At 37.7% G+C, this 144,179-nt stretch overlaps 1 long non-coding RNA gene and 3 pseudogenes across 1 annotated transcript; 1 reads left to right on the top strand and 3 right to left on the bottom strand.

The window, feature by feature from the left end:
* Positions 1 to 26,014: 26,014 nt before the first annotated feature.
* LOC127484880 (uncharacterized) lies at positions 26,015 to 80,086 on the top strand. Its single transcript, XR_007912070.2, has 3 exons — positions 26,015 to 26,098; positions 46,797 to 46,930; positions 78,290 to 80,086. It is a non-coding gene; the product is annotated as an uncharacterized lncRNA (long non-coding RNA).
* LOC100345198 (non-selective voltage-gated ion channel VDAC1 pseudogene) lies at positions 36,573 to 37,382 on the bottom strand (annotated as a pseudogene).
* Positions 80,087 to 88,170: 8,084 nt separating the features above from the next.
* Positions 88,171 to 114,380, bottom strand: LOC127484811 (phosphatidylinositol N-acetylglucosaminyltransferase subunit C-like; annotated as a pseudogene).
* Positions 93,673 to 93,788, bottom strand: LOC127485085 (U2 spliceosomal RNA; annotated as a pseudogene).
* Positions 114,381 to 144,179: the final 29,799 nt, after the last annotated feature.

Genomic DNA, 144,179 nt, shown 5'->3' with positions numbered 1-144,179 from the left:
TTAAAGGTAGGCATTTAATCTAACAATTAAGGCACTAGTCAAGATGTCAATGTCCCTTTTTGGAGTACCTGGGTTCAATACCTGGCTCTGGATCCTGACTCCAACTTCCTACTAATGCAAAGCCTGGGAGGCAGTGACGATGCCCAGGAGAATGAGTTCCTCCCATCCGTGTGGAAGACCTGGATAGAGTCCCTAGCTCCTAGCTCCAGCCCTGGCCCAGCCTTGGCCTTTACAGGCATTTGGGGTGTGACTCAGCAAATGAAAGCTCTGTCATTCTCTCTGCTTTTTCCTCTCAAATAAAATTTAAAACATTTTGATGCATATAATTATCAAAGACTCATGTATAACGACTATATTCAACAGTGTGGTTTCATGTTTTTATGATTTTCTTCAGAGCAAAACTAATCAACCATTCCAATATATTAAAATTAAAAATATACTACAAATTAAGAGATACATAAAGCTGCTTAATAATATCATGTACATTTTAATTAATTCCCAATGAATAAATTGTTTTTGGTAGGAGTGGTGAGATTGACTTTGTCAAGTTGATTATAGTGATTGTTTCATCAGTTAGTAATAAGTTTACATTATAGATATTTTAGAAGACAATTAATATGTGTTTATTATTGTTAATGCTTTCTATTTGGAGTTTGAATGACATATTAACTTAATTGCAGCTTAAATTGGCTGCAATCTTGGGGCAAAGGTTAAAGAAATTATAAAATATAGTTTAATTTTCTCTATAGGGACCTGAGATTTTTTTTTATGGTCTGTTAAAATAAATTTGGAAGTAAGAATGATACTAATATATATAGCATTCCGATTTATTAATTAATTATTAATTATTTTGAGAAAAATAATCAAACATTATAGAAAAATATAGGATAAAATCAGAAGTTCCCCCTTTCCTTTTTTGTCATTCATTTCCCTACTCTCTCTACTTTCAAATTTAAAATACAACGTTCTAGAAAAAATAACTAATTCTTCAAAATACATATATTCAAAAAGAATTATTTGGTTACTTTATTAGGATATCAAGAGACCATGTCATATGTACTTTAGTGACAATAATTTGAATATGGCTAGGAACTAATTAGAAGTCTTTGTCAAGTTGAAAAGATTATTTTTTATATAAGCCTCTCCCAAATCTTTTGGAAGGTTGGTAACTATAGATAAGCACTTTATTAAATGGCTCTTCCTTCCAATTTTTTGCTAATTTTAATATTTCTAAAGTAACAAAAGCATACAAAAATTTAGAAAACCAAATGTAATAGGGATAAATTGATAATAGCCAAAGGTGTTTGAATCAGAGACAATTACTGTTGATTTTAAAGAATATACTGCCTCCTTCCATAATTTTCTAAAATATATGTGGATTCAATTATTTTGAGATCATAGTACAGATTTTATTCAGCAATAAAGTATTTACTAATTACTGTGGTATACAAAAATTGAATCCCATGTAACTCAATTTAATTTTATAATATTTAGTAGTTGTGTAGTATTTAATTTTATGGATTATGTATGATTTATACAATCTGCTATCTATATTGTTATGATTTTTCATTACAAAATATGACATCATATTTTTGTATATAAACTATGGCATACATCTTAGGATTTAATCCTAAATTGTAATAGCTTCATCAAAAGGTATGCATCTTTTAAGGACATTGCTGCTGCACATATGAATGCTAAGAGTTGTTAGATAATACTTTCACCCACAGCATAAGAGCTTGCCCACTATCTTGTCTTATCCATAACAATAAATAGGTGAAAACTGACACTTTGGTGTTTCCATTTCCATGTGTGGCTGATGATTTCTCCCCATGTTCACCGAACCTTTGTATTTTATTGACTGATATTTTCCTAAACTAGATTTCTGTATTTCTACAAAAGTTCATATATCTTTTTTATAAAAGATTTATTTATTTATTTGAAAGAGTTACACAGAATGAGGAGAGGCAGAAGCATTGTTCTTTGGCATTGATACTTCATTGAAATAACTGTTTTTTTAAAGATTTATTTATTTTATTTGAAAGTCAGAGTTACACAGAGAGAGAGGAGAGGCACAGAGAGAGAGAGAGAGAGAGAGGTCTTCCATCCGCTGGTTCACTCCCCAGATGGCCACAATGGCCAGAGCTGCGCCAATCCGAAGCCAGGAGCCAGGCGCTTCTTCCAGGTCTCCCATGTGGGTTCAGGGGCCCAAGGACTTGGACCATCTTCTACTGCTTTCCCAGGCCATAGCAGAGAGCTGGATCAGAAGAGGAGCAGCCAGGACTCCAACCAGTGCCCATATGGGATGCCAGCGCTTCAGGCCAGGGCTTTAACCGGCACCAAACGTTTATATTTCTTATTGGTTTATAAAACTGTTATGGAAACTCATCATTTTAGATTTTTTTCTCTTTTTGAAGTTTTTAAAAGTTTTTGAAGTAGTGTATTTTTAATTTACCTTATAGTCAAAGGCTTAACGTTCCACTTAAATAGTTTAACAAGTAAAAAATAAAAAGACCATAATTCAGGGGGAATATAGGCAAGGTCTATGAACAATAATCAAATGAAAATATGTCAGCATCACTCATGTACAGTAAATAAGCAAGACACATAAAGACAAATGCTATATGGTCTCCCTTACATGTGTGAGCTAAAATCTTTTTAAAAATTTAAAAAAGACAGAAATGACTGTATCAATATTGTAGTAAATAGAGTGTTTTGTCAAACTTTTTTTTTTGTATCTCTGTCAAATTGGTAGGAATGATATGCTACTATAGGGTTTTTTTTTTAAAGATTTATTTATTTGAAAGGCAGAGTTACATACACACACATTATATATATATATATATATATACACACACACACACATAGAGAGAGAGAGAGAGAGAGCACTTCCATTTGCTGGTTTACTCCCAAAACGGCCACAATGGCCAGAGGCTGGTCTAGGCCCAAGCCAGGAGCCTCTTCTGGGTCTCTAACGTGGGTGCAGGGGCCCAAGGACTTGGACCATCTTCCACTGCTTTCCCATGTGCGTTAGCAGAGAGCTGGATAGGAAATGGAGCAGCAGGAACTTGAACCGGCACCCATGTGGGATACTGGCATTGCAGGAGGTGGCTTTAACTGCTATGCCAGAGTGCTGGCCCTAGTTTTAATGATCTGTGATTAAATTTTATTGTATATTAGCCATTTTAGATTTTGATGTGTCTTTTGTATTACCAAAGCTTGTTATTTTATATTTTCAACAGTTTCCTTTATGTCTTTTCTTTGTAGGCTTATACCTAGAGAAATGCCTTCTCCAAACCAAAATTCTATAACCACTTATATTTTCTTCTAACATTTCATTAGTTTTCTTTCCCATAATTTGATTTTTTTAATGTGAGAATGTGCTTAGTGCGTGACAGAGTTCAAAATTCATCAAATTTTCATACATAATTTTTAAGTCATTTATTTTCTCCACTATCAAATACTAAGTCTATGGTGTAACAAATATGTATATATCATTGGTTTACTTTTGAAAAATTATAGTCTGTTCCAAATGGAGTTGGGATTTTTTTCAATATTTCATTTTCATTTTATTTGAAAGGTAGAGACAGACACACACACATACACACAGAGGAGGAAAGACAGAGACAGAGACAGATTTCACCTAGGAATATGGGTGTCCAAGCAAAATCTTAACCACTGTACCAAATGATCACCTCATGTCCCATATATTTAAAAATCGTGCATCACCATAGCAATCTGTTGCATATATTTTTAATCTATTATCATTATAGTAAAATATTATTTTAAATATTTTTGCCCTATGTTGTGGTTTAAATATCTGAGATCTAGTAGCCATTCAGAAGGTAATTTTAATTTTCAAAATTAAGTTAACTCATTTACCTTTCAACTATTCCACATGCTTTTAGGGTCAATTTGTTAGGTGAAAAAATTAATTATTTGGACTTTTTTTTCTTAAATTAAAAAAATCATTTGGGGAAAATTATATTTCATAGTACATAGGCATCGATATTGAGAAAACTTGTTTATAATTCATTTATTTAAGTTTCATTTCATCTTATTTAGTGTATAATTTTAGAATTTTCATATTAAAATCTAGATTTTGCATTTTTAAAATATAAATTAAATATATGTTTAAATAGAAGATTCAAAATATAATGTTAATCAAAAATACATATAAATCATCTCTACTGCATGTTCAAATAGAGCAATACCACTTATACAGTCACATAGGGCATATGTGTGTATGTGTGCACATGTTAAAAAATCATTGGACAACACTGGGTATACTTATTTGGGACCAACTTTTTATTAAATCTCCATAATGAAAATACTTCTGGTATTAGCACACTATATTTTCACAAAATCACTTATTTCTACATAAAATCTTAATGCAAACATTTTCCACAATCTTCTAAAGAAAAAAAAGTGTTAATTTGTTTTTTTAAAGTCATATCAGGTATGTAAAATATTTGCTATTTCCAAAAGCACTATCACATTAATTATACTCACGGCTAAATTCCATGCAGCATTCTTAATTATTTCCTTAGGATAAATATGTATGAAATTGTTGGGACCAAATATAATGCATATTAATAAATAAATTTGATGCAAATTGCTATCTTGCTTTCCAGAAAGTTTATAAAAATGTTTATTACAACTAATAGTTTATATGAATATCTGCTGTCTTGCTCCTATGACAACTTTAAGTATTGTCACATTCTTTTTACATGTTCATTAATTTGATTGGCCCATTAGTGTTTTGCTATTTATTTCATTTACATTTTTGATTATTTGAAAGTGAACTTTTTTATTATTCATTTACTGAACTTCTTTATTTTTCTGTGAGTTATATGTTTAAATACCTTGTCTATTTTCTACTGATGTGTTTATCTTTTTCTTATTTATTTGCAGGAACTCCTTAACTATCAAAAGATTAAACTATTTTTTAGCTTAGTAATAAGCTTTTGATCACACATTGATATAATTTCCAATCACTTTTTAATATGCCTTCTGTACACAATAAAATTAAACTACAGTACAGTATAAGCAATGGAACTATGTATTTTACCATTCCATAGAAGTGAAAAGATATCTCTGATTATATTGATTTTACCAAGATAGGCCACAGAAGGACAGCTAATCAGAATGAAAGCTGATGGGGGCTGAGAAATGAAGGGAAATCCTAATAAGTAAATATACATGGAACAGTATGCTAATTCCCCCACCAGAGTAGGTAATTAGGTACTTGACTCCCAATTAAAGCATACATAGAAAGTTTAAAAAAAGGTAGAATGCATTAATTGTTCACTGTATTCTTTTCATTGTTCTAAGTACTTTTATACTTTAATTCATTTTATATTCACAACATTCACATGAAATTAGTAATATTATTAATCTCTTAAAAATGAGGTATCTATGCTATAGTGGTTGAATTAATTTGTTCAAGGTCACATCAGTGGTAAATGTCAGGATTCAATGCCACACAGTAACATACAGATACTATACTCTTATTCAATATGCTGTGTATCCATTATAATAACTAAGGAAGCCTTCCTATTGAAAATGAATCATGTTTATACTTCTGCCTAATAAGTAATAACTGTTACAAAACTTTCTATCCTTCTGTATTCGACTATAAACTCAGACAAAATATATGAGACAGTCACTTTTAGGCACTATGTGTAAGACAGAAGAGGACTACATTCCTTGAGAGAAAGCAATCTAGTGAAGTGAACTCCAAGTTCACTTTGCATTCATTATTCAGAAAATTTCCCTAATATGGCTCAGGGCAGTGGATTCCAATTGTAACCTGCATCTTACTCAATGAGGAAGTATGGATCAAAGTTAATGGTTACTGAAGAAGTCGAAATTTACTTGAAAAGTATTCAATAACAGGAAATTGTGAGATTCCAGAACCTTAGTCACACCTTTGTAAAGACCATGCTGTGAAATAAAGTCAATGACTTAGGACTTTGTATAAAATTTAAAGTCTTTCCCTAATAAAATCAAACATTACAAGATGAAGAGAGCTGAGTGTAATTTAATTTCCTGACAAAACAAAATTCAACAGGCTTTAATGGAAGCTGAGATAATCTAGATATCTTTAAAAGTAGCATTCACAATATTGAGAATATCAAGAGTATCTAGACTTGAGAACTGGGAAAAGATGAGCTGCAATTAAGAAAAAAAGTGTCAATAGAAATAGACCCTAGATTGAGTCAGCATTAACAGATCAGGGCTTAAGAACTACTATTATAAATATGTTCAAGAAATGAAAAAGAAATGATTATAGGTGGTAACAGACAGGAACTCTTAGGAGAATAACAGAAATCATATAAAAGACCCAATTAGAAGTTATAGATGTAAAAAGTACTATATCTGTAATGAAAAATTCACTGCATGGGATTAACAAGGACAATAGAGAAAACAGACCTCTGGCACCATTATCTACACCAAATAAACACACCAAAACTTCTAAAAATGTTAAAATGAAACCTCATGTTGAAGGACTTTTATTTCAGTTCCTATTATGTCAAATATCATGTCTGATTTAATTTTTTTAATTTATCAGAGGGAGAGAGAGAGTAAGAGAGCGAGCAAGCATGAGCGCTCCCATCTATTGATTCATTCCCCCAAATACCCACAGTCGTCAAGGCTAGGCCATGTTGAAGCTAGGAGCCATGATCTCAGTCCAGGACTCCCACATCTGTTGCAGGGACCCAATTACTTGAGCATCACCTACTGCCTCCCAGGAAGGTGGAATCAGGAGTCAGAGCTGGGTACTGAATCCAGTTGCTTTGATATGGGATGTAGGCATTTTAACAGCTAGGGTAACAACCTCCCCACTCACATCAGAATTTCAATAAAAAATCACAAGTCATTTTAAAAAGCAAAAAACAAAACAACATAAAACACAGTGTAAAGATACAAATCAAGCATCAGAATCAGACTCATATATGAATGATATAGATTTCATGGTTAACAAACCAGGAATTCAAAATAAGTGTGATAAATACAAGGGTACTTCAAAAAGTAAGAGAAAAATGAGATCAAGTGGTATGTTATTTGTGGGCTTGCGCTGCGGCATAGTAGATAAAGCCACCACCTGTGGCTCCAGAATCCCACGTGGACACCAGTTCCCATCCCAGCTGCTCCACTTCCCATCTAGCTCCCTGCTAATGTTCCTGGGAAAGTATCAGAGGTGGTCACTTGAACCCATGTGGGAGACCCAGTAGAAGCTCCCAGCTCCTGCCTTCACATTGGCCTGGCTCTGGTCATTGCAGCCATTTGGGGAGTAGGCCAGCAGATGGAAACTCCCTCTCTCTCCCCCCTCTCTTTCTCTCCCCTTTAACTCTGCTTATCAAATAAATAAAACTTTTAAGAAAAAGATACTGGTGCAAGAATAATTTGAAGTCCATGAATCTTTTTTTTATAACATGCATTTTCTATGAAATGCATTTTCTATGGCAAGGGCTCCAAAAAAAAGTTAACAACATGTAAGAATAGATTATGAATATAAGCAGAAAGAAGAATTTCTAGGAGACTCAAAGAAAATGCTATAAATCAATAATACCTTTCAGAGTATCATCAGTGCCCTGAATGCAAGTGAGGACGTAATTAGAATGCTAGAACATAGGCCAATGAGAATATACCAATATTAAATAGTAAAAGAAAAAAAGAATGATGAAAACCCCACAAAACATACAAGAACTCCAGGACAATTAAGTTTTCTTTTGAAAAATGTCTATTTTGTTAATTTTTAAATTGGGTTATTTGTTTTCTTACTGTTGGGTAGAGTTCCTTATATACTTTGAATATTAACTCCTTAGTAGATCTATAATGCTATGGTTTGGATATGATATAGATGTCCCCAAAGGATTCATGTGATTGGAGGCTTAGTTACCAGCATGGTAGTACTGGGAGGTGCTGAGAAGCCTTTATGAGGTAGGGGTCTAGTAGGGTCCTTAAGTCATTGGAGGCATGAAGTAGTTCTCCTGCATGTAATTTTCCAGTTCTCCCTAAGAGCTGTTACAGAAGGAGAAAGCCAGGCCCCTCCTCCAATCTGCTTCCTGATGTAATCTGCTTGCTCCTGGTGAAGTACATTTCTTCCATACCTAAAGTGCTGGTTTTCTATCATGAAAAGATGTTCAATTTTGTTGAATGCTTTTTATGCATCTGCTGAGAAGATCATATGTTTCATATGTTTGTTGTCTTTCATCACATTAATATGTATGTCATATCAATTGATATGCTTATCTTGAATTATACTTGTATTCCAGCATTAAACCCCACTTAAAGATAGTATATGATATTTTAATGTGCTGTTGAATTTGATCTTCTAGTATTTTGTTGAGGATTGTGGCATATATGTTCATCAGGGATATCAGCCTATAGCTTTCTTGTATTCTGGTATCCTTGTCTAGACTTTGTATAAGGTTAATGCTGACCTCACAGAATGAGAATAGAAGTGTTCCCCCATTTTCAATATCTTTGAAGAATTTAAGAAATATTTATGTTAATTGTTCAGTGCTTGGTATAATTAAACATTGAATCCATTCAGACCTGGGTTATTATTTGATTAAATCTCCTTACCTCATATTAATTGGTTCAGAATTTATATTGTGATATGATTAAGTCTCAGTAGATTGTATATATCAAGGATTTGTCAGTTTCATTTAGGTTATGCAACTTGTCTATTTATAAGTGTCCTTCATAAATCTATTATGGTCCTTTGTGCCTTTGTGGTATCACTTGTAGTGTCTCCTGTTTCATTTCTGGTTTTATTTGAGTTTTCTCTCTGTTTTACTTAGCCTAATTAAAGATTTGTCAATTCTGTTTATCTTTTCACAAAAGAATCCCTTAGTTTTATTGATTTTTCTATTACATTTTTATGCCCTGTGACTTTTTGTTGTTGAAAATCATGCATTTAAGAGAGAAACATCAGATTACTCTCAGAGGATCTCCAATCAGACTCACAGAAGACTTCTCATTAGAAATCCTACAGGGTAGGAGGGAATGGAGAGATATAGCCCAAGTACTAAGATAAAATAAATGCCATCCCAGAATATTATATCCTGCAAAGCTCTCATTTGTGAATGAAGGTGGAATAAAGACATTTCATAGCAAACAAAAATTGAAAGAAGTTGTGACCACTCATCCAGCCCTACAAAAGATGCTTAAAGATGTGTTACACACAGAAACACGGCCATCAATATGAAAGAAGGTGAAGGAAGAAAACCTCCCAGTAAAAGATCACAGGAAGTTCAAAGTATATACTAGAGATATCTTTGGGAAAATGGCAGGGTAAAGTTACTACTTATCAATAGACACATTGAATGTTAATGCCCTCAGCTATCCAGTTAAAAGACACAGACTGGCTGAATGGATTAAGGAACAAAACCCATCTATTTGTTGCTTGCAAGAAACAGATCTTTCCAACAAAGGTGCATGTAGACTGAAAGTGAAAGGTTGGAAAAAGATATTCCATACCAACAGAAACCAAAAAAGAGCTGGCATAGCCATCTTAATATCAGACAAAATAAACATTAACACAAAAACTGTTAAGAGAGACAAAGAGGGGCACTATATAATGATTAAGGGATCAATTCAACAAGAAGATGTAACTATTATAAATGTATATGCACTTAATTACAGGGCACCGGTTTATTTAAAAGGTATGTTAAGGGACTTAAAGGGACACTTAGACTCCAACACAATAGTACTGGGGGACTTCAATACTCCACTCTCAGAAATAGATCAACCAGACAGAAGATCAACAAGGAAACAGCAGATTTAGTTGACACTATAAGCCCAAATGGATCTAACAGATATCTACAGAACTTTTCATGCTACACTTAAAGAATTTACATTCTTCTCAGCAGTACATGGAACCTACTTAAGGACTGACCACATACTAGGCCATAAAGCAAGTCTCAACAAATTCAAAAGAATTAGAATCATACCATGCAGCTTCTCAGACCACAGTGGAATTAAGCTGGAAATTAGTAACTCAGGAATCCTTAGAGCATATGCAAACACATGGAGACTGAACAACATGCTCTTGAATGAACAATGGGTCATAGAAGAAATCAAAAGAGAAATAAAAAACTTTCTGGAAGTAAAGGAGGATAACAACACAACATATCAAAACTTATGAGGCCGGCACCGCGGCTCACTAGGCTAATCCTCCGCCTAGCGGTGCCGGCACACTGGGTTCTAGTCCCGGTTGGGGCGCCGGATTCTGTCCCGGTTGCCCCTCTTCCAGGCCAGCTCTCTGCTGTGACCAGGGAGTGCAGTGGAGGATGGCCCAGGTGCTTGGGCCCTGTACCCCATGGGAGACCAGGAAAAGCACCTGGCTCCTGGCTCCTGCCATCGGATCAGCGCGGTGCGCCGGCCACAGCGCGCCGGCCGCGGCGGCCATTGGAGGGTGAACCAACGGCAAAGGAAGACCTTTCTCTCTGTCTCTCTCTCTCTCACTGTCCACTCTGCCTGTCAAAAAAATAAATAAAAATAAAAAAAATAAAAAAAAACTTATGGCATACAGCAAAAGCAGTGTTAGGAGGAACGTTTAGAGCAATAGGTGCCAACATCAATAAATTGGAACGCAACAAAATAAATGAGCTATTAATGCATCTCAAGGATCTAGACAAAATTAAGCAAACCAGACCCAAATCTAGTAGGAGAAGAGAAAGAGTTAAAATCAGATAAGAAATCAATAGAATTGAATCAAAAATTTACAAAAGATCAGCAAAATGAGTTCGGTTTTGAAAAAATAAGCAAAACTGACACCCCATTGCCCGAACTATCTAAAAAAAGAAAAGAACCAAATCAATAAAATAAGAGATGGAAAAGGGAGTGTAGTAAAAGACACCACAGAAATAAAAAGAATCATCAGAAATTACTATAAAGAGTTATATGCCAGCAAACAGGGAAATCTATCAGAAATGGATAGATTCCTGGACACATGCAATCTACCTAAATTGAACCATGAAGACATAGAAAACCTAAACAGATCCATAACTGAGACAGAAATTGAATCAGTAATAAAGTCCCTCCCAACAAAGAAAACCCAGGACCAGATGATTCACTGTTGAATTCTACCAGACATTTAAACAAGAACTAACTCCAATTCTTCTCAAACTATTCAGAACAATTGAAAAAGAGGGAATCCTCCCAAATTCTTTCTATGAAGTCAGCATCACCTTAATCCCTAAACCTGAAAAAGATCATCAGAGAAAGAGAATTACAGACCAATATCCCTAATGAACATAGACGCAAAAATCCTCAATAAAATTCTGGATAATAGAATGCAACAACACATCCAAAAGATCATCCAGCCAGATCAAGTGGGATTTATGCCTGGTATGCAGGGATGATTCAATGTTTGCAAATCAATCAATGTGACACATCATATTAACAAACAGCAGAAGAAAAACCATATGATTATCTCAATAGACGCAGAGAAAGCATTCGATAAAATACAATACCCTTTATGATGAAAATGCTAAGCAAATTGGGTATAAAAGGAACATTCCTCCATACAATCAAAGAAATTTATGAAAAACCCACAGCCAACATCATATTGAATGGGGAAATGTTGGAAGGATTTCCACTGAGATCTGGTACCAGACAGGGATGCCCACTCTCACCATTGCTATTCAATATAGTACTGGAAGTTTTAGCCAGAGCCATTAGGCAAGAAAAAGAAATTCAAGGGAAACAAATTGGGAAGCAAGAAGTTATACTATCTTATCCCTCTTTGCAGATGATATGATTCCTTATTTGGGGAATCCAAAGGACATTTCTAAGAGACTATTGGAACTCATAGAAGAGTTTGGCAAAGTAGAAGGATATAAAGTCAATGCACAAAAATCAAATGCCTTCTTTAATTAATAGGCCATTTTCTGAGCCTTGAGATAAGCTAGAGTAAAGATTTTAACATCTTCTCAATCCTTTTCTGATCAAGCACTTTTCCTGGTCCTGTATATGCCTTTTTCAATTTCTTTTTATTTGTGATTTGTGGCTTCTTTTCAATACCTTTATTTCTCAAGAGTCATTACCCTACTCTTCTCAGGGACTTAAATGTTCTAATGTATTCTTCCATTTCTCTAAGTCATCTACGGGTCTATAAGGTAGCTTAGGCATACCATGCTCATTGCTTTCCATGACTTTCTTCACCTGGGATCCAAGCTATGCTGTTTTTCTCCATGTGAGTTCTGTGTCTTGTCAGAGGTTAAAGAGAAACAAGATTCTCAGGCAACCACCAAAGAGGGAAGACTATTTCAAATAATGGGTACCCTGCTATCTCTGGTTTGAGGGAAGGAATTGTGAACTGCATTATTACTTACTTTTGATCACACTGCAGTGGGCCAGGAAGAATATGGGGCAAGGGCAAGCAAATATGCCACAAAATTTCCTGCTATCTTGAATGTATATCTTCAAAAATTGAGCATTGGTTTTGTTATTGTACATCTTTGACTATTTTCCAGGGCTCATATAAAACAATTTTAGTCTCTTTTTAATGTTTCCATGAGGGACTGAGCACCTATAGATCCCTAGTCAGTCATCCTATTGATATCATTTTCTTCTATTTTCATTTTTTTCTTCTTCTTATTCTTTTTTTTTTTTTTGACAGGTAGAGTTATAGACAATGTCAGAAAGAGAGACAGAGAGAAAGGTCTTCCTTCTGTTGGTTCACTCTCCAAATGATCACTACGGCTGGCGCTGTTCTGATCCGAAGCCAGGAGCCAGGTGCTTCTTCCTGGTCCCCCATGTGGGTGCAGGAGCTGAAGCACTTGGGCCATCCTCCACTGCCCTCCCAGGCCACAGCAGAGAGCTGGATTGGAGAAGGAGCAACCGGGACTAGAACCCAGTGCCCATATGGGATACCGGCACCCCATGTGGAGGATTAGCCAAGTGAGCCATGGCGCCGGCCCCATTTTTTTTTTTCTTTTTAAGGTTTTGTTTACTTATTTGAGAGGTAGAGTTACAGACAGAGGGAGGAAGAGACAGAGAAAAAGGTCTTCCATTCACTGGTTCACTCCCCAAATGGCCACAATGGCCAGAGATGGAACAAACAGAAGCCAGGAGCTAGGAGCTTCTTCTGGGTCTGCCACGCAGGTGCAGGGGCCCAAGCACTTGGGCCATTTTCCACTGCTTTCCCAGGTCATCAGCAGGGAGCTGAATCAGAAGTGGAGCACTCAGGACATGAACTGGCACCCACATGGGGTGCCAGCGCCACAATCAGAGGCTCAACTTACTGTGCCACAGCACCGGCCCCTATTTTCATTTTTTTAAGATTTTCAGATTATTTTAAATATATATCTATGATTTAGAGTTGATGTATTTAAAAGTATAAAATGAGGAGATTGGTAAATGTGTAGATAAGAATGCTAAAAATCAAAAGCAGAACTTGTAATATCAATATAATAATAGAACAAAAAGTGAAAATTGTTTTCTCTGATGTGTGGAGAAATTTTTAATTACAGAAGAGTCCCTGTGTGTGTGTGCATGTGTGTTCACGTGTGCGTGTATGTGTGTGTGTGAGAGAGGGAGAGAGAGAGAGAAAGAGAGAGAGAGAGAGGGAGAGAAGGAGGGAGAATTATCTACATTTAGAGAAAATGTGATGTGTGTGATAGTTTGGAAAAATTCTTCTCAGAGGCCAACACTACTCATAAACTTTCTATTGTTTATTCATCATAATAGTTAATAAATTGCAAAATTTTTAAACCTCGGATAAGTTGGTTCGCTTCTGGAATCTTCCCTCAGTAAACAAATTTACACTGCCTAATATAAATCTAACAATATTTGTGAAAGTTCTATATAAAGGAAACAGATTTTTTTAAACATATGTAAGTGGGCCTGAATAATTGAGACACATGAATATGTTGCTGGATAGGATATGCCGATTCTTCCTAAGTCAATCTATAAATTAAATGCAGTAGCTTTCAGAATCTCCAAAAAGTGTATTTTTATTACATTTTTACTAGAAAAAAGTAATTTGCTGTCTTAAAATACACTCCATCCTGGAATTGCCTGTGTTAATTTTACCATATTTTTTATACATTTGTAATTTCAGAAAACATTATGATAAAAATAATATATCATTCAGCACACTATATTTACCAAATGACAGACTCAGCATAAGTATTTTTAATTTGTTGTATGGCTTATAAAATTACTTGACTATGAGAACATAAAAGATAGTTTCTCCAAAGATTGTTATCTGTTTTTCTAGATAGAAAACAATATTTATGATTATATTTTCCACTTACTGCATTTTGGTTGGATTTTTAAAAGACTTAATAGTTATTTTAGGGACCAGCACTGTGGTGTAGTGGGCTAATCCTCTCCCTGCAGCACTGGCATCCCATATGAATGTCGGTTCAAGTGTCCGCTGCTCCTCTTCCGATCTGGCTCTCTGCTATGTCCTGAGAAAGCAGTAGAAGATGTTCCAAGTCCTTGGGCCCCTGCACCTACGTGGGTGACCCGGAAGAAGCTCCTGGCTCCTGGATGCGTCCATCTGGGGAGTGAACCAGTGGATGAAACAGCTTTTTCACTGTCTCTCCCTCTCACTGTCTGTACCTCTCAAATAAATAAATAAAATCTCTAAAAAAGTTATTTTAATTTTTATATATTTATAGTTTCCTTTAGTATATGGTGCAGTAATGTCACTGAAATGTGAGATATTCCAAACGTTATGAAAAAAATTGATTTCAATCAAATGGTATTGTCTTCATGTTGCATTTTCTGTTTCATTAGAAAAATGTGATTGGATAGAAAATATACTTGATCATTACCTTGTGTCTGAGGCACTTCAAAATATGGGATCTGTCTACCAGAATATGGCATTTATAGTTACTGTTCTGTATGAGAACTGCTTGGCTGCTTTTGAGCATCAGGCTGTCCCTGGTTAGAACTTTGTCAGTCAAGGTTCTCAAACTGTGACAGAGTCCTTGTCTGGTTTTGCTTACCTTTCTAGCCTTTCAAGACAAGATGTAAAGACTTTTATGAGCATCAGTTTTTCTATCTTGGATAAATCACATCATCTATGTAGGAGAACACTAAGAGGGATAAGGCAAAATGGCATTCTTTATTGGGATGCCTCTGCTGTCATGTTTTAATAACTAGTAACAGTTTAATTGATTATGCATTCAAAATAACCTGTGGAATTATACTGGTAGAAAGAACTCCTTGACAAGAGATCAACATATATTCTAAAACTGAGTGCAAAAGTTCTTGGCCTTCCACTGATACAGACAGAGGTGGAATGATGGATATGTAGGTCTCTTTGGTATATTTTCTGTACATGGTTTGGCCTTATCCTCATTGTTTATAAAATCTTATCACACTCATCACAATTCTTTTGTTCTTTCTCTTGATATCAGTCTCCTCACGTGGGGAAAAGGTAGTAGAGTTCTACATGACAAGCTTGTTAGCATTAATCCTGTCAAAGCATAGGATTTAAAAAGAGCTCAAACTCAGGGTTCTTTCTCTGCTTCCTGGTTCACCATGTGACTATTTCTCCATATCTGCTCCACCACTGCTAGCCTCTAGCAGATGCCAGACTAATGGAGCCACTTGATCCTGAATTACGAACCTCCAAACTGTAAGCCAAAATAAGCTTTTCTTTCTCATGAAGCTCCTCTTGGGCATTTCAGTTAATGTAATAAAAGCTAATATACTTTAGAAACACATAGTATCGTTTTCCTTCTACATTTTCTTTTGCTTTGGCTGCATTTCCCATCCACAATTGGTTGTTTAAAAAGCTGAATTCTGCTTGAGCACAGTGCTTGGCTTGATGCTGTGCTAACATCCTGTCCTTACACAATTTATGATGTATTCAAACTAGAGGTTAGCTATTCATCTATCACTTTTGTCAGATCAATCTCAGAATCTGTGTCTTCTGCTAAGGAGAATCACTAATTTCATGTTGATTACAGCCCTACACCCTCCAATCACAATTCTATCCACTAAATTGCAACACTGCTGTTGGAATTACTCGTATTCTACAGTAGCAGCATTTAGCTTTTGAAGTTCTTGAAGCAAAAGAATTAAATCGGAGTGTTTGCCTTTGTCAGTCTAGCTTTTTTCCCTAGCAGTTTTGGATGTTTTTGATGACAGTGTTTTTGCTGTTGCTCTAGATGTGGTGTTCTTTCTTTTTCAAGCAAATAATCAGACTCTGATGATATGGCATTTTCATAAAAACAAATGAGAATGCTCTGCCTGTGTTGCCTCATGAAATGCTTGTTGTCAATATTTACCTGAATAACTGATTTAAGAGTGATTCTGTCTTCATGAAACTGATATTGCATTAAGTCCAGCTTAATGGTGGGGTAAATTTTGAGACTGGTTGCAGATGAGTATTCTCTCCCACTGTGTCACTGTTCCCTATACAACTACCTAGCTACTACGCTAAGTCAGCTACCACCTTCAAAAGTCAGCAAACACGTGTAACAATAATATATATAGATATATGTCACATATGTCTTAGACAATTGTGTTAATTATCTTAGGCTAAGTCTAAAGTGAATCCAGGGTCCTGCTCCGTGGCTCACTTGGTTAATCCTCCACCTTTTGCGCTGGTACCCCATATGGGTGCCAAGTTCTAGTTCCGGTTGCTCCTCTTCCAGTCCAGCTCTCTGATGTGGCCCAGGATGGCAGTGGAGGACTGCCCACGTGTTTGGGCACCTGAACCCACATGGCAGACCAGGAGGAATCGCCTAGCTCCTGGCTTCAGATAATAGTGGCCATCTGGGGGGTGAACCAACGGAAGGAAGACCTCTCTCTCTCTCTCTCTCTCTCTCTCTCAATGTCGAACTCCACCTGTCAAAAATAAAATAAAGTGAATCCCGTAAGAAATAGGAAAATAATTGCAAAGTCCATAATGCCTTTTTTGTTTTTAGTTCTTTTTTATAACCTCACTACTTTCTTTTTTGAAATTTTTATTTAATAAATATAAATTTCCAAAGTACAGCTTTTGGATTACAGTGGCTTCCCCCACCCCCCATAACTTCACTCCAACCTGCAACCCTCCCATCTCCCGCTCCCTCTCCCATTCCATTCACATCAAGATTCATTTTCAATTATCTTTATATATAAAAGATCAACTTAGTATAATTAAGTAAAGATGTCAGCAGTTTGCATCCACACAGAAACACAAAGTGTAAAGTACTGTTTGAGTACTACTTGTAGCATTAATTCACATTGTACAACACATGAAGGACAGAGATCCTACAAGGGGAGTAAGTGCACAGGGACTCCCGTTGTTGTTTAACAATTGACATTCTTGTTTATAGCATCAGTAATCACCCTAGGCTCTTGTCATGAGCTGCCAAGGCTATGGGAGCCTTTTGAGTTCGCCGACTCCGATCTTATTTAGACAAGGTCATAGTCAAAGTGGAAGTTCTCTCCTCCATTCAGAGAAACGTACCTCCTTCTTTGATGGCCCATTCTTTCCACTGGGATCTCACTCGCAGAGATCTTTCATTTAGGTCTTTTTTTTTTTTTTTTTTGTATGTCACAGTGTCTTGGCTTTCCATTCCTGAAATACTTTCATGGGCTTTTTAGCCAGATACAAATGCTGTAAGGGCTGATTCTGAGGCCAGAGTACTGTTTAGGGCATCTGCCATGCTGTGGGTCTGCTGTGTATCCCACTTCCCATGTTGGATTGTTCTCTCCTTTTTAATTCTATCAGTTAGTATTAGCAGAAACTAGTCTTGTTTATGTGATCCCTTTGACTCTTAATCCTATCATTATGATCAATTATGAACTGAAAGTGATCACTTTGACTAGTGAGATGGCATTGGTACATGCCACCTTGATGGGATTCAATTAGAATCCCCTGGCAAGTTTCTAACTCTACCGTTTGGGGCAAGTCTGACTCAGTATGTCCCAAACTGTACATCTCCTCCCTCTCTTATTCTCACTCTTATTTAACAGGGATCACTTTTCAGTTAAGTTTAAACACCTAAGAGTAATTGTGTGTTAATTACAGAGTTCAACCAATGGTATTAAGTAGAACAAAAAAATACTAAAATGAATAAAGTAGTAAGTTGTTCATCGACAGTCAGGACAAGGGCTAATCAAGTCATTGTGTCTCATAGTGTCCATTTCACTTCTACAGGTTTCCTTTTTGGTGCTCAGTTAATTGTCACCAATCAGGGAGAACATATGATATTTGTCCCTTTGGGACTGGCTTATTTCACTCAGCATGATGTTTTCCGGATTCCTCAATTTTGCTGCAAATGACTGGATTTCATTGTCTTTTTTTTTTAACTGCTGTTTAGTATTCTATAGAGTACATATCCTATAATTTCCTTATCCAGTCTACTGTTGATGGGCCTTTAGGTTGATTCCAGGTCTTAGCTATTGTGAATTGAGCTGCAATAAACATTGAGGTGCAGACAGCTATTTTAAAATAAAATACTTTATTTATTTAATTTCCTTTGTGTAAATTCCAAGGAGTGGGATGGCTGGGTTGTATGGAAGGGTTATATTCAGGTTTCTGAGGAATTTCCAGAATGACTTCCATAGTGGCTTTACCAGTTTGCATTCCCGCCAACAGTGGGTTAGTGTCCCTTTTTCCCCACATCCTCACCAGCATCTGTTGTTGGTAGATTTCTGCATGTGAGCCATTCTAACCGGGGTGAGGTGAAACCTCATTGTGGTTTTGATTTGCATTTCCCTGATTGCTAGTGATCCTGAACATTTTTTCATGTGTCTGTTGGCCATTTGGATTTCCTCTTTTGAAAAATGTCTATTGAGCTCCTTGGCCCATCTCTTTAGTGGGTTTTTTGTTTTGTTGTTGTGAAGTTTCTTAATTTCTTAGTAGATTCTGAGTACAGAAACTTCTCAATTTGATGTAATCCCAAATGTTAATTTTGGCTTTGAGTGCCTGTGCCTCTGGGGTCATTTCCAAGAAGTCTTTGCCTGTGCCTATATCTTGTAGGGTTTCTTCGACATTCTCCAATGATTTGATGGTGTTGGGTTGTAGATTTAGCTAAAGCAATCTTGTACAACAAAAGCAAAGCTGGAGGCATAACAATACCAGATTTCAGGACATACTACAGGGCAGTTATAATCAAAACAGCATGGTACTGGTACAGAAACAGATGGATAGACCCATGGAACAAAACAGAAACACCAGAAATCAATCCAAACATCTATAGCCAACTTATATATTTGATCAAGGATCTGGAGCAAGGACAGTCTATTCAACAAATGGTGCTGGGAAAACTGGATTTCCATGTGCAGAATCATGAAGCAAGACCCCTACCTTATACCTCATACAAAAATCCACTCAACATGGATTAAAGATCTAAATCTATGACCTGTTTTTAGAGTTCTATGGGAGTTCTGGCAGTTTAAGACTTTAATGTGTCTATAGTCAATTAATCCTGTAGTATCATCCATTTTAGTTATTTAATGTGGGGTTTTGTTTCTGTTCTCTTACAAAATGAGTGTATGTTCATGTGTATTTTAAATTTAACTAAATGGTGGTGTCTTATGTATCTCATTCTCTTTCTCACTTTTCTGATCAAAGATTGTATTTATGTTGTACATCTTTTCATTTGTTTCTAAGTAATATATAGCATTCCAGGGTGTGCTTCTACCACATTTGGCTCTTGCATTGATGATCTCCCTAATTCATCTTTCCCTGCCATCAAAAACAATGTGTGACTTAAGGATATATGTGATAATTTCTTAAGAATACATACTGAGGAATAAAATTGATGAGTCATTGAGATATATCATATATGATTACTTAAGACCCAGACACAAATTATCCCTTAAAGTTTTGTTAAGAATCTGCTGCTAGAAAATTACACGTTTTGTTTTAATTGGGAATGAGATAGATGACTTGTAAGTAATATTTGAATGAGAATGTGACTTTTCAGTAGAATTTAATTTTTTCAATGATCTTTTATGTTTTCTACTTCTTATGTAGTTATATTGATCATTTATTTTCATCACTGTGTCATGCTCTGATTTTCTACCAACTCCTCCCAACAAAGGTGGCCATTTTTTTAAAGATTTATTTATTTATTTGAAAGTCAGAGTTACACAGTGAGAAAAGGAGAGGGAGAGAGAGAGAGAGAGAGAGACAGAGAGAAACAGAGGTCTTCCATCCGCTGGTTCACTCCCCAACTGGCTACAACAGCTACAGCTAAGCTGATCCAAAGCCAGGAGACAGGGGCTTCTTCTGGGTCTTTCACATGGGTGCAGGGGCCCAAGGATTTGGGTCATACTCCACTGCTTTCCCAGGCCACTGCAGAGAGCTGGTTGGAAGTGGAACAGCTGGGACTTGAACCACTAACCATATGGATGCTAGGACTGCTGGCAGTGGCTTTGCCCGCTACGCCACAGCACCAGCCCGAAAGGCAGCCATTTTTTATTTGAATCTGTTCTTACAATATGAGTAGTGTCTCTTTTACCAATAATTTTAATTTACCTAATTTTTTTCTGTCTTTTAAAACAATTTTTCACTAATCATTGTGCATTTAATATTAAATACGGTTGCTATGCATGCATTTAATTTGTTGCAAACATGTTACTTTACCTACACATTTAAATAACAATGGACATTTATTTACATCATGCTCCCCAATACTACAAATAACATAGCAAATTACATACTAGTATAAATCCTTTTAAGAATCTAGAATAGAATGTAATATCCAAGAGTATAATTGCTGACTCATGGGACACGTGTGTGTATGTGTATGTGTATGTGTATGTTTTAGATTATTTTATAGAATATCCATGCCAGTGTACTCTCCCAGTAGCAGTAACTGAGCATTTAAATGTTCCCACGTCTCTGTCAATATTTGAATATATGCAGCTTTCTACACTTTTTAGTCTAATAGGTGTTCAGTGATTATGTAAATGTTTTAATTGTTTCAAATTTAATTTTATTTATTTGACCGGCAGAAAAACATAGTGGAGGGAGAGAGACACACACATACAGAGAGACAGACAGACAGACAGACACACACACACAGAGCGAGAGCGAGAGTGAAAGCAAGAGAGATCTCCCATCTGCTGGTTCACTCCCCAGATGCCTCTAACAGCTAGAATTGAGCCAATTTGAAGCCAGGAGCCAGGAACTCAATCTAGGTCTCCCACATGGGTGGAAGGGATTTGACTATTTGGGCCGCCATTATGATTATTAAGTTGAAACATTACTCAGTATTCTTGTTAGCCTTTATCCTCTAAGTGTTTGTGTCTTTTGTGTCTTTTCTACTTTTATTCCTGTTGTGGTGTTAAATTGTAGGAGAATCATATATATTCTAGATATTAAACCTCTGTCAAGTTTAAACATTACAAATAAATTCTCCTTTAATCTATCTATTAACTGTATCCATAGTATCTTTCATTGAACAGACATCTTGAGTTCCTGATGTCATCAAATTCATAATTTTATGGATTATATGAAAGCTTTATTGTATACATTTTGGAACTTTAATGTGAGGAGATTTCCTCCAGTTATAAAGAACAAAAATATTCTCCTATATTTAATATTATTAACATTCTTCTCTCTTACATGTAACCCTTCAATAAATATGAAATTCATCTTTTTATTTGTACTATGAAGGGTCAGAGGTTTTTTTCTTTTTATAATAAGTTAAATTTTCTCCATATACTCTCAAGTACTCATTTTTCCCTTTTGATTTGTGGTGTCAATTTTGTAGGTTTTTTTTGGTTCTTTTTTTTGTTTGTTTGTTTGTTTTTGACAGGCAGAGTAGACAGTGAGAAAGAGAGACAGAGAGAAAGGTCTTCCTTTACCGTTGGTTCACCCTCTAATGGACGCTGCGGCTGGCGCGCTGCGGCCGGCGCACCGCACTGATCTGATGGCAGAAGAAAGGTACTTATCCTGGTCTCCCATCGGGTGCAGGGCCCAAGCACTTGGGCCATCCTCCACTGCACTCCCGGGCCACAGCAGACAGCTGGCCTGGAAGAGGGTCAACCGGGACAGAATCCGGTGCCCCGACCAGGACTAGAACCTGGTGTGCCGGTGCCACAAGGCAGAGGATTAGCCTAGTGAGCCGTGGCGCCGGCTCAATTTTGTTTTATATTATATATATTAAGTTCTTATACATGCATGAATATATTTATCTTTTATTTATTCTGTCCCATTGGAGTATTTGTTCAAAATGTATTCTTGTACTGATACCACACATTTATTACTGTGATTCTGTAGTCCGTATAATTCAAAAAGCAAAAAATTGTATTTTCTCCTTTTAAAGATTTAGTTGCTTATATATCTCTATATGCATAGAGAAGTAAAGTAATTTATTATTAAAACCTAACATAATTTTATAGGAATTTTACTTATTAATTTATTGAGAATTTTTTAAAAGAATCATCTCATGTAAAAGCATGTTTATAATTTTCTCTTTATTTAGACTATGTTAGGATTTGTAAATTCTGGCCTAAGATAAGTCCTAGATATTTTAAAGGTTTTACTGCCAATGGGAGTTCTATTTTACATTTTATTATACTTACTAATGCATTAGTGCTAGTAGATATAAATATTGTTAATTTTTGTAGGCTATTTGTTCACCAGGCAACTTCACTGGATTCCTTATGAGTTTTGGTAGTTTGTATATTGATTCTGTTTGGGAGTCTATTTAGATGATCATACCACCTAAAAACAATGGCAGCTTAACCTCTTCCTGCCAAAATTATTTTTTATTGGGCCGGTGCCGTGGCTCACTAGGCTAATCCTCCGCCTAGCGGCGCCGGCACACCGGGTTCTAGTCCCGGTTGGGCGCCGGATTCTGTCCTGGTTGCCCCTCTTCCAGGCCAGCTCTCTGCTGTGGCCAGGGAGTGCAGTGGAGGATGGCCCAGGTGCTTGGGCCCTGCACCCCATGGGAGACCAGGAAAAGCACCTGGCTCCTGGCTCCTGCTACCGGATCAGCGCAGTGCGCCGGCCGCGGCGACCATTGGAGGGTGAACCAACGGCAAAGGAAGACCTTTCTCTCTCTGTCTCTCTCTCTCACTGTCCACTCTGCCTGTCAAAAAAAAAATATTTTTTATTTGCTGCATAACACATTTCCACAAATTTAGTGGTTTAAAAATATTCATAGACTTTTTCAAGGTTTTGTATGTTGAAAGCCCTAACATGGCTTAAGTGCATTATCTGCTTCAGATCCCACAAGACTGAACTGAAATCAAGATGGTTACAACTGTAGCCTCATGTAAGGTCGAGGGCCTTCCTCCTGGCTTATGTGGATACTGGGAAAATTCTTTTTCTAGCAGTTGTAGAGTTTATGGAAACTTGCTTCTTTGAAGCTTGCATGTCTCTAATCTTTAGACCATTCATTGAAGGATCAGGCCCAGGAAGGATAATATCCCTCTATTACCTCAAAATAAGCTGAATTGGGACCTTAATCACAAATCCAAACCCTTTACTTTTTTTCATAGCAGATAACTTAGTGACTAGAATAATATCTGCCATATTCATGAGTCTCATCACACTCAAGGGGAGGGGTTTGCAAGGTCAATGGCTATTCAGAGATATGTTAGCTTTCTGCCTACCTGCTGGATCTATGCTCAGCTGTCTGGAATGTCAAGGTGAGTAGGGCTTGAAACTCGAAGAACTGTAGGTAGATGAGATATTCTTTTTTTCAGCCAGCAGCAGCAAAGACAGCAGCGGCAACAACAGCAGCAGCCAACTGCACAAGAGTTAGCCTCCTTATATACAGGGTTTACACAATAGTGGCCATCAGCCAAGGAGGTACATAGAAGAAAATGTATCAGCTTAACTGGGCCTACTGACCACTAGAAAATGTATCAGCCTAACTGAACCCGCTGACCAGGAGAAAATGTATCAGCATAACTGGGCCTGCTGACCTGCAGAAAATGTATCAGCCACAGGGCCTGCCCAGTTGCAATAGAAGCACAGATAGCTAAATGAGACTTGCATGAAATTTAACACTTATTATTCAACCTATTTACCTGATTTTCTTATGTTCCAACACAACCACACTTTCCAATCCTTAAATATTTTATAACATTTTTCTTTACTTATAACTTTAACTAGGACTTTAATCTTAATTCAGTATATTAAATACTAATGGTGATGATAGGGATACTTTTCCCAACATTATAAGAAATGAAAATATTCCTATTAAGTAAATATTTGTTATAAGTTTTTGTTATGTAATGCTTACCAAGTTGGGGCTAAATATTTTATTACAAGTTGATAAAAATTGTTTTAAATTTAAAAAGGTTTAAATTTTACATTCAAAAAGGCTTAAACCTTTTATTGCAAGTTGATAAAAATGGGAGACATTGTGTCACAGTGGCTTTCTTAAGCTGATGCTTATGAAGCCTGCATCTCTTACCAGTATTGGTTTGAGTCCTGGCTACTTTGGTTCTGATCCAACTCCCTGATAATGTGGCTGATGGCAAAAGTTCTTGAGTTACTTTCAGCCACGTCACAGAGCCTGATGGAATCCTTGGTTCCTGGTTTCAATCTGGCCTAGTACAGGCCATTGTAGTCACTCAGGGACTGAACCACTAGATGGAAGATATCTCTCTCTCTCTCTCTCTCTGCCTTTCAAATAAATAAGTATTTTTAAAATTTTTGTTATCATAAATTATGTTAATATTTGTCAAGTGATTTTTTTGCAGTCATCAAGACAAACTGATGTGATTTTTTAAACTTGACAAGATTTATTTTATTCTATTCACATTGTACAATTGCTATACAACCTACAAAGATGCAAAAGCCTGGTCCATTTTCCAATGCCTTGTGAGAATGAGGTTGTAAAAAAGGAAGATAGAGGCCAGTGCCGCGGCTCACTAGGCTAATCCTCCACCTGCAGTGCCGGCACCCCAGGTTCTAGTCCCAGTCGGGGCACCGGATTCTGTCCCTGTTGCCCCTCTTCCAGGCCAGCTCTCTGCTATGGCCCGGGAGTGCAGTGGAGGATGGCCCAAGTGCTTGGGCCCTGCACCCGCATGGGATACCAGGAGAAACACCTGGCTCCTGGCTTTGGATCAGTGGGGTGCACCGGCCGCAGCGGCCACTGAGGGGTGAACCAACGGAAAAAGGAAGACCTTTCTCTCTGTCTCTCTCTCTCACTGTCCACTCTGCCTGTCCAAAAAAAAAAAAAAAAGGAAGATAGAATAGTAAATTACCAGAAGAGTCAGAAGTGTCCAGATGTCCTATACAAACCACATAGACTGTCAAATGATATATCTAAAGCTGTGAATACTGCCATAAGAGAACTTCTTGTCTTTGCAGTGACTGCCCAGTTCCTAACAACGAGACATTCTTAAATCAATGTGTCTTTTTTGAGGATAGAAACAATGAGGCTAATCTTGTATTGCTCCTACTTGGTTAAAACTCTTTTGGCATTTGCAACAGTAGTTTGAAATAAACCTATTAATTCCAGAAATGCACCATATCTTAAGCCCTCTTCCATCTTATCCTACAATGTTTACAGTGAAAATAGGCATATTTTGGCTCCAAAACCTTTAAGTCAGGCTTCTAGAGCAGACTGGGGGCTGCTGTCTCCATGTACATGCTGGCTCTTCCCTTCCTAAGGACCTGAGACATCTTCCTTTCCTGATTCCGTGGGCTGTCCAAGTTTCTCTTGTCATCTTCTAACCTTGGCCTCAGTGGCTACTGACTGGCCTTCACAGAGCCCCAAATCACTTTGCTTTTCCCTTCTTCCCCCTCTTTCTATGGCCAAATGAAGCCCCTTGGGTTAGTTACCAGTGAATAAACTCCTCAACTTGGCAGGAGTTCCCTGTGGCCTTGTGGTGTTCCAGGAAGAGCACTTGCACAAGGCAAGAGGTCCAAGTGTAGGCAGCCTTTGGACAAATCAAGGCCAGTCTTGGCTTGCGGAGTTCTTGGGATAAGAAAGTCACATATTCCCATCCTGAAGGAGGATGTTAATCAAGAGCACTTTGTTAAAATTATCTGTGTTACCAGAGCCCTGATAAGTTGCTTACGTATGTTGTTATCTTTTCTACTTCTTTGTGCTGGTTATGTATAAATACCACCGAGACACTGGAATAATGAACAGGGACCTGAGTACAAGGGATAAGGCTGCAGCGATAACAGAATAATGAAAGGAAGATGGTAAGTACCCAATACCGCTTGCCTCCAGGATAGGTGTGAAAGGGACAATTATGGGACAAGCACAAGGTAAGCACAGGGTGATAAATGCTATAAAGACTCCATTACAGACACAGAGAATAGGGTTAAAATGAGAGCAGACTGGGGGCATTTCTATAGCATTGATGCTATAGAAATAGTCAGTCCCTGGTTCGCTGAAGAAGGAATTGTGGATGAGCAACATTGGGATTTGCTCGGAAAAGATTTAAATGTGCATTTAAAGAAACAAAGCAAGCCTTGATAAAGGCTGTAACAACAAGGTAAGCAAGCCATAAAGGCTGTAAAAACTTTATTGTAGACACAGGGAATAAGGTCAAAGAAACAAACCGTAGAGCAATTTATCAGTGCTGTTGAAAAAATTAGTCCTTGGTTTGCTAAAGAGGGTGTTGTGAATGAAAATGTAACTACATACTCTGGGAGTGGAAAATATAAATCAGTGTACACTGGACACCCCCCACTCTACATTTAAATATTTCAGTTGAAGTAAATGTTGTCTTTGTAAAGTTAATATTATTATGTGAAATGAGGAATTGTTGTGACAAAGTGTCCGGATTACCCATTCTGTTTTTGTATTATGTACTAGCTCTGGCCCTATTATGGATAAGAATGCTTGGGCAGATTATGCTTGGTTTGCTTTACAAAAAGAATGTAAATCAAAATATGCCACAAATGGCTAAGATTCTATGAACCTACAAGAATGTAACAATTACAGATAATAAGAGGCTACTATCATTATGGCTAAATGGTTACCCACCGTGTTCCATCCACCGAAAAATTTGTTGTCTTATCAAATAATATTTAATGAAATATTTAATATTTAATGTAAATTAAATTTATTTAATATTTAATGTAATATTTAATGAAACCCAAATCACTAATTTTAGAGTAATGCAAAATGTTAGCGCATTTGTTAATTGGACTGCGTGCACCTCAACATGTCTGTTTAACAAGTAACAATGCCTCAGATCTCCATGCCATGAGATCGTCTAGCCAGTTCTCAGGCTGTCTGCAGCAGCTTGAGTTGTTGTATTGGAATGGTGCTGTTTTTTATGTCCCTGACATGGGTGCCCAAGAGGCTAATTCCCCCTGAGATATGTTTCAATTTATCCTTAAAACACATTGAATATTATTATGTTTGATTACTGGATGTATACTTGTATAAAAAAATTGTATTCTTATTATGCAACGAGCCCATGTTAATTATGGCTACACCTCAATGCAACCCTAGGACCAAATGTAAGGACAGATTTTTGAAATGGAGAGGCTTGTATCTAGGTTTGGCTCTGATAAACAAGTAACTTGTCTGCCAGATAACCTTCTCCTGCTTTTTGGGAGCCTGGCCAGTTCCCAGGGAGGAGGATAAAGGAATGTTTCTGATAAACAGGTGGGCATGCTTCATGTCTCGGCTCTCTGGCCAAAATCCGGGACAGGACTCACTGCTTGCCTAAAATCTTGGCAATGAGCCACCCTTGTCCTTGGGGGCTTTAAGAGGGAGCTGTAACAAGCCTATGCAGCTGCTGTTTCATACTAGGGGAACACACAGTCAAGCTGAACGTTAAACGTGCCCATGATGATTACTGATGATGTTTGATTCTCAGGATAGATCCTTTTCTGGTGCTGTGTGAAGATTGCCTAGTAATGCCCACAGCACTGTAAATTCTACAAAACATAAGTACAACACGGATATGGATCAATTGGCTACTGTGGCTGAGGTGTTCTGTGACAGTCCCTTTGATGAGGAATTAGCAAAATGGATTCATTTAAAAACAGAACATTCAGGACCTACCACTCTGCATGGTATGTCATTACAAAAATGAACAAGGAGGGTTATGCCTGATAAATGAGGGTGCTATAAATGTGGGCAGCAGGGACATGTGTGAAAAAATTGTCCAAAAGTTAAAGATCAAAATAAGACTCCTGGGATTTGCCCCCAGTGCAAAAGGGGAAGGCATTGGGCCAATGAATGTCGCTCCAAAACTGATAAAAAAAAAAAGGTAATTCATTAAAAGAACAAAGTTCCAAAAACTAGAAGCAGGGCCAGCCCCAGGCCCCATCCCAGCAAAACCAACACATTTTTGGGGCCATGACATTTTTTCCTCAACAGAACACCCTAAATCCATCAATTCCCTCCACAGAGCCACAGAGGGTAGTGTAGGATGGGACTTCAGCACCACCTCCTATACAGTATTGACCCCTGAGATGGGCCTGCAAGCCCTCCCTACTGGGATTTTTGGTCCTTTGCCAACTGGGTTTTTGGTCTCCTACTGGGCAGAAGTAGTACAACTGTGAAAGCGTTACAGGTTTTTCCTGGAGTTATAGATGCTGACTTTACTGGTGAAATAAAAATTATGGCTAAAGCCAATAATCTAATTGTAACTTTAACTCCAAGACAATGCATTGGTCATTTGATTCTGCTCCCCTTGTCTTCAATTGGTAAGTCTTTTTTAAATAAAAGAGGAAATAAAGGTTTTGGATCTTCTGATGCTTATTGGATACAACCCATAACTAAGGACTGACCCAAATTTTCCTTAAAATTAAATAAAAAATTATTCAAGGGTCTTTTAGATACTGGAGCTGATGTCTCCATTATTTCAGCAGCAAAGTGGCCCACAAATTGGAAAAAGAAATTACCATGACTCAATTAGGAGATATTGGTCAGAGTCAGGGACTAGAACTAAGTTCAGAGTTGTTACAATGGAAAGATAAAACAGGCAATACAAACACATTTCAATCATATATTCTAGGAGGACTGCCCATTAACCTTTGGGGGCAAGATGTTTTAACACAAACAGGGGCTTTAATGTGTAGTCCAAATGAAGTTGTTACCACTAATATGCTTCAATAGGGTCATTTGCCAGAAAAAGGTTTGGGCAAACAACAACAAGGCATTATATCCCCAATTACTTTAACTGTTAATCATGACCGGAAGGGCTTAGGTTTCCCTTGATGGCCGCTGATCAACCTGTGCCCCATGCAGAAAAAATAAAATGGAAATCAGATGATCCCACGTGGATGGATCAGTGGCCTTTACCGCAGGAAAAGATAAAAACTACACAGATATTAGTGGAAGAACAATTAATAGCAGGATATATAGTTTCCTCTTATTCTCCTTGGAATAGTCCTATTTTTATTATCAAAATAATTCTGAAAGATGGTGGTTTCTTCAGGACCTTAATGCAGTTAATGCTACTATGGAAATTATGGGGGCTTTGCAACCAGGTTTACTGTTGCCTACTGCAATTCCAAAGGACTCTTATATTGCAATAATAGATTTAAAAGATTGTTTTTATACTATACCTCTACATCCAGAAGATTGCCCCCAATTTGCTTTCAGTGTTCCATCAATAAATTTTAAAGAACCTATGCAAAGATACCAATGGAGGGTCTTACCTCAAGGAATGGCCAATAGCCCTACTTTGTGCTGACAATTCGTTGATGCTGCTCTTCAAAAAATTTGCAAAATATATTGTAATTTATATATTACACACTATATGGATGATATTTTGATAGCTGGACCCGAGGAATTTTTGGTGATGCAACATCCGATGGTAATGAAAGAGCAGTTATCTGCTTTTGGTCTTATCATAGCCCCTGAGAAAATGCAACTTCAATATCCTTATCAGTATCTAGGCTTCCAATTGTACCCATGAAAAATACTTCCACAGAAAGTCGCCTTACAATTGAATTCTTTATGGACTTTAAATGACTTTCAGAAACTTCTAGGGGATATTAATTGGCTTCGTCCACATCTCCACCTCACAACAGGAGACCCTAAACCTTTATTCGATATCTTAAAGGGAGATAGTCCCCAATGAGTGCCTACTCCTGCAGCACGGCTGGCCTTGGAAAAGGTACAACAAGCCTTATCTCAGAGCTTTGTTTCTTACATTGATTATAATCAACCTTTAATTCTTATTATTTTGCTTACAGATTATTTACCCACCACTCTGTTGTGGCAAGAGGCCCCTTTACTTTGGATATATTTAAAAAGAATGTTGTACCATATTATAATGCAATAGCTGAGATTATAGCTAAAGGGAGACTAGAATGTAGAAAGATATTTGCAATAGAACTGACATGTATATGTCAACCATATACTAACAAACAGCTAATATGGCTCCTGTCTTTTACTGAAGACTGGCCTCTTGCATTAGCTTTCTTTTCAGGACAAGTTCATAATAACTATCCAGCAGATAAAGTGATACAATTTTAACGACATTATCCCTGTGTATTCCCATGAAATATAAGCTTTCAACCCTTAGAGAATGCTGGCTTGATATTTATAGATGGTTCCAACACTGGTCAAGCTTCTGTAATTTGTGATGGTCACCGTACAGTTATTAACACCCCTTTTTCATCTCCACAGCTAGTTGAATTAGCTGCTGTTGCACTTGCATTGCAGTCTACTTTGGATGTAGTGGTTAACATATACACTGATAGTAAATATGTGTTCCTATTGGTGCCTCATTAGAAACTTCTTCATTCTTTCTTTAATCCTCTGCTGCTTCTCCTTTGTTTTCTCTCATTTGCACTGTCATTCGGCAGTGTACATGACCTTCCTTTATAGGTCATATTCGAGCACATTCCAATCTTCCTGGACCTTTGGTAGAGGGCAATCGTTTGGCAGATTCTGCTCTGCGCATATATTCTATTGAAACAACAACAAAAGATCACGCTTCACATCATTTAAATACTCATACACTATGTTTAAAACATAAAATTACTCGAGAACAAGCTCGACAAATTGTAAAATCTTGTTCTGCTTGCTCCATCCAGTTATCAGTACCTCATTTTGGAATTAATCCTTGTGGTATATTCCCCAATCAACTATGGCAAATGAATATCACCACTTCATGGAATTCGGTAAACAAAAATATATAAATGTGTCTATTAATACCTGTTCTGGATTTATTTTTGCTTCGTTACATACAGGTGAAGCTACAAAGCATGTTATTGCCCATTGCTTACAAGCTTTTGCTTCCCTAGGAACTCCAAAGCAGATTAAAATGGATAATGGATCTGCCTCTTTTAAAACTTTTTGTGTAACTTTTTTTATATCTCATGCTACTGGCATTCCCTATAATCCTCAGGATCAAGACAGTGTTAAACGTGTACATAATACTTTAAAACAATGTTTATATAACATAAAAAGGGGGAGTTTGGGGTTTCTGCCCATTCTCCTAACAAAATGCTCTCACATGCTTTATTCATTTTAAATTTTTTCACATTGGATAAAGATGGTCGTTCTGCAGCTGATCGACACTGGCATCCACAAACAGCTACAAAAAGAGCAATGGTAAAATGGAGGGATCCTAGCACCAATCAATGGAATGGACCTGATCCGGTACTGGTATGGGACGCAGGCTCCTAAGGGATGGGTATTTTTATGCAACCAATTTGCTTTTACATCATTAGCCCCTGATGATTTTCGCAACTGCTCATTGGACCGTGTGGCCCAATGTTAACATCTGTGTTACCAAAGACATGATAGCGACGCTCATTACCTGAGAACTGTGATGATACTGTCATCTTAATTGGAGACCTGCCTTTACCATGGCTATATCGCTAGTGGGAGTTCCTGGATTGGCTTATGGAAATAATCGTGGACTACGAAGGCTTGCATGTTTGGTGACCAAAACCATCAATCTTACTGCTACTGCGCTATCCAATATAGCTGAAGAATTGGATCAAGTTTGCTCATGAGTACTCTTAAACTGAGCAGCTACTGATTACTTGCCATTAAAAGATCATATAAGCTTAAATCTGTACCAGGATGTTGTTTTAACGTTACTAACAATGTGCCATATATAGAGTCTGGTATTGATAAACTGAAAAGTGAAATGCAACACATGTTTATTACTAACCCCCTAACATTTGGAGGGTTTCAGTGGATCCATTGGTTATTAATGTTGGCTGGACTGCAACCGCTTTTCCTATTTTGTTTGGGATGTTTTCCGTGTGTTCTGCAATTTATGCTGACTTTGCTACAGTCTGTATGAACTGAGATTCATCATTTAAAGCTTCATACCAAATCTCCTTTATAATAAAAATAATTGATATTTGGCTGCATATTTCATCTCTCACCTAATGTTAAACTGGAATGGTCCTCAGAGATGGGTAAGACACTCGGCATCCTGTACCAACCTAAGACAGGGCTCTAGGCCAAGCTGCCAGAGTTACCAATGACGTGTAAGGACAGAGATGACTGAGGGCAACCTAAGACAGAGGCCATTCTCAATAAAATAAAAAAGGGAGAGATGTAGGCAGCCTTTGGACAAATCAAGGCCAGTCTTGGCTTGCGGAGTTCTTGGGATAAGAAAGTCACATATTCCCATCCTGAAGGAGGATGTTAATCAAAAGCACTTTGTTAAAGTTATCTGTGTTACCAGAGCCCTGATAAGTTGCTTACGTATGTTGTTATCTTTTGTGCTTCTTTGTGCCGGTTATGTATAAATACCACCGAGACATTGGAATAAACGAACCTTGATCAGCCTTGTTGTCTTGGCTCCATTCTCTGAGATCTCTTGTCCCTCTTTTCAGTCCCTTTCCATCCCTTAGGTTCCGTTCGACTAGTGCAGCTGGCCTGCACACCCAAGCAAGCATTTCATGAACTTATTCACCCACTGACTCACCTGCATGTCCACCTCCGTGGTGCTATCCTTGCACAGCTGCAGGCTCAGGCTAGGATTTATCAGAAAGGATGGCTTTAAACTGTGCCTGCTTGTAAGGGTGTATGCAGTAGTCAGAAGCATTCACGGGCTCCAGCAGCCCTATCCTGGCTAGGAAAATGGAGGGATCCATGTTTTGTTTCCAGTCAGATTGTTTGTGTCCTGAAACCCATGGTTAGCCCCAGTGAGTTCCCATAGTCCTGGTACAAGCCACTAGGGTACATGGACAAAGTTCTCTATCAGCTCTCCATGTGCTGAGGCTCAGCCCAGTAGCCCGTGCAGTTTGTTTGCATCGATGTTTTGCCTTCTACATTCATCCACCTCTTCTTTCTCCCAGCCAGGTTGGTTCCTGATGTAATTCTTAATCACAGTTGGATTAAATTGTCTAATTTTTAAAAAAATCCTTTTCTATTTTTTAAGATTTTTTTATTTATTTTGAAAGAGTTACAGAGAGAGGGAGAGACGCAGAGAATGATCTTCTATCTGCTGGTTCACTCCACAGATGACAGCAACAGCCAGCACTAGGCCAGGTCAAAGGCAGAAGCCAGGAGCTTCCTCTGGCTCTCCCATGTGGGTAACAGGGTCTCAAGCACTTGGGTCATCTTCCACTGCTTTCTGAAGCACATTAGGAGGGAGCTGGATCAGAAGTGAAGCAGCTGGGAGACGAACTCACCCCCATATGGGATGCCTGAGTTGCAGACAAAAACTTTACAGCACCACAGCACTGGCCCCTAATTGCCTAATTTTTAATTAGTATTTTGTATCTATATTCACAAGTGAAATAGATATATATTTTTCTTATATTACTTTTTTATTATTTTAAAAATCAAGAATACAGTGGCATAAAATTACTTGGATGTTTGCTGTGTATGTAGATTAACTTATACAAGATATAGTTTAATGGATTCTTGACTTTTTGGTAGAATTCATCCATATGACCATCTAGGAATATTGCTTTTTGGAAGGAAAGAGAGATCTTTGATTAGCAGTTCAAATTTGAAGTGTTTTATTTTCCAAGTCTTCTAAGTATTCTTGCCCAACTCTAGCATTTATCGTTAAGTATCATGCAAACTTTCAAATTAATCTGTTTAGTTTTACATATTCATGTTATTTTACTTTCCTCATGCTTATATATATATATACACATATATATGTATATATAAACATATAAACTTTTTATTTCAGAATATTAAATTTGCAAAACAATTGTGATGTAGTATAGAGTCCCCATATACTCCACATTCAGCTTCCCCTATTAACATCTCATATTAATATGATATATTTGTCACAATTATTGAACCACATCTAGTTTCACCTATTTTTAATGCAAACTCCCTCTATTTCTCCCAACTGTCATAGCTTCTACTAATCAGCATTCTGTATTCAGATTGAGGTGTTTTTTTTTTTTTTTCCTAACTTTCTTATATAAGGTAGAACAGGTAAGCACTGCTGCAATAATGGTGGAGCAGGTATCCAAACAATGAGTTCATATCTTTTGGATATATACCCCAGTAGTGGGAATGCTGGATTATATAGCAATTCAATTTATAGTTGCTAAAGAATTATCCTACTCCATTTTCCACAGTAGCCATACTAATTTATATTCCCACCAACAGAGTATAAGTGTTCCCCTTTCTCCACATCTTCTCCAACATTTGATACTTTCTGCTTTTTTTAAAATAATAGTCTTGTAACAAGGTGAGGTGATATCTAATTGTGTTTTTTTAAATTTTTTTTAAATATTGTGTTTATTTATTTGAAAGGCAGAGTTGAGAGAGAGAGAGAGAGAACTTTCATCTGATGGTTCACTCCCTAAATGGTTGCATCAGCTGGGGCTGGGCCAGGCCTAAGCCAGGATCTAGGGACTTCTTCCAAGCCTCCTATGTGGGTACAGAGACCCAAGAATTTGGGCCATCTCACAATGCCTTCCCAGGCATATTAGCAGGGAGCTGGATTGGAAGTGGCACAGTTAGGGCTTGAACCAGTGCCCATATGGAATGCCAACACTGCAGGCAGAGGTTTAACCTGCTGTGTCACAGTGCCAGCCCCTCATTTTGGTTTTGCTCTACATTTCTCTGATAACTAGTAATGTTGAGCATTTTTTCATGTATTTGTTGGCTATTTGTATTTCTTCTTTTGGGAACTGTCCATTCAGGTCCTATTTTTACTTATTACCTGGATTTGGCTTTTTGTTGTTTTTGCTGAAGTGCCCATATTAAAAAAATCTATTTTTTGGTTTGGTATGTTGTTTCTGTGGATTTTCTCCCCGTTGTTCTTAATCACTCTTGACTGTATTTTCACCTATTATTGTTTTCAAAGAATGAACTCTATTTCTGTTGATTTCTTTGTTGATGTTTACTAGTTTTTTATTTCATATTTCATTTTTTTCCTGTGGCTTTTACATATGAATATTTAACTTTTATTTTTAAGCTTGTGTTGTCTAATAAATATAGGTAAAGTTATAGGTTTTGCTGTTTGTAATAATTTAGCCATATTCCTCAAATATTTTCATTATCAATCAGTTCTAAATATATGTAATTTATATGCTAATTTTAATTTTAGCCTAATTTGAGATGATATGCTTTTTATATTTATGTTAATTGTGATACAGTATAAAGGCCATATCAATCTTTTGGAATTTATAAAGCCTACCTTGTGACCTGATTGATGGCCTAATTGGAAATGCTTCACGTGTACTAGGAAATTACCATTCTATGTCTTTGGTTAAAGATCTAATTATGTATATTTTAATAGCTGGAATTACTAACAACCCATGTGTTTTATCTGTGTGCTTAATATAAATATAATTTATATGTTATATCATTTTCTGAGAAGGGTACATCACAATCTCCAACTACAATTGTTGCTATGGCTGTTTCTTGGTACTGTTGTTTCACAGTCCACTAACTTACCAACCAATGAACAAGGCAGTTTGATGCTAAGTTTTTCTTTTTTTTTTTTGTGGTTTCAATATTTTATTCAAGTTTTATTTTAAGTGATGTTAATTACAGCATTTGAAGAAGAAGATCTAATTCCACACAAAATGGAAGACTCTACAAGGTACCCATTAAATTGCTAAAAACAAATTGAATAGTGAGAATACAACAGAAGTCCAATTTGGATTCCAGGTGTTGTCACCATAGGATTACAGTCACACCAACTCTGCCCCCCATGTAGCTGGAGCTACTGGAATTGATTTCATGCTCTGAGCAACATGGAAAGGAACTGAGTCTTGAATTATTGGTTTCATCATATCCACCCTCTGCACTCCAGAATGGCATGAAAGACACAGCTACCACACCTAGCAAACCACTTTTGGTGTAAAAGAGGTGATGATGGAATACGGTAGGGTAAGGTCATGAAGATCTGTCTAAAAAGTCCCTTCCAATGAGTCTGTACACACCATCAAGCAACAAGCCTCTCATCCACAGGGTTAGGAGACCAAGGTTCTGTTTATTCAATGTGGATTTACAAAGTGCCTACACAGTATCAGCTTCCACATGCATCCATTTCTAGATAAAAAAGAAACCTGGCATCTCTAGGAGTCACTGTCCCCAAAGTCTGCAGCTGCAATGGCCTCTGCTTGGACAGGGGTTTCTTATGTACCTCTGCAGGTAACACCTGTAAGTTGAATCATCTGTAACCTGAAACTCTAACATGATACTAAGCAAAACTTGCATCCCAGAGAGACAACATCAAAAGGTACACTGAATTCTGAAGGTAGCTATGCTGCAAAATAGTTTAAAATTAAATGTTTATGCAGTATTAATTTATGCTTGAAACTCCAGTCATAGACCAAGCTTGTGGCCACCAGCATTGAAGTTCTTGCCATCCAGCAGGGCTGAGAGTGTTAGTTTGATACTTGGCTTTAGGGTCCGAGTGTATCCTTAATCCTATCAGGCTGGAGTTGTTCGCTTCCCGAAGAAGTAGGCATCAGGGTCAATCTGATACTTGGTTGCTATTCTGAAGTGAGTGTTACTGTTTCCTGCTGTCCAGGCAAGGTTGATGGCAGTCTCCAGCTTCTTGTTCACCTTCTGCTAAGTGGAGCCACTAAACTCTGTTCCATCATTCATATTAGTGTGAGGCTGGGATTTTTGTCTTGTAGTCCATGGCAAAGTTGCTCTGGGTAACTCAGGACTTCGAAGTCTCAAAGTTCATCTAGTAGCCAGCCAGCCAGCTCTCATAACCCAGCAACACAGAATGGAGGGTCCAGTGAAGTCAAAATCCAAGTCACAGCCCAGGTTGATTTGTTCCTGCTTGTACCCTGTCTTGATTTTAGCATTTCTCCCCCCCCCCCCAGTGTTAAGTGAGAAGAAGGAATCAAAGGTCAGCTTCAGTCCATGTGCAAGGTGGTCTTCCACACTGATCTCAGTGCCCAGTGTGTTGCCAGTGTTCCATTTCTCCTTAAATATCAGCCCATACTCGATTCATCTGTACTTGATTTCCAGACTGCCCATCACTTTGGTGGTCTCAGTGTTGGCTAAGCCTGAGCTTTTAAATTCCAATCCATTCTTGGACTTTGTTATCAAGTAATGTTTTATTAAGACAAATCCCTGGCAGATTTGCCAAGATCCGCACATGATCTCCTGCTCAGCGGCAGTGGCAGTGGTAACTGTGGCAGTGGCAGGAGCAGTGGGGGCTGCCAATCTTAAGTTCTTCTGACAGTATCTCTTAACTTTTTATCCTGAACCTGTAAACTTACTGAAAAGCTGCAAAAACAGCAGAGAGTTCCCATATGGCACTTCACACAACTTCCCCTAATATTAATGTTTTATATAATCCTATCATAATTCTCAAAATCAGGAAATTAACATTGGTACAAGATAACTTACTAGAGACTTTACTTAAATTTTCACAATATTTTTAACTACTATTTCTGTTCCATGATCATATTGGAGATTCCTCATTGCATTTATTTGTTATTTCTGCTTTCGCTCTTCCAATTTGTGACAGTTTATCACTATTTCTTTTTTTTAAATGACTTTGACATTTTTGGGAAGCATTGGTCAGTTATTTTGTATGACAGCTTTTTCTGACATTTCTTCATGAAAAGATTATGATTTTTTTTCAATACTATAACATAAATGATGTGACCTTCTCAGCATATTACATGAAGTAGATATTGATGTCAATAATTTTAACTCTTACTGATGTTGAATTTCATCCCTTGGTTAGATTTTTCTAGATTTGTCCATTGTAAAATTGCTTAGCAATTAATAAAAACCCCAGAGAAGATACAGTGACACTATGCAAATATTCTCTTTCCTTTCTAACTTCATCTCACTTATTTCCACATTCACTTATAGAGCAAGTCTATAAAAATTACTATTGTTGTGTTAGCTGAATAATGATTTTTATTTCCCCTATTTCATCTGTGTTTGTTAACTGTAATTATTTAATAAAGAATTGTCCTTCATTTATCCATTTATTCAGCATGATATGTATTAGTATAAACTGAGTATTTATTTTATTCTATGGGTTAAATTTCAATACTACTGTTATTTATTCACTTGCTCAATTTGTTTTAGCTTTGGCATTCCAAAATACCCTTGAAATTAGCCTTGTGTTCTTTTGACAATTTTCCGCTTTTTTTTTATTTTTGAGATTTTTTTTCCACCATTAATATTCACTGTTTATTTCATTTAACAGAATCATTAACATGTTTGTTTTTACCTATGTATTTATTGTATTAGTAAGGATGTTTGAGGCATTAATAGAATTCTAATAGTGAGAGATATAAAACAGTTCCCCTCAGAGAAGTGTCAACTCATTCTTATCCTTTATGTCCTCTTCTCTTTCTCCCTTTATTTCTTTTGCACTCAACTCCACAAAATAACAAATTTTTAGTTCTTTTCCATTCCTTCTTGTATTTTATTTGCATAAATTTATGGGTGGTACATGATTGCTTAGTATATACTAATTTGATCTGTATATGAAGGTAATAGAAAATGAAACTCGATGAAGGGCAGGATGGGAGAGGGAGTGGGAGAGGGGAGGGCCGCGGGAGGGAGGGAGGTTGGGGGGGGGAAAGCCACAACAATACAAAAGTTGCACTTTGTAAATTCACATTTATTAAATACCAAAAATCTAAAAAAAAAGCTATGAAGAATTTTTCATGATAAAAAAAAATGCTGGTGAGGATGTGGAGAAAGAGGAATATTTATACCCAGTTAGTGGGTATGTAAATTAGTTCAGCCAATGTGTGAAAAACAGTGTAGAGATTTCTTAAAAAAAAAAGCTAGAAATAGACTTGCCATATGATCCAGCAATCTCACTGCTGGTATATAGCCAAAAGACATGAATACATTGTATCAGAGAGATACCTGCACCACCATATTTATAACAGCACTGTTGACAACAGCCAAAATTTGGGATAAATTAAGGTGTCTGTTATCATATGAATGGATAATGAAAATGTGGTATATATACACAATGGAATATTAATCAGCTATTAAAAATAAAATTCTACCATATGCAGCACATTGGAGGGAACTGGAGGACATTATGTTGAGTGAAATAAAGGGGACACAGAAAGATAAATACTACATGTTCTCCCTTATATGTGGGAGCTAAAATTTAAAAAAAAAAAAAAACAGGAACAACAAAAAACGAAATTCCTGTGTGTAACAGTATTGCTGCGAATATAGTTTCATGAAACTGTTTTAGACCTTGGTGAAATCAAAATGTCATACTACTATAGTTTTAGTGATCTGTGATTACTTTATAATTTACAATATATGGTCAATTATTGTTTATAGCCATTGTCTATATTCCCACAAAACTATGGTCTTTTTGCTTTTTACTTGTTACACTTATCTGGTGAAGTATTAAGCCTATTTATTTTAATGTATTTTAAAATGTTATCTCAAAATCATAAAAATACAGAAAGAAAGGAAAAGGGAAAGAGGGGGCAGGAGGGAGAGAGGAAGGGAATATCATTATATTCTTAGAATTGTAATCTACAATCTCTATTGAATCTGTTAAAAACTAATTAAAAAGTTAAATTTAAAAAATAAAAAAGGAGGCCAGTGATGTGTTGCAGCGGGTAAAGCCGCCACCTGCAGTGCCAGCATCCCAAATGGGCACCAGTTTGAGTCCTGGATGCTCCACTTCCAATCCATCCATCTGCTATGGCCTGGGAAAGCAGTAGAAGATGGCCCAAGTCCTTCAGCCCCTGCAACCGCATGGGAGACCCTGAAGAAGCTCCTGGCTCCTGGCTTTGGATCAGTCCAGCCTCTGGCCATTGCGGCCATTTGGCAAGTGAACCAAAGGATGGAAGACATCTCTCTCTCTCTCTCTCTGCCTCTCTGTAACTCTGCCTTTCAAATAAATAAATAAATCTTTTTTAAAAAAAAAGTAAAAAAGAAGATACGTTTTGAAACTAACTCATGAATATGTCGTATTAGAGTTTTTAGACATACAGAATCGATAAGATATGTAAATAACTATATGAAGGGGAATTTAGTTGGGGGGGGGGTTGGTTCATACATTTGTGGCAGTTGAGAAGTCCCATGACAGGTCTTCTGCTATTTAGAGACTCTGTGATGGTGGTAGTGTGCCTTAGTCCAAGTCCAACGGCCTCAATATCAGCGAAGCCAAGGATGTCAGTTTCAGTTCAAGGACAAAAGTCTGAGTATCAGAGGCAGCACTGTGGCATAATAGCTAAACTTCTGCCTGTGGCACCGGCATCCCCTATGGGCACCAGTTCTTGTCTCTGCTACTCCTCTCCCAATCCAACTCTCTGCTGATGGACTGGAAAAGCAGTGAAAGATGGCTAAAGTGCTTGGGTCCCTGCACCCGTGTGAGTGACCCAGAAGAGGCTCATGGCTCTGGCCATTGTGTCAGCTAGGGGGATACAGGTGTAAGTCCTGGATTCCAAAGGTAAGCAACTGACATCCAAGATAGGAGTTAAACCTGTCCCAGCTCTCTCAGTGACAGCCAAAAATCACCTTTTCATTTTGTCTGTCCAGATGTCCAGTCCATTCATGATGCCCACACACATGAGGCCAGATCTTCCCAGATTCACATGCGAATGTCACTTGGAAACACCCTCAGAGACACATCCAACATAACACCTTTCCCGGTTTCTAGGTATTTCTTAATCCAATCAAGGCAATACTATAAAATTAAGCATCATATATGCACATACCTATAGATATTTCTATATACAATTGTCTGGATCTATATTAAGCTAACCATGGCTTCATAATGATTTCTCCAACTCCAATCCTTTGCCACATTTGCAATTCTTGCATCCTTCTCTTGCTAGTCAGTAACCAACAGAAAGAAATCTGGTTCCCACCTTCTGCCATTCATTTACTTAAATTGCTCAATTCCGGGGCTGTAGCAGGTAAAGCTGCCACCTGCAGTGCTGACATCCCATACGGGTGCTGGTTTAAGTCCTGGCTGGTCCACTTCCAATCCAGCTCTCTGCTGTGGCCTGGGAAAGCAGTACAAAATGGCCCAACTCCTTGGGCCCCTGCACCCACATGGGAAAGCTGGAAGAAGCTCTTGGCTTCGGATCAGCCCAGCTCCGCCCATTGCGGCCAGCTGGGGAGTGAATCAGTGGATGGAAGACCTCTCTCTCTCTCTCTCTCTCTCTGCCTCTCTTTCTCTCTCTGTGTAACTCTGACTTTCAAGTAAATAAATCTTTTAAAAAATTGCTCAATTCCAGGATAAGTGGATATTAGTTTTGAAAATTTTTAGCTATTCCCCCATATGAGACAAGTTTATTAACTATATCACAGTGTTAATGTACAGTTTATTTGCAGTGTTTCTCTTCAATTTTACTGATTTGGCTCATCTAAAAACTTATATAAATAGTTCCCCCACACACAACTTTGATCAAGTTTCATCACATGCTTTCAATAAAGTCAGATTCTCTTTTTCAAAGTCCAAGATCAATCCTAAGTTCTCTCTTCTGCTCCTCTTCTTATCCAGCTCTCTGATATGGCCTGGGAAAGCAGTGGAAGATGGCCCAAGAGTCTGGGCCCCTACACCCACATGGAAGACTTGGAGGAAGCTCCTGGCTCCCGGAAGTATAGCGTGACTTTTCATTTCTTTAAAAAAAAGAGAGAGATTTATTTATTTATTTGAAAGGTGGAGTTGCTGAAAAGGACAGGCAGTGGCAAAGAAAGAGAAATCTTCCATCTGCTGGTTTACTTACTAAATGGCTGCAAGATCCAGGGCTGGGCAAGACTGAAGCCAGGAGCCAAGAGCTACATTTGGGTCTCCCATATGGGTGCAGGAGCCCAAACACTTAGGCCATTTTCTGATACTTTCCCAGGTGCATTAGCAGGGAGCTGGATTGGAAGTTGAGCAGCCAGGAATTGAACTGGTGCCCACATGGGATGTTGGCGTCAGAGGTGGTGGCTTAACTTGTTACACCACAGCATGAACCCTAGTTCACTTCTTTTTTTAAGGATTTATTTATTTATTTAAAAGTCACGGTTATGGAGATTGAAGGGGTGAGAGAGTGAGAAAGAGAGCAAGAGAGAGCGAGAGAGATAGATCTTCTATCCACTGGTTCACTCCCCAAATAGTTAGAACAGCCAAGGCTGGGCAAGACCGAAGCCAGGAGCCAGGAGTTTCATCTGGGTCTCCCATGTGGGTGGCAGGGACCCGGATACTTGGGTCATCTTCTTCTGTCCCAGGCACATTAGAGGGAGCTGGATCAGAAATTGAGAAGCTGGGACTCAAACTGGTGTCCATATGGGATGCTGGTGTCACAGCTGGCAGCTTAACACACTATGCCACAGTGTCTGACTGACCCTGGTTCATTTCTTTTTTTTTAATGACTGGATAGTTTTCGATTGTCTAGATGTATGACAGTTTGTCTAGCCAATAGTCTACTGAAGGACATTTTGGTTATTTCTAATTTGTTGGTGGATTTTGTGTTTTCTCTTCTTCAGCATTTAAAATAATTAATTAATTTACTTTATTTGAAAGGCAGAGAGATGGAGAAACAGAGACAGATCCCCTTTGCAATTTTTGGAGATTTTAGTAAAGATTCTTTATATATCTGTGTGCAGGTTTTTGTTTGGATATAAGTTCGCAAATCAGTTGAGTATGAAGAGCATGACTTGCTGAATTTTATGATAAAACTATATTTAGCTTTGTAAGAAACTGTCAAATCCTCTTCTGATAGGGCTGAATGATTTCAGTTTGCATTTCCAACACATAAATATGAGACTTTGTGTTTTTTCTTGCTTATTTGCTGAGTTTTTAAATCAGCTTTTAATTGTTTTATAACCTCAAATAGTTGTTTTATTAAATTCTTGTTGGAGTGTAGGCTTACAATTTTATTCTGCTTAGAGTCTGCTTTTCAAAATTAATTTTCAGTTTGTAAGAGTGAAATTATGGGCCGGTGCTATGACATAGCAGGTAAAGCTGCTGCCTATAGTGCCAGCATCCCATATGGGTGCCGGTTTGAGTCCCAGCTGCTCCACTTCTGATCCAGCTCTCTGCAATGGCCTGGGAAAGCAGTACAAGATTACCTAAATCCTTAAGCTCCTGCACTCACAAGGGAGACCTGGAAGAACCTCCTGGCTCCTGGCTTTGGATCGGCCCAGCTCCAGCCATTGCAGCCATTTGGGGGGTAGAAAACCAGCAGATAAAAGACCTCTCTCTGCCTCTGCCTCTACCTCTACCTTTCTGTAGCTCTGCCTTTCACATAAATAAATTAATAAAAAATGTGTGAAATTTAATTTCCTGATTTTGTAAATCTTTCTCCATGGACATTACTTTCCTTATGTTCATTTCCATGGCACTGGAGGATTTACAACATTCCAAGTTCAGTGGTGATCTTTACTGTCAATTTAGTAGTTGTATTTTATTTTATCTACTTTGTTTTGTTTATTTTGTTTTCTTCTAGAAGCTAAAGTATTGTAGAACTGTCCCTTTAAATTTCACATAACCTCAAAGATTTTTTCTGGACCTTTAAATCAAGCTTATTTTGAAATTCCTTACCTGTAGTGCATACTCTGATTTGCCTGGACACTTTCCTACTACATTTAGATTTTGGGTTAGTTTAATCTTTTAGGCATACATTGTAATGTACCTTTCAGTGTCCCTTTGTTAGCCTCAGCACTCCTCATAATTTTCCTCAATTTGTGGCTACTCATCACAAAGAACTGTAGCAGGACAGAGCTTGGGGATATAAGTATTAGAGACTTGTGTGTTAAGTTGTGTTGATTTCTCTCTTTTTCCTTAAACTCAATTTACAATTCTAACATTCTGTCTTGAAATAATGCCATAGCATGATTTTGATGAAATATGTTCATAGTTCCTAAAGTATTTCACATAGCTCATAAAGGAAATTTGGAGATTGGATAACTACATAAACTTCTCTTCGAGTTTCACTTCTATGTCTTATGCCCACTGCAGAATATTGAATTTTCCAAAAATAAAGATAAGATAAAAACAGCAAGTTAGTAGCTATGAGTACAAGCTTTGAACTCAGACCTGAGCTATAATTTAGGTTTCCCTATTTTTCTTGAATAAATTTTTATTTAACATATTTTAAAATCCCTTTCTTAGAAGAAATATGGATATAGCAAAATGTATTTTATAATGTTATTACATGGATCAAATTAGAAAACAATATGAGAAGTGTCAAGTGCAGGGCATCCCACACATAGAAGTTTACTGAATATCAATGGCAGAATATCATCGTGATAGTTACAGCTGGGTTGTATTTCTCCTATTTTGAGATGTTTTCTGCATTATAAAAATCCACTCACAAGTTCCACTTAGTAAGTCTAGCCATTCCTGATGTATGGAATTATGATCTATCCTAACACATGTTGCATTGGAGAAAGAAGACACTATAGAGTAGTATGCATAGAACATTTCACACTTAAATTTAATAATATGAATCAAAAAGAAAACAATAGTAACAATCAGAGATTATCATGAGAAGTATAATCTATCAAAACCCAGTTACTTCTAGTAGGTGCTTACCTCAGAATATATGGAATAGATTACCAAAAAATACAGTTATTATTTTTCCATTCTATTGTTTTTGACTAATATTTACCAAAAAATCACTAAGAAATATTAGAATAGCTTTTTATTAATCTTCTGGAAATTAAATGTTATAATTTTACAAAATATTTATTAACTCATTTCCTGTGTATAGATAAATTTATTACTATATTTTTCACCCTAGAACATTTGAAATTATCATCAGTTTGCTCTACTGCTTTTATTTAAGTTATTTTATTTATGGAATAGGGAAATAAAGAAGAATGTTCAAGTTATACAGTCTTGCTTTGGGTTAATTAATAATTTATCCATTGAAATATTTGTAATCATAAATCTGATTTTAATTAGCACAGCAGAATTTAAAATTCATCTAATGATGATTTATTGAATACTTATTTGGAACAAAATTGATAATGTTAGTCAGTTGTATAATTTCTATATAGAAGGCTATATGAAGAAAAATTTTAAAGCCAGCTTTCAATCTAAATAACATTAGAATTGAAAATCTGATTTTGGAAGGATTTGAATTATATGAATGCTGTTTCTTTCCCCAGGCTGCTCAAAACATAATATTTTCTGGAAATTCAAAGCTATTTCATAACATAGAATTTGATGAGAATACCAATATTTGGTTTCTGAAAAGAAAAGAGCAAAAATTTCAATTTGGAACATACTGCACAGATTGTAAATCCAAAAAATACAGATGTGTAGCATGGACCCCCATGAAGTTTGACTGTTTGGAATGCCTTATATAAATAAAACTGTTGCTAATAAATGCTCATGACTATATGTTAAGGCTTTATTGTCTACACTCTGTGGGTAGAACAAAGTATTCAGATGAGACAAGTTCTTTGATTGCAGCAAGCAAGAAAGAATTCTATAGAATATTGCTTAGTAACTTGCTCAACAAGGCAAAATTGTGAAGACAGGATGCTCTCCTGGTATTAATAATTTCCTCTTCCTTTGCCCATCTCTCATTCAAATCACGCTTCCAATGACATCATGTCACCTGCTCTGTCCAAAATTCCTAAAGAATAGTAGCCTCCCACAGGAAAATAACCTGAATAAGGGCCTATTTTATGTTTCATGTTTAATTGTGAGGAAACAACCATATTGGCAAGCCCATGGGATCAGCAACATAGTTCATAGAAAGAAGTTGCTATGAATTGCTCCTAAGGTAGTAACTTATTGTACCTGTTTATGTCCTTGCAGTTTTCAAATTTGTATTGTATTTCAATTTAGTAGAGTTGTTTGAAATGAAAGGTCTGGACTGATTTGCTGTTAAGCTTCCTATGTTGCCCTTTTAAAATGCCAAATGGGAGGAGGAAACATGAAAGGGAAAACCTACTCTGTGAAAAGAAGGTGGGAGAGAGCTGCTGTCTGGCAAACAAAAAAGCTAAAGACAAACTAAGTCTGTAAACTAATACAACTTTAGTAGAGACTAATAGAATATGTGTATGTTTAAAGAATATACTCAGAAGAATCTTGTTTTATGTTGATCCCTAAAGAAATTAGCGTTTATCTCCTAATATAGGAGAGCTATGTACACACCTGCAATACTTAGCTAAATCTATGCCACTAACTGCTGATAATGTAACTGCCACATAAAAGCAAAAATACACTCATTAAATGTAGCTGAAAATCATAGTGTTAGCATGGATATTTCATGCAAGAATCACTGTATCCAAAGCATAATAAATCTATTTCTGCAGGCAATTTATAATGTACAAAATTATGTTGGTGTTAATTAACAAGATAGATACCAATTTAATTGACATCTGACTTAAGGTCCTACTGATACAGTTAAGGTTTTGACTGTTTATATGTTGGTCCCTCATTATATTAAGAAAAATCTTAATGTTTTTTGTGGCCTGAACTTGCACTTGGTGGGAAAGTTGAATGAATGTACATTATAGAACACTAAACTTTTAAATTGATACTATGTATAAAAATAGAAGTTGGCAAGTACTGGTTACAATTCTAATTTTTTCTTTGTTTTTCATATGAAGGTTTCTAGGCATTGAAGAAATTTTTGGAAAAATTATTCAAGATATGAACCACTTCTCTCTGGAATATCTCGGAATGCCTTCACAAACTTACTCATCCAATGGAGTTCCGTAATTTTCTACCTAAATGCTCACTGGTAAGTGAATATAACCAAAATATATCTGCAAGATAATACAGAGTAAAGTACATCTTCTAATTTGACTTTCCCTACATAAATTCATAAAAATATGAAGTAGCAATCACTTATTTGGTACCTGTGATGAATTCTTTTAGCACCAAGAGGACTAATTTTGGAATCTAAAAATCCTGGATTTTTGTTAATTAAATTCAACCAGTATGTGAATTTGGGTGAGAGAAGTTACATCTCTTTTTTCATTCTTCTCTAACTAAAACATGGCAATTACTTTGATTTTCTGAGTTATACCATGGGCAAAAAATATAGCCTTCTTTCCTCACTTTGATCATTGTCATGAATCTCACATTTTCTGATAACCATGTTTTCAGGAAAAAAGTATATATGTGTGTGTATATAATATGGCAAAATGTTAAAAATTGTTAAATATTTTAAAGATATGTTAAATGTATGAGGCAGTTTCACAAATTAAATTAAAATTAAAATTAAATTAGATTTTAAAAATTAAAATACAAAGTCATTTTAGCTCGAAAATAACTTTGAAATCCATCTGTACAAGTGGTCTTTAAAAAGTTCATGGAAATTGAATATTATGAAAAAATTCATTCATGGATTTCAAAATTTTCTGTACCAAAAGAAACTTATTTGTTAACTCCATTTCCCTTGAACTTTTTGAAGTAGCCCCATATTTTGAGTATTTTTATTTTTGTTTTTCTTTCCTAAATACTTGATAGAGCCTTTGACAAGTGAAATCAGAGAAAAATTAGCCCATTATTTTATTATTTTTTTCTTTTCTAGTATTACAATAGTACAATGCATAGAATCAGGTTTGAAAGACAACATTGAATATCTACCTGTTTATATTGTACCAGGAATTGAGGTGACTGTGTTATGTCATTGTTCTTGGCCTTCGTATTATCATCTCAGCATTATAAGAAAGTGTATGTGATTCTGTGTGTATACTCTTGATAACAACCCTATGAAGTCTTAGTATCCCATTTGGAGATGAGTGAAAAGAGGTTTATAGAAAAAAAAAAAAAAAACCTTGGTAAGAAAATAAAATAAAAAAAAAAGAACTAGTAAGTTGCAGAGCCTAGAACTGAACCCAATTCTAGTAGCCTTCAAAACACTCTCTGTACTACTTTATATCCAGTACTGGAAAGAAGTGATCATTTGCCTGTAAGTTTAGAACTCCTGCATAGCTCTGACTGCAATCTCATGAAGTCTGACTTTGGATTTGCTGCCTTTCTAGATGCTTAATGTCTATGTGTGCCTTCATTATAGCTCTAAATCTGCTATTGACCTTCAACTTTCTCTGACATTTAAAATCTGTCTTAATACTTATAAGAGGTAAATACAATTACTTTATAGTAAATGGGAAAGCAAGGACTCCTAAGTTCTGTAAGTTGTTCTAGGTAACAACTAGTTGGTAATGAAGCTAGTACTGGAACTCATGGATACCAAATGCATAGTTTTATCTCCACAGAGACTTGTTAGAATTATTCTACCCTGCTACTTCTTCCACAGCATTTCCCATTCCCCTCCCAGTCTTGCAACTAGGGGAAGTAAAAATCCAAATTAAGGGGAATAAAAGACTTTGCAGAGAAACTGAAGCCCATCAATTTAGGATTCTGTATAAATTAATATTATTTATATTAAAGCATTGGACCTTAAGTTCTTTAAAGGAACAGCTGACCCAAAAAAGAAAATAATAGTGGTATGCCACCAGTTTTGTAACCTAAGTCATTAGGAAAAATGCTTAAATTGTTAAATAAGTCAAATTCTCAGATTCATTTCAGAGATGACTCAATAAAGAAGTAAAATGCTTTTGAAGCTTGAATTTTATAAGTTGCACTTATCAAGAAAACAAATTTATATGTACTTTATTCTCTCATAATATGAAATAAGTGTATTCTCTTAAGTATATGTGTAAATCAATGACTTCCATTTGATAGATTATCATATCTGAATTGGATTTTAGTATTATCCTCTAAAATTTTATCTGAGGATGTTATAAAAAGCAGTTTATGAAAATACTAATGGTGGTACTTTTCTTGAGAAAATATCCACAATATTATTTAATGCTCTATATAAAGACATACACACATCGCTTTCACTCTTATTTCACTTAGTTATAATTGAGCTTCCTGTGAATGACTATCATCCTCTAAAATAACAAAAATGGCATAAATTTGCTTAAAATACCAAAGTGCTGTGGTTAATTAGACTTCCAAAGTTGGCTATTGAATATATAGATAGCTTTTCAATTAAATAATTAGACTAGCATTTCACATAGTTTCTACTATGGAACGCAAGTTTCATAGGGTATTTAAAGTTATTATGAAAAATAAAACAATTCCATAATAAATTTAAAAATCCTAGATTGAATGCCTACAAAATGTTTCATTACAGGACTTCTCAATGCCTTTTATATGCAAGTACACATTGTTATCCAGAGGCGAATATATTAAACCATGGTTCTCCACAATGTGTTTGATCATCAAACCATTTATATACAGCCAATTGCATAGAGCACATGAGAGAAAAGGTGGCTTTCAATAGTTCAATGGAACACTTTGGGAATTTGTATTTACACTGAACTGAATTACAGGAAGAGAAAGGAAGCACACTTGTAGAAAAGTTTGTTTATCTGGATTTTCTCCAACCTGAAACAGCTGTTTTAATAGTTTCAAGCGACCATAACCTATGTTTGATCAGTCAGAGCTAATACAGATAAAAGCCACATTACAGGTTTAGATGGGATAGACACCCCAGCAATGAGACCCATCACATCAAGCAATCTCCAAATAATGGAAAGAACACAAGTTCCTATTTTTAATACTGATATTTGAGGGAAATGTGAAATGCTCTGGAAACTGTTATCAGGCCACAGAATGAAAGAATGACAACCTGTACAATAACACCATTTGCATCCTTGCACATATAGCTAGCATGTACTCTTAAAGAAGTGACATTCCAAGGAAGAAGGTATTGGCGAAGAAGTAGTCTGTCCTGGTGAGGGAGAATATTTTATCACTGACATTGCTTAAGATTGCCACTGGATGGTCTTTTTTAAAGATAACTTTTGGGAAATTCCTTATTGTTTTTAACTTCAGCAAAAGCAATGTGCTTCCTCAGTGCTTACTCCTAGACTTGACAATTTTACCACTCTAACTGTATCCCATTTCCATTAAGCTTATCATTATTGACAGCCATTTGGTTTAGCAGTGAAGCTGCTGCTCAAGACACCCATACTCCATATCAAGGTACCTAGGTTCAAATCTCAGCTCCATTCCTGATTCTAATTTCCTACTAATGTGCAACCTGGGAGATATAAGGTGATGAATCTAGAAGTTTGGTCCCTGCTACTCAACTGGGAAATCAAGATTGAAATGCTAGCTGCTGGTTCTGATCTAGGCTAATCTAATTGGTATGCAGATTTTGGGAGTTAAGTAGTGGATAGGAGCTCTTTCTATGTCTCTCAAATAAATAATTAAGTTTAAAAAAATAAAGTGTGTAAAACTAAACTATAAATCTATTAAAATAAAATAATTGAAGGTTACCTTCAAATAAATATCTAGCGAAGATATTAAGTTGGTAACAAACTTCTTTTTGGGGGGTTAGATTCCTCTTGTTTATGTTTTGAATATTTATTTATTTATTAGAAAGCTTTTAATGAATGCAAATTTCATAGGTACAGCTTTAGGAATAAAGTGGTTCTTCCTCTGATCCCTGCCCTTCCACCCCCACTCCCATCCCACGACCTACTCCCTCTCCCATCACATTATTCATTAAGATTCATTTTTAATTATCTTTATATACATAAGATCAACTCTATATAAGTAAAGATTTCAACAGTTTGTACCCACACAGACACACAAAGTATAAAGTACTGTTTGAAGACAAGTTTTATCGTTAATTCTCATGGTACAACTCATTAAAGACAGAGGTCCTACATGGGGAGCAAGTGCATAGTGACTCCTGTTGTTGATATAACAATTGACACTCTTATTTAAGATGTCAGTGATCACCCAAGGCTCTTGTCATGAGCTGCCAAGGCTACAGAAGCCTTTTGAATACACAAACTCTTTCAGTATTTAGTCAGGGCCATAAGCAAAGTGCAGTTCTCTCCTCCCTTCAGAGAAAAGTATATCCCAGAGGGACCACTAAAGAATTTTAATCAACAGGAGTCATTGTGTACTTAATCCCCATGTAAGACCTCTGTGCTTAATGAGTTACACTATGAGAATTAACTTTAAAACTTGTTCTCAAACAGTTCTTTATACTTAATGAATGTGTGTGGGTGCAGTTTGTTGAAATTTTTACTTAGTATAGTGTTGGTTTTCTATATATAAAGAATTAAAAATGAAACTTAATGAAGAATGGGATGGGAGAGGGAGTAGGAGGTAGGATGGTGTGGGGGTGGGAGGGAGAATATGGGGGTAAGAACTACTATATTCCAAAAGTTGTAGCTATGAAATTTATATTTATTAAATAAAAGCTTTCTTAAAAAATGGCCCCTTCTTTCCACTGGGGTCTCACAGAAATCCTTCATGTAGAGCATTTTCTGCCATGGTGTCTTGGCTTTCCATGCCTGGATTGCTCCCATGGGCTTTTCAGCCCTATCCAAATGCCTTAAGGGTTAATTCTGAGGTCAGAGTGCTGTTTAGGGCGTTTGTCATTCTATGAGTCTGCTGTGTGGACTGCTTCCCATGGTGGAACAGTCTCTCATTCTTAATTCTATCTACTGTCATTACCAGACACTGGTCTTATTTATGTGATCCCTTTGACACTTAATCCTATCTATATTATCAATTACACACTTAATATGATCACTTTAGCACATAAGATGGCATTTGTGCCACCCAGTTTAATGGGATTTGGAGTCGCATGACAAGTTTTAAGCTGTACCCTTAGAGTAAATGTATGAGAATGTGTGCAGAACTGTACAGCTCCTCCCTCTCTTATTCCCACTCTTATTTTTTTTACTGGGATCTATTTTCAATTGTCTTTATACACCAATGATTGATTCTATGTTAAGTAAAGAGTTCAGCCAATGGTATTAAGTAGCCAAAAAATAAAATAAAATAATAAACTGTTCCTCGACCGTCAGTATAAGGGCTGTTCAGGTTGTTGTTTCTCATGGTGTCTATTTCACTTCTACAGGTTTCCTTTTTGGTGCTCTGTTAGTTATCACAGATCAGGGAGAATATATGGTATTTGTCCTTTGTGATTGACTTATTTCATTAAGTATAATATTTTCCAGATTCACCATTTTGTTGTAAATGACCAGATATTTTTTACTGCTGTAGAGTATTCCATAGAGTACATATCCCATACTTTCTTTATTCAGTCTTCTATTGACAGGCATTTAGGCTGATTCCATGTCTTAGTTATTGTGAATTGAGCTGCAATAAACATGGAGATGCCAACAATATTTTTATTTACTGATTTCATTTCACTTGGGCAAATTCCAAGGAGTGGGATGGCTGAGTCATATGGCAGGACTATATTCAGATTTCTGAGGTATCTCCAAACTGTCTTCCATAGTGGCTTTTCCAGTTTGCATTCCCACCAACATGGGATTATGGTACCTTTTTCCCTACATCCTTGCAAGCATTTGTTTTTTGTTGATTTCTGTATCAAAGCCATTCTAACTAGGGTGAGGGGAAAGCTCTTGTGATTTTGATTTGCATTTCCCTGATGGCTAGTGATCCTGAGCATTTTTTTATGTGTCTGTTGGCCATTTGGATGTCCTCTTTTGAGAAATGTCAGAGTAAGTCCTTTGCCCACTTCCTGACTGGGTTGTTTGTTTTGTTGTTGAGTTTCTTTATTTTTTTATTATTATTTTTTGACAGGCAGAGTTAGACAGTGAGAGAGAGACACAGAGAGAAAGGTCTTCCTTCCTTCCATTGTTTCACCCCACAAATGGCTGCTACAGCTGGCGTGCTGCGCCGATCCGAAACCAGGAGCCAGGTGCTTCCTCTTGGTCTCCCATGCGGGTGCAGGGCCCAAGCACTTGGGCCATCCTCCACTGCCTTCCCGGACCACAGCAGAGAGCTGGACTGGAAGAGGAGCAACTGGGACTAGAACGCGGCGCCCATATGGGATGCCGGCGCCACAGGTGGAGGATTAACCAAGTGAGCCACAGTGCTGGCCCCTGTTGTTGAGTTTCTTGATCACTTTATATATTCTGGTTATTTGGCCTTTATCAGTTGCATGGTTTGAAAATAATTTCTCCCAATTTGTCAGCTGCCTCTTTACTTTCTTGACTGTTTCTTTTCCTATACCAAAGCTTCTCAATTTAATGTAATTCCATTTTTTAATTTTGGCTTTTATTGCCTATGCCTCTGGGGTCTTTTCTAGGAACTCTTTGCCTGTGCCAATGTCTTGCAGGGTTTCCCCAATGCTCTCTAGTAATTTGATCGTATCAGGTCATATATTTAGGTCTTTAGTCCATTTTGAACGGATTTTTGTGAAAGGTATAAGGTTGGTGTCTTGCATCATACTTCTGCATGTGGAAATCCAGTTCTCCCAGCACCATTTGTTGAGAGACTGCACTTGCTCTAGGGAATGGTTTTAGCTCCTTGGTCGAATAAGTTGGTTGTAGATGCTGGATTGATTTCTGGCATTTCAATTCTGTTCCATTGGTTTATCCATCTGATTTTGTACCAATACCAGGCTTTTTGTATTATAACTGCCTTGTAGTATGTCTGTTCAATTTCTGTTTGTTGGAGAAGATCCTTATTTCTCCATTCATAAATGAGCGTTTTGCAGGGTACAGTATTCTTTTTTTTCTCTTAGGACTTGGAGTATGTCTCACCATTCTCTCCTTGCCTGTAGGGTGTGTGATGAAAAGTTCAGAATGAATCTAATTGGGTTTCCTCTGAATATGATTTGATTCTCTCATGTGCATTTTATGATCTTTTCTCTTTGTGTTACTGAGGAGAGCTTTGCTACAATGTGTCGAGGTCAAGATATTTTCTGGTCGTGTCTATTGGGGGTACTGTATATTTCCTGTACTTGGGTGTCTCTTTCTTTCTGCAGATTGGAAAAGTTCTCTGTTATTATTTCATTAAGGAGGCCTTCCAATATCTTCTCTCTTTCCTTGCCCTCTGGAATTCCTTGGATCTGTATGTTGGTTCATTTGATAGAATCCTCTAGATCTCCAACTATTTTTTTTTTCTTTTTTTAATTTCTTCCTCTTAGGTTTGGTCTGACTGTATTATTTCCAAAAATTTGTCTTCTAGTTCTGATATTCTTTCTCCTGTGTCACTTATTCTATTGTTGAGACTTTCCAGTGCATTTTTCATTTGATCTATCAAATTCTTCATTTCTAGTGTTTCATTCTGACTTCTCTTTAATATCTGAATTTCTTGGGAACACTTTTCATTTAGATCTTGGATTTGTTTCGATTGCTTCTAAGTAATCTCATGATTAATTTTCTGAATTCCATTTCTGGCATATCCTCGATCTCTTCTTCAGCTCTTATTATTGAATAATTGTAGTGTTCTTTTGGGGGGTTCATATTGTCCTTATTCTTATTAAAGTTCTTCCCTTTTTTGTCATTTCTGGTTGCTTTTCTCTTTAATGTGTGTCTTGGTGCTTGTGGTGAGATTTCCCTCTGCTATGAGCTGCTATGTGTCTGTGCCTTGCAAGTGGAAGCACACGGCCCCAATTCCAGGAGCTCTGATCACTTCTAGATCATGATGGGGACAGGTATGAGAGCTCTGTTGCACTAAGCCCCACCTACTAGGGCAAGGCTCACTTCTCACTGGTGCTTGAAAAGAGCTCGAGATTTCGGAATTTAGGACTTCTCCTTGTTGAATAGCTTGCATGGGGGGAGGATTACTCTGAAATGTTGTGATCCTCATTCCCTGGTGGAGGTATTTTGAAGTGGCGCCTGTAATTGATGGGCGTGTGCTCGGGAGGCAAGTGCGGTAGCTCCCTGCTTATGACTGAGGATGTAAACGAACAATATGTCTTCTTCCAGCTCGCTGCAGGTCCAGCTGGGGGGAAAGGGGAGACATAGATGGACAAGGGTGTGCCCGACCTCCCCTTTTGTTCCCCAATTCTTCCTGCTTGGAACTTCAAATGCAGTTCGCCAGGCTCCCTCGCCCGCTGCTACCTGCAGCTCTGTGGACTCTCAACCTCGCATCTCACCTGATCCACCAGGGGAGGGGTGGCGTCAGTCTCCCTGTTTGGCTTTTCCACCATGCCTCTGCCACACCTCTGCCACTTCCCTTTCTTTTTTGGTCCCTCAGTATGGACCTGCCCAGTCTCTGTTGGACTCCTAGGCTTCTCTGCACAAAATTCTCACAGCTCTGTCACCGACTTGTATCCCCTTTCCTTATTAACTATCTATTTTGCCCTGCATGACTCATAATGTCCTGTTGCTATACAGCCATCTTGGCCCCTCCCAGTAACAAACTTCTACAGCATAGTGATTCACTCATACATCTTTCACAAACATTTCAAAAAATTGCGCCAACACCGAACATTTTCATATAAACTAAAATTCTTATTCAAAATTGAAAAAATGTGGAAGACATGCTAGAATCTTAAAATGGCAAAATCTGACCACAGAAATCAGTACCATTGGCATGCTTATTTTGAAACACACTCAATAAAATCTATTAAATTCAAGTGACCCCTGGAAAGCTTAGTTATATAAATTTACCCCATGTGCTCTTCTTTATTAAAGTAATACTTAATTGAGTACAACCTGTAACTTTCACTTTTTTGTATTTTAGATGTTAAAGCATTTAAAGTGGACCAAATAATGTCCTAATCAGATACAAATTAAATTAATTGGACTTCTCTAGGCTCCCTATCTCTTAACTCTTATCTCTTCTCTGCTACTCTCTAATTCTAGCTGCTTGGAGAAGTTATCATTCTTTCCTTCCCAGAGAGAGAAAGAATGCACTGGCTTTGTGTAATGCCCTCTAGTCACTGATCCAAAATTACTTTTGCCCCTGTGATTGCATCCTCTCTTACTTCTCCAAAAGAAATGACAGTAGATAAGTCTATTATTCTTTTTATCTGAAGAAAATTGGAAAGGAAACCTCAAGGCTTTGGTAGAGAAGTAGAGGGTTCAAAATGATTTTCATCAATATCACATATCTACCCTTTGTTGGTGTTAACAGAAATATGGACAATACAACTGTGAATTGATGATGAAACATAGGTCAGTGATCACCAGGAAATAAGAGGAAAGTCTATTGTGTTCTGCATTTCATTTCTTGGTTTATTATTAAAGGGATGGGAAAATTCCATCTGGTCGATTTTGTTTTAAGAATATTCATTACAATCCAATATACAAATATCATAATTATTTATGGTCTAAGAGCCTCTAGATATTTACCAAGATAAGAATTTGGCATCTGGAAGAACTTGAACACAACAGTGTACAAAACCTCATAATGGAAAACAATTCAGAGATTCATCAGAAAGCAAAAAAATATCTAAACCCAGCTATCCCATTCCAGGGATTATATCCAAAGAGAAGGATATCAGCATATTAAAGACATATTTGCATGCCTATGTTTATAGCAGCCCAATTCACAGTAGCAAAGATATTATGGAATCAACTTAGATGTCCATCAACTGATGCCTGGAAAAAGAAACTAATATATATATATACATGATGGAATAATATTCAGCCATAAAAAAGAATGAAACATTCACATTTGCAGCACAATGTATGGAACTGGAGATCATTTTGCTAAGTGAAATAAGCCATACCCAGTAAGATACATATCATGTTTTCTTTTATTTGTGAAAGTTAAAATTATAGAGTTAAAAAAAGAAAAAGAAAAAACCTGATAATTGTACTTCTAAATTTTGGATGTAAATTTTGGATACAATTGACATAGGTAAGACATAGGTAATGAATTATAGAAAGATAAATACTTCTGATTTTCCCAAATTGCCACATACACACACACACACACACACATAAAAACACACATACAATATCAGGCTATGATGCCACCTTTAAGAAACAAAAATGTCGCCTAAAAGAAAAAAAAGATTAAGTTGTACAGAAAGGATGGAAATGAGGAAAAAAGTGAAGTTTTTGTAAAACTCTGCCCATGGTGCCAGCATTGTGGTGCAACAAATTAAGTCACTGCCTGTGATACCACATCGCATAGGAGTGCTGGTTCAACTCCCGGATGCTAGATTTCCCATCCAGCTCCCTTCTAGTTCCCCTGGGAAAGCAGCAGACGATAGCCCAAATACTTAGGCCCTACCACTCATGTGGGAGACCAGGATGGAATCCCTGGCTGCTGGCTTCAGCCTGGTTCAGTCCCAGCTATTGTAGCCATTTGTAGACTGAACCAGAGGATAGAGCGCTGTCTTTCCCCTCCCCCACTTTCCTTCTTCTCTGTCTCTCCCTGTCTCTCTGTAACTCTGCATTTTAAATAAAAATAAATCTTAAGACAGAAAAAGAAGTTATTCCTGTAAACAGCTAGGTGGCCTTGGACAAATCCTATAACATTTTTGGCTTTTAAATTTCAAATGTTTCATTACGTCTAAATTAAAGGGTTTGAGTATGCCATATGTAGAGTCATTTTCAGCTTTCGAAATACATTATTTGAAATGCAGTCACAGTTTGACTTGTAGTACCTCATTAATAAGAATTAACTTGGGCCGGGCACGGTGGCTCACTTGGTTAATCCTCCGCCTGTGGCGCCAGCATCCCACATGGGCGCCGGTTCTAGTCCCGGTTGCTCCTCTTCCGGTCCAGCTCTCTGCTGTGGCCCAGGAAAGCAGTGGAGGATGGCCCAAGTGCTTGGGCCCTGCACCCGCATGGGAGACTAGGAAGAAGCACCTGGCTCCTTTCTCCGGATCCGAGAAGTGCCGGCCGTAGCGGCTATTTGGGGAGTGAACCAACAGAAAGAAGACCTGTCTCTGTCTCTCTCTCTCACTGTCTATAACTCTACCTGTCAAATAAATAAATAAATAAGGAGAATTAACTCTCATTTTAGAAAAATGATGTTTTAAGGCCGGTGCCGCGGCTCACTTGGCTCATCCTCCGCCTGCAGCACTGGCACCCCGGATTCTGGTCCCGGACAGGGCGCCGGATTCTGTCCTGGTTGCTCCTCTTCCGGTCCAGCTCTCTGCTGTGGCCCGGGAAGGCAGTAGAGGATGGACCAAGTGCTTGGGCCCTGCACCTGCATGGGAGACCAGAAGGAAGCACCTGGCTCCTGGCTTCGGATTGGAGCAGCAGCGTGCCGGGGGTAGCGGCCATTTGGGGGGTGAACCAACGGAAAGGAAGACCTTTCTCTCTGTTTCTCTCTCTCTCACTGTCTAACTCTGTCTGTTTAAAAAATAGGGTAGCAAAGAGATATCTGAACACCTATGTTCACCATAATATTTTTCACAATAGCCAAAAATGTGAAAGCAACCAGAATGTCCATTAAAAGATGAATAAATAAAGCAAATGTAGTATATACTTACTATGTAATATTATTCATTCTTAAGAAAAGAAATATTTGCTACAACATGAGTGAAATGTAAAACCATTGTAAATGAAATTAACCAATAACAGAAAGATAAATCCAACAGGATTTTACTGGATACTACATAAAGCATCCAAAGTAACTGAATTCAGAAATAGAAGGTACAGTGGTGATCATCATGGGTTGGATTGAGGGGGAAATGGGACTTATTTTGTAATGGGCATAAAACTTATGTCATACAAAAGGAAAGTTTTAGAGATGTGTTGCACAACAATCTGCATATAGGCAACGACACTGGTAAGTACCTTAAAATTGTTAAGAGGCAGATATCCATATAAAAAAAGATTGAAACTTAAACCCTACCTCTCGCCTCATAGAAAAATCAACTGAAATAGATCAAAGAGATAAATGTAAGGCCTGAATCTACAAAACTTTAGAAGAGAGCATAGGTGAACACTGGAGGATATCAATTCAGGCAACCGTCAGGACAAGAGCTGATCAAGTCACTGTTTCTCATAGTGTCCATTTCACTTCAACAAGTTTCCCCTTTGGTGCTCAGTTAGTTGTCGCCGATCAGGGAGAACATATGATATTTGTCCCTTTGGGACTGGCTTAATTCACTCAGCATGATGTTTTCCAGATTCCTCCATTTTGTTGCAAATGACGGGATTTCATTTTTTGACTGCTGTCAAATAAACCGGACAGAAAGACAAATACTGTATGCTCTGTCTCATATGTGGAAGGTAAAAATTCAAAATAGTTGATATGAACTTAAAATAGTGACTGTTATAGTTGGGATTGGTGGGAGAACGGAGGACAGAGTGATTGGATAATGGGTACCAAAACACAACCAAATATAAGTAACAAGTTCTGTTGTTCCATAGTACAGTGAGGTTACAAGAGTTCACAATAATGTGTTATGTTTTGCAAAAAGAACTGAAAAAGAGGAGCTAGTAGGCCCCAGAAAGAAATGATAAGGAAATGGAAAGGCTAATTGCCTGTTTTCATTAGTGTATACTTGCATATGTGTTGAAATATATACTATACCTCATAAAAATATATAAGTATGACATGTTAATCAAAATATAAAATAATTAATAAAAAATAAAATTAAAAAGTTGAAAAAATTGTTCAAAGGGTAAGTTTATGTTATATGTTTTTATGACAGTGAAAATCCATAATACTGTGATCCATAATTAACTTTGCTTTTTTCTGTGTTGAAATTGGAAAGTATATCTGCTTGTGGAAGTGAGTATTGGTGGACCTCTAGCTACACCTCGGAATTATTCATTTACTGTCCAGACCTGGAACATTTCTTTATGTGGATGCCACATGCCTAAGCTGTGCTGCGCTGCCCCAGGCTCTATTCTTCTTTGTGAGGAAAATCTCTCCTGTTCTGAGTACATGATGAACTTCCTTGTATTGATTAAGTCTGTGCCTCAAGTGACACCTGGCCAGCCTCATCAGTACATCTGCTCCCCTAAAGAATGAACTTGTCTTTAACTTTAGGAAAAAGGTGTGTGCAGTTGATCACTTTGTGTCAGCTATTGGGAGAGACCAATAGCTTGCCAAGTGAGACTGACACACACTAAAGACACTGATCTTGCTATGTCTTCCTCCTTTCTGTGAATAAAACATTGTTTCAGCCAGCACATTGCATTGAGCCATCCCTGGAGACAGTGAATCGACAGAAGATGCATTGGGCTGGGGTCTGTGGGCTGCTACTTCAGGTAGCATTTTGCCATTTGGTGAAAATCATCATCATAATTGGTAGCTGGATCTTCATACTTGATAACAATATATTTTTTGGATGTGTGAAATTAAAAAGTGAAATATGTCTACATGCTTAATTAATTTCTTTTTAATTTATGCTTGTCATAGGAGCTTCTCAAATTCTAAATGTATTTTTACAAATGCTACACTATAACATATGTTCATTTCTGCCTGATGAAGTAGTAATAACTCATGAAAGAACATAAAAAATTGTAAGAAGACATATTAAAAGAGGTAAACACATACTGTGTACTTGATTTACTTTCCCTTATGAGTATGAATATTATGAAATGTGATCCTTAATGTTTTTGCATAAAAAAATCTCTTGCCTATATAACTCAAGAAGATCTCAAATTCAGAAGTGAACCGAGTCAGAATTATAATCAGCAAGGTTCTTCTGCACTTTTCCTCAGGCAAGCCTTATTTCTAAGACTGATTCCGTTTATCGGAAAATTCAATTTCTTGTTTCTCCTTGGTTTGTGGCCTATTTATTTATTTTCATTTTATTTTACTCCAGTTTTTTTGAGGGATGATTCACAAATAATGTTATAAGTGTATATATTTAAATGTATAAACTAATGATTAACTGCTTCTGTGTGCATTAGTATTGAGTTGCTTTTCCAATTCATATTTCATATAATCAATTTGACATGTCACTCAACAGCCATTGCAATTATGTCTATATTGAACATCTTTAAAACTATCATTTCACAGTCATCACATATGTGGCCTACTTTTTCTCTCTGCTTTCTTTTTCTCATGTTAATGTGATATCAATGCAGAGAACAGATTCAATGTAGTTATGTAGTTCATCTTCTTACAATGATACTTCCCTTCCTCTCTAATACTCTTTAATTTTCTTGTAGAGACCTTATTTTCTGAAATAATCTTCCTCATTTGTATATTTTTATTTCCTGTCTCTCCTCACCATGAATGCAATTTCCATGAAAATATTCCAAATCTTTTCCCAATAGATTTACTTATTTATCTGTATTTGAAAGACAGAATGACAGGGAAGGGGAGAGAGTAGGAGAATGATAGAGATGGAAATCTTCAACTGCTGGTTCACTTTCTACTTCCCAAATGGCTTTAACAGCCAGGCCTGGGCTAGGCTGAATCCAGGAGCCAAGAACTCCATTCAGGTCTCCCACACAGATGGCAGGGGCCTAACTATTTCGGCCAACACTCTGCTGTTTTTCACAGATGCATTAGCAGGGAGATGGACCAGAAGCCAAGCAGGAGGACTTAAACTGGACCTTCAATATGGGATGCTGGTATTGCCAGCAGCAGCTTAATGGGCTGCAAAACAATGCCAGCCCTTTGCATGGCTTGTTTAGTGTGTGACTGGTATCGAATGAATATTAGTTAAACTAATTATTTTTAATTACTGCCTACAAATTACCTATTAGCTGGAAGTATATTTATTCATTCCTTTTATTTGATACTATTGTAAAACACATTGTGAAGTCAACACGTTTTCGTTTTATCCAACTTTTGAAATATTTTACAGAAGTGAGTATATATTTAATAAAGCCTAAATATTTTTATAATCATTCAACTTTTTAAAATGCTAGTTTCTTCCTTTAAAAATGAATATAGCATTATATACCGCTATCCTTGACTCAGCTTATTGGGACATTCAAATTGACACATGGGAAGTACCTTATGAATTCTACAATACATTCACAAAAGTACTATTCCTATAACTTGAAAGTTTATATGATGAATTATTCCATTTTATATGTGATTGTAATTAGGTAACAGTGAACTATGATACAGTCACATGGAAGAATTACCAAGGACAGTGCACTTTAAGAAGTCTTAATTCTGTTGCAAAGTAGAATTATGGATGGAACGGGGGTCTATGGTACTCATGTGGGATAGATAAGCAGGCAGCTAGTTAGGTCTGCAGAGCCAGCAAGGCAAGCAGCTAGTTAGGTCTTCTGAGCCAGATGTCACAAGCCTCAGCCACCCCCTCAAACAACTGCTTCTTATTCAAAAACGATCACCTTCACAAAATGCACCCATTATATCCAGGACCTGTGCACAGAGGCTATAAAAAGAGTGGAAGATGGGCAGCTGCTCTCTTTCCGCCATGAACCTCACTTCAAGTACAATACCCATTTATTCAGTGCTTGTCTTTTTGGTGTTCTTTTCTGTCCCTCCCCTACCACCACCCTCACCAATCCCTTTGCTTCCTGGAAGGAGAAAGGTGAAGGGCCACTTCCTGTTTCTAATTGTTACATCCAGACACTGGGGGAGTGGGACTTTCTTCTCCACTAGAAGTGGGTAAGTAGTGTTTTCCTTTCTGGCCTCCCTTTCGAGGAACAGTGGGCCATGGCCAGCCATGTTTGAGTGGCAGTGTACTTACAGTTTAGTTAGGGCTTCATAGCCATTGCAACCTTTCTGTTGTAGGAAAACTAGTAGCTGCAAGGAAAGCCAATTTAAAATGCAGCTGGAGTTTTCTTCTTGGTGTATGAATGTAGTTTCTGCTAGCCAGATGAGACAAAATATTTCATACATATTCAAAGCCTCCCTTACTGCAAGGGCTTGATTTGAAAACACAAATGCTGGGATTTCCCAGATCTAACATCTGAAGATGCTTGGATGCTGGTACCACTGTGGAGCGTATACTACAGGCATGGGAAAGAAGGCCCTTTAGGCGCTGAATATCCTAGGGTACAGCAGTGTAAGCCCACAAGAATTTTGGGGACACTGGAGCTTCAGGGTTTAAGAAAAACTGATGGTTGATCTTAGTTTTATGGTGGTCTATATCATCTTGGAGCTTAGCATCCAAGCATGAGGTATAGTGCCCCCTAGAGATCAATCTCTAGTGCTGGTAGTGACACCCTAAGCTCATTTGAGAGAGTAGGAAAATGCCCCAAGCATACATATATTTGCGACCTCTGATGTACTGGCATCTTAGCAATAGCAACAGTGCCCTCTAGTGGTCAGTTACCCTAGGTGTGGTAGTTAGGAAAATTCAAGAGGCATTGTGTACAGGCAATAACCCAGATCTAGGTCAACCTACAGGGGTGCCACCAAATGGACCGGAACAGGAAACTCTACCTTGGGGTGAAAAATTACATCTAATGCAAGGATTTAAATAATACTTAAACATAAATGGTTTCATGCTGAACTCTTTTGACCTTTTGCCTTCTGAGGTTATAAAGAGACTCAGCAATGGGTAACTCTACATCCGTTCCCATGGACACACCTCTGGGAGGCATGCTTAATAATTAGGAAGCTCTTAAAATGAATGGTATCATTGAGAAAAAGTTGTTTTTCCTCTGTAATACTATTTGGCCAAAATATAAGCTGGGAAATGGAGAGACATGGCCCAATGAAAGAGACTGAACTCTAATACTATTTCAGAACATGATCTCTACTGTGAAGAGCAACAAAAGTAGTCAGAAGTTGCCTCTGTACAGGCTTTTATGGCCTTATACCAACTTTTTTCTCATGAAAAGATTAGTGGGCTATATTATGGCCCTACTCTCTCAAAGACAAGGGGGAAACCAACAGATGGAGAGGATGATCCATTACTATCTTGTCCTCAACTATATCAAGTTCAACAAAATGTCAGGATCATCTCCAAAGAATAATCAAATCCTCTCCTGCAATTTCAAGACCTGACTCTTTATACAATCCGTGACCTCCGGTTTTAACTCTTCATGTTCACTTTTACCACAGGGTGGCCCCAACTGGAATTACATGCAGCAGGTTCCTCTAACAGGCAAAAGTGGGTATGTGCTATCCTTTGAGAGAAGTGGCAGATGTAGTCGGGACAATTAGAGTATACGTCCCTTTCACCCTATTTGAGTTAAATCAATGTTTGGGGCCGGTTAACGCCCTGGCCTGAAGCATCAGCAGCCCATATGGGTGCTGGTTCTAGTCCTGGCTGCTCCTCTTCTGATCCAGCTCTCTGCCATGGCGTGGTATAGCAGTGGAAGATGGCCCAAGTCCTTGGGCCCCTGCACCTGCGTGGGAGACCCAGAAGAAGCTCCTGGCTCCTGGTTTCAGATAGGCGCAGTTCCAGCCATTGCAGCCATCTACGGAGTGAACCAGCAGATGGAAGGCCTCTCTGTTTCTACCTCTCTCTGTAACTCTTATCTTTCGAATAAATAAAATAAATCTTTCAAAAAAAGGGATAAAAATCTAGCCTCGTTCCAGAGATGGTTGGTAAATGCAGTGAAGAAATATATTTATGTAGACCTTGAATCTCATGAAGGGCAGACTTTTCTAGGTACTCATTTCATCAATCATAAAGCTTCAGAATGGGCCATGGGACCTCCAAACCCCATGAGACAATTGTTAGAAATAGAATTTCAAGAGTCCAACAACAGAGATAGGACTGAAGAGGAAAAGATATTCCAATGTGTCAAGTAGTCCAGACAGTAGAATCATTGGGTAGCATTTGCTTTAAACACAATCCAGTGACTTCAGAATCAGCCCTTGAGGTATTCTTTTCTGGCTGAAAACTCACAAGAGAATGTTTCATGTGCGGAAACCCAGAACATTAGTGCCACCTCCAAGAGGGACCCCTTCTGGCCCATTCCCCAATGCAAGAGAAGTGGTCATCAAAAAGAGGGAGTATCCCCTCCTTTGAAGGAAGGAGAAGATTTCTACTTTTCTCATGGCCTTGTCTGAAAACTGATTGGGCCAGAGGACTCAGAAGGCTTCCATAGCCTAAGTATCTCATACCAAGAGCCCCAAGTGATTACTGACATCATAGATAACAATGTTAATTTGTTAAATTAACAATAGGAGTCACTGTGGGCTAAATTTTGATGCAGTATCCCAAACCTCAAAAAGTTATATTATAGGAGTTGATGGTAAACTTTGTTCTAGGAAATTTATTTTGCCCTCAGTTTGTCAAACAGAAGATGCTCTTATCTCTCACCAGTTATTGGTAATATCTGAATGTCCAACTTCCCTTTACTTGGAAGGAATTTTTTATCATCCCTAGCTGCTTCCCACAAACTAACTGATCCTAAGTCCGTCTTTGTTATGATGTTAGCAAACATTGGAGCAGACCCCAATTTGGATGTTTTCCCTATGGAAATAAAAGATCGAGTAATTCTTTAAATCCTCAAGTCTGGGATCAAGGGATACGTAGATGGGCTACACATGCTGTGCCTATCATCTCAGCATCAATATCTCATAAAACCAGAAACTACATAGTGACTTCAATGTTTGTTTGATAAGTTCTTCAAATATGGACTCCTAGTTCCATGTCAGTGACCCTGTAATACTCCTAACTCTGCCTATTTTGAAGAAAAATGGGAAGATGGGATGATTCAGGACCTCAGAGCTGTTAATGAGGCAGACATTCCAATTCATCCAATTTTGCCAAACCCTTATATGTTATATTGACACAGATGCCTTAAGGCACTTCATGGTATATAGTCCTAGAACTAAAGGATGCCTTCTTCTGCATCCAACTAAACCCAGAATCTGTTTTAATTTGCCTTTGAATGAACTGGTCCTTCTTCAAATATAACTCAGCAAGATATATGCACAGTCTTCCTTGAAGTTTTCAGAGATGGCTCTCGTTTGTTTAATAATGATCTTGCAAAGGAGCTCAGAAAGTTCCAATTAAAGAAAGGAGCAATTCCGTAATATGTAAATGATATTCTCATTTCTAATTCCTCCAATGGGGACTCAGATGAAAATACCACCCAAGTATTAAACTTTTTAGGAAAACAGGGATTCACAGTTTCCCCAAGCAAAGTTCAAAATTCTAAACAATGTGTAAACTACTTAGGATATATTCTGACCCTAGGAAAGTATACTCTTTCACTGAAGAGAAGAGAGTATATTATGTATAGGTTCACCAGAAAGAAACAGCTAAGGAAACTCCTGGGAATGGCAGGATTTTGTTGAATATGAATTTCAGGATTTGGGTTGATAGTCACATGAGACTTTAAAGGGTCCGAAAGCAGACCCACTTCACTGCACAAGAGAGCAGGAAGAGGCCTTCCAAATAATTAAAGGCCTATTAACAGAAGCTCTAGCACTAGGATTCTCTAAGAGGGAAAAGCCATTCACTCTGTTTGTAGTAGAGAAATAGGGAGAGGCTCTAAATATATTGACTCAGAAACTGGGTCTACTTCCATGCCTAGTGGCCTCGTTTCCTAAACAGCTAGTTTCACTGGATGCAGTATGGTTTGCATACTTAAGAGTGGTTGTTGCAATAGCAAGTTTGCTGGGGGAAACAACCAAGCTGATGTTGGGCCAGCCAACTGAAGTACAAATTCCATAGCAAGTGCAAGGTGTCCTAGAAATTAAGGGAATCAGTCAATAACAGAAGGATGCCTCACAAAATATCAGTCTCTTTTTTGATACTCACCCGAGGTATCTGTTGAGTTCTTAATCTAGCTACTCTATTGCCATCTGAAAGTACTTACTCTTGTATAGAGACCACAGAGCAGGTTTGTTCTAACATGTTGGACCTATGAAACGAACCTTTGGAAAATTCAGATGTTGAGTCATTTATTGATGGCAGCTTTATGAAGGTAGGGATTAAGAAGGCAGGATATGCCATAATGGATCTTAGACAGGTCATAGAAGCTCAGGTGTTGCCATCTAACACTTCAGCTCAAAAGGTTGAACATACTGCTTTGACTATAGTCTTGAAATTAGGAAAAGGCCAACTAGTTAATATTTATACAGGCTCCAAATATGGTTTCCTGTGTTACATGCACATGCTGCGATTTGGAAAGAATTAGGCCTACTGACTTCCAAAAACAGTGCCATCAAATTTGGAAAAGAGATATTAACTCTTCTTCCAGCAGTATTGGAACCCTTGGAAGTGTATGTCATCCACTTCAGGGGATTCTAACAGAAATACAGTCAATAGTAGCAAAGGAAATGCATTAGCAGACAAGATAGAAAAAAGTTCTGCTACACAAGAGGTTCTAGAAATCGCTTTAATATTGCAGCCTATAAAGGTAACTAATGATCCTTGCTATGCTGAGCTTGAGATAGAATGTACTAATGATGTCAATGGGTGGTGTACTTTTGATCATAAGGTCATGCTCCCAATCTCCTCTCAATGGAAAATTATTAAGCAAATGCATGACTCTATCCATCTAGAAGAGGAGCACTGATGCAAGTAGTTTCTTGGGCATTTAGAGGGAAAGAGCTGTATATTGTTATAAGGAAGTAACTCATCTGTTTGTAAAATAACCCTGGTGGCTACATGAAGCCACCTCCTTTGTTCACTCCCCTGCAAAGGAAAGGAACACATCCAGGTGAAGGCTGGAAGATAAGACTTTACTAAGGCTCCCCCAGAAAATAATTACAAATTTCTTCTGGTCTTTACTGATATGTTCACAGGATGGATACAAGCTTTTCAAACTCAAGCAGAAAAGGCACAAGATGTGTCCAAATCCCTGTTAAAGGAAATAATTCCTCACTTTGTTCATCCAAGATTAGTCCAGAGTGACAATGGACATTCGTTTGAATCTAAAATAACTCAGAAGTTAGCTATTGCTCTAAGGATCTCTTATCATCTCTGCATCTCTTGGATACCTCTGTCTCCAGGCAATGTTGAAAAGGCTAATCACAGTCTTAAGAAAATTCTGCCTGAGCTTTGCCAATAAGTCTCAGAAACATGGTTTAAACTATTGCCTATTTCCCCCCTCAAGAAGAGAATGGCACCTAAGTCTGCTTTAATGCTTAGCATTTGAAATGCTATATGGAAAGCGCTTCTTTACTTCTGAAATCATTTTTGATTCAAAAACTCAAGATAAGATAAGGTATACTATTAATGTAGATCAGGTACAAAAGGCTCTGATGGAGTATGGTAACAAAATTATGCCAGTGCTAAATTTTTTTAAATTTATTTGAGAGGTAGAGTTACAGGCAGTGAGAGGGAGAGACAGAGAGAAAGGTCTTCCTTCTGCTGGTTCACTCTCCAAATAGCCGCAACGGCTGTTGCTAGGCCGATCGGAAGCCAGGAGCCAGGAGCTTCCTCCGGGTCTCTCATGCAGGTGCAGGAGTGCTTGGGCCATGTTGCTTTCCCAGGCCATAGCAAAGAGCTGGATCAGAAGAGGAGCAGCCGGCACTAGAACTGGTGCCAATATGGGATGCATGCACTGCAGGCAGAGGATTAACCTACTGCACTGCAGCGTTAGCCCCTAATGCTAGATTTTAGAAGTCAGCAATAGCCTGTCTCCCCACAGAGCTAGTTTTATTAAAGCTTTTGAAGGAAGAGTTCCCTTCTGACCAATTGCAGCCTAAATGGAAGGGACCTTACAAGGGACTACTTGGCACTTCTACTGTAGTTAATTTACAGAGTATTCCAAACTGGGTACATTTGTCAAGAATTAAACTTTTAACTCTTGAGTCATCACAGATGCATTTAGAGGTCTGCCTACTGTTGTGAACCAACTGAAGACCCCAAATACCTCTTCAAAGATAAAAAGATAAGTAAAGTTTTTACTTTTGTTACATCCAGGCTGCTGCACTTTATGCAGACATGTTTTATTTACCTTTTCTCCTGATTTTCTAAAGGAGGTGGTATTGGATGGAAAACTCCTTTGTTAGTTTTTCTATTATAATAGAAGATTCTGATACACTTCATTAATTCATTTTTTAAAATATTTCTATTGCTTGAGGTAACCTAGCATACAACTCAGGCCAGCTTTTATAGCACATATTCAAGTCTGTGGATGCTCTGTCTGAGGTAGTCATGGAAAACTGACTAGCCTTAGAATAAGCCCTGGTAGGACATGGAGGAGCATGTGCAGTGATTAATAGAATATATCACATCTACTCCAACAGTAGTAAGCTCATTTAAAAAGATATTACAGATCTTTATGCATGGCTAGGTGGTTTTATAAACTTCATGGAAATAATCTATCAGTGCCTACTATTTGGGAAACAACAGAATATACCTTTCCTTTCTTAAAGGGAATTTCACCAGTGATTTATCTCTTTCCAATCATACTCATGCTGCTTGATAAACTTGTCTGTTTCAGAATTTGACAGCTTCTCTGAGGAATGATGACTTTGTGAGGGGTTGGAACCATTGGCAGTGACAGTTGAAAATCCTCTGGTTCATGAGTGGATCCATTAGATGAGATAAGTAGAGGTGTGCAAACACAGGATAGGCAGGTGCAATACCCCTGATAAGCAGGAAATAGATACAAAAGATAAAACTTCATCCCTCCACACCCCCTTAAGATTAAGGATCTGAAACCTCTGAGGGGGGGATGATGTGGAATAAATAGCCAGGCATCTAGTTAGGTCTGCAGAGCTGGATAGGCAAGCACCTGGTTGGGTCTATGGAACTGGATGTCACAAGCTGCTGCTACCCCCACCACAACCACTTTTCAGTCAAAAACATTTGCCTTCACATAATGCACCTCTTACATCTGGGACCTGTGTGAGGAGGATATAAAAGAAGTTGAAAACTGGAAAGTATTCTTTTTTTATAAGTACTTTTTAAATATTTATTTATTTGAAAGTCAGAGTTACACAGAGAGAGGAGAAGCAGGGGGGGTCTTCCATCCGATGGTGCACCCCCCAATTGTCCACATGGCCGGAGCTGCGCCGATCCGAAGCCAGGAGCCAGGAGCTTCTTCTGGGTCTCCCACGCAGATGCAGGGGCCCAAAGACTTGGGCCATCTTCCACTGCTTTCCCAGGCCATAGCAGAGAAATGGCATTAATATGGGATGCCAGCACTTCAGGCCAGGGCGTTAACCCTCTGTGCCACAGCGCCAGCCCCGAGAGTATTCTTTTTCCACTGTGGACCTTGCCTGAAAGTATGTCACCCATCTTTTTGGCAGTCTTTTTTTTCTTCTTCTTCTTTAATGCTGGGAAGGAATGTTTCCACACTCCACATCACTTCTTATGGACAGACCTCCCCTATTGCAAGTACTATTTTTAGTTTCCCTTTACTCCCTACTTAGTGGGCAACTATTTGGCTCACTCATATGGTATACTTCTCTGTGTAAGGTGACCCACATTCAGGTGTGAATGTATATTTGTTCATGTCCAGATAAACTGTTCTTACTTGCACACAATACCAGTCACTATTAGTATTTCTATCTCTGTGGGAAACAAGAGCCTGTTTTAAAAATTATTAAGTTCATTGTCCACATCAGTGAAATTAGCTTGTAGCCTTGAGGATGTCCTACTGTATAAGTATATGCTACAAGTGAATAAAAGGCTAACTGTAAGTAGATAACAGTATGTAACTGGTACTAGTTAATGCATAAAGTTCTAGTGTTCATAGGAGACAGTAAAGGGAGATTGCATTATTGAGTCCATAGGCATAGGTGAGTAGGATTGGCATGCATATAGAGATAGAAATATGATTATTTAAATTTGTAGTCACAGCACGAACTAAGACAATAGATAAATTATTTCATACACTGAAGTACTGATATTTTGAAGGTGAAAACCAAGAAAAATAGATGCATGTGAGAAAACAAACAAAAGGAATTAACAGATTTGAGGACTTTAAAAGGAGGCGAATACAATATTTGAGTTTCCATTCCTGTCTGATACAATTAGTATATACAGGGGGAAAGAGAGGTGGTAACTAGGTACCTGAGGAACACTCACAGATTATTCAGTAGGCAATTTACTACTGGGAACTTGAGCTCTAGTAATAGGATAGGTCAAGCTTATAGATCCAGAGAAGATAATTGAAGGTATGAGACAGGTTAATTAGTTTATAACTATTATTGCAGTGTCAGAAATTAAGTATTTAATAAATGCTCACATTTGGAGAAATCCGGGGGAAAGTAAAAATACAGCAGAGATACAGAAGATATAATTTGAGAAGATCAAACTGAATAATAAAATATCTTGGAAATCTAAAGGATAAAAAATCTCCAAGCTACTGTTTATGAACCAGCCGAGTATCAAATGCTACAGAAACTTTAAGATAGAGTACCAAAAATGTTGAATGAATTTTGTGTTTATGACATTGTAGTATTTTCTCCTTATCTATGGTTTCAGTTTCTATCATTTTAGTTACCTGGAGTCAATTGTTTTCTGAAAATATTCATGGAAAATCCCAGAAGCAAACAATTCATAATTTTTAAATTGCACAGTATTTTGAATAGTGTAATAAAATATGCCAACCCGTTTCACTCTGTCTAGGACATTAGGACATGAATCATCCCTTTGTCCAGCATATCCACACCTGTATACACTGCCTGCCCATGATTGATCGCTGTGGTATCACAGTGTTTGTGTACCACTAAGCCTAATTTTACTCAGTAATGGCCCCAGAGTAAAGCAACAGCAATGCAGGCAACTCAGGCATGCCAAAGAGAAGCTATAAAGTACTTTCTTTAAGCAAGAAGATAGAAATTCTTGATTGAATAAGAAAAATAAAGAACACATGCTGAGGCTGCTAATAACTAGATTAAGAATGAATTTCTACCCATGGAATTGTGAAGATAGAAAAAGAAATTCGTACTGCAATACCTCAGCTACAAAAATTATTGCTACAGTGCATGCTAAGTGTTTAAATTTTAATTTAAACTTGATCGTAAGTATGACAAATATAGAAAAAACAGTATGTATAGCATCTGTTACTGTCTGTAGTTTCAGACATCCACTAGGGGCCTTGGCACTTATGCTCTATTGATATGGTGGGGGGTCACTGTAACTATCTTCAACAAAGAAACTTTGGGGAATTCGGGGGTTAGAAAAATGATATATGAAATTTAGGAGTAAAAGAGCTTTTGCTTAATAAAGACAAGTAATTTGAAGATAGTTAATTCCTGTAAGAAATTATTCATTCATCACTTACTTAACAAATATCTGATTACCCTCTTTGTGCCACACACAGTTCTTTGTGCTGGACACACGTAATGCTAACACTTAGAGGGAGATGAACATTTTAATTGAGCAGTCATACATATAAACTAATGTGAAGTATAAAATTCTGGTAGGTGGCATGAGTGAGTAGTATTTGGCTTCATCACAAGGTGAAGTTTGGAGCACTGAAGTTCGGCTAGCAATACTGTGAAAAAGTGTGAACAGACTTTGGGGAAATGTAGAGCATCAAGCTGGAAGCTAAAGGAAACAGCAATGTCCAATTATTTAATTTTAAGTAAACACTTGAGAAACATTCATAATCAAAGCCAGGAGAAAATGTTACTCTAATATGTGTGGAAATGTGTGTCCAGAGGTGGTGTCAATTTTACTGTGTTTGCAAACAACCTCAATTTGTATCTTTACTCTTACAAGATTTTCACAATTTCAGGTCAGAAACTCAGTTTGATCAATTTACCACAGGATAATCGGCTCTTGGGGATTGCTAGCTAAACTCCCAAGAGAATGATTTTTTTAAAAGAAAAAAATAGATATATTTGTTAACGCTGAGCAACAAAACTGGCAAATGGAACAGAAGACGCCTATTGACTCAGCTGAATGGTGCCTGCCCAGTGGGGAAATCTAACTTAGTATCAGAGTTGCTAGACAAGAGGTCAATGCAGTGATTTCAGGAGAGAATGTCCAAGTAAGGAGTGCTTGTTGTGAAAATAAACCTATAGAGGAGATGGAAAGAATAAAAGAGAACATGCTTTTGTGGAGGAGTTTAAGAGCACCTTCAGACAGTCTGGTTCTATTGCAATTTGATAAAGTGAAATTTGCCTTTATTCCAGTGCTGAGTAAAAGTGAGTATGAAATTGAGAAGACAGGTTCACTGAGAAAGATCTTTCCCAGGGCAATAATTGACTATCACTTTAAGATATACCAGGGTATTTATGGCAAATTTTAATTTACATTCCTATAGAGTTGTTCAATTTGAAATATTCACACATTTATACCAGTATTTATATACACCCACATGATTCATTTCCACAGAATGACTATGGGGGAAAAGTTCTGAATCTTTTATCTGAAAGCATTAGGTTACTGTTCTCTGTAACTTTTAGAAAGGATTCATCAGCATCATGGCCTAGCTGGGACAGAACCAAGTAAGTTTCAAATCACAAGAAATTCTTAGATCTCTACTTGAAATTTTGATTTGAGATATCTCACCATTTCTCCATATAGCTACTCTCTATCTTTAATCACAGGTGTACCAAAAGTCAAGTTCAATCTACTAATGATTTTTTTCCCATCTTTTCAGTTTCCCAAACATATGTGCATTAGGCGTCAAGTTCACACAGAATACTAAGTTTCCTAACCACATCTTATGAGGAGCAAGTTATATTCGAAGAGTCTTCTTTCTTAGCTTAATTTATTCCATCTTATATTCCACAGTTTCTCAAACATTTCTGAGTTTCTTTAGATTTTCAAATGATATTTAGCTTCTTCATCAAGCATAGATTAGGAAATTCATCGTTTCTTATTACTCTAGCAAGTAGTACTGATAATTTTAAATATAGTAAGACAAAATCTGTATAAAATTAAATTTGATGATGTCACAGATTATAAAAATAAAGGTGGGACTGGCACTGTGGCATAGTGGGTAAAGCTGCTGCCTGCAGTGCCAGCATCCTACATGGGCACTGGTTCAAGTCCTGGCTTCTCCACTTCCAAACTCTCTGCTATGATCTGGGAAAGCAGTAGAAGATGGCTAAAGTCCTTGGGCCCCTGAACACAGATGGGAAACCTAGAGAAGGCTCCTGGCTCCTGGCTTCAGATCAGTGCAGCTCCAGCCATTGTGGCCATCTGGGGAGTGAACCAACAGATAGAAGACTGACTCCCCCCCTCCCCACGCCTCTGCTTTCTGTATCTCTGCCTTTCAAATAAGTGAATAAATCTTAAAACACACACACACACACACACACACACAATTGCAACATAACTAAGTTCCCACAGTCTCTGTAGGAGACAAAATTGGTGCTCCATCCAATTCATCTTGTATTTCTCTCCTCTCAGCTTGTATACAGGTTTCTTTATAAGGAACTGCAGGTAAAACTTTCAGAGACTGAGTACGTTAATTGAAGCCATTGGCTCCTAAATATTTCAGTACATGCAGAGTCAGAAGACCCTGGGAGTTAATATCTCAGCCTGTAACACAATGGAGGCTGTGTATGGAAACTAGCTAACTCTCTGGACTCTAGCCAGGACAGACTCTGAAGTTGCAATTTACATTACAGACCTTCCATGGTTAAGAGGGAGACTGGGACTTGGCTGAAATGCCACTCTTACTTGGCTTCTTTTTTTCTCTACTGTTTTCTCCTCCTTTTACTACAAAGTGTTTCAAAAAGTTCATGGAAAATGTACACTATGAAAAAACTGTCCATTAATTTCAATTTTTAAACAGATTTATTTTATTTGAATGGCAGAGTTACACAGAGAGATTTTCCAACTGCTAGTTCACTACCCCAAATGGCCACATCAGCCACAGCTGGACCAGGCCAAAGCAGGAGCCAGGAGCTTCTTCCAGGTCTCCCACATGACTGAAGGGGCTCAAGGACCTGGACTATCCTCCGCTGCTTTCCCAGGCCATTAGCAGGGAGCTGGATCAGAAATGGAGCAGCCAGGACTTGAACTGGTGCTGCTGGCAGTGGTTTAACCTGCTGTGCCACAGCACTGGCCCCTGAATTTCAATTTTTTGGCATTAAAATAAACTAATCTTTTAAATCTATTTTCCCAAAACTTTTTTAAGTCCCCTCGTATTTCCCCCAAGGAGTGTCTTAATAATGAATGCTTTTCTAAGGGTCTACTTTTGGGAGCTTCAGCCTAAGATGTATCCTTTTATCAAAATCACCTGTTGCATCCGTTACAGTTACTGATTCCTGGCCCAATCCCAAACAGTTACACCAGCACTTTTAATGAAAACTCCAGATAATATCTATGCACAATAAAATTTCAGAACTAATGATTTTAGTCATAATGATTAACCTCTTAAGGGTGATTCTAAAACTAGGTTTCTGTTAGTATTTTTTGTGTGACTATAACAGAATACCTGACACTGGAGAATGTATAAAGAATAGAAATTTATTTCTCACAATTTTGGAGGCTAGAAACTCTTAAGCAATTGGCCCATTTCATCTACGTTATTCAATCTGTGAAAAGAATGATCTATAGTATTCTACCATCAGTCTTTTAATGTCTTTGGGATCAGTAATGATATCTCTTTCAGTTCTAATACTAAAAATATGTGCCTTTTTTTCTTTTTCTTGGGTAACCTGGGTGGAAGTTTATCAGTTTTATAAAACTTATCAATGAACTAGCTTTCGGTTTTGCTTATTTTTTTATTGATTGTCTATTTTCACTTTCATTCATCTCTGCTCAAATTTTTGTTATTTTTCTTGTTTGCTTTAGACTTAAATTGCTGTTTTATATTTTCCAAGTAGAAACTCAGATTATTGACTTTTTTTCTAATACATGGATTTAGTGTTATACATTTCTCTCTAACTTCTGCTTTTGCTAACATTCCGAAGTCTGATTGATTGTATTTCCATTTCCTTTACTTCAAAATTTTGTTAATTGGACTGGGCATTTGGCACAGCAGTGAAGGTGCCATTTGGGATACCTGCATCCATATCAGAGTGTCTGGGTTTGAGTCCCAGCTCCATGCTGGATTCCAGCTTCTTGCTAATGTGCACCCTGTTAGGTAGCTGATGGTGGCTTAAGTACTTGAGTCCATGTGGGAGACTTATATTGAGTGCTCAGCTCCCAGCATTAGCCTGGCCCATCTCTGGATGTTTTGGACAATTGGTGACTGAATTAAAAGATGGAAGATCTCTCTCTCTATCTCTCCCTGTCTTTGCCTCTGCCTATTAAATCAATCAATCAATCAATCATTTTCAAAAACCAACTATCATTTTCTACTGATACTTTTCTTTGGCTCATTGTTATTTAAATATATTGCTTAATGTTCATATATTTGGGGATTATCCATATTTTTCTGTTATTGAATTCACTCCAATTCTATTAAAAATATAATTTTATGTTTGCTGTTCCTTTTAATTTGCTGAGTTATGTTTTACGGCCCGGATTGTGATGAATTTGTTGAATGATCCATCAAACTTAAGAATAATGTGTATTCTGCTGGTGTTCGATGGAGTAACCTATGAATATCAATTAGATAAAATTGATTGATCATCCTGTTCAGGTCAACTATATCCTTACTGATTTTCTGCCAGCTTGATATATCAATGCTGAGAGAAATGTATTGAAGTTTCCAATAGGGACTTTGTCTATTTATTATTGAAATTGTATCATTTTTCCTCATGTATTTTGATGCTCTGTTATTAGGAATATATGCATTAAAGAGAATTATATTCTTAGAGTAACTACTCCTTTATACTTGCATAATGTCCCTTTTTAACCCTGATTATTTTCTTTGTTCAGAAGTCTGATTTAACTGAAATTAACATGGGAACTTCAGCTTTCTTTTCTTCAGTGTTATCATTCTCTATTTTTTTCCATCCTTTTACTTTCATTCTGAGTGTTAATGCTCATATTTAAAATGGGTTTCTAGTAGACACAGAGGTCAGTTTTATTTATCTGGTCTGATAATTTTTGTTTAGTGTTTCAAATCACCCAAATTTAATGTTATCATTAATGTAGCTGGTTAATATCTACCATGTCTTTGTTTTCTATTCATTACACATGTATTTTCTTTTCCCCCTCTTTTTCAACTTTCTTTGGTTTTGAATAATTTTATGATTCTATTTTACCATTAATTATACTAAAAGTATTTTAGTGGCTACTCTACATGTTACAATACATATTTACTATTTTTAAAGTAGTCTTCATTTGGGGGAACGGTTTTAGGTTCACAGTACAATTGAACAGAAATTACAGAAAGTTCTCGTTTACCTCTGCCTCATACACATGCTTTGTCATTATCAGCAGTCTGCACCAGAGTTATACAGTTGTTACAATTGATGAACCTATGTTTTGAAAGATTTATTCTTTATTTGAAATTCAGAGTTGCAGAACGGGAGAGAGAGTTAAAGAGAGATCTTTCACACATTGGTTTACTCCCCAGATAGCTGCAACGGCCAGGGCTGGGTCAGACGGAAGCCAGGAGCTTCATCAGGGTCTCCCATGTGGAGGCAGGGACCCAAGCACTTGGGCATTCCTCGATTGTTTTTTCCAGACTATTATCAGACAGCTAGATCAAAAGTGGAGAAGCCAGGACACGAACCAGCCCCCATATGGGATGCCGACATCACAGGTGGTAGCTTAACCCACTATGCCACAACACTAGCCCCTTGATCAACTTATTCTTACAAAACATTATCATCCAAAGTTAGGAGATTACATTAGGCCTCACACTTGGTACATTTTATCAGTTTGGGCAAATGCATACTGACATGTATCCACTATTATATATCATTCAGAAGAGTGTCACTGTTCTAAAAATCTTCTGTGTTCCATCATTCCCTCCCTGCTAACCCTTGGCAAGCACTGATCTTTTTTCTGTTTAATTTTCTTATGAGAATATGCTTTGCATAATTTTATAAGTCATATTGTTGGAATCATTATTATGAACAATGATTTATTTATTATCATGAATAAGACACTATAAACATCCATGTGCAGATACTTGGACAAAAAATTTTGATTCATTTTAGTGTATTCCAAGTGTAACTGATAGATCATATGTGAAGAGAATGTTTAGTTTTGCAAAAAAAAAAAAACCGCCAAATTGTCTTTCAAAATAGCCACACTATTTTGCATTCATATCAGCAATGCATGATAATTCATGTTGCTTCACATCCTGACCAATATTTAGTGTTATCAATATTTTGACAAAATCTTAGTAGATGTTCAGTGGTGCTCATTCACTTTTGCAAGATAATCTCATTGAATATATAATTTTATGTTTTTGGTTTTCTTCTTTCAACACTTTATTTCACTCCACTCTCTTCTGTTTTCAGGGTCCTGTATAGAAGTCTGTTATAATTATTGAAACTGAGCCCCTACACAAAGCTTTGTATTCAGACGCTAGATGCTATCAGGTCCAAGTCTGCCACAGTCTCACAGCTTCCCTCCATTAGCTTAAAGTGCCCTTGCCCTGACTTTTCACTGTAAAAACCACCCCTTACTAAAATTAACTTACTGGATTGGGAGAATAGTGCAGCTGGCCCCACAAGGCTCTAATCACTGACTTGTGAGGTCATTTGTTTCTCCAGTAGATAACATACTGATATTTGATCATGTTTTTTTTTTTTTTTCCAGAAACTCCAGGCCAGGAAAATAAAGTAACTACCATTTGAATATAGCCCCAAGACTGACTGAAGACCACTTTGCCCTGCTGAGTCCTCTTATTAAGAAAAACAGTTCTCCAAAACCAGTTATCTTTGGAAGTTCTTTAAGCTGCCCAAGGGGGACCCTGTGTCCTCATTAAAACAGAATGTTGTGTGGCTGGCACTATGGTGCAGTGGGTTAAAGCTCTGGCCTGCAGTGTGGGCATCCCATATGGGTGCCAATTCGAGTCCCAGATGTTCCACTTCTGATCCAGCTCCTTGCCAATGCAGCTGGGAAATCAGCAGTGTTTGGGCCCCTGCACTCATGTGGGAGACCCGGAGGAGGCTCCTGGCTCATGGCTTCAGATCGGCTCAGTGTGGCCATTTCGGGAGAAAACCAGTGGATAAGAGAGCTCGCTCTCTCTCGCTCTCTCTCTCTCTCTCTTTCTCTCTAACTTTCAAATAAATAAAATAAATTTTAAAAAACAGAATGTTGTGTATACATCCTTGATAATTCTGGAAATATCTCCTTAGCTCTCCACGATATCCACAACCAGAAGAGTGCAATGTCAAATCACACACTAAGCCTTAAATTAGTGGCTCTATTCCTGGTTTGGGACTGGAATTTTAAGGCAGAAAATCTTCCTTGCTTTCATAAGTATAGGAATGCTAGTATTTTGGGGTCTTTCTTGCTATGGAATGGTGATGCATCTGCAGGATAGAGCTAGGCATAGCTCACCATAGTTCACCAATGATTTTCTACTTTTCTATGTGATGTCTCTTTAAATAAAACTGCGTAGTTATGTGAGCAACCTTACACATACTAGATTTTGAAATAAGTGATCAGGTTTATGACATCTTCAGTGTATTTAATATAGAATTTTCTAGTTTCCATGCTTTGACTGTAGTTCTTTGAAACTGGTGGAAAGCAGAGGACACTTCCTAAAATCTTGCAAGATCTTCCTTAATGATTGGAAGGATTTAAATAATGTCAATTTGGGGCAAACTTGGTGGCACAGCAGCTTAAGCTGCCATCTATGATGTTGGCATCTCATATCAGAGCACTGGTTTGAGTTCTGGCTGCTCTGTTTCTGAACCAGAACCCTGCTAATGCACCTGGGAAAGCAGCATATGATGGCCCAAGTACTTGGACTCCTGCCATCCATGTGGGAAAACTAAATGGAGTTTCTGGCTCCTGGCTTTGGCTCGACCTAGATCTGGCTGTTGCAGCGATTTGGGGAGTGAGCTAATAGATGGAAAATTGCTTTATATCTGTCTCTACTTGTTTCTCTGTCACTCTGCCATTAAAATGAATAAAACAAATCTTATATAATGTTAATTTATATGGGGAAACTGAGTTCATGGACAAAATAAATGAACCATGAGTATTGTCATATTTAAAGTGTTTATAAATTATTTTATGTACCATATTTTGGAGAATATGACCAAATAATAAAGAAACAATTTGACTATCTTTTTATAAAGTCGCAAGAGAGTAGGTTAAATCAATTCCTTACACATCACTTACATATCATTATGATGTTCGAGATTTACTATGATGTTCCTGAGGTCTTATAACTAGATCATGAGGTGCCTTGAAGAATATAAATTGTGTTCACTGTTGGCTTACAGTTAAATATCACTTTGTTGAAAAGGGGTAATCCATACGAAGTATATATGGTAACTGTCAGCTCAACAGAAGAGCAAATGAACTGAATCACCCAATTATCCATTTAGACAAATGAAGATATATTTGGGTCAAATAAAGGGTTACAGCTCACTTTCAGTAATGACTTGGAATTGTCTCACTATTGTGAAAATGAGCAGTTAATACTGTAGAGGTGCCCCTGAGCTGATACACAAGCTATCTCAGTAAGGTGCTATTTCTCTATTGCTTGACTCAAATAACTGAAGTTTGTAAGAAATAATTCGCCCTGAATTTGCAGAATATCTTATTGTCACTTATACAAAAATAGTATTGAAAAGTAAAGTTAATGCTTAAATTTACCTCATTTTATCATTGTGTTGTCTCAAGCATTTGTAAGCCCCTGTAAAATAAAATGATTTATTTTTAATAATATATTTAGGACTAAAAATCAAGTTAATTAATAACCCCTTATAGTCAACAGTTATGCCAACTTACCGAACTCTAAAAAAGTAAATTAAAAGCAAATAATGAAACATAATGTATAAATTGATTGCAAGTGGAAAATAAACTGAAAAAATTCTGACAAAAAATACCTTTTAGGGAGTTATATATTTCCATTTCTACCCAAATTTATAGACTGCAAAATAGTGATTATTTTTATGATTGAGCTATGGAGTATTATTTTACCAGTCTTCTTACCAATCAAGGTCTATTCTCCTCATAATTACAGTGCTTTTAAAAATAAATGTTATCCTAAAGTCACTTCAAGTACCATGATACCCTTCATGTATCTGGCAATTATGGACTGAATTGTGTCCCTCCCAATCCCCATATTTGTATGTTGGAGCCCAAATGTGATGATATGTGGTGGTGGGTTCTTTGAGAGGTAATTAGTTTTAAGGTCGTCATAGGCTGGGGTCCTCACGATGGAGTTAGTACCATTATGAAAAGGGATCAGAGAATACATTTCTCTCTCTTTCTCTCTCTTTCTCTCTCTTTCTCTCATCTTCTCACTACCTCCACCTCTCACACTCCACCACCACCACCTCTCCCTTTCTATCATGGGAGGTCATAGCAAGATGATGATAATCTGCAAGCCAGGAAAAAGGCCCTAATCAGGAACTGAATCAGATAGCACCTTGATCTTAGGCTTCTTAGCCTCCAGAACTTTTAGACATACATTGTTGTTTAAGTCAACTAGTGTTTTGTTATAGCAACCAAAAAAAAAAAAAAACTGAAATTAGATAACATTTTTTGTTTTCCCACAGTGCAAGGCATTTGTTTATTCATTTATTTGACTGCATCATTTATTCTAGGAAATGTAGTAGCTAATGGGAATACAAAATAACTTAAACAAAGTATTGCTCTTTTGGAGTTTACAGAATACCAGGTGTTACTGTCAACAACAAATCCAATGTGAGAAGTTGTAAAACAGGGGAAAATAGAGGATCTATGGAAACACATAAGTGAGGCACTCAACATGAACTGCACTGTGTACATGATACTAATCTTCCACCTAGCAGAGTGGTAAGAACCGAAAAATTAATTTTGGGGTGGAAAACCATGGTCTTTTGCATTTGGAGTAGCATTTGTGGTGATATTAAATGGTGGTATGTCCACATTATTTAGGGACATTTAAATACTATTTTTGTCCCAGCTCATCCCTAGAGGTTTATTACAAAGCTATATGCACGTGTAAAATACCAAAGAAGATACAAAATGCTACTGTATGATTGGCTGGTCAATATAAGATAAACCACAGAGATTGCTTATAAAACTGAACTGTGGCCGGCGCCGCGGCTCACTAGGCTAATCCTCTGCCTTGTGGCATCGGCACACCGGGTTCTAATCCTGGTCGGGGCGCTGGATTCTGTCCTGGTTGCCCCTCTTCCTGGCCAGCTCTCTGCTGTGGCCAGGGAGTGCAGTGGAGGATGGCCCAAGTCCTTGGGCCCTGCACCCCATGGGAGACCAGGATAAGTACCTGGCTCCTGCCATTGGTGCGCCGGCCACAGCGCGCTGGCCGAGGCAGCCATTGGAGGGTGAACCAACGGCAAAGGAAGACCTTTCTCTCTGTCTCTCTCTTTCATTGTCCACTCTGCCTGTCAAAAAAAAAAAAAAAACTGAACTGTAACATGTAACTCAGAATGGAAGGAAAAGCCATACTTTTCTCAACCCAAATTCTGAATTTACACCCAGGCTTTCCTTAAACTCAAACAAAAAGGCCTAAATTCTGAAGCACATGAAGTGAGAACACCCTGTATGTCTTAATGCCATTCTATTTTTATTTTTTTCTAAGATTTATTTATTTTTATTTGTTTTTTTTTTTTTTTTTGACAGATAGACTTAGACAGTGAGAGAGAGAGAGAGAGACAGAGAGAAAGGTCTTCCTTCCGTTGGTTCACCCCCAAAATGGCCGCTACAGTTGGCACACTGCACCGATCCAAAGCCAGGAGCCAGGTGCTTCCTCCTGGTCTCCCATGCGGGTACAGGGCCCAAGGACCTGGGTCATCTTCCACTGTACTCCCAGGCCACGGCAGAGAGCTGGACTGGAAGAGGAGCAACCAGGACAGAATCCGGCGCCCCAACCAGGACTAGAACCCAGGGTACCAGCGCCGCAGGCCAAGGATTAGCCAAGTGAGCTGCGGTGCTGGCTGTATTTTTAAAATTTATTTGGAAGGCAGAGTTAGAGAGAGAGAGAAAGAAAGAGAGAGAGAGAAGAGAGAGAGAGACATATCCATCTTCCATTTGCTGTTTCACTCCACAAATGGCCACAAAAGGGCAAATCCAGCATCCCAGAGCTTCTTCTGGGTCTCCCATGTGGATGCAGGGACCCAAGCACTTGGGCCATTCTTTGGTGCTTTCTTTCTCAGGCACATTACCAGGGAGCTGGATTGGAAGTGGAGCAGCGGGGATTCAAACCAGAGCCCATATTGTAGGATGGCACTGCAGGTGGCAATTAAACCTGCTACTCCACAATGCCAGCCCTAGTTTATGAAATTTTATGTCAAAGTTACTGCTGGCTAGTAGTTGTGACCTATTCTGTCTCCTAAAAAATATCTGACGAATTATATTTTTTTTCACTCTCTGGTTTCAGGAGGGAATGAGAAAGCTGTATTCTCCCACCTAATTCTTCATAAAGTGTTGTACAATGGATAACAGATGGTAGGAAAATCTCACATAAGAGTGTGATATGTACATTTAGTGTGAAATAGGATAAAGCCAGCAGAAAACTGTTCTACACAGGCAGAATGGCCCCAGAGCTAAATGCAAAGTTACATGCTTAATACTATCATGCCCCCCCATTAAGCTGAATTAGCTTGAAGTTCGTGGTCATTCACCATTTCCATGAAAGTATTAATGCAGGAAGGTTAGAGGAAGAAGTTATAACCTCTGCTTGCTCTCACTTGTTTCCCCTCTTCCACTATCTCACTTTACATTTCAATTAACCATAAACAAGAAGGTACATTTCCCAAACTCTTATCACTCTTCCCAATAATAAATATAAGATGGCATTTTAGACAAAAGACCCACATGCTATATCAAAGTGCTTGGGTTCGAATCCCAGCTCTGCTTTAGATTTATGTTTCTCACTAATGTACATGCTGGGAGGCAGCAGATGATGGTGCAAGGAGTTGGGTCCCCACAACCTATATAAGGGAACTGAACTGAATTTTCAGGTCCTAGTTTGGCTTTAGTCTAGCTCTAGCCTTTATGGGCATTTGGGGAGTGAACCAGCAGACAGATGGGAGCTTTCTGCCTGCCTGTCTCTGTCTTTGTGTCTGTTTCTCTGTGTTCCTCAAATAAATAAACAAACTTTAAAAAATAATAGATATTTTTAGTAAAAACAAAATTTCCAATATTGGATGATAAATGAAATATTGCTACCTTAGTATTTGATATCTTGGGACTTTAAGGATATTTTTACAGTATCCTCTTAAATTTCTTCTTTTGTGAACCTCCAAATTTCCTTTTCATTACTCTATGTAGAATATTCTCCAATTTGTACTGAATTTTAAGAACTCATGAATGACAATAAATTATACTCTAAGTCAAGAAAATGGGGATGAGCCTTGGGAAAGACATGAGTCAGTGGAAATTTTGTAGTGCCACTTAGATTGTACTACATTGGCTCTTAGTTATTTCTGTGTGCTATTTGTAAAAGACTGTTTTAATGAACTCTGAACCATTAAACTTGATTTTTAAACCTAGGATTGTGGCAAATAGGTTATTATTCTTATAAAAACTAGAAGGAGGGTATTTTAAATGTGTATATCATATTGATACTTATGGGCTAAAGCACATTAATTACTTTAAAATATGTTCTGGTTCTGTTTAGATAAAAGACTCGAAGTATTTGAATGAGATACGTGCACACACATTACTCCAATTTCCCCCACTAGTTAGCACAAAGGTAGGGTGTCAATTGAGTTTGTTGGTTTATCAGTCACTTGCAGCACTGTTTGCATTATGTGGGATTATTTAAAACCCATGTCATGGAACCAATTTAATTTTCTGCTCAAGAGCACTGTTTAATTTATATTCAATGTGTTCTGTTGTTTGAGATTTAGGCTCTTTCAGATAATAGTTTTAACAGAACACTTCCCGAGGCATGTTATAAATTCTGTGTTGCAGCATATCACTGAAGAAATGTACATAAGTGCCTGTTCAATAATTAAACCCAATATGTAAATTAGCTCAAGCTGAAGTTACAGAAAGGCAAGTTTTGTTTCAAAACAAGAGAAAAATTTAATAATTTTGATTACCTAAAGTTGGTGAAGATAGTATATTCTAAAAAAGTCAGCTGAATGTTCAAAGACTCAATCATTTCAGAGGGAGACCCTGGTTGGAGTGAGAGATCGACCTAAACTGGTGTCTTTATAAGTCTATCATCACAAAAGTGGTTAGCAAATTCTGACTTGAAAGATCATGCAAGGATTATTAGCTTTCAAAAAATTGTGCAGGAACAACATACACATAAAAAAGAAAAAAGAAAATGAATCTAGACAAAGATTTTACACCCTTCACAAAAAATTAACTGGAAATGAAACATAGACTTAAATTTAAAATGCAAAGTACAAAATCCCTTGAAGATAATATAAGAGAAAAACCTAGATGCTTCTGGGTTTGGAGATGATGTTTTTGATATGACACCAAAGATATGATTGATAAAATCATCAACCAACTCGACAAATTAAAATTTAAACATTTCTTTCCTGAAAGAGACACTGTAAAAAGAAGGAAAAGATGACACAGGCTTGGAGAAAATAGTTGCAAAAGACATTTCTGATAAAAGACAATTATCCAAAATATACAAAGACCTCTTCAAATTCAACAATGAGGAAAAATTAGATTAAAAAATGGCAAAAATGCCTTAACACACACACCTCACTGAAACAGAAACACCAATGGCATATAAGTAAAGGAAAAAATTCTGTACCCTATAGGTCATCAGGGATATGTAAATTAAAACAATACTGAGATACCACTATATATGTATTCAAAAGATCCAAATCCAGAACTGTCACCACATGGTTGCTAGATAAGATGTGAAGTAGTAGGAACTCTCATTTGTTGTGGTAGGAATACAAAATGTTACAGAAACTTTGGCAGACAACTTAGTCGTTTCTCAAGAAATTAATCATGTTCTTATCATATGTTGCTACAATCATGCTGCAATCCAAAGGAATTAAAAACATGTCTATCCAAATACCTGCGCAAAGATAATTATGCCCAAACTTGGAAGCAAACAAGATGCTCTTCATAGGTGAATGAATAAACTATGGTATATCCTGACAACAGAATATTATTCAACATTAAAAATAATAAAATAACTGAAGATTAAATGCATACTGTTATTAAGAAGAAGCCAAATTGAAAAAAAAAACTAACTACCTTATGATTTTAAATATATGCCATTCTGGAAAATGCAAAACTATTGAGACAGTAAAATGATCAATGGTTGCCAGGGTACAGGGTGTAGGACGAGTAGGCAGATCACAGAGGATATTTTAAGGCAGGGAAACTGCTCTGTATGATGGCACAATGATAGATACACATGACTACACATTTGCCATTACCCATAAAATGTACAAGACCCAGAGTGAAACATGATGCTAACTATGGTCTTTGGATGATGATGTGTCAATGTAGGTTCATCAAATGTTAACAGATACACCACCATGGTAAGGGATGATGATAATGAGAAGGTAAACTGAAACGTAGGAACTATGTACTTTTTCTTTCTCTGAGCCTAAATATATTCTAGAAGATAGATCTATTTTAAAAATATTAGAAGCTTAGCATGTGAAAAGACCTAAGGCTACAGAAAGAATAATGACAGTGAGGATTTCTGATGGGATAGTGACAGTGGCAGTGAGCAGAAGGATGGCAAGACATGAGGCTGGAGAAAAAAGCATGTGTGATGGATCTTAAAGACCATGGTAACAATTTTATCTTCATTTTAAATGAAATAGACTGCCATTGCTTTAAACTGGGCAGTGATGTGACCATATTTACATTACAGAAAGATTCTTTTAGTTACATTACATACAATGATTTGGAAGGGCCAAAATGAAAGGAATGGAAACCAGGGAGGAGAACATTGCAGTTAACCAGATCTTCTTCCTGAGTGTTATGGTATACATGTTCCCTTCAAATTTCATGTAGAAATTCATTTGCCACTGTGATGGTTTGGGAAGTAGGACCTTTCAGAGGTGATTGGGTCTACACGGCTCCATTTTCATGAACAGATTAACGCCATTTTCCCTGGAGTTGGTTAGGTAAAAAAGTAAATTGCGTCTGTACATGTTGACTTGCCCTCTACCATGTTATAAAACAGTGAGAAGGCCCTCACCAGAGGTTCACACCTTGGTATTGACTTCCCAGTATCCAGAACTGTGAGGAATGTATTTTTACCCAAAGTGAATTGTTCAGTCTCAGGTAGTTGGCAGTAACAATACAAGATGGACTAAGACATGGGGGCTACCCCATTTCAAATAACAGCAGTCTGTCTGAAAATATTTGCATTTATTTATTTGAAATAGAGTAAGAGGGAGGAGAGAAAGAGAGCCAAGGGCGGGGGTGGGGGGGAGAGAATGAATGAGAATCTTCCATCCACTGGTTCACTCCCCAAGATGCCTGTGACAGCCAGGGGTAGGCCAAACAAGATTCTAAGCCAGAAACTCCATCCGGTCTCCACATTTGTGGCAGAGGTCCAAGTATGTGAGACATCATCAGCTGCCTGCCAGTCCATCAACAGGAAGCTTCAGAAGTAGAGTAGCTGGAACTCTAACAGGCACTCTGATAAAGGAAGTAGGAATCCCAAGTAGAGGCCCACCCAGCTGCACCACAATGCCCACCAGTAAAGGCAGTATTTAACTATAAAACATAATTCTATGTTGCTCCTTCATAGTAATTCCTATTATGACACCACTTCTTTTCATAGATCTAGATTTCAGTGAAATGAAGTTTTTAAATTTTGTTGAATGGCAAATATAGTTAAATATGCTAATTCACATTTGTATGGTATAGATATTATGAAGAGTTTTGCAAAATGGATACTTCATAAATATATTTGAAATACAGTGATAATCTTATTAATGTATTTTAAGTCCTGCAATATTAACCCATAGGTTATTTTTTCTCTCAGCCACAGATAAATTTCAAATGGAAAACATTCCAATGCCATCTTACAATATGAACCCAAGAGATAAATTAATTTATTGAAAATCAAATCCCAAATAATACTCAGTAGGGAAAAAAAAATGACCCATAAGGGGGAAAAAAAAAGCTTTCCATAACTAAAAATGCCATTTATCAGCTCATTAAATCTCTTAGGAAAATATTTTACAGGACTTTAAAGTTTCTTAGTATTCATGAACAAATTTTAATTAAAAGAAAAAGTTGTAAGAAATTTAGTTAATAATGGGACTATATGAATCTTTTTTGGGATGTGTTTTGTTTAATAAAAACATCACTTCATTTGTTACAGTGAATAGTAAATGAGAGGCAATAATTCAAGAGGGATGCAGGAAGCTTTTTCATCCACAAAAGAACACAAAGGACATGTACACTCACCACCCATGCCTTTGCTTTTTTCTTTTGATCTCTGTTCTCTTACCCACATCAGTCTGCTGTTTCCAGAATTGAATTTTTCCTTCAAATTTTGTATTTGTAAGAAGGCTAGTCTGTTAGCTTGCTTTAACAATATGACAGTGCTCCCTAAGTTAGCTGAGGAACCTGAACAAGTCTTCTTTGATTTCAGCTTCATCCCAAGGCCCATAAATGTTTCCCTTTAAAAGCTGCAGGCAAATGAGGTAGAAAGGGCAGAGACATGAGATGGAAACCAGCAAAAGGGCAAAGAGTATGGCTTCTACAACACTAATGGACAGCAGCCTCCCAAGGCTGAAACTGCAAAAAGCAATGTGACCCCGACATAACTGCAAGGAGTACATACCTTCAGTTTCTTCTGCAACATGGACCACAGGGCAAAAATCTGGATGGCAAATGTCACCATGATGAAGGCACGCAGGGACCAGGGGGAAGGCATGAGGCTGGGCAGACAGTAGAAAAGATGGCCATTTTCAAGGCAGTGTGCTGTTCAAAATGGCAGCATTGGCACCATACTCAAAGAAGGCGAGGTAGCCTAACAGCATGAAGACTGACATGGCATAGATGGTGTCAATGCTGACAGATTCTGTAAGGGTCTTTATCACTGGTGAAAAACCAGAATTGAAAGCAATGAAAATCAGAGCACTGGGTCCACCGCTCTTCTACCCTTCACCTCCATCAATGAGATTGAACAAAATGTACCCAATCAATGAAGAAGCCAAGCCAGTCCCAAAAAGCCAGTGAGGTGCCAGAAGACCCTCATCCATATACCACCAAATAACCACAAAAACACAGACACTGCAGAGCTGCTGTACCACAACACTGGACTCAGATATGACAGCCAATATTGGTATTTCTGGGCATAGATATTTTCCCAGAGCTCCTCCAGGAACCTCCAGTCCACCTAGTTATCAGGGAAAGGCTGCCACTCATATAAGGCCTTCTGCCACCTGAACTCCTCGGTGTTAGTTACAGATTGGGCACATATTATCCTCTCCTTCACTCAGGCCAGTTCAATCTCCTTTGCAGAAGTCCATGTGTTCCTGTTCTTTAGGAAGTTTTGAAGTAAGACCTCTCTGGAAATTCCATGCTGTGCTGTGGTTGATAGTCTACTGACGTTTCCTTGTTTTCAAAGGCAGCAACCCAGGGTAAGTCTACAAAGCTGAATTTCTTCTCTGAGGCAGGATAAACACAGCCAAATTCCTTATTTCTTCCATGAAGACCACTATAGGTTTTGCTTCGCAAGCCCAACACCCTGAGAGCCACCCCACCCCCACCCCACAGCTCAGCCCCCAGCCCAAGCATATCATGGCTGCTACCTGGGCAAAAGAGTCCGCAGCACGGAAAAGTACAACCATGCCAGCAGGGTCAGAGACTGGACCAAGGTCGGCTAGGGTAGGGTAGGGCTGGATGTCCCCAGGGTGCTCTACTCTCCCTTAGGGCCTCCCCCACCTACTGCTGCCTCTCACCCAGTCTTGGGTCAGCAAGGATGACAGAAGAGGAGGAGGCCCAGAAACTGCTGCCCACAGCAGAACCACCTGCCCACAATATCCTAGGGCTGCACCTATATGAATCTTAACATGGAGCTAATATTCATTGTTTCTAGTACCTTGTAATCTGTTTAGTTTATTAGGGAGACTCTTACTTAGTACCTACTATGTGTTAATAATTATTCTAAATGTATTGGCAAATAGTAATGGCTTGTATAAAGTTCATGTCTTACAATTCTATTTTCTCACTGTGGTGGAACAAATGGTAGAATAAATGTTTCATTTACTGTTAGTAAAGACAACAGTCTGAATATCTAGAGATACATTATTAAGTCTGGGATTCTGAGTCTTGATGCAGTCTAGATTTGCATTATAGCTTTTCATTTCTAAGTAATCTTCAGGGGATAAATCTTGCCAAATTTTAAAGGAACTGCTTTACTTTTTATGTATAAAATTAGAAATACGGAATTTTTCCTATATTATGATGTAAATGACAATGTATTTTATTTCTGAGATCATAAAATAGTTATACTTAATGAAAATATTGACTCGTGCATTACAGGCAGATCTTATTTTGTTTACTAACTGATTAACTATATTTTATTATCTTTTGACCTTCCAGTGCCTTAAATATGACCATATTTCTTTTACTATTTCTACTAATACATGAATAACAGCTAAGAGAGCAGTTTTAAGAAGTCAGTGTATTGCATGCCTTCTTGGGTTTTTTTCCTCTGTATTTTTACTCTAAGCAAAGTGTATCCCACTGAGAGGTGAAAAGATCTGTGAGCATCTGGAACTTAGTCTGCTGCCACCTGTAACAATCTTCATTAATCTTTAATCCTTTCCCCATTTCCTGAAAAACACTGACAAAATTAATCAGTGACAAAGTTAATTAGAGTTTATTTCACCTAAAATGTCTCATCATCTCCAGTTCTGTGTACTACTGGGCAATGCAGGTTAGAGAGAATATCTATAGTGATGCTTATCAAAGTAATTGAAAAAATTAACCACTTTTCAAAATAAACCAATTTTTTTAGTTCCTAGTTTGGACTGTTTTTTGAGTCAAACTGTGTCCCACAAAAAGATATGATAAAGTTCTAATCCCCAATACCTCTGGATTGAATTTATTTGAAAATAAGCCTTTGCAGGTAGAGGCCATTAGGGTGGATGCTAATCCCATATGATTGATGTCTTTACAAGACAAGTGATGCAGACAGAGGCATACAGGGAAACACTATGTGATGACAGAGGCAAAGACTGGGTTGGATATAGCCAAAGACCAAGGAATTTTAAAGATTACTGGCAACCATCAGAAGCTGAAAGGAAGCAAGGAAGAATTCCATGAAGAAATTAGCAAGACCATGGCCCTGTGAACACTTTGATTTCACACTTCTAGCCTCCAGAATAGTGAGGATTATCTTCTGTTGTTTTAAGCCACTGAGTTCTTGGTATTTTGCTATAACAGCCCTAGCAAACTAATATAGAGTTTAAGCACATTTTAGTCTTCAAGGGAATAAAGACCATGCAGACATGAAATTCCAAGATACACAGTTTTGTGGAGCCAGTAGGTGTGGGCTTAATAGAGGTCAGTAATGCTGTGTTTCTAAGATGTACTGGTTCAGATGGGGAAGGGTGGTTGCTGATTTCTGATTATCTGCAAGTCAACTTCATTTTGAGATAGTTGTACATTTGCATGCTGTTGAATTATCTGTGTACTACTGTATTTCCTTGAACTTAAGAAAGGATCAAAGGTTTAAGCAAAAATTATGTCTGACCCCATTATGTGAGATTCTAGGATGTAAAACAATGGTTAAAGAGGGCTTGATGTTCTCATACAGTTAAGTCTATTATTTTGAATAACACTGTTGAAGAGGAAAACAATCAATGAAACAACAAATTAAGGTTTTATAGGACCTAAATTTATAAAATTTGGTGATTGTGTCCATGATGACTATGAGAAGAGTGTTTGGGTAGGTAATAGTCAAAATTAACTGAACTTTCTGGGAGATGTTAGGAAGTTGATGGGTGACAAGAATGAGCAGAATTTTTTTACATACAAGGTGGTGTCATTTGCATTAGAGAAGTTTTAATTCTTTCTTTTCAATAAATGTCTTTTATTTATTTTTCTTACATAATTGTACTTGATCAAGCCTCCAGTACAATAGTAAATGACATCCTTGTTTTGTTCCTAATTGTAAGGATAAGCATTATCTTTGGGAAAAATGTGTGATATTAAACATACTTTTCATAGATGCCCTTTTTGGTTTCAAGGAGCTCCTTTCTCTTCTAATTTATTGATTGCTTTTATCATAAAAATTCTTGGGTCCTGTCAAAGGCTTTGTACTTTTTTTCATCTATTAAGAATATATTTTTGTACTTTTCCCTATCTATATGTTGTATACAAGGATTATTTTTCATATGTTGTACAAACCTTGCATTCTTGAGATAAATCCCATTTGCTCATCATGTGTGTTCCTTTTAATATGCTGGTAGATTCAATTCACTACCATGTTTTTGATGAATGTTATGACTTGTTTAGAAACAGGTTTGTAGGATTTTTTCCCCTTGTGATATCATCTGGTTTTGATATCAAGGTAATACTGGCCTCATAGCAGGAGTTGGCAAATATTTCCTCTTCATCCATTTTTCTGTAATAGTTTGTAAAGAACTAGTATTGATTCTTTAAATGATTGGTATAATTAGCTAGTGGAGGGGCTGCATTGTAGTGTTGCAGACCAACCAAGCACTTGTGATGCCAGCATCTCATATCATAGTGCTGGTTCTAGTACTGGCTGCTCTGCTTCTAATCCAGTTTTCTGATAATGGGCTTGGGAAGGTAGCAGATGATGGCTCAAGTCCTTTGTCCCTTGCCACCCACATGGGAAACATGGATAGAGTTCCTGCCTCCTGGCTTCAGCCTGGCTCAGTCCTGGCTGTTGCAGCCATTTGTGGAATGAATGTGTGGAAGGAAGATCTACCTTTCTCTCTCCCTCCCTCCAACTTCCCTCCCTCCCTCTCTATCTAAAAAAAAAAAATCAATCTATCATTAAGCAAAATTTAACTAGCCGAAGCCATGAGGTTTTGGGCTTTCTTTTGGTTATTAATATCTTCATATAACTCTGTTTAGAATCATTTTGATTCAGTTTCATTAGCTTTCATTTCTAGAATTTGTCCATCTCATCTAAGTTGTATAATTTGTCTGTATGAAATTGGTGATAGTGCTTCCTGATAATCCTTTTTAATTTTATGAGATCATTAGTAACATCCATACTTTCATTTCTGAGTCTAGGCATATGACCCTTCTCTTTTATCCTGGCGAATCCTACGTGTTTCTCAACTAATCAATCTTTTCAATGAGCCGTGTTTTTTGTCATTATTTTTTTTCCCTCTTGTTTATCACATTTATTCCCACTGAAATATTCATTGTCTCCTTCCTTCTACTTCCTTTGTGTTTAGTTCTACATCCTCTGTTGTCTTAAGTTGGGACGTTAGGTTATTGATTGGAAATCTTTCCTCTTTGATAATACAGCTATTTTCTGTTATAAATTTTCCTCTAAACATTACTGTAGTTATAGGCAATCCATTTTATGTTGTATATTGTTTTCAATTAACTCAAAATGTTCTCTAACTTACTTCATTTTTTTACTTTGCGATTTTAATTTATCCATTATTGTTTGGGGGTACATTATTTAGCTTCCACATATTTGTGGATTTATCAAATTTCCTTTTCTTTTTAACCTCTAATTTCATACCATTTTGGTAAGAGGAAATGCTTTGTGTGACTTCACCTCTATTAAGTTTATTGAGAATTGTTCTATGGCCTAGTATATGGTATAACTCCAAGAATATTCCATGTGCCCTTGAGAAAAATGTGCATTTTACTGCTGTTAGTTGAAGATGGGTCTATAATTTTTGGTTAGGCCTTTTGCTTTGTTGTCTTACTGAAACATTTTTTCCCTTTTATTTCTATTCTATCCAGTTGTTCCACTCTTCATTAGAAGTAGGATATCAAAATCGCCAACCATTATGTTGAATTGCCTATTTCTACATTCAAATTTTTCAGTTTTTATTTCATGCATTATGGGGTTCTGCATTTAGGCCATATATATTTATTTGATATTCTTCATAGTCTGATCTTTTACAATTATAAAATATACCTCCATGGTTTCTGGAAACATTTGATGTTAAACTGGTAAGAACAGGTACTATACTTGGCCTTAGCCAAAAAGGCGAGAAGCAATCTGGAAATATCTGCTAATCTTATTTTAGAACTGTAGTACATGATGAGTTGCTGCTCTCTTGCTACTTTCACAAATTTCTGTCTTTGGTATTTGACCATTTGACTACAATGTGTCAATCTGTAGATTTTTTTTGATTATCTCACTTCAAGTTGAGTTTATTGGACAAATTTATTAATGTTTTTCATAAAATTTGAAAAAAATTTATAGTCATTTTTTGACATTTATTTATTTGTTTGAAAGTCATATTTATAGGGAAAGAGGGAGAGAAAGAAAGATCTCCCATCCTCTGATTTACTTATCAAATGGACACTACAGCCAGGGCTGAGTCAGGCTGAAGCCAGGAGCTGGAACTTATCCAAGTCTCTCACATGGGTATCAGGAGGCCCAAGTACTTGGGCCACCTTCTGCTGCTTTTCTAGGTTTGTTAGTAAGCAGCTGGATTGGAAGTGGAGCAGCCAGGACTCAAATCAGAACTCATAAGGGATGCTGGCATCACAAGCATATGTTTAACCTGCTGTGCTTCAATGCCGGCCCCAATTTTAGTCATTATTAATGCATGTATTCTTTCTGCCCATTTTTCTCTCTTATCTGTTTCAGGATACTGCATTATATTCATGTTGTCTGTAATGGTGCCCCAGAGGTTTCTGGGTCTCTGTTCATCTCTCATCATTCTTTTTTATTCTATTTCTCATAAATGGAATACTCTCAATTGACCTTTATTATAACTTGACTATTTTTTCTGTATTATCTATGAAAATTTTATTTTTATCCATATTCTTTGACTTCCTATATCTTTTTTATTCATTTGTATGTATCTCATCTTCCCACCATTACCTGCATTCCCACGCATTCTTCCCCCTTCCTGCTCCCTTTCCTGTTCTATATAAGAAAGAAAAATAAAGAAAAAGAAAAAAGAACGAATGGAGTTAAAAAAAAAAACAAGAGAACTGTTCCTCAAATCTATACAAGGTCTGTTCTATGTTGTTGCTTCTCAAAGGTGATTTGGTTTTTTTCCCCCTTCCCCTCTTCCCTTCCTTCCTCCCCCTTCTTTCCTTTTAGAAATTTAACTGTCTTTAAAGAAGAACCCAAGGATGATGCATCTTTACACTGTCTGATCGAATCTACAGCTGAATCCATCTACTAAATTTTTTTAGGTATTTTTGGGTATATCCACAAATAAATACATGCATGTGGCTTTCTAAAATACATCTGAGCTTTCAAAACTTCTGTGGATATCTTAATTCCTAGATGTTCTTTATTTATTTATTTATTTATTTTTTGACAGGCACAGTGGACAGTGAGAGAGAGAGACAGAGAGAAAGGTCTTCCTTTGCCATTGGTTCACCCTCCAATGGCCGCCGCGGCCAGCACGCTGCGGCCTGCGCACCGCGCTGATCCAATGGCAGGAGCCAGGAGCCAGGTGCTTTTCCTGGTCTCCCATGGGGTGCAGGGCCCAAGCACCTGGGCCATCCTCCACTGCACTCCCTGGCCACAACAGAGAGCTGGCCTGGAAGAGGGGCAACCGGGACAGAATCTGGCGCCCCGACCGGGACTAGAACCCGGTGTGCCGGCGCCGCTAGGCGGAGGATTAGCCTAGTGAGCTGTGGCGCCGGCTCCTAGATGTTCTTTTACACTTTTTGGATAGCTTATTTTTAGCAGCCACAAAGTTAATTTCCTCTAATTTTTTTATGGACGCGACTGGAAGAAATCATGTTGAGTGCAATAAGCCAGACACAGAAAGACAAATACCGCATGTTCTCCCTTATACGTGGGAGCTAAAATTAAAAAGAAACAACGAAAACCTCTGTGTATCAGTATTGCTGCAAATACAGCTTTGTGAAACTTTGTTTTATATCTTTGTCAAACCAGTGTTATATCAAAAACTAAAGAAAAGACAGAAAGGTAAAGGAAAGGAGGGAGGGTGGGAAGAAGGAATATCATGTTCTTAGAACTGCAATTACTAATCACATTGAATCTGTCAAAAACTAAAAATTTCAAAAAGAAACAAATTACTTAAATACATTCTTAAAACTCTCAGAATTACTTTCAGTTAAATATTTATAACACTCTACAAATAAATACTTCTGGGTGGGTGGCTAGGAGCCTTAATGAATTTTGTTTTTCCAAGTTCCAAATTACTAAAGGATCAGACTAGATTAATCATACACAAATGTTCATTTTTTCTCAAAAAAAGAAAATAATCAAAAATACCTGAAATTCTACCTCTCATTAAAGTATGCTTGAACCAGTTGTGACATTATAATTTCCTTTTGTTTATCCAATAATAAAAAAGTATTACCAAGAATTATAGAGTGATCCTCAAGTAATTCAATAAGTGACTATTTTTCTAATTTGGGAAAGCTGTCCTTTATTATAAATAAAAATATTTCTCACCATTTCATGAAGAAAAGGTGAGTTCAAAGGGAATTTATATTTTTTATAGCTGCCATAGCAAAGTACCAGATGCTGAGCAATTTAAACAATGATTTTTTTTTCTCACAGTCCTGGAGGCTATAAGTACAAGACCAATGTACAGGTAAAGTTGGTTTCCTGTGAAGACTTACTCCTTGGTTTGCAGATGGCTGATCTCTTGCTGCCACTTCACATGGTCATCTATCTGTACACATACACTCCTGGTATCCCATTTTTAATAAGAACCTCAGTTGTACTGGATTAAAACTCCACTCTAATAGCTCATTTTGAATAAAGAACCTTATCTCTAAATATAATCCCATTCTGAGATACTGAAGGATAAAACTGCAACATATGAATTTGGAAGAAATACCAATCCGCCCATAACATGAAGAATGGTTGACTAAATTAAAATTTATGACATTCATGTTTATCTGGGCCTGTGGGTTTTTTGAAACATCATGTAAATGAAAAGCTTGCAGACAGTAGAGGTAAATTACATTGGAGTATACAGGAATGATGGAACCAATAAAATGAATATTCACATAAAGTTAGAGAGTAAAAACCTACCTCATGCATGATTCAGGAAAAGCAATGAGAACAACAGAGCAGTAATAAAGTCCTTCAGCTAAGTAGTGTTTCAGCTGCATTTTAGAAGCTAATTATAGTTTTTTCATTGTTATTTGCTCCTAATCTTGTGTTTACTTCCTTTCTGTTTGTGATCTATTAATCACTTGAAATATGTATTTTTAAATTTCCAACCATATGAGATGTCAGTCATATTTCCATTTGATTCTAAATTTTAATATACTATGATCAAAAAATGTGGTAAACATAATATTTATTTTTGCATTTATTCAAGAATGTTTTCTAAAGTACTTTATATAGTCAGACTTTAGAAACAATTAATTGCGCTTGTAAATAATAGGTATTTTTAAATCATTTGGTGTACCTTTTTATACATATCCACTAGATTAACATGTTTGAACTGCTCAAATATTTAGACTTTCATCAATTATTGGTGTGCTCAATCACTCAGCATTAGAGAGAGATGTTAAAATTTTTTAGAATGGCTATAGACTTAACAAAGATAGCATATATGTATTATCCTTTTTTTGTAGTTTGAGGCTATTTGATGTAATTGAGGCCAGAATTTTACATTATACAAGCATAATGCTCCTAGCGATTGTTATGTAAAGATGCTCTTTACCCTCCAGAATGCTTTAAGCTAAGAGGTTGACATTATTTTTCCGATATCAGGTTTTTTGTTTTTTGGATTGTATCAATCTGTTGTGTTTTTATTATTTTTTAAATTTTTTGCACACTTTTATGGATGTGTTCATGCTTACAAAAATCATATAGATTGGTTTAATGAGTTGCCATGCAATTATAACCATGCTTAAATAATTATCCACATTTTGTTTTTTTAAAAACTTTTATTTAATAAATATAAATTTCCAAAGTACAACTTTTGGGTTATAGTGGCTTTTCCCCCCATAACCTCCCTCCCACCCACAACCATCCCATCTCCCACTCCCTCTCCCATCCCATTCTTCATCAAGATTCATATTCAATTATCTTTATATACAGAAGGTCAACTTGGTATATACTAAGTAAAGATTTCAACAGTTTGCACCCACACAGATACACAAAGTATAGAGTACTGTTTGAGTAGTAGTTTTACCATTAATTCTCATAGTACAACACATTAAGTACAGAGATCCTACATGGGAACCAAGTTTACAGTGACTCCCGTTGTTGATTTAACAATTGACACACTTATTTATGATGTCAGTAATCACCCGGGCCACTTGTCATGAGCTTCCAAGGCTATGGAAGCCTCTTGAGTTCACAAACTCCAACCTTATTTAGACAAGGCCATAATTGAAGTGAAAATTCTCTGCTCCCTTCAGAGAAAGGTAACTCCTTCTTTGATGGCCCGTTCTTTCTGCTGGGATCTCTCTTATGGAGATCTTTCATTTAGATCATTTTTTTGCCACAGTGTCTTGGCTTTCCATGCCTGAGAAACTCTAATGGGCTTTTTAGCCAGATCCGAATGCTTTAAGGGCTGATTCTGAGAAGAGAGTGCTGTTTAAGGCATCTGCCGTTCTATGAGTCTGCTGTGTATTCTACTTCCCATGTTGGATTGTTCTCTCCTTTCTAATTCTATCAGTTAGTATTAGCAGAAACTAGTCTTGTTTATGTGATCCCTTTGACATTAATCCCATCATTATGGTCAATTATGAATTGAAACTGATCACTTTGACTAGTAAGATGGCATTGGTACATGCCACCTTGATGGGATTGATTTGGAATCCCCTGGCACGTTTCTAGCTCTACCATTAGGGTAAGTCCAAGTGAGCATGTACCAAACTGTACATCTCCTCCCTCTCTTATTCCCATTTTTGTATTTAACAGGGATCAATTTTCAGTTAAATTTTAAAAGCTAAGAATAATTGTACATTACTTAAAGAGTTCAACCAATGGTATTAAGTAGAACAAAAGAAATACTAAAAGGGATAAAGTATTAAGTTGTTCCTCAACAGTCAGGACAAGGACTGATCAAGTCATTGTTTCTCATAGTGTCCATTTCACTTCAACAGGGTTCCTTTTTGGAGCTCAGTTAATTGTCAATCAGGGAGAACATATGATATTTGTCGATTTGGGACTGGCTTATTTCACTCAGCATGATGTTATCCAGATTCCTCCATTTTGTTGCAAATGACAGGATTTCATTTTTTAACGGCTGTATAGTATTCTGTAGAGTACATATCCCATAATTTCTTCATCCAATCTACTGTTGATGGGCATTTAGGTTGATTCCAGGTCTTAGTTATTGTGAATTGAGCTGCAATAAACATTGAGGTGCAGACAGCTATTTTATTTGCCAATTTAATTTCCTTTGGGTAAATTCGAAGGAGTGGGATGGCTGGGTCTTGTTGTAGAGCTATACTCACGTTTCTGAGGAATCTCCAAACTGACTTCCATAGTGGCTTGACCAGTTTGCATTCCCACCAACAGTGGGTTAGTGTCCCTTTTTCCCCACATCCTCGCAAGCATCTGTATGTGAGCCATTCTAACCGGGGTGAGGTGAAACCTCATTGTGGTTTTGATTTGCATTTCCCTGATGGCTAGTGATCTTGAACATTTTTTCATGTGTCTATTGGCCATTTGGATTTCCTCTTTTTACAAATGTCTATTTAGATCGTTGGCCATCTCTTAAGTGGGTTGTTTGTTTTGTTGTTGTGGAATTTCATTATCTCTTTGAAGATTCTGGTTATTAATCCTTTATCAGTTGCATAATTTGCAAATATTTTTTCCCATTCTCTCGTTTCCCTCTTCACTTTCCTGACTGTTTCTTTTGCAGTACAGAAAGTTCCTAATTTGATGTAATCCCAATTGTTAATTCTGGCTTTGACTGCCTGTGCTTCCGGGGTCTTTTCCAAGAAATCTTTGCCTGTGCCTATATCTTGCATGGATTTTCCTATGTTCCCTAATAATTTGATGGTGTTGGGTAGTAGATTAAGGTCTTTGATCCATTTTGATTGGATTTTTGTGTAAGGTGTAAGGTAGGGGTCTTGCTTCATGCTTTTGCACGTGGAAATCCAGTTTTCCCAGCACCATTTGTTGAATAGACTGTCCTTGCTCTAGATCCTTGATCAAATATATAAGTTGGCTGTAGATATTTGGATTGATTTCTGGTGTTTCTATTCTGTTCCATTGGTCTGTCCATTTGTTTCTGTACCAGCACCATGCTGTTTTAATAACAACTGCCCTGTAGTATGTCCTGAAATCTGGTATTGTGATGCCTCCGGCTTTGATTTTGTTGTACAAGATTGCTTTACTATTCGAAGTTTCCTGTGCTTCCATATGAATTTTTTACCAGATCTGAGAAGAATGTCTTCGGTATTTTGATTGGTATCTCATTGAATCTATAAATTGCTTTTGGGAGAATGGACATTTTGATGATACTGATTCTTCTAATCCATGAGCATGGAAGATTTTTCCATTTTTTGGTATCCTCTTCTATTTCTTTCTTTGAGGTTTTGTAATTTTCATCGTAGAGATCCTTAACGTCCTTGGTCAAGTTTATTCCAAGGTATTTGATTGTTTTTGTAGCTATTGTGAATGGGATTGATCTTAGAAGTTCATCCTCAGCAGTGGCATTGCCTGTGTATACAAAGGCTGTTGATTTTTGTGCATTCATTTTATATCCTGCTACTTTGCCGAACTCTTCTATGAGTTCCAATAGTCTCTTAGTAGAGTCTTTGGTTTCCCTAAAAAAAGAATCATATCATCTGCAAAGAGGGATAAGATAGTATAACTTCTTCCTTCCCAATTTGTATCCCTTTAATTTCTTTTTCTTGCCTAATGGCTCTGGCTAAAACTTCCAGAACTATGATAAATAGCAGTGGTGAGAGTTGGCATCCCTGTCTGGTACCAGATCTCAGTGGAAATGCTTTCAACTTTTCCCCATTCAGTGGGATTCTGGCCATGGGTTTTTCATAAATTGTCTTGATTTTGTTGAGGAATGTTCCTTCTATACCCGATTTGCTTAGAGTTTTCATCATAAAGGTTCTTGTATTTTAGCTAATGCTTTCTCTGCATCTATTGAGATAATCACATGGTTTTTCTTCTGCAGTTTTTTTATGTGGTGTATCACATTGATCGATTTGCGAATGTTGAACCATCCCTGCTTACCAGGGATAAATCCCACTTCGTCTGGGTGGATGATCTTTCTGATGTGTTGCTGCATTCTATTGGCCAGAATTTTATTTGAGGATTTTTGCGTCTGTTCACCAGGGAAATTGTTCTGTAATTCTCTTTCTCTGCTGCATCTTTTTTCAGGTTTAGGAATTAAGGTGATGCTGGCTTCACAGTAAGAATTTGGGAGGATTCCCTCTTTTTTGATTGTTCTGAATAGTTTGAGAAGAATTGGAGTTAATTCTTCTTTAAATGTCTGGTAGAATTCATCAGTGAATCCATCTGGTCCTGGGATTTTCTTTGTTGGGAGGGTCTGTATTACTGATTCAATTTCTGACTCGGTTATGGGTCTGTTTAGGTTTTCTATGTCTTCTTGGTTCAAATTAGGTAGGTTGCATGTGTCCGGGAATCCATCCATTTCTGATAGGTTTCCCTGTTTGCTGGCATACAAGTCCTTGTAGTAATTTCTGATGACTCTTTTTATTTCCGTAATTATCCACATTTTGCAAATCTTGTTTTATCTATATTAAGCTCCCATACTTACCTAGCATCCTTCTAAATCACAGAAAAATATAAAATGTTTTCTCCCACATTGTATTCCTCATAGCTTATATTTTATTTTTCTAATATTTTAGTTCTTCCTGGTTAAACATTCACTGAAGTAATTATTATTGATAGATTTTGCAGTCAATGCTTAGATTAGATTAACATACACATTTACTGATGTTTTTATTCATCAGTACTTTTTCATTTAATTTAAAAAGTAAAATATTAATTTTAGAATTATATTTTTAGTTGAGATATCAGTTATTAACTATAGGAGACAGAACATGCAAGCAGACAAAAATATCTTAAGTTATTCCTGTTGCGGACTGAACTAAGGTACTGTCAGTGGGAATTTAAAAAAGTGGTGAGCCTGAGAGATATTCCAGAAGGACTGATTAGAAATTTGTTGTGAAAGAGGGAGATGGTGTAATCTAGGGGAAATTAGAGTTCTGTGAACACATGTTAGTCCATTTTGCATTCTATAGCAAAATACCAAGACTGGGTAACTTCATACAGAGAAATGATTTATTTAGCTCACAATTCTGGAGGTTCAGAGGCCTGCATCTTGGCAATGGCCTTGATGCTGGCAGATTTCAGTGGTGGCACCGGACATCACTTGGCAAGAGAGAGGGAGTATACATATGTGCCTCTTCTGGTCTCTCTTTATAAAACCAGCAGTATCCAATCATGAGCACTCTACCCTGATGACCTTATTAATACTAATAACATCTCAAAGACCCCACCTCTATTAGGTTTCCACTCTCTTAGTGCCTTACAATGTGGATTCATTTTCAACACATGGACCTTTGGGGAGGCACACTCAAATTGTATCCAAACCATACCACCTGGCTCATCTGAATTTTTTATGAAGGCTCAACCTGTATTTAAGGAATACACAAAGAAAACTTTGAATTCTGGACATAATAAATTTGATTCTGTTTTGGAAGTATCTGTGAAGAAATATCCAATACACATTAGAAAATATAAGCCTATATAAAGAGTTGAAGATGTAGAACTGACAAAAGAAACACCTCATTGAAATAAATACCATCTCTCCCATAATCCGTATATGTGCATACATTTTCTCCTTCCTTGGATAGGGGCAAGTAGGAGAGTGAAAGGTTGCTAGTTATCCTTGGTGGTCTGATAGATGCAAATTTGGTAATGTTTTTAAGCATTGTAATTCAAAATAGTGCTTGTGGACCAGCAACATAACTCGAAAGCATATTAGAGATATAGAACCTCAGCACCATGCATATCTCTTGAATAAGAATTTACATTTTACCAAGATCCACAGGTGGTTCAATATATCCATTATTTTCTGATGCTCAATATTTTGAGGCAGTATTATAGATGGCCATGTTTGGGCACATGACTGTTCTTTTAATAAAAAAAGATTTTATTTATTTATTTGAGAACTAGAGTTACAGAGAATGAGAGGGAGAGACAGAGAGAAAGGTCTTAATTCTGTTGGCTCACTCCCCAGATAACCACAATGGCCAGAGCTATGCTGATCTGAAGCCAGGAGCCAGGTGCTTCCTCCGAGTTTCCCACATGGGTTCAGGGGCCCAAGCACTTGGGCCATCTTCTACTGCTTTCCTAGGCTACAGCAGAGAGCTGAACTGGAAGAGGAGCAGCCGGGACTAGAACCGGAGCCCATATGGGATGCTAGCACCGCAGACGGAGGATTAACCTACTGTGCCACAGCGCCAGCCTGGGCACATTACTGTTCTAAACATGTCTCCTGACACCTGATTTAATTTTGAGTAAGGAAAATTTCAGGAACAATATTCAGGGTGAAAGATCAAGAATTGATACTACATTTTATACTGAAAGTAGATTTGGGTGGGAATTTGAAGACAGAGTAGTAGACCCAGAAAACACATCATAACTTTGAAGTGCCTTCAGAAGAAGACCTGCAACGGGCCAGCGCTGTGGCTCACTTGGTTAATCCTCCACCTGCAGTGCTGGCATCCTATATGGGCGCCGGCTTCTAGTCCCGGTTGCTCCTCTTCCACTCCAGCCCTCTGCTGTGGCCCGGGAAGGCAGTGGAGGATGGCCCAAGTGCTTGAGCGCCTGCACCCGCGTGGGAGACCAGGAAGAAGCACCTGGCTCCTGGCTTTGGATCGGCATAGTTCCGGCCGTAGTGGCCATTTGTGGGGTGAACCAAAGGAAGGAAGACCTTTCTCTCTGTCTCTTTCTCTCACTGTCTAACTCTATCTGTCAAGTAAATTAAAAAGAAAAAAAGACGAAGACCTGCAAAGGAGTTTCTATGGGGCTGTGCATTAGCACTTCAATTGTCAGATCATGAGGACTGGAAGTCCAATGGAAAGGACTGAAAAGGGAGGATAGAAGTGTGGTGGAAGGGAACACTCAAGAGACTTGATTAAGTAGTTATTTTCTACCCATGGGGATGGATTTCAATATTCTAACAATCAGCATAGCCTTATCAATTTTAACAGAGATCAGTCCTGAGAAAGAGTCCAGAAGGGAGAGGCTTATGGGATATCAATTTTGTAGCAAAATCACTTGTATGTCCCATGTAAATTCTCTAAGAGGAGCTGGCACTGTGGCACAGTGGGTAAAGCCACAGCCTGCAGTGCCAGCATGCGATGTGGGCACTGGTTTGAGTCCCAGCTGCTCCTTTTCTAATCCAGCTCTCTGCTATGGCCTGGAAAGGCAGTAGAAAATGGCCCAAGTCCTTGGGCCCCTGCACCTATATGGAAGACCTGGAAGAAGCTCCTGGTTTCAGATCAGCCCAACTATGGCTGTTGCAAGCATTTGGCAAGCATACCAGCAGATGGAAGACATTCTCTCTCTCTCTCTCTCTCTCTCTCTCTCCCTCCCTCCTTCCCTTCCTCCCTTCTTTCCTCCCTCCCTCCCTCTCTGTAACTGCCCTTCAAATAAGTAAATCTTAAAAAAAATTTTAAGATAAAATTCCTAAATTTAATGATAGCCGGGATTAAAGATAGAAGTAAAGACATTTGAGAGCATTATTTTTTGGAAGTATCCCTCTAATTTCATATTTGAGGCAATTAACTGCTCTTCTTATGCTTTTAGTTCATTTTTACTTATTTTTTTCCTGGGCTTTTATGCTATTGAGTAAAAAATGAAATTTCTCTTTGGTCCTTGTAAGTTCACACTTGGGATGTATCCCTGAAATAAGACAGATTGGCGGCCGGCGCCGCGGCTCAATAGGCTAGTCCTCCGCTTGCAGTGCCGGCACCCCGGGTTCTAGTCCCAGTTGGAGCGCCGGATTCTGTCTGTCCCGGTTGCCCCTCTTCCAGTCCAGCTCTCTGCTGTGGCCCTGGAGGGCAGTGGAGGATGGCCCAAGTCCTTGGGCCCTGCACCCCATGGGAGACCAGGAGAAGCACCTGGCTCCTGGCTTCAGATCAGCGCGGTGCGCTGGCCGTGGCAGCCATTGGAGGGTGAACCAACAGTAAAGGAAGACCTTTCTCTCTGTCTCTCTATCACTGTCCACTAAAAAAAATTTTTTTTAATTAAAAAAAAGACACATTGGCAAGAGAAAAAACAAGTGAGTTCATTAATGTGTTCCATGCATTTCACAAAGAAGAAACCTCAAGGAAATGTGAGTCTAGATTATGTAACATCTTCAATAAGACACAGAAAAAACTGTAGACAAATGACAGGACAATGGAAAGTGGACTGAGGTAAGAAACTGAGGGAAGGTAAATATAAGGGAAGAAATTAATGGAGTAAAGACAGTTTACATATTCCTCTGATATTGTCTCTGGGCTGAAAAGCATTGTCAACAGTGAAGGAGAATTTATATCCCGTCCTTAGGAAGAAAAAATGTAGGGTAAGAAGAGTTTTGTTTCTGGCTCTGCTTTTCAGTTGCTCAAATTTCTGGGTGACATAGTCTAGATTCTTTCAACGCCTTTAATTACACATGCTAGGATTAAATATAACATCATTGCTTATGAGATTATGCTATCTCTAAAGTGAAAGAAACTCCACTCTCTACCAACATCTGTGTGAGAATGAGAAAGTCCTGGGGGATTCACTAATATAAGAATACCCACTTTTTTTTTTTTTTTGGCTCATGTCTACTACCCACACCAGAGTCTCATGGCAAAGATTCCAGAAAGATTTCCTCAAGGCTCTGGCAGGAAGAGTAAAAAATAATACTTGAAACACACTCGAAAGTATTATCAGTAACAAAAGCCAACTTTCATGGATAGAGACTTTTTGAGAAGCTTATACCTGGGCCATGAGGGCACAGTCTTCCTCAGGCCATCCTGTGTAACTTAAATTTGGAGGTGCAAAAAACTTTTAAAAGTAAACAAATTTAAAAAATTGTGAAGATCATAGACAGAAGACACAGGCCTAATAAAAACTGGTATTTGGCTGGCGCCGCGGCTCACTAGGCTAATCCTCCGCCTAGCGGCGCCGGCACACCAGGTTCTAGTCCCGGTCGGGGCGCCGGATTCTGTCCCGGTTGCCCCTCTTCCAGGCCAGCCCTCTGCTGTGGCCAGGGAATGCAGTGGAGGATGGCCCAGGTGCTTGGGCCCTGCACCCCATGGGAGACCAGGAAAAGCACCTGGCTCCTGGCTCCTGCCATCGGATCAGCGCGGTGCGCCGGCCGCAGCGCGCTGACCGCGGCGGCCATTGGAGGGTGAACCAACGGCAAAGGAAGACCTTTCTCTCTGTCTCTCTCTCTCACTGTCCACTCTGCCTGTCAAAAAAAAAAAAAAAAACTGGTATTTAAGTGGAAGAATTCTTCCAGTTCCACATACCTTATCATCATAACAGGATGAATCCAGTGTCCAGTATAACAATATCAACTGAAATAGTTGCAAGATACAAAAGCTCTATAAGGAGGAGTACTTAAGAAAGACCAAAGCAAGAGTGGGGAAGGGAGTAAAAAAAAATATAAAGGAATTTGAAGCCTTTGTCACCTATAGCTATAGCAAATATTAAACAAAAGCTAATGTCTAGGGACTTTATTATCAATCTTCACACTGAAGGCTTACTTACCTCAGTTCCTATTACTTAGTACATTATATCCAAATTTCAACAAAAAAAAATAAAAGTAATAGCAAAAGGCAGGTAAAAACATGGTCTGAAAAGAAAAAATGTTAAACCAGATTCAAATACATCAAAGATACTGAACTTACACAGGGAATTTAAAATAATTATGATTGGGGCTAGTGTTGTGGCACAGCGGGTTAAGCTACCACCTGCAATGCCAGCATCCCATATGGGCTCCAGTTCAAGCCCCAGCTGCTTCACTTCTGATCCAGCTCCCTACTAATGCACCTGGGAAAGCAGCAGAAGATGTCCCAAATGCTTGGGTCCTTGCCACCTATATGGGAGATCCTGACTCCTGCCTTTGGCCTGGCCCAGCCCTGGCCATTGCAACCACTTGGGGAGTGTGCAAGTAGATGAAAGAAATTCTCTATACCTCTACACCTCTATACTTCTACCTCTACACCTCTACCTCTATACCTCTATACTTCTACACCTCTACACCTCTACCTCTATACCTCTACTTCTACCTCCCTCTTTTCATAACTCTGCATTTGAAATAAATAACCTTAAAAATACTAATGATTAATAAGTTAACATTTCTAATGGAAAAACAGACAATGTGAAGTTCAGATGGATAATATAAGCAGGGAAGTGATAACTCAGAAAATGGAAAGAAATGCAGGAAATCTAAAGAAGAATGTCTTTGATAGAAGCATCAACAGATTGGATGAGTTAAGGAGAGATGTAATGAGCTTGAATAGAAATTCAATAGAATTTCAACAGAAATTTCTCATACTAAAATGCAGAGAAAAAAAGAAGTAGAAGAAATAGAACATCTAAGACATGTGTGGTAATTTCATTGTTTATTTATAAATATTTAGAAATTTCCTTCTTTATCCCTGATAATTGTTTTAATGATTTTACTTCATCTGATACAATCAATCCAACTCTTTTTATTAATGTGTACATGGCATATCTTTTCTCAATACTTAACTTTATGTGTATGTATTCATATTCAAAGTGGTACTTGGGGCCAGTGCTGTGGCGCAGCCAGTTAACACCCTGGCCTGAAGCGCCGGCATCCCATATGGGCGCCGGTTCTGGACCTGGTTCCTCCATTTCCGATCCAGCTCTCTGCTATTGCCTGGGAAAGCGGTGGAGGATGGCCCAGGCCTTGGGCCCCTGCACCCGCGTGGGAGATCCGGGGGAAGCTCCTGGCTCCTGGCTTTGCATCAGCACAGCTCTGGCCGTTGCGGCCATCTGGAGAGTGAACCAGCGGATGGAGGACCTCTCTCTCTCTCTCTACATCTCCTCTATGTAACTCTGATTTGCCAATAAATAACTAAATCTTTTTTTAAAAAAGTAGTTCTTATAAATAGCATGTAGTTTTATTTTCTTTTCAACTTTTATTTAATAAATATAAATTTCCGAAGTACAACTTTTGGATTATAGTGGCTTTTCCTCCCATAACCTCCCTCCCACCCACAACCATTCCATCTCCCACTCCCTCTCCCATCCCATTCTTCATCACAATTTATTTTCAATTATCTTTATATACAGAAGATCAACTTGGTATATACTAAGTAAAGATTTCAACAGACTGCACCCATAAAGACACGCAAAGTATAGAATACTGTTTCAGTAGTAGTTTCACCATTAATTTGCATAGTACAACACATTAAGGGCAGAGGTCCTACATGGGGAGCAGGTGCACAGTGACTCCTGTTGTTGATTTAAGAATTGAAACTCTTATTTATGATGTCAGTAATCACCCAAGGCTCTTGTCATGAGCAATAGCATGTACTTTTATCTTACTTCTGTGTACAATATGACCATCTCCCCATTCTCAATGGTTTGCTTAGTTTTTTTCCATTTACATTAATTGATTATATGGTTGGATTGAAGTCCATTTTATTGATAGTTGTTTTCTATTTATTCTCTCATTTTTTTTCTATTTCTGCCTCCCTTTAAGTATTTCCTACTACATTTGCTTTCATACTCAGCATATTAATTTTACTTTATGCATTTTTAATTTATATCAGCCTACCTGCAAATAATATTATTTGGAGCTCCATTCTTACTATAAGCATCAGATAAATATGCACCTAAATCCTTCCTTCTTTTTTGTGCCTTTTTAAAATATATTTTGCTTCTATATGTTATAAAAACACATTACTACTATTTTTATGTTATGTAATCAATTAAGTTTAGCATGAAAAAATATGGCTATATCTATATGTATATATCAAAGTTATTGTTTGGGCATTGTATCTTTATGCTTGAGGAATTTGCTTTTAGGCTATTTGTTATAATGAATTTACCCTTTAACCATGGCCTATAATAAATTCTTTTAGTTTTTGTATTTGGCTATGAAGAATTATGTTTTTCCTTTATTTTTGTAGATAATTTCATTTGATACAAGATTTGAATTGACAATGATTTATTTTGATTACTTTGAAGATGGTGTTGTATTGTTTTCTTAGTTGCACTGTGTCAGATGCATATATAGTGTAATTATTTCATCTTTTTTTATATATGTCTTTCTTTCCCTGGCTGACTTCAAGGTTTCCTATTAATCATGGGCTTTAACAATTTGAACATGATATTTCTTATATTTTTAAAATCTTTCTTGGGTTTTCCTGAACATTTAGAGTATGATTATTTCATTTTTAGCAATTTGCACACCATTTTTCCTCAAATAATTTTTCTTGCCTTTTCTCTTTCTCTTCTCCTTCTGTGATTTAACTATTCAGATGCTATACTGTTTTATATTGTTTCACACTCTAGGGTGCTTCATTTATTGACAGCATCTTTTTTCTCTTTGTATATCAATTTGGAAAATTTCTATTGACTTATCTACTGATTCATTCATTTCTTCCTCAGCTAGATGGACTCTAACAAATTTTGGAAGGCATTCTTCATTTCTGTTAACACAGTTTTATGGGCTTATTATTTCAACTTAACTGTTTTAAATAGTTTTCATCTACTTAGTGAAATTTAAAATCCATTCATTTATATTGTCTACTTTTTCCAATAGAGCTTTTGATACATTTAGTCGTAGTAACTTTTAAATCTCTATTCTATAATCCCATTACATGATTCATCTCTGAATCTAGTTTTGTTGATTGCTTCAAGACTTGTGAGGTTTCTCTTTTTTGTAATGTCTTACTTTTAATTGATTACTTAATATCATATGCACATTGATTACTTACATCATAATGTGCATGGAAGTCTTTCTTGGAAATGGGCATCACTCTACTTTTGCAATCTATGTGATTGTGTAGCATTTAGTAAATCTTCTCAGGAGCTGAATTGAATTTGTGGTTTATTGTTGTCCAAGCTACAGAAAACAGGTTGCTAGTTGCTGGGATGGGAGGGAATTTAACTATAAAAGTCACAAGGGAGTTTTTCAGACTGATAAAAATGTTCATCGTGGGAGCAGAAAGATGGCAGAATAGGAAGGGAGCACACTGATAGTCCGGGGAGAGACAGTTTAATAAAAGTGGAGATACTGCAGGTTCAAGGAAGAGTAGGGGAAGAAACAGCAGAGGAAACTCTTCCGGAACTAGTGATTCACAGTGGACCTGCGTGGAGAGCGTGGGAGCCCACAGTTTGGGACAGCAGCGGCAGACTCAACACACCAGCGCTGGAACGCGAGGTCAGCCAAACCTCAATAGCCCAAGACACTGGCAGGCAAGCGGAAAGAGGAGACTAGAGGGAACGACTCCATGGGGAAATGTTCACTAGGCTAACTAGAAGAGAGAGAGAAATAAAAAAGTGACCGATACAGACATGAGTTTCTCTCTCTCCACTCACCTCTCAAAGGCAAGCAAGACAAAGAGCAGGCGCCATCTTGGACATACGTCATAAGCAGGGAGACCTCAGGCCTGCACTGGCCCTGAGCCTAGCCGAAAAACCTAACTCTGGGGGGGTGTGAATTAACAGGAGATTAGTACCTAGTGAATGTGTGGTGCTACTGAACTGAGACTGTAAAAAAAGAGACGGTGGGGGAGAGAACTTACGGAATTCACGTGAGTACTCTCCAGAGATGCTACAATTCAGTAACCTTGGCAACCCAGTGGGAGACTGCAGGAGGAGAATTTGAGCCCACACTGAGGGCAGGACAGATTCCCTGTGTGGTCCTTGGTAAAGGGCTTCCGAACTCTAGCTCCTGTGGGTATATCATTTGCCTGCTAACTACCTCCAATTCCGTTCAGCTGAGTGGAATTACTTCCCTTTTTAATCAAAGAAAGAAAGACAGAGAGAGAGAGAGAGATTTACCACGCCTAACCTGGGAGTGTCACCTTTGGCACACCCTTAACCCTGAGGAACCAAACAGAGCTCTCAGGCCACACCCATCTCAAGCCTCTAAGGCTCCATCAAAAACAGACAGTCCACTTAATCTGGAGTCATAGTATAACAAGAAAAAACACCACAGTGAAGAAACCAAAGAATATCTCCAATATACCAAACAACAAATGCAAAAACCAAGGTGATAAAGAACAAGGAAGACACTATGATGCCCCCAAATGAAAAAGACACCCCAATTCGAGATTATTAAGATGATGAGATAGAAGAAATGCAAGAAGCAGATCTCAAAAAAATTGATAAGAACATTAAGAAGTTCTCAAAAACAAATTCCTGAACTACAGAAATCCTTAATGGACAAGATAGAAAATCTCTCTCATGAAAATGAAATATTAAGGAGGAATCAAAATGAAATGAAACAACTAATAGAACATGAAACTGTGATAGTGATGAGAAATCGTAATGAAATGAAGAATTCAATAGATGAAATGACAAACACATTAGAGAGCCTTACAAACAGAATGGGTGAAGCAGAAGAGAGAATATCGAACTTAGAAGACAGAGAACAGGAAAGGATACAGTCAAACCAAAGAAAAGAAGAGGAAATTAGAAATCTAAAAAATATTGTGGGGAATCTACAGGATACTATTAAAAAAACCAACATTCGGGTTCTAGGAGTTCCTGAAGGCATGAAGAGGGAGAAAGGATTAGAAGGCCTTTTTAGTGAGATACTAGCAGAAAATTTCCCAGGTTTGGAGAAAGACAGAGACATCCTAGTACAGGAAGCTCATAGAACCCCTAGTAAACATGACCAAAAGAGATCCTCACCATGACACGTTGTTATTAAACTCACCACAGTGAAACAGAAAGAAAAGATCCTAAAATGTGCAAGAGAGAAACGTTGGATTACTTTCAGAGGATCTCCAATTAGACTCACAGCAGGCTTCTCATCAGAAACCCTACAAGCTAGAAGGGAATGGCGAGACATAGCCCAGGTACTAAGAGAGAAAAACTGCCAGCCCAGAATATTGGTAAATATTGGTAAATATTTGGTAAATAACAAACTCATGCATGAAAATTTGGTTCAGCTATAATGGGATATTGGGTTTAAGAAAATTGCCTGAAAAATTAGCATTCTAACTTGCCAAACTTGTTTTTAACTTGATTTGACAGTTCTGGCCTAAATAGTAATGGATAACCAGATCTTTCAGCCCATAAAATGATTTTGTAGTCTCTGGTTTATGACATTGATTTCTAGAGTGTTTTGTTTTATTTATTTCCATGAATTTCACAAATACAACTTTAGAAACATAGAAATTCTTCCTACTGTACACACCTTCCCACCCACACCCCATCCCTCTTCCTCTTCCCTCTCCTGTTCCCAGAATTGTTTTTTACTAAGATCTATTTTCATTTAACTTTATATACATTAAATTAATTCTATTCTAGGAAAAGAATTCAACACTTTGTATGTGGAAGAAAAAGAAAGAAAAAAATCATATAAAAAAATTTTTCCTCAACAGTCCATCTAAAGGCTGTTCAAAGTCACTGTATCTCAAAAGTAATATTGCATTTTGTTTTTTTAGAAACTACATTAGCTTTAAAGAAGAACCAAGAATGATACATCTTTTGCAAGCATTTAGACATAACTATAACTTATGGGACATAAGAATATCCTCCACTAAATACACTAACATGAATTAATTGCTTTCAGTGGTGTGGATATTTTAATGAGATTGATTCTTCCAATCCATTGACATGGAACACTTTTCCATTTTTTGTATTTTCTTCTGTTTCATTCTTTAATGTTTTGTAATTCTCATCATGGAGATCTTTGACATCCTTGGTTAAATTTATTCCAAAATTATTTGATCTTTTTGGTTTGTATTGTGAATGGGATTGATCTTAGAAGCTCAATCTCAGCCTTAGTATTCTCTGTGTATAAAAAGGCTATTGATTTTTGTGTGTTGATTTTATATCCTGCTACTTTACCAAACTCTTCTATGAGTTCCAATAGTCTCTTAGTGGAGTCTTATGGATCCTCTATATATGGAGTCATGTCATTTGCAAATGGGGATACTTTGACTTCTTCCTTCTCAATTTGTATTCCATTGATTTTGTTTTCTTGTCTAATGGCTCGGGCTATAATTTCCAGGACTATTTGAATAGCAATAGTGAGAGTGAGCATCCTTGTCTGGTTCTGAATCTCAGTGGAAATGCTTCCAACTTTTCCCCACCCAATAGTATGTTGGCCATTGGTTTGTCATAAACTGCCTTGATTGTGTTGAGGAATGTTCCTTCTATTTCCAATTTGCTTAGAGTTTTCATAATGAAAGGGTATTATATTTTGTTAAATCATTTTTCTGCATCTATTGCAATAATCATACAGTTTTTGTACTTCAGTTTGTAGCTGTGATGTATCATATCGATTGATATGCAAATGCTGAACCATCCCTGCATACCAGGGATAAATCCCACTTGATCTTGGTGAATGATCATTCTAATGTTTTGTTCTATTTCATTGGCTAGTATTTTGTTGAGGATTTGTACATCTATGATCATCAAGGAAATTGATCTATAGTTCTTTTTCTCTATTGTATTCTTTTCAGTTTCGGAATTAAGGTGCTGCTGGCTTCATGGAAAGATTTTGGGAGGACTCCCTCCTTTTCAATTGTTTTGAATAACTTGAGAAGAATTGGAGTTAGTTCTTTTAATGTCTGGTAGAATTCAGCAGTGAAGCTATCCAGCCCTGGGCTTTTCATGGTTGGGAGGATCTTTATTACTGATTTGATTTCTGTCTTGGTTATTGATCTGTTTAGGTTATCTGTGTCTTCATGGTTCATTTTTGGTAGATCGTATGTGTCCAGGAATCTAGCCATTTCATCCATGTTTCCTGTTTTGATTCCATGCAGCTCTTTGTAGTAATTTCTGATGATCCTTTTTATTTCTGTGGGATCTGTTACATTTCCATTTTCATCTCTGTTTTTATTAATTTGGGTCTTCTTCCCTTTTTGGGCCAAAGGTGTGTCAATTTTGTTTATTTTTTCAAAATATCAACTCTTTGGTTTGCTGATCTTTTTTAGTATTTAATTGGCTTTCTATTTTCTTTATTTTTTTCTCTAATTTTAATCATTTCTTTTCTCCTACTAGTTTTGGGTGTAGTTTGCTATTGTTTTTCTAGGTCCTTGAGATGCACTGATAGCTTGTTTATTTGATGCCTTTCCAATTTCTTGATGTAGGCATTAATATCTATAAACTTTCCTCTTAAGACTACTTTCGCAGTATCCCATAAGTTTTGATATGTTGTAGTGTCATCTTAATTTGTTCCAGAAATTTTTTGATTTCTCTTTTGATTTCTTTTTCAATGACCCACTGTTCATTCAGGAGCATGTTGTTCAGCCTCCATGTGTTTGCATATGTTCTGGAGATTCCTGAGTTATTGATTACCAACATCATTCCATTGTGGTCAGGTAAAATCTGTTGTACGATTTTGATTTTTTTGAATTTGCTACGACTTGATTTACGACCTACCACGTGGTCAATCACAGAGAAAGTTCCATGAACTTGTGAGAAGAGTGTGCATTCTTTGGCTGTAGGATGGAAAGCTCTGTAGGTATCTGTCAGGTCCATTTAGCCTATAGTGTTGGTTAACTCTATTATTTCCTTGATGATTTTCTGTCTGGTTGATCTGCCCATTGCTGCAAGTGTTGCATTGACGTCCCCCCCCCCCACTACTATATTTGGGTCTATGTTTCCTTTTAAATACATTAACATTACTTTTAAACAGCTAAGTGCCCTGTAATTAGATGTGTATATGTTTATAATAGTTACATCTTCCTGTTGAATTGATCCCTTAATCATTACATAGTGCCCTTCTTTTTCTCTTTTGACAGTTTCTGTATTAAAGTCTATTTTGTCTGATATTAGGATGGCTACACCAGCTCTTTTTTGGTTTCTGTTAGCATGGACTGTCTTATTCGATCCTTTCACTTTCAGTCAGCGAGTATCATTGTTGGTGAGATGTGTTTCTTGTAGGCAGCAAGTAGAAGTGTTCTCTTTTCTGTTTTTAACAAATAAACACTAATGTGTATGTTTACATCTGAGTTGTTTTTTAATATTTATTTATTTATTTGAAAGTCAGAATTAGAGAGAGAGGCAGAGAGAGAGAAGAGAGAGAGATAGGTCCTCCATCTGATGGTTCCCTCCCCAGTTGGCCGCAACAGCCAGAGCTGTGCCAATCTGAAGCCAGGAGGCAGGAGCTTCTTCCAGGTCTCCCACATGGGTGCAGGGGCCCAAGGCCTTGGGCCATCTTCTACTGCTTTCCCAGGCTATCATAGCAGAGAGCTGGATCATAAGTGGAGCATCCAGGTCTCAATCTGCACCCATGTAGGATGCCAGCACTTCAGTCCAGGGTATTAACCCATTTCACCACAGTACCAGCCCCAAGTTTTCTTTTTTAATCTATTTATCTAGTCTATGTCTTTTAACTAGAGAGTTGAGGCCATTTATATTCAAGGTGACTATTGATAAGTAACGACTTTGCTCTCCCATTTTTCCTTTAATATTCTTATTTTTTTTTACTTTGGATTTCCTTTGTGCTTGTATTGGGTGTGTTTCTGCCTTCACCTTCTTTTGTAGTGATGACACTGTTACTGTGTGTATCACATCCTTAAACATCTTTTGTTTGGTGACAAATTCTTTCAATTTCTGTCTGTTATGCAAGGTCTTTATTTCTCCTTCACTTATAACTGAGAGCTTTGCAGGGTACAGTATCCTGGGTTGACAGTTTTTTTTCTCTTAAGACTTGGAATATATTGGCATTTTCTCCTAGCCTGTAGGTTTTATGATGAGAAGTCCACTGTGAGTCTAATTGGAATTCTGAAAGCAATCAGGCATCACTCTTGTGCACATTTTGCAATATTTTCTTTATGCTTTACTGTGGAGAGTTTAACTACAATGTGTTGTGGTAAAGACCTTTTCTGGTCTTGTGTATTGAGAATTCTGTATGCTTCCTGTACTTGCATGTCCCTTTCTTTCTCCAAATTAGGGAAGTTTTCTGTTATTATTTAACTGAAAAGGCCTTCTAATCCTTTTTCTCTTTCCATGTCTTCAGGGACTCCTAAGACAGATATATTGGTTTTTTGATAGTATCCTGTAGATCTGTATTTTAACTTACTAATTTCTTTTTTTTTTTTTTTGCCTGATTGTAAAATTTACAGAGATTTGTCTTCTAGCTTGGATATTCTTTCTTCTGCCTCACCAACTCTGTTGTTAAGCCTTTCCATTGCATTTTTGTTTGCTTTATTGAATTCTTCATTTCTAGCAACTCATTTTGATTTCTCTTTAAGATCTCAATTTCATGGGAAAAAATTTCATTCGTATCATGTCAAGTTTTCTTTAGTTCATGAATTTGCTTCTGTCTGCATCTCAGTAACTCAATGATTTGTGTTTTGAATTCCATTTCTGGCATGTCCTCAATCTCTTTATCTTAACCTTCTAATACTGAAATGTTGTCATGTCCTTTGGGGAGGGGGGGTTCATAGTCACTCCCTTATTCTTATATCTTAAATATTTTTCTTTATTTTTAGACATTTGTAGATTTTTTTTTCTGATGACTTTTGTTTTGGATCCGAGTCTCTCTGGCTTAGTGGGACATCTACACTTGTAGGGAATACCAAGAGGGGTGTGCTGTGTGTGGCCAGGGTGCTCTGTTCACTATTCCAGGGTGGGGTAAGGATCCAGGACAGGATCCTTATTTTGCATGGTAGCTCTCCCCTGACCTGATGGAAGCCCCAGTATTAGTTTCCAGTATGGTCAGCACTCACCCACAGTGCTTAACAAACTCCACGTTTGATCTCTGGAGTCTTTCCTGTGATTAGATTTCCCTCTGTTATTAGCTGTTTTAGGTAACTGAGGATCTCAGAGAATGCACAGAGGAGCTCAATGGGTGCCCACAACCTAGCCACACTCTGTCTCATCTTAGACAGTCATTGTTTTCTCAGACTAGGGCTCCCAGGGCCCTCCAGGTCATGAATTGTCAATGAGACCACTCTAATTTGCTAGCCAGGCCTGTCTATAAGGAAACTAGGTGTTCCCAGAGCCACTTTCTGTGTGTAGTCCTCACAACTGACTTTGGTGTCAGTGGGGAGGAGGGTGTAGAGTTTTATAAAAAGGATAATTCCATATAAATATAATTTTGACCTTAATTCAGATAAAGGTATGATATAATATTAGCATACTAAGTCATCTAGGTATAATTGCTAAATGCAAATTGGGTAAAGGTAAATGCAATAAATATATCTAAATGTAAACTTTGGTACTCTTAGCATTTTATATTCTATGGAAAACCTATTTCAGTTTGTTAACAAATATGTTTTCATAAATTGTCCATATGACAAATAATTCAAAACTGCTTAAAAGTAACTAAGGTTGAAATTTGATGTTATGATATGTAGAAAATGTTATCTTAATTTGGAGGTTTTTAAGGGGTTATTTCAAAAATGGTAATCAAGGAAATCAGCAGATGGAAAAAGGCCACAAATAAAATGTGTCCTTGGTAAGGAAGGTTAAGAAGGAAAGAGAATGTTTTGAATAAAGAAATGACATGGTTTGTAAGAATTACTTTATCCTAATGGCTAGCTTACTCTAGACTGAAATAGAAAAGACAGAAAGGTTTAAAAAACTTGTAGAAGCTTTGAGGAAATCACAGAAAGTTATGAAAGAAAGAAATTTTTGGAGACAAAAGCTATTAATCTATTTTTCTTTGACACAGAAGTAGAATTTGATCCTCTGTTAAAGCAATGAGGTCTTTGCAATCCATGTATGTTGGTAAATATTTTGAAATAGTCTTAAAGATATGTTTAAAACTGCTTCATCTCCTTTTAATAGTTTTTATTTAATTGGTTACTTTCTGTCAGTTTTCTAGCCAGCTCCAGTAATCTATTTTCTCTTCCCGAGTTCTGACTCTGATAAAGTTTTCCCAAGTTATGGGATGAGTCTATGCACTAACTCTTATATTTGAGGTTTTATTTCTGATTTGGGGGATGAAAAAAGAGTCACATATTTTGTGTTCTGTTGACATAATCTACTGTGTCCTCTTAATGTCTCTGTTAAGTTATAATTGTTTAAAAAACAGCTGAATTGTTTTATTAAAAGAGTTATGGTTTCCTTGAGTATATACTCATTCTAAAGCATCTGAGTAATCACATTGTAACAATGATCAAATTTGGTGTACATTATGTCTTGCTGTTTAGGGATGCTGTTTCTACCAGATATTTTAAATCTTCTTAGCATCTTTGACAGGCATTCAAAAAATCAAAATTCCAAATTCTTTGAACTTCAATATTTCAAGTTAGGCCCCTGGAAATATCAAAGTATTTATCTCTGATTGTGTAGAGATACCAACTAATAAGGCTATCTGGAGTATATTAAAGGTACTGTCAAGATGGGAAATGGTGCTAAATTTTAAGTTAGGATAATGTAAAACTGATACAAATGTCCAAAATTTACAAAAGGCTAATGATCTTGCTGTGTTTTTATCAGACATGATGGTTATCATAATGAGAAAGGCCCAGGCACCTAAAAGGGATAAATGTTTTATAAAATTCTACAGGTGCTTTCAAAAATACTGTGTGGAGTAAGCAAGTTCCTCTTCTTGTTAGTTAATGAGTTTTATAATTTTAAATATGGCTATTTAAAGTCTTTTGTCATACACAGCTTTGTATCTCCAAACACTAAAAATCAGATTTATTGCTCATGGAAGTAAAAACATTGTTGGTTCTGCGTTTAAATGTGTCCTCTTTTAGGTTCCAAAGGACTTTTTTCCCTGACCTCTATATATTTAGTACTTTAAGGACATTTATGTAAGCACATAAAGCCAATAATGGACTACAGGTTCCAACTGAGGAAAAGTATGGTTAATTCAGGTTACTAAGAGCAGGAAGTAATCCCAATTGATCAATGGTAATTTTTTTTTAAAAATTAAAGATTTTAAGAGTCTATTGCTGAAACCACTTTATTGCCTTATCTTGTATATTATATGTGCAGTCATATTGTATATCTGCATGGGAAAATTTATTAAGAGCTCTGTTTAATCAGCTCATAGAAAAAAGATTGCTCATAAATTTAAACAGCTAAATTAACTGAAGATACCTTTTTTTGTTTATGTGACCTAAATTAATCTATGTATCAGATGTTTTAAATTTGTTGGTAGAAAGAAATTAAAATGTTAAAGTCATTGGTGTGCTTGTGTTTGGGTTTGCTGATCAAACAAGTTAGACTTGCTTAAGATATTTAAGCAATGTTTCCATATACATGTATCTTGCCTTAAAATTTATAGAAGGCATTGAACCTTTTTGTAAATGTCTTTGTAAGTTGTTATTAAACAGTTATAACTGTTTGCTAAATTCTTACCTGCTATTAAGTTACTAAGAGTAAGCAATCTGGGAAGCCTGACTTATTCCCTCATTTCTCCTCTATTCTCTTCAAAGATGGGAAACTGACTCTAATCTGAAGGACTTTCCAGGATGTACAATTTGATCTTCAGACCTTATAAAGGAGTTGGCTAACAGTTTTCTATAATAATAGCCTGGCTACATGTAGAAGAACTTATTATTTCACAGCTAGATTTATCTCCTCATGGGCAAAGTAAACAGTCAAGGCCTACGTTTTCAAACCAAACTAAGAGAGTGAAAGTTTTACTAATGACTTCAAAATTTATAGATAAGGTGGTCATCTTACAATGCTTTATCTTACAATGAGGACATAGCTTTCCTCATGGACACTGTCTTACTTCACAGAAAAACCACTTTCAGAACCTGTCTCACTATGGATTTCTAGCTTAGGCCACCAAAGATTAGGGATGGGACTGAACACGCCCTTGACTTGCATCCTTTTAAAGGTTTCCTCTAGTATATTTTAACAGAGACCAGGAGGAAGAGGAGTAAGCTAGGCAGCAGGAGCAATGTAAAGATAGGTGACAGGCCAATTAATGGCTGCTTTACACAGTGATCTGCCATCAAGGAGACACAACAGGCCATTCCACCACAAATGGCATTGGTTTTCAATGTGGAAAGCCGGGGCTTCAGATGGACACAGAAGTCAGCTTATGAAGAGCCCTGGCAGCTCTGTCAGCCAAGAGCTGAGTCACTGGAAATAGAACTGCCCTGAGAATTGAAGGACTCCTGGGTCAGAGCCACAGACACTGTTGGCTCTAAGCTGAAAAGAAAAAGCCCTTCACTCAGCCCAGCTTCCAAGGTAACCATCACTGTTGAGGGGATAGCCAAATAGAGTCAGTAACATTGTAGGCAGAACTGTAAATTTCTTTTTATAAATGCCACCTACCTCTATTCAGGCCAGCTCTCCTCCCAGGCCAGCTAGGTAATGGAAGTCAACAGGGTGCCTTCCCTGAAGAAGTTCATACCTCCCTTTTTTGCCTCTTTCGGCACCCCACGTGAAGAGTTAGGTAGGTCTGGGCCTCATACCTGGCCAGGCCTTAATGCCTACCTGATTATTATCAAGCCCCTCCTGTCAGTTTCTATTTGCCTCTCAATGGGAAAACTTCCTGTTGGTCTAGACTGCACAATTCTTAGGTCTTCTAAGAATGACTATTTCCTTTGTTTTAGACCCTGTGAATTTAATCTGCTTGTTGGCTTTGTTTTCTCTAGACATGAAACCATACAATACTAGATGGCAATGCACATGAAATCTCAGTTGGAAGCAGTTTCTGCAAGCTGGCATTGCGTCCCCCTTGAGAGACCACCTCCTGCTGGAACCCTGTATTGACTGCCATTCTCTACTCCGTCCCTACTCAGCTTGAAGAAGCGAGAGTGGCCATTATCCCATACCCCCTAACAGAAGTTAGGGTGCATTCTTCTTGGAGAGGGAATGTGAGAATTCAGACAGCTCAATATGCAATCATGTAGGTCCCAGTGAAAATTTAAGGTGCAAAATGCTTGCTTTACCCAAAAGCTACCTTTAGCAAGGTCAAAAGAGCCTGCCCCATTTCTTAGGAATTTCTAATTTTACCATGAGAATAGCAAGGGAATGGTAATCCTGAAGGACCCCAAAAGTGGTGCCCTTTTGTGACGACCCCAGAAACACAGACTCCAGACCAGGCGATGCAAAAAGCAAGAGGCAGTTTTATTTCATTTGCGCAAATGGGCCCTCTGCTGCCACAAGCAGCGAGAAAGAGAGGAGCCCCGAGCAGTTATCTCACACAGCTTTTAAGGGGCAAAACCACAAAATTAGCATACCATAGGGTGGCGTGAGTTCATTGGGCAACTACAAGGGGAGGGGGTCGTTGAGGAGGAGAAACGGGTGGCTACGTGCCCTACCTTTCTTTGTTAAGCTTGGACAAGGGGAGGGGGTCATTGAGCAGTGAGGAAGTATAGTCAGTGGAAAAGTACTGGGTCGAAGTTTCTGTTTTTCTATCTTATCAAGGCCACCTTTAGGGCGGCTCTCGGCCGCTCCCTTCAATCCCTCCTGCTGAGTTCCCAGTTTACTGTAAAACAAATTAAGTATCCCACCCTACTGATGGATCTTTTGTTTTATCATGAGCAAGCCAGACATGATAAAAAGATTGCAAATCAGATCTTTTGATGGTTTTGTCCCCTTCCTTGTACTGAATGACAGTTTCTTCCCAAAAATTATGCTTAAAAACCCCAGTACCACCAGCCCCTTTGAGTTTGCCTCTCTTGGAGCCCCCTTCCAGGTTACTCTGGCTAGATGTCTCAGACCTAAATAAATCTTGCTTTTAAATAAAAAAATAAAAATAGATATCCATTTGTAGAAGAATAAAAATGGAACCCCTATCTCTCACAATATATAAAAGTCAACACAAAATGGATCAAAGGCCTAAATATAAGAGCTGACACTATGAAACTACCAGAAGAAAACATAAGATAAACATTTTGAGACATTGGTTTAGTGAATTATTTTTTGGATGAGACACCCCAAGCGAAGGTAAGAAAAGTCAAATAGACAAATGAGATTTTATCAAATTTTAAAACTTCTGAACAAAGGAAACAGTCACAAGAGTAAAGAAACAGCCCACACAATGGGAGAAAATATTTGCAAGCTATTCATTTAAGAAGGGATTGATTTTCAGAATATATAAGGAACTAAAAGAACTCAACAACATCAAAAAAATAAAAAACTCACTAAAATGGGTAAATAACCTGAATAGACATTTCTCAAAGTGTTAGGTAGGAAGTCAGTTATGAGCTTATGTGTGTGTGACAAAGGCCTAAAGAGAAGACATCTATATCCAGCATATACATCTGCATCCTAAAGTCATCCTGATGGTGTTTCAGGGGCAGCCCGGTATTCGCATCCTGCCCTGCCCCCTTCTACCTGATAACCTGCCAGGCTGGGTGGGGTCCCCACCCCTTCTACCTGACAAATCTTCCACAGTCTCCCAGGTGCAGCCCAGTATCTGCATTTCAAATACCCTGCTCCAGATCCAAATTCTTTAGGGGGTCCTGCCCACCCTTCCTCCTGTCTGATAACATTTGCATCCAGAAAATCCTTTGTTTCAGACCTTCAAGAGAAAACTCAGATAGAAGTTTATCTATTTACATCCAAAAAGCCCTTTGTTCCAAGAGGAGCAGAGGTGGGGAAGCAAGACCCATCTCCTTAAAAACCCCCAGCCTCAACCAGACTGCGCGCTAAGCCCTCTGCCTCTCTGCTGAGCTGCTTCCATGGTCTGGCCAGGTGTAATCTCTCTACTCAACCATGTAACCTCGCCCCCCCGGTCCCCCTCCCTCATCCTAGCGACTGTGCACTCTCTCTCAGGTCCTGTCTGGAGAGGTGCCCATCTGTTCTTACGGATGTCCCTTCCCTAACAAACTTTGCTACTTTTATTTTCCACTACTCTGTCTCACGCCTGAATTCTTTCTTGCACGAAGACAAGAACCCTCCAATTTCTCCGGTAACAAAAGGAAGATATACAAATTACCAACTACTATAAGAAAATAATGTTCAACATCCCTAAACATGAGGGAAATGCAAAGGAAAACCATAACAAGGTATTATTATAAAGTTATAATGAATTTAATCTGAAAGAATAAAAATTAAAAATGCTTGTGAGCATGCTGAGTTAGATGAACTCTTAAAACACTTCTGGTGGGGATATAAATTAGTACAATTTTGAAAAATTGTTTGGAAAACAGTATGAAGCTTCCTCAAACAACCAATAATATAACTACTATATAAAACAGCTACCCTCCTACTAAATGTATATCCAACAACATGTAATCAGTCTATCAAGGAGATATGAGGACTTGCATGTTTACTGCAACACTATTTGCAACAGCCAATATATAGAATCAACTAAAGTATCCATCAATGGAAGAATGGATGAAGAAAATGTGATATTTACACACATGGAATATTATTCAGCCATAGGAAAAAATGAAATCCTAGCATGGATAGAATTGGAGGATATTTTTTATTTTTTATTTATTTTTTATTTGTATTATTTTTTGACAGGCAGAGTGGATAGTGAGAGAGAGAGACAGAGAGAAAGGTCTTCCTTTGCCGTTGGTTCACCCTCCAATGGCCACCACGGCTGGCACGCTGTGGCCAGCACACCGCGCTGATCCGAAGGCAGGAGCCAGGTGCTTCTCCTGGTCTCCCATGCGGGTGCAGGGCCCAAGGACTTGGGCCATCCTCCACTGCACTCCCTGGCCACAGCAGAGAGCTGGCCTGGAAGAGGGGCAACCGGGACAGAATCCGGTACCCCGACCGGGACTAGAACCCCGTGTGCTGGCGCCACAAGGTGGAGGATTAGCCTAGTGAGCCGCGGTGCCGGCCAGAGGATATTATATTAAGTGAAATCATTCATGTACAGAAAGACAACTGATACATGTTCTCACTTATGAGGGATATTCAAATTCAGGAAAATACATTTAAAAAGCTATGAATGGTTTTCAAAGTTTTTATTTTAATTTCATTTTCCCAAACTTTTTGAAGTACTGTCATATATGTGCAAGCTAAAAAGTTGGTTTCATAAAAGTAGAGTAGAACAGTGGTTGCCAGAGCCTAGGAACTATAGGAGATGGGGATAGAGATAGATGATTAATAGGTACAGAAGGACAGTTGGATAAAAGGAAAAATTTCTGAAGTTCTATCACACAGTAGGTAACTATTGCTGATAAAAATTAATTAAATATTTCAAAATAGCTAGTAGAGAGAATTTTGAATGTTTACAAAACAAAGAAATCATAAATTTCTGAGGTGATGAATATACAAGTTGCCTTGATCTGATCACTACACATTATATACATGTATTATAAGTTCACACTGTACCCAATATGTATAATTAATATATGCTATGTTTTTAAATATGTCCAAAATGTTTTTTTCATATATATTGCTAAAGAATATTCCAATTCTGTGGAAACGGCATAGTATGTTTGTAAATTCACCATCTGAGGGATATTTGAGATACTTCCACTTTCTGGTGATTATGGATAAAGCTGCCATAACTATTAGTACTCAGGATTTTTAATGAAATAATATTTCCATTTCACTCAGATAAATACTTTGGGTGTAACTCTTTATTCATTTATTTATTTATATGAAAGTCAGAATTACAGAGAGAGAGAAGCAAAGGCAGAGAGAGAGAGAGAGAGAGAGAGAGAGGTCTTTCATCCACTGGTTTACTCCCCAAATGGCCATAATGGCCAGGGTTGAGCCAGAGCAAAGCCAGGAACCAGGAGCTTCATCCGAGTCTCCCACACAGGTGTAGGGGCCCAAGCACTTAGGCCATTCTCCACTGCTTTCCCATACACATTAGCAGGGAGTTGGATTGGAAATGGAGCAGCCAGGACATGAACAGGTGCCCATATGAGGTGCCAGTGCTGCAGGCGGTGTCTACCCACTATGCCACAGCACTTGCCCCTGTGTTTAGCATTTTGAAAAACTACCAAGCTGTTTTTCATAGTGGCAGTACACATTACATTCCTACCAGGAAAGCAAGAGAGTTCCACTTGTTGCTTATTCTCACCAGTTCTTGACATTGTCAAAATTTTCCATTTTTGTCAATCTAATAGGTATAATGTAGTTTTAATTTGCAGTTCACTAAATTATTAATGGTTTACAGTATCTCTTTAGAGTGCAACTATGCCATTAAAATTTATTTTTTCCTGAAGCTTATTTCACTAAATCCTCAGTGTCTTGGTCAATTAATGTCCTTTCTGATTTTTTTTTTTTATGTTAGACTCCATTTTATCTATTTTCTTTAGTATACTATGCCTTCTTTAATTTTTATAGTTGAACTATATTTTAACATATTCTTGCAGTCTAACAGTCTACATAGAGTGACTTAAATATTCCATAAATATTTAGTTTCTTCTCTTTGTTATAACTGTCATATATTTTAAAATGCCTCCTAGAAAGCATTAAAATTTTTCCTTTAATAGTCATACATTTTATGCCAATGATATTAAGAATAAAAATATTATATGAGATACGTACCAGGGTATTTATCATGTCTATTACTCTTCCAATAATACTCATGTTCCAAGTTTACATCGCTTAACTCTTTCAGTTTGAAGAAGTTCCTCTGTCATGCTTTTCAAGTCAATCTTGAATTTTCCATTTATCTTCATCAAAAAATGCCTTTAATTTTCCCTCATTTCTGAAAGTTGCTTTCAGCAGTTATATAATTCTGTGTTGACAGGTTGTTTTTTCCCTTTCCGCACTTTAAAGACATCCCAGCTTATATGGTTTCTGGTAACAGATGTGAGATTTTGAAGTTGTTGTTCCCTTATTCATAGGCTATAACATTTTTTTCTTTATCTTTGGTGTTTGTCCAATTATGATGTGTCTGAGCATGGTTTTCTTTCTGGTCTTTCTGTTATTGCTTCAAAGAGTCTTGAGGATATGTTAAACTATATATCTTACCAAATTTTGAAATTTTATTCATTAGTTTATCAGATACCTCTTTCTGCGCTAATTGCTGCTCCTTATGGCCATGAAGAAGCTGACAAAGAAAGACATGATCTCCTTTATATGTGCGAGACAAAATTTAAAAATAACAATCAAAAAGCAAAAACAAAAAAAAGACAAATACCTGTATTAGTGTTGCTGCAAATATAGTTAGGTCAAACATTCTTTTATATCTTTGTCAAGCCAATGTTCAAAAATTATACACTATTATAGTTTTAATTATCTGTGATTATTTTAAAATTTACTGTATATGCGTGAAATGGTCATATTTTCACTTGATTCTTATTTATAGCTCTTGCCTATATTCCCAATGAACTAGGGTCTTTAATTTTTACTTGTTGAATTCTTTATTTAGTAGAGCATTAAGCTTTTACAGTAATGTAAATTAAAAATATTATCTCAAAATTAGAAAATAAAGATAGAGATAAGAGAGAAAGAGGGAGGAAGGGAAGTATCATTATATTCTTAGAATTGTATCTATGAACTACATTGAATCTGTTCTCTTTGTACTAATATCACATTAACATGAGAATTGAGAAAAGAATATTAAGTGCCTTGATGTATTCTGGAAGTCCTTGAAATTCTGTTCAAGTTTTCATGAGTTTCTTCTCTGCTCTCAGTTTGGATAATCTCTTGATGTATTTCAAATTGATGATTTCTTATTTTGCCATCTCCATTTTGTTACTGAAATCATTTAGTACATATTTTGTGTCAAATATTGCATTTTTAAGTTCAAAATCTCTACTTGTTTTTGTTTATATAGTTCAGTTTCCTTGCTGAGGATTTCTCTCTTTATATTTGTTGTGAGAGTGCTTATGTTCACTGAATGACACCTAATAATAACAATGGCTTTCACCTAATAATAACAATGGCTTTAAGGCCTTTGCTAAACATTGCTTACCTCTATATGGGGCAGTCATCTATATGCTGATTATCTTTTCTTTTGAGATTTTGTCAGAAATTCCTATTTCTTGAAGTGCTGAGTAATTTTCCTTGTTTCCTGTACATTTTCAATATTATAATGAAATTTTTGTTCTTTTTAAAATAGCCTGAAGAATGTGTTTTTTTTTCCTTTTGCTACTGCTGTTGCTATAATTGCTATTTTAGCAAGAAATCAGTCCCATTAGATTCAGACTCCTCCATGTTCTTTCTTGCCTTCTATTTTTTAAAAAGGTTTATTTATTTATTTGAAGGCAGAGCTACAGAGAGAAAGAGGCAGCAAGACACAGAGGTCTTCAATCTACTGGTTCTTTCCCCAGATGGCCACAATGGCCAAAACTGCATCAATCCGAAGCCAGGAGCCAGGAGCTTCTTCTGGGTCTCCCAAGTGGGTGCAGGTACCCAAGGACTTGGGGCATCTTCTACTGCTTTCCCAGGACATAGCAGAGAGCTGGATCGGATGTGGAGCAAACGGGACTCGAACTGATGCCCATATGGGATGCTGGTACTGCAGGTGGCAGCTTTACTCACTACAACACAGCACCGATCCCCTTTCTTGTCTTCTGTGTGAGGGGTCCCAATGCTAATTCATTTCCCAAAGTCTTTTCCATAGTCGTTGTATGTATTCCATGTACACTTATGGTTTAGGATTGACCTTGGGCAATTTTTACATTGTAGCTCAGCTGGCAGATGCTCTATTATTTTGAGGGGGTGTATTGCATGCATCTGAAGCTTGGAGGTGAGCCCTGAAATATTGTTGGTTCATACTTACCAACAGTCATTTCCTGTTCTTTCTTCTCTCTGGGATTTCCATCTCACTCTCCAGCTATGAGGAATCCATTTTCCCATTCCTCTGGCCGGAAAGATGGAATTCTTTCAAAGTTTTATCTATCCACAATGATGTACAGGCCCTGGCTACTTGGACTTCACTTAGGATCAAGTGGTAAGAGAAAAGAAACATGGGAAAACTATGAGTTACATTCCAGTCTTAAAATAACAGGGACCTCTTTTCCCAGCTCCTCTATTCAGAGATGTAGGCTTTGTCTCCTGGTTTTACATGATCAGGATGAAGCTGCTGTGCCTCAATTGATGCTGAACTTGAGGAAGAACTGATAAAACAAAATAAAGTAAACGAAAATGGTGATTACTCTTTCCCCAAAAGACAAGATTTTTGGAGAAGTATTTGCAGATCACCCTCCTACATAGTTACTGGATTGGCCTGCCCTGTAGTTAAAGCTGAAAGATAAAGGAAGGGAAAAAAATATAACATCTCCATATTGATCTTTCTTCAAGGTTTCATTTCCTATCCCAATTTGCCTATTGTTTACTTTTTTTCCCAGGTAGTTGATTTTTTTTTTTTTTGTATCCTGTCTAGTTTTCAGATGTAAACATTCATTGTGGGTAGAACTGTGTCAAATATTTTTGGGTAATAAGTAAAGTTATTTTACAGGATAAGTCCATAAATAACATAAAGTTAAATGCTAAATTATGACCTTTTTCCCTAAGTTAATATTTTGTGAATGAAATTCAATTCTCTTTACCATCAGCAATCCATTAAAAACAAAACAAAACAAAACAAAACAAAAAAAGCCTGTGTCATGGCACAGCAAATGAAGCCACAGCTTTCACCAGCATCCCATACTGAAGTGCAGGTTCAGGTGCTTGCTGCTCTGCTTCTAACTCAGCTTCCTGCTTATGCACCTGGGTACATAGTGAATGATGGCCCAAGTATTTGGGTACTTACAATCCAGGTGGGAAACCCAGATGAAACTTCTGCCTCCTGGCTCTAGCCTGGCCTATCCCTTAATGTTGCTGACATTTGGAGAATGAGTCAGCAGATGGAAGAGATCTCTGTCTGTCTCTCTCTGTGTCTCTGTTTTTTAAATACATACATAAATAAGTGTTATAAAAAAAGAAAATCAAAAAGCAAAATCATCAGCACCTAATTTTGAACAAGAGATAAAATGCATGAACCCTACTTCTCTTCCAGCTCTTTTTGGCTGTTTGAATAGGAAACTAGATCTCAATTTATCTCAACCTCATTGCAAAACAGAAATAAGAAAATGTTAGCTTAAGATAAATCTCAGTAAACAAACTAGACACAAAAATTTCTTATAATTTACTTCCAAAGTTAGTACTGACTTTTCAAATGTTAGGTTATTTTCAATTTTACAAAGAAAAACACTATTCTAAACAATTGTTTGTACAGTGTATCTCACTGATTTGAGGGAACTACGAGACACAATGCAATTTCCTTTAAGCTGGATATGTCTTAATGGAAAAAAAAAACACACCTTTGCAGGCAGGATGAATCTTCAGATAACCAAGTAACAGGTACATGTTCTTAGCAGGTAATTACTGCAAAAAGCTACATTATCAAACCTACATTTTGGCTATATTTTGATGGCCGTCAGAGACTAATAAAACTTTTTTTTTACAGGCAGAGTGGACAGTGAAGAGAGAGAGACAGAGAGAAAGGTCTTCCTTTGCCGTTGGTTCACCCTCCAATGGTCTCTGTGGCTGGCGCGCTGCAGCCGGCGCACCGCGCTGATCCGAAGGCAAGAGCCAGGTGCTTCTCCTGGTCTCCCATGGGGTGCAGGGCCCAAGTACTTGGGCCATCCTCCACTGCACTCCCTGGCCACAGCAGAGAGCTGGCCTGGAAGAGGGGCAACCGGGACAGAATCCGGCGCCCCGACCGGGACTAGAACCCACTGTGCCGGTGTCACAAGGTGGAGGATTAGCCTATTGAGCCGCGGCACTGGCCGTGAGACTAATAAAACTTTGCTTCAGTAATCCTGAAAGTAAAAGTATGGAATAAGTTTATATTCTTTCTTTTATCATGAAATTATTTTAAATGGAAATCGATAGAAGCCTATTTTAGTAGATGTGGTTACTTAAGTCAGTTCCCTTTCTCTCCCCTACAATCATGACCAGTCAATATTTTAAGTTAAAATAAACAATATTTTTCAAGAAAATTACAGTTTATTTAAAAGATTAAAAGGGTAAGTAAATAATGATACTGAATAATCTTATGATATGACTTTAAATTCAACTACAAACTTCTTCAAAAAGGAATAATTTATAAATTTTAATTTAAAAGAGAGTTTAAAATTCACAGGTAAAGAGAACAAATGCTTGAATTTAAACTCAATTAGTAATTACTGATTAACAAATATGAGTATATGAGAGATGTCAGATAAATTAATTGGAAGACTTCAATTTCTGTCTTTTGGATGATACTAACATTCCCCAGGATAATTTATTTAATTTATCTCCACTCAAAAAAAAAAAAAAAAACATAGAGAGAACAACACTATTAAAATTCCAAATTGTTTTCAATTTTCACAATTGGAAATACATAATGGTTCTGTGATCTAGATTGTTTTATCTGAGAAGTGTTTCTCTTGCTTAAACTTCTGACTGGGTTCTTTCTAATTTAGCTATTTGAGTAACCTATGTATTGGAACTTGAAAAGTTACATGAATATTTGTACATTTAAAGTACTCCCAATTTGTGTTTATAATTATGTTCTCATTAGTAAATTTGAGGTCTATTTTGTATCTTGTTGTGAATTTATTTGTTTAAAATATTATTGAGCATGTACTGTATACCATGAGAGGTTCCAGTCATGAATATTAAAACCACAGTCAAGAATAGAAAATATAATTGTATTGATCCTCAGATCAATCATGAGTGCCTCCTGTTACGTAGCTCAACAGTAGCAAGTGCAACGTACGACTTGTCAGTCATGGGAAAGAAAGGAACACACAGACACAAGACTGTCTTTTCCAATTTTATTATTCACACACCGGGGACACACCAGGGGTTTTATATCACACTACTCATCAGCATGCTCATTGGGGTGAATACACTTGTCAGTATCAATATACTTATCAATCTACACTATTTAATACACTTATCAATAAACTTAACACTATTATTTAATGTGACTTAACTATTTAATTACTCAACTACTTAACCACTTAACTACTTGACTTAACCACTTAACTACATAACTACTTAACTTAATACATCTACCCAATCTTAACAATATCACTTATCTGCCAGGCAATTAATATTATTATACCACAAGTTACAACAAACACTATTAAAATAATCTTAAGTACTATCACAATGAACAATACACGCACAGCAAAAGATTCAATACATAACATTGGTTTGCTACATATCTAGGCTTGCATCACTGTCACTCTCCTGCGGGGAGTGTCCAGTGTCCAGAGTTCAGTGTCCCAGCAGGGATGGAACTTGGTCCAGTCACTTACAGGCAGGAAGTCGTGGGAAGGTTATCTCCCTGGGCAGTAGGCTCAAGGTTCCAGGCGGACGGCAGGCGAGAAGTTGGAGAGGCCCCCTGCTGAGAGGCCTGGTCCAGCTCTGAGGTCAACTCTGGCAGCAGGCTGATAAGGACTCCAGGCGAGGTGGTGAGATGGCAGCTCCACTGGTTAGACAGCGGCCGGGCAGCAACGCAGCAGATCCAGATGGCCTCTTGATCCCGTCGTTGCCTTGTGCCGTGTAGCAAAAGCTAGCGGGCTGGCTCTTCAACTCCAAATGCGAGGAGATCCAGAGGTTCGCTCGCACTGGGTCTCTCACACACACACACACGCACACACGCACACTTACACAGACAGTGGGGTTACAGCTCAGGGACAGCTCTGCAGGTCGGCTTGTGCTGCTACCTGCTCCGTGCAGATTAGCAGGCTGCCATTTCAGCTCCGGATGTGTGGAGATCCAGAGGTTCACACACACTGGGCCCCTTACTCGGCTGCAAGGCCAAAAGTGTTACAGCAACTTTTATTAGACAGGAACAAAACCGGAACGAGACAGCTCATGCGGCTAAAGCCGCTCAGGAACGGCGGCTAACGCCGCCCAGGAACAGTGGCTAGGGCCGCTCAGGAACAGGTGCAGCTCCGAGAGCTGTGGCTGGAACAGGTTAGGAACGGGTCAGGATCTCTTCAGTGACAGTTCGGTGACAGCTCAGTGACAGCTCTGCTTAGCTCCGTGCTTCTTTCTTCCGCTCCCAGTGGTTTACACGCACCAGGGCATGATCCCCGAAAGGATGGTATTGCCCGTAGTGCACCGTTATTGGACTGACCAGAGATGTCTGCTTGGTATGATTAGGAGCGTGCCTCAGCTCCTGACTTGTAACTCCACTTTACTTTTATTTTGTGGCTAGTGGTAACTTCTTAACTCAATGTTTTACTGTGTTTCCACAGTTCATCTCCTTTTCAGGTAAGTGGTGATCCGTGACTCTTTTTGAGATTCCTGTGGGATTCCCCACATCAGACCAGGAGAAGCACCTGGCTCCTGGCTTCGGATCAGTGCGGTGCGCCGGCCGCAGCGGCCATTGGGGGGTGAACCAACGGAAAAAAGGAAGACCTTTCTCTCTGTCTCTCTCTCTCTCACTGTCCACTCTGCCTGTCAAAAAAAAGAAGAAATAGCAAAAAAATATTAATATTCTAGGAGACCTCAGAGATCCAAGCTTCAGTAAATGACCACAGTAAAACTGCTTTCCTAAGGCTATTTAAAAAGCATACAGGATCCGGCCAGTGCTGTGGTATAATGGGTTAAACTGCTGCCCGCTGTGTTGGCATCCCATGTGGGCACTAATCCCAATCTGGCTGCTCCACTTCCCTGCTAATGTGCCTGGAAAAACAGGAAAAAATGGTGTAAGTCCTTGGGCCCCTGCCATCCATGTATGAGACCCAGATGAAGCTTCAGGCTTCATCCTGGCCCAGCTGCAGCTGATGTGATCATTTGGAGAGTGAACCAGAGAATGGAAGATTCTCATTGATATTCATTCTCTCTCTCTCTCTCTCTCTCTCTCTCTCTCTCTCTCTCTCTTTCTCTCCCCCCTCTCCCCTCTCTCCCTCCCTCCTTCCCTCCTTCCTTCCTCTCTCTCTGTAATTCTGCCTTTCAAATAAATAAATATTCAAATAGCACACAGTAATATGAGCTTCCCAGAGGCAGGCTAAAAATTCTTCCTAAAAGAAATATCTGTGCTTCTCTGAAAGATACAGATTTTAAGGTAAATGGGATCTTAGTGATTAGTCACCCTAAAAGCTACAAATAACTTCTCAGATATCTCTTGGAAATATATGACTGATGTGAACTGAGACTGATGTATGACGACAGAGGATACTTCAAAAAATTATGAAAAGATAAGTTTCAGTGCAAAATAAATTTGAAGTACATGCATAGTTTTTTCATAATATACACTTTCTGTTAAAATTTGAAAGACTTCTTTGTATGCATGGATTTCAAAAAAGTTAAGTTTATCTTGGAGTTTAATTTTCCATGAACTTTTTGAAGTGTTCTTGTAGAAATATGGGGGAATTACTAGAGAAGGGTTTTGTCTGGGTACCAGGTAACATTTATATTGCAGTTCATTCTCAGAGTGTTTGTTATTCTTCCAGTGTGCCCTCTGCATGAGCAGCTTAGAGATAACAGAAGAGGATGGATACTGGCAAATTGGATTGTGAGATACATGAATCTTTGTAATTCATTTCTAAATGTTACATGAATCCAAAATTATTTATGAAACCCGCCTGATGGCAGATTTAAACTGATATCCTAGTTTGTCACCTCTGATCTAGTAGCATTTATTGTTACAGAAAAGAAAACTGGAGTCTGAAAGGAAAGTGACATAACCTAACAAGGTAAGCATTGGTGCCTAGATCACATAAAGCTTCATTCAGGGCCTTTTACTCTATACACAAATAACCTCCTTTCAGGGTTCCTATATCTTAAATAATAATAATTTTGTAAACATAAAATAAAAATAAAATATAAAACAACTGGAAACACATTTAACCCCAGGTTAAATGCAAATATATTTGTAGTTGTATTTGCATTTCTCAAAAACGTAACAAATATCATATAAATAGCAAAGAAAGGCATACTACATTGACAAAATTAGCAAAACAAAACAGAGATTCCTAGAATAACTCATGTAAAAGTAAACACCCTGGTGCCGGTCTTGTGGCATAGCAGGTAAAGGCAGTGCCAGCATTCCCTATGGGCAATGATTCCACTTCCAGTCCAGCTCTCTGCTATGGCCTGGGAAAGCAGTAGAAGATGGCCCAAAGCCTTGGGCCCCTGCACTCATGTGGGAGACCTGGAAGAAGCTCCTGGCTCCTGGCTTCTAATCAGTCCAGCTCCAGCTGTTGCAGCCATTTGAGGAGTGAACCAGAGAACAGAAAACTCTCTCTGCCTCTGCCTCTCTGTAACTCTCTGCCTTTCTGAATAAATAAATCTTAAAAAAAGCAAACACCCTAAGTAATCAATATGGAAATAAAGTACCTTCTCGTTAATTTCAGGAGTTAATTTTTCTTCCTGAACAATGCATTTACTCCAGAAGACATAGTACATAATAGCACCAAATGAGATATTTACTACAAATCAATGTTGGTAGATATGATTTATAGCTTTGCTTATTTTTTGTAGGACTGCATATGTGAGTGGTGCTGTACATGACCTTTCTCCTTGATGATAATAAAGTCACTTTATAGGCTTTCCAAATCATAATAATATGCAATCACTTTCATTTAATTAATGTATAGCCACAAAATATAGCCATTGGAATAAGGCATATTATAAAGATAATTGCTCAGACTAAAGTATGTGTTGATTTCATCACTCATTCTTTCATGTGACGTTTATTGAAATTCCTGCTAGGCATTAGGTATATAAATATTTCCAATGTTTCAGGTTTTATTTATATATATATTTATTTATATATATAATATATATTATATATATATTATATATTATATAATTATATATAATATACTATATTATATAAATATATAATATATTATATAAATATATATTTATATGTTATATATTATATATAAAGATAGATATTAAATATACAAAGATAGGTATATTATATATATAAAGATAGATGGTTAAAAAGTCTCATAATTAACATGTGCACAAAGCATTAGGAGACACTGAAGGAGTAACTATCTCTAAATGATGTAATCAGGAAAGGCTTCACAGAGAAAGCCAAGCTTAGGCTCAGTGTAAACAGATGAATGATTAGTTTTCCAGAGTGACACAAGGGGATATGTATCTCTGATAGCATAAAGGAACAAGTTAGTAGTTGAGGACACAGACTTGGTCTCATCTACTTTTCTACACAGCACGCAGTTTCATGTACAGAATCTTATAGGAGATCAACAAATGCTTCTTATTAAAGAAAAAGTTGTTTATGGGGACCTATAAATATTTTGCTTAGATAAGAGTAGAAAATTAGTATGAAGGAGCAGTGGGAATGAACTTATAAAGGAAAAAAGGAGATAAATTACAAAATATCATTAATGCCAAGCTAAGGATTTTGACTTTTATATAATAATCAAATGAAAAGTGCAATCAGGCTATTATTTAATGTTGGCTGATTTGAACAGAGCCATAGTGAGAAGAAAAAAAATTAGTAGGTTCTAGATGTGGTCCTAGAGAAAGGCAATAAGCCTTGATAAAGAAAAGTAGAATCTGAGATCAGAAATATGAGGAACAAACTGAATGCTGACAAACTTTGAGGCAGTGGGACCAGGTAGGAATCCATTAAAATATTCAATGGAGAAGATGATAAGTCACTGAATTAAGACTGTGACTGTGGAGACAAAAGTAAATGAATTTTTAAAATATCTAAAATGTATAATTTTCAGGTCATATTGCCTCAAGGATGGTTGTGTTCAGAAGTGACAAGAGGTCCAGTATGGAATTTACATTCCCAGTGGTTGAATGATGACTTCATTAAAGTAGGAATAGAAGACAAATTTCAGATGGAGCTCTGGAAATAAATTCTCTTTTGGAGATAATAGGTTTGAAATAGCATTGGATAGATTAGACTGGCAGGAAAATTATTTGGAGCCTATAAAAAGGTGAGAATTTTTGAGGAGGATAGACTTTATTTACTTATCCTCTCTGCAAATTTTTTCTCTGCCCTTCTCTATCCAGCTCCTGTTCTAAAAGGCTAAGCTTTATGGCCTCTATCACTGGACTCTGACACACCTTACCTTTAGAGTTAGGCAGTGAAGAAATCAGCAGGAAGTAACAGAGAATGTAGAGAGGTATATTTGTTTATTTACTTTTCTGATTCCTCTCTGTAATGCCATGGCCTAGCTCTATTCGTCTTGAAGCCCATTCACCCCTTTCCATCCTCCATCTCTTCTTTCTTTTCCTCTCCCTTCTCCTTCCCTTCTCTCTCTTCTTCCTCTCTCTCTCTCTCTCTCTCTCCCTCCCTCACTCTCTCTCCCCCTCCCTCCCTTCCTCCCTCTCTTATTTTGCTAACTCTGCTCTCCCCTTTTTTCAATCAAATCTAGGAATCATAAGAGTTTAATTTTATTGCTACCAGAGGATACTATACCATCATTTGTTTAGCTCACTTCCAGGGATGCAGAACCTCTGGCATATGGGATGTGTAAGTCCCACACAATCATTTGGTCTGGCTCTGCCAAGGCAACTGCTGACAGTACTCAAATAAATCTATAGCCAGCTAATCTTTAAGTTGATAATTTTGTGTGAATAATGTTACAAATATTCAAATGGCTCTTGGCAGGAAAAAAAAGGATCCCCATTCCTACAAGTTTAAGCCTTGCTCACATTTGTGTAAATAATCTCTTTTTAAAGAATTCTCTTTGGGGCCAGCACTGTGGCTCAGCGAGTTAACGCTCTGGCCTAAGTGCCAGCATCCCATATGGGGTCTGATTCGAGACCTGGCTGCTCCACTTCCCATCCAGCTCTCTGCAATGGCCTGGGAAAGCAGTAGAAGATGGCCCAAGTCCTTGGGCCCCTACACCCGCATGGGAAACCTGGAAGAAGCTCCTGGCTCCTGGTTTCAGATTGGTACAGTTCCGGATGTTGTGGCCAACTGGGGAGTGAACCATAGGATGGAAGAAACCTCTCTCTCTCTCTCTGCCTCTCTTCTCTCTGTGTAACTCTGACTTTTGAATAAATACATAAATCTTTTAAAAAAATAAAGAATTCTCCTAATTCCCTATTTGTATGTGGTTATTCTGTTGTGCCTCTGTCTGATACAATACGTAATATAGGTTTTGTTGTTGTTACATACATGTATAGTGTAAATCAGAAAATGAACAGTCTGTTAGAAAACCAACCAGCATAGTATAGGAATATAATAACATAACTGGAGATAAATGTCATTAAAGTCACACAAAACTGTAACCAATCAGACAAAGAAGGACTTTTAACAAGAAGTTTTCCAAGGGCTGAAAATCTAAATAACCAAGTTATGAGGGTATTATAAACTTTCTAATGTGAGAAGAAAATTTGAAAGCATTGGGTAATACTAAATTTAAAATGAAAAACAGGGGCCAGCACTGTGATGCAGTGGGTTAAAGCTCTGGCCTGGCCTGCAACACTGGCATCCTATATGGGTGTCGGTTTGAGTCCCGGCAGCTCCACTTCCAATGCAGTTCTCTGCTATGACCTGGGAAAGCAGCAGAAGATGGCCCAAGTGCTTGGGCTCCTGCAACCAAATGGGAGACCCGAAAGAAGCTCCTGAAGGCGAAATAAAGATCTTCCATAATAAACAGAAATTGAAAGAATTTTTCACCACCCATCCATCCCTAGAAAAGATGCTTCAGGATGTGTTACACACAGAAACAGAGAAACATGTGTCCCGTCCCACGGGACGTCAACTAGGGCTGAGCACCTAGAAGGAGAGATGAAGGGACAGGAGACACAAAGATGGCAGCAAGACAAGGGTCCTGATCAAGCTGCAATTTTTATTTTTCAACCACACACTTATATATCATAAAGGCAGGGTGTTGGGCGGGGGAAGGAGGGGCATTTAGGAGGGCAGGACATCGGGCGGGGGAAGAGGGGGAGCTTATCTTGTAGCTGCAATGCTTGTGCAAGTAGGGGAAAGGTTACAAGGTCTTAAGGCACAAGGTCACACAAGGTTGCGTTATCAGTACTATCCAGCCTGGGCTGTCTAGCCCTGCCTCAGTAGTTTTCCACTAAGAGGCCACATGCTGCATGGTCCCCGACAAACATGGTCATTACTATAAAACATGCTAGGGGAAGAAAATCTTCCAGTAAAAGATTAAAGGAAATTCAAAGTAAAAAATAGGAATATTTTTGGGAAAATGGCAGGGCAAAGTCATTACTTATCAATAGTCACCTTGAACGTAAATGGCCACAACTCTCCAATTAAAAGACAAAGACTGGCTGAATAGATTATAAAACAAAATGCTTCTATTTCCTGCCTACAAGAAACACATCTCAGCAGCACAGATGCATACAGACTGAAAGTAAAAGGATGCAAAATATATTCCATGCCAACAGAAACCAAAAAAGAGCTGGTTTAGCCACCCTAATATCAGACAAAATAGATTTTAACACAAAAACTGTAAAAAGAGAAAAAGGAGGGCACCATTGCTATACAATATAGTACTGGAAGTTTTAGCCAGAGCCATTAGGCAAGAAAAAGAGGCAACTGACAGAATAGAAAAAATTATTTGTAAACTATGCAACTGATAAAGGATTAATAACCAGAATATATATAAAGAGATCAGTTAAAAGATGGGCAAAGGTTTAAACAGACAGTATTCAGAAGAGGAAATCCAAATGGTTAACAGACCCATGAAAAAATGTTCAGGTTCACTAGACGTCAGGGCAATGCAAATAAAAACCACAATGAGATTTCATGTCACCCCAGTTAGAATGGCTATCATACAGAAATCAACAAACAACAAATGCTGGCAAGGATGTGGGGAATAAGGTACCCTAATCCACTCTTTTTTAAAAATTTATTTGACAGGTAATGTTATACACAGTGAGAGAGAGAGAGACAAAGAGAAAGGTCTTCCTCCTGTTGGTTCACCTCCCAAATGGCCACTATGGCCAGTGCTACATGAATCCGAAGTGAGGAGCCAGGTGCTTCCTCCTGGTCTCCCATGCGGGTGCAGGGGCCCAAGCACTTGGGCTATCTTCCACTGCCCTCCAGGGCCACAGCAGAGAGCCAGACTGGAAGAGGAGCAATCAGGACTAGAACCCGGCGCCCATATGGGATGCCAGCATGGCAGGCGGAGGATTAACCAATCGAGTCAGGGCGCTGGCCCCCCTAATCCACTCTTGTTGAGAACTTAAACTGGTAAAGCCACTATGGAAGACAGTATGGAGATACCTAAAAAATCTGAATATAGACCTACCATATGACCCAGCCATCCTACTCCTGGGAATTTACCTAAGGGAAATGAAATCAGTAAATAAAAGAATTATCTGCACCCCTTTTTTATTGCAGCTTAATTCACAATAGCTAAGACATGGAATCAACCTAAATGCCTGTTAACCGAAGACTAGATAAAGAAATTATGGGATATGCTCACTAGTGAATACTATACAGCAGTAAAAAATGAAATCTGGTCATTTACAACAAAATGGAAGAATCTAGAAAACATCACACTTAGTGAAATAAGCCCGTCCCAAAGGGACAAATACCATATGTTCCCCCAATCTGTGACAACTAACCTAGCACCTAAAATAAAATCTGTAGAAGTGAAATGACACTTCAAGAAGGGATGGCTTGAGCTGCCCTTCTCTTGACTGTTGAGGAAGAGTTTCATTTTTTTGTTTTTTTTTTTTTCTTCATACTATTTGTTGAACTCTTTATTTAACAGAGTTAATCATATGTGTATAAAGTCGATTGATGATGGATCTCAGAAAAACATGAGAGTGGGAATAAGAGAGGGAGAAAGAAGTTTGGAGCTGTAAAGCTGTACAGTTCTGCATATATTCCTATGGACCTACTTCTAAGGATACAGTTTAAAAACTTGTCATGGGACCCCAAATCTCATTAAGCTGGGGGGTAAAAATGCCATTTTAAGATGTTAAAGTGATCATATCAAATGTTAAAGTGACTGTATAGATAGGATTAAGTGTTAATGTGATCATATGAATAGGATCAAGTGTCTGGTAATAATAATAATATTATTATTATTATTATTAGTGGAGAGAATGCTCCAACATGGGAATGACAATCACTTTGAGTAACACTCTGACCTCAGAATGTGGTCTGGCTGAAAATCCCATGAGAGCATTTCAGGCATGGAAAGCCAAGATTCTCCGGCAAAAGCTGTTCTTCATGTAGGATATCTGTGAGTGAAACCCCACTAGAAAGAAGTGGCCATCAAAGAAATATATACTTTTCTCTGAAGGGAGGAGAGAACTTCCCACTTTGCATATGTCCTTGTCTAAATACTGACGGGGTCTGTGGATTCAAAATTCTTCCATAGCCTTGGCAGCTCATGTCAAGTGCCTCCAGTGGTTACTGACATCAGTTAAGAGTGATAACTGTTAAATTAACAACAGGAGTCACTGTGCAATAACTCCTCATGTGGAACCTCTGTCCTCAATGAGTCTTATTATGAGAGTTAACTGCAAAACTAGTTCTCAGTTTTTGTCTGTGTGCAAATTGTTGAATCTTTACTTAGTATAGAGTTGGTCTTATGTGTACAAAGTTAATTGAAAATGAATCTTAATGGAGAATGGGAAAGGGAAGGGGAGAGGGAGGAGGAGGGTGGGTTTGAGTGTGAGTGGGAGGGTGGGTATGCTGGGAAGAATAACTGTATTCCTAAAGTTCTGCTTATGAAATCTGTATTCCTTAGAAAATAAATAAATAATTTTTTAAAAGAACATAAAAATTATGCTGCATTGTTCACTTGCTTTGCAACTGGCTGGGTTCTTTTTTTTTTTTTTTTTGACAGGCAGAGTGGACACTGAGAGAGAGACACGAGAGACAGAGAGAAAGGTCTTCCTTTGCCGTTGCTTCACCCTCCAATGGCCGCCACAGCCAGCGCACCACGCTGATCCGATGGCAGGAGCCAGGAACTTATCCTGGTATCCCATGGGGTGCAGGGCCCAAGGACTTGGGCCATCCTCCACTGCACTCCCTGGCCACAGCAGAGAGCTGGCCTGGAAGAGGAGCAACCGGGACAGAATCCGGCGCCCCGACCGGGACTAGAACCTGGTGTGCCAGTGCCGAAAGGCAGAGGATTAGCCTAGTGAGCCGCGGCACTGGCGCAACTGGCTGGGAAGAAGACTAATGACAATCTAATTTTTTCTTCATTTGTAAATGATATTTCCCTCCATCCCCAGAAGGCCTCAGTCTGTGTTTGAGGAAAATTCACTTTATTAAGATATCCCAGTTTAAATAACTGAGGTATCCCAAGAGATTCTTTTGATGTTTACATTAATATCTTCATTTATCCATGAAAAACTATTCTTTTTTTTTAACTTTTATTTAATGAATATAAATTTCCAAAGTACAGCTTATGGATTACAATGGCTTCCCCTCCATAATGTCCCTCCCAACCGCAACCCTCCCCTTTCCCACTCCCTCTCCCCTTCCATTCACATCAAGATTCATTTTCGTTTCTCTTTATATACAGAAGATCAGTTTAGCATACATTAAGTAAAGATTTCAACAGTTTGCTCCCACACAGAAACATAAAGTGAAAAATACTGTTTGAGTACTAGTTATAGCATTAAATCTCAATGTACAGCACACTAAGGACAGAGATCCTACATGAGGAGTAAGTGCACAGTGACTCCTGTTGTTGACTTAACAAATTGACACTCTTGTTTATGGCCTCAGTAATCACCCTAAGCTATTGTCATGAGCTGCCAAGGCTATGGAAGCCACCTGAGTTCACCGACTCTGATCATATTTAGACAAGGCCATGGTATTCTTTAACTGTAATTTTTAATATTATTTTTTTCATTGTTTTGCTTTTCTGCTTTAAGGATTCAAGATATATGTAATATTTTCTTTATATGCTTTATCAGTTTTCTTATAAGTTTTATCTCTTTATTATTGTTTTTTAATTTGCTTGGCTTTTTTCACCCATCACTACTGAGGTATAACTTGAAAAAAAATCAATTTCATTATTTTAACATTGTACAGTTATATAATTATCAATGACCATGATTAAAATGGAGAATACTACCATCACACCATGAAATTTCACCATTCCTTTTGTATTAAATTTCATCCCAAAAAACCATAACCACAGGTGACAACCAGTATACTTATACACTTTATTTTTTTAAGATTTACTTATTTCTTTGAAAGGCAGAGTTATAGAGAGAGAGGGGAAGAGACAGAGAGAGAAGGATCTTCCAACCACTGGTTCACTCCCCAGATGGCCACAATGGCCAGCGCTGGGCGAGAATGAATCTGGGAACCAGGATCTTTCCCCATGTCCTGGGGCACAAGCACTTGGGCCATCTTCCACTGTTTTTCCCGGGCCATTAACAACAAGCTGCATTGGAAGAGCAGCAGCAGTGAACAATCAAACCGACATCCACATGGAATCCCAGTGTCAAAAGTGGCAGCTTTACTTGCTATGCCACAACACTGGACTCATTTTATTGGCTTTTTTTTTTTAAATGTAGGCTTCTTTTATTTTACCTTTTTCTTTATTTTTTAAAGTTTTTATGATAAAATTTTTAGCTTACAGTAAAATAAAAGGCTTAATGTCTCCACAAAATAAAAATTCAACAAATAGAAAGTAAAAAGACAATCTTCCAGCAGGGAAATACAAAAAGAGTGCAAATAATAAATTGAAAATATGTTCAACTTCATTCATATAAAGAAAATTGTTTAATATTCACAAAATCATTAAAACTATAGCAAGTGCTAAAATCAATCCCCAGAACAAGGAAAGTCTCTTCAACAAATGGTGCTGGGAAAACTGAATCTGCACATACATAAGCATGAAGCAAGACCCCTACTTTACACCTTACACAAAAATCCAATCAAATTGGATCAAAGACCTAAATCTATGACCCAATACCATCAAAATTATTAGATAATATTGGGGAAGTCCTGCAAGACATTGACACAGGCAAAGAGTTATTGGAAAAGACCCCAGAGGCACAGGCAGTCAAAGCCAAAATTGACCAATGGGATTACATGAAATTGAGAATCTTCTGCACTGAAAAAGAAACACTCAGGAAAATGAAGTGGAAACTGACAGAATCGGAGAAATTATTTGCAAACTATGCAACTGATAAAGAGTTAATATCCAGAATTTATAAGGAGCTCAAGAAATTTAACAACAACAAAACAAACAACCCACTGAAGGAGTGGGTAAAGGACTTAAACAGGCATTTTTCAAAAGAGGAAATCCAAATGGCCAGCAGACACATGAAAAAAATGCTCAGGATCACTAGTCATCAGGGAAATAGAAATCAAAACCACAGTGAAGTTTCACCTCACCCCAGTTAGAATGGCTTTCATAGAGAAATCAACAAACAATGAATGTTGGCAAGGATGTGGGAGAAAAGGTACCCTAGTCCATTGTTGGGAATGTAAGTTGATGCAGCTTCTGTGGAAGACAGTATAGAGATACCTCAGAAATTTGAATATAGATCTATCAAATGACCCAGCCATCCCAGTTCTGGGAATTTACCCAAGGGAAATGAAATCAGCATATGAAAATTATCTGTATCCCCATGCTTACTGCCGCTCAATTCACAATAGCTAAGACATGGAATCAACCCAAATGTCCATCAACGTAAGACTGGATAAAGAAATTATGGGATATGTATACCATGGAATACTACACAGAAATTTAAAAAAGATGAAATCCTTTTATTTGTAACAAAATGGATGCAACTGGAAAATATACTTCCTGAAATAAGCTATTCCAAAAAGTACAAATATAATATGTCCTCCCAGATCAGTGGTAACTAATAGAGTACCTAAAAGGTAATCTATAGAATTGAAATGGATACTTTGAGAGTCGATGACTTTGAACAGCCCTTGTCTCAACTGTTTATAAATATTTTTTCATACTATTTGTTGAACTCTTTACTTAGTGTAGGGTTATTTTTATGTGTATAGAGTTAATTGAAAATAGATCTTAGTAAAAAAAATTAAGAATGGAAATAGGAGAGGAAAAAGGAAGAACTATGAGAATATGGGTGGGAGAGCAGTTAGAGGGGGAAGAACCATTATGTTCCTAAATTTGTATTTATGAAATGCATGAAGTTTGTATACCCTAAATAAAAGTTTCTGTGGAAAAATGTTTGAAAAAGCACTGTATTTGCAGCAAAACTGATACAGACGTTTCACCCTTCCTGTCTGCCTGCCTTTTTATTTTATATTGTAGCTCTCACACATAAGGAAGAACAGTGGTATTTGTCTTTCTGTGTCTGGTTAATTTCACTCAACATAATATCCTTCAGTTATAACTGTTTTACTGCAAATGATAGAATTTCATTCTTTTTATATATTCCTGTGGGGGACACATTTCCTTTATCCCATATGGGCACCAGTATGAGTCCCTGCTGCTTTGCTTCTGATCCAGGCCCTGCTAATGCATCTGGGAAAGTAGCAGGAGATGGGTTAAGTACTTGGGCCCCTGCATCCACATGGGAGATCTGGATGAAGCTCCTGGCTTCAGGATTCTGCCTGGCCCTGCCTTGGCCATTGCAGCCATTTGTGAAGTAAACTAATAGATGGAAGATCTCACTATCTCCCTCTTG

The sequence above is a fragment of the Oryctolagus cuniculus genome, chromosome X, assembly GCF_964237555.1.
Source record: "Oryctolagus cuniculus chromosome X, mOryCun1.1, whole genome shotgun sequence".
Classification (NCBI taxonomy): domain Eukaryota; kingdom Metazoa; phylum Chordata; class Mammalia; order Lagomorpha; family Leporidae; genus Oryctolagus; species Oryctolagus cuniculus.
This window is presented reverse-complemented; position numbering and strand designations above follow the sequence as displayed.